We start from the raw sequence: 144,179 nt of genomic DNA, 5'->3' as shown, positions 1-144,179 counted from the left end.
GCAAACATATTTACTGCGCAAGGCCATGAATCCCAGCCCTGCAGTGTGACTTTATGAAAAGACACTGCAGGTCTGGGATTCCTGGCCATTGTTACCTGCACCGGCCGACATGAAATGAGGTGAGAAGACAGGCAACGCTCACAGCGCATGGCCAAGGGATAACAAGAGCGCAGACTCCTGTACAGCAAATAACAACGCTCAGGAGGCTGCACCCAGCACCAAGTCATTATTTTGGACACATGTGCGGCGTCTCCTTAAAAAGACAAGTCACGCCTCCAATACAGTTTTACTGTATAATGGACAAAATTGTGTACGTCTTTCATTCAGCGTGTGCAATGAGCAAAATTTAATGAGCGACCTTTCACTTGTGGAGCATAACTGCTGCACAAGGTGTGGCTCTTCTACATTTTAACACCTGAGGGAGGGTTAAAGGTTACCTTTGAAATTGGTTCTACTAGGCTTCAGCCTACACTCTGCTCCTCCTGCTGACCCTGGGCTCTAACATCGCCAGTTTTTGCCCAGAAGTGCAGGTTGCACAGAGAAAAACACCCGCCATTGTGTCAGTGGGGTTCAGCAACGCCAGCTGTTCCCCCGCTGTGTAGCCGGCAACGTGTCCTGCAAACGCAAAGCAGACACAAAGCTGCCTCCAGTGCAGGCTTTGGCCTACACTCTGCTCCCCCTGCTTACCCTTTGCTCCAACACCGCTAGTTGGGGCTCTAGGAAGACAATCTTGAATAGGCAACGCATCCGGGTTCCAGCACCGTCAGCTGGTTCTCAGCAGTGTCTTTGTCACGGGTACTCCCTCGTGCCCAGCCTGGGTCCAGCACCGTCAGCTGGTTCCGGGTAGTGTCAAGGTCACTTAGACGCCTATACGTTGCCCCGTCGTGTTGCGGTCGGGTTAGCCAACTCCATGGTGCCTCCAGTTTAGGAGCTCCCTATGTGGGCTGCGGGAATTGGCAATCAAGGCTGGTTCTGTAGTGCCAGTAGGCCAAGCTCCCCCTGTAGGACTGTTGGTGTTCGATAACTGCGGAAGCCTCGCGGCCTAGCTGTTCTCTCCTCTCCTGTGGACCTTCTGGTCCACATCCTGGTTCCAGCACCGTCAGCTGGTTCCGGGCCGAGCCTTTGGCTTAGGTACCTCCTTCTGGGTATCCGAGTTCCGCCAACGCCAGGCGGTCCTTGGTAGTGCTTTTAAGCGCGGGAACCTACAGCTTTGTAACCGGGTTCCAGCACCATCAGCTGGTCCTCGGTGCCATTGGCTCTTGCACACTTGGGCAACGCATCCGGGTTCCAGTACCATCAGCTGGTTCTCGGCAGTGTCTTTGTCACGGGTACTCCCTCGTGCCCAGCCTGGGTCCAGCACCGTCAGCTGGTTCCGGGTAGTGTCAAGGTCACTTAGACGCCTATACGTTGCCCTGTCATGTTGCGGTCGGGTTAGCCAACTCCATGGTGCCTCCAGTTTAGGAGTTTCCTATGTGGGCTGCGGGAATTGGCAATCAAGGCTGGTTCTGTAGTGCCAGTAGGCCAAGCTCCCCCTGTAGGACTGTTGGTGTTCGGCAACTGCGGCAGCCTCGCGGCCTAGCTGTTCTCTCCTCTCCTGTGGACCTTCTGGTCCACATCCTGGTTCCAGCACCGTCAGCTGGTTCCGGGTAGAGCCTTTGGCTTAGGTGCCTCATTCTGGGTATCCGAGTTCCACCAACGCCAGGCGGTCCTTGGTAGTGCTTTTAAGCGCGGGAACCTACAGCTTTGTAACCGGGTTCCAGCACCGTCAGCTGGTCCTCGGTCGTGCCATTGGCTCTTGCACACTTGGGCAACGCATCCGGGTTCCAGTACCGTCAGCTGGGGCCGAGCCTTTGGCTTAGGTGCCTCCTTCTGGGTATCCGAGTTCCGCCAACGCCAGGCGGTCCTTGGTAGTGCTTTTAAGCGCGGGTACCTACAGCTTTGTAACCGGGTTCCAGCACCGTCAGCTGGTCCTCGCTCGTGCCATTGGCTCTTGCACACTTGGGCAACGCATCCGGGTTTCAGTACCGTCAGCTGGTTCTCGGCAGTGTCTTTGTCACGGGTACTACCTCGTGCCCAGCCTGGGTCCAGCACCGTCAGCTGGTTCTGGGTAGTGTCAAGGTCACTTAGACGCCTATGCGTTGCCCCGTTGTGTTGCGGTCGGGTTAGCCAACTCCATGGTGCCTCGAGTTTAGGAGCTTCCTATGTGGGCTGCGGGAATTGGCAATCAAGGCTGGTTCTGTAGTGCCAGTAGGCCAAGCTCCCCCTGTAGGACTGTTGGTGTTCGGTAACTGCGGCAGCCTCGCGGCCTAGCTGTTCTCTCCTCTCCTGTGGACCTTCTGGTCCACATCCTGGTTCCAGCACCGTCAGCTGGTTCCGGGCAGAGCCTTTGGCTTAGGTGCCTCCTTCTGGGTATCCGAGTTCCGCCAACGCCAGGTGGTCCTTGGTAGTGCTTTTAAGCGCGGGTACCTACAGCTTTGTAACCGGGTTCCAGCACCGTCAGCTGGTCCTCGGTCGTGCCATTGGCTCTTGCACAGTTGGCCAACGCATCCGGGTTCCAGTACCGTCAGCTGGTTCTCGGCAGTGTCTTTTGCTCTTGTACCTTCTGCTCCCCATCCTGGTTCCAGTACCATCAGCTGGTTCCGGGCAGAGCCTTTGGCTTAGGTGCCTCCTTCTGGGTATCCGAGTTCCACCAACGTCAGATGGTCCTTGGTAGTGCTTTCAGGCACGGGTACCTCCTGCTTAGTAACCGGGTTCCAGTAACATCAGCTGGTCCTTGGTAGTTCCATTGGCTCTTGGACCTTCAGCTACCCATCCGGGTTCCAGTACCGTCAGCTGGTTCTCGGAAGTGTCTTTTGCTCTTGTACCTTCTGCTCCCCATCCTGGTTCCAGTAACGTCAGCTGGTTCCGGGCAGAGCCTTTGGCTTAGGTGCCTCCTTCTGGGTATCCGAGTTCCGCCAACGTCAGGCGGTCCTTGGTAGTGCTTTTTAGCACGGGTACCTCCTGCTTAGTAACCGGGTTCCAGTAACGTCAGCTGGTCCTTGGTAGTTCCATTGGCTCTTGGACCTTCGGGTAGCCATCCGAGTTCCAGTTCCATCAGCTGGTTCTCGGCATTTTCTCAGCCTTCTTGTACCTTCTGCTACATTTCCAAGTTCAAGACCCTAAAGACGACGACCCGGAAGACCACCCCTAAGATGACGACGACACCAGAGACGACAACGACTGAGATGACGACGACCCTGGAGATGACGACCCTGAAGACCACCCCGATGACGACGACGACGACGGCAGAGACGACAACGGCGGAGACGACGACGGCGGAGACAACGACCCTGGAGACGACGACCCTGGAGACGACGACATGGAAGACCGAGAAGCAGAAGAACAAGAGGCTGCAGAACAAAGAGCAGAAGAACATTAAGCATAACACTTAATATCAGAGCAAAAGATATTATCTAAATTATATGCAGAAGAAGACTAAGCAGTGTATGGGGGTGAGTCCGTTCCTCCTCGTGGTGCCCCTGGATAAAGCCTGATGCTGCAGGCCAAACTGAACGCGGTCAAATGTAACTTTTGTGACAGGCAGAACAGAAGGTGTAATCTTCAAACTTTTATAGATAACAACTTCGGGAATGCCTGTCACAAATGAGAATATGATGAAGAAGTAGAATAGGAAGAATAATAACAGTTGAATAAAATGAATATGTAGAATAGGAAGAATAATAATAGTTGAAGAAAATGAATATGAATAATGTAATAAAAAAAATGTAGAAGATGAAGAAGAAGATGAATAAGGTGAAGAAGAAGTTGATGTCAAAGATGCTGATGATGATGAAGATGAAAGTGTGGGAAAAGTAAAAATAAAGGGGAAGGGCGTGGAATAGTGAAACATCAATATCTGACAAAATAAAAAAAAAACTTTACATAGTCAATATCTTTGTAACTCCGAACGTCTTTAAAAAAAAATTAAAATTCCTGCTATTCTATTTGATTGGGCTAAACCTCTATGCCTTTAACCCCTTCGCGCCATGCGCCGTACTAGTACTGCGCTGCCGGCACTGCATTTGTGCCAGCAGCAGTACTAGTACGGCGCACCGATCACTGCGGTCTCGCGCTGAGCGCCGCGGTGATCGGGTGCGGGTGTCAGCTGTATATGACAGCTGACACTCCGCAGCAATGCCCACGATTGGCGCTATCGCCGATCGCGGGCATTTAACCCCTCTGATGCCGCTGTCAGTAGTGACAGCGGCATAGAGGGGGATCGCGCAGGGACGGGGGCTCCCTGCGCTCTCCCACCGGAGCAACGCAATGAGATCGCATTGCTCCGGTGACCCGGAAGGAGTCCCCGGATCCAAGATGGCCGGCGGACTCCTTCCGGGTCATGAAATGACCTGGCTAGCCGGCGCCTGCTGAGAGCAGGCGCTGGAAAGCCAGCTAAACTGCATGTCAGATCGTTGATCTGACAGTGTGCTATGCACACTGCCAGATCAACGATCTGATCTAATACAGTGATGTCCCACCCTGGGACAATGTTAGAAAGTAAAAAAAAAAAAAAAATACAATGTGTAAAAAAAAAAAAAAATCCCCAAATTAAAAAAAAAAAAAACATTTCCCAATAAATCCATTTATGTATGTAAATTTAAAAAAAACAATATATGTACACATATTTGGTATCGCCGCGTCCGTAACGACCCGCTCTATAAAACTATCCCACTAGTTAACCCCTTCAGTGAACACCGCAAAAAAAAAAATAAAAAACAAGGCAAAAAACATTGCTTTATTATCATACAGGTGAACAAAAAGTGGAATAACACGCGGTCAAAACGACAGATATAAATAACCATGGTACCGCTGAAAACGTCATCTTGTCCCGCAAAAAAAAAGCCGCTATACAGCATTATCAGCAGAAAAATGAAAAAGTTATAGCTCTCAGAATAATGCGATGCAAAAACAATTATTTTTTATATAAAATAGTTTTTATTGTGTAATAGCGTCAAAACATTAAAAAAATTACATAAATGAGATATCGCTGTAATCGTACTGACCTGAAGAATAAAACTGCTTTATCCATTTTACCACACGTGGAAAGGTATAAACGGCCCCCCTAAAAGAAATTCAGGAATTGCTGGTTTTTGTTCATTCCGCCTCCCAAAAATCGGAATAAAAAGCGATCAAAAAATGTCATCTGCCCGAAAATGTTACCAATAAAAACGTCAACTCGTCCCGCAAAAAACAAGATCTCACATGACTCTGTGGGCCAAAATATGGATAAATTATAGCTCTCAAAATGTGGTGATGCAAAAACTATTTTTTGCAATAAAAAGCGTCTTTTAGTGTGTGACGGCTACCAACCCTAAACATCCGCCAAAAAAATGCTATAAAAGTAAATCAAACCCCCCCCTTCATCACCCCCTTACTTACGGAAAAAATAATAAAATGTAAAAAATTGTATTTATTTCCATTTTCCCATTAGGGCTAGGGTTAGGGCTAGGGTTAGGGTTGGGGTTAGGGTTTCAGTTATAATACGGGGTTTCCACTGTTTAGGCACATCAGGGGCTCTCCAAACGTGACATGGCGTCCGATCTCAATTCCAGCCAATTCTGCTTTGAAAAAGTAAAACAGTGCTACTTCCCTTCTGAGTTCTCCTGTGTGCCCAAACAGTAGTTCCCCCCAACATATGGGGTATCAGCGTTCTCAGGACAAGTTGGACAACAACTTTTGGGGTCCAATTTGTCCTGTTACCCTTGGGAAAATAAAAACATAGGGGATAAAATATCATTTTCGTGGAAAAAAAATATTTTTTATTTTCACGGCTCCGCGTTATAAACTGTAGTGAAACACTTGTTGGTTCAAAGCTCTCACAACACATCTAGATAAGTTCCTTGGGGGGTCTAGTTTCCAATATGGGGTCACTTGTGGGGGGTTTCTACTGTTTAGGTACATCAGGGGCTCTGCAAATGCAACATGACGCCTGCAGACCAATCCATCAAAGTCTGCATTTCAAATGGCGCTCCTTCCCTTCCGAGCTCTGCCGTGCACCCAAACAGTGGTTCCCCCAACATATGGGGTATCAGCGTTCTCAGAACAAGTTGGACAACAACTTTTGGGGTCTAATTTGTCCTGTTACCCTTGGGAAAATAAAAACGTGGGGGCTAAAATATCATTTTCGTGGAAAAAAAATATTTTTTATTTTCACGGCTCTGCGTTATAAACTGTAGAGAAACACTTGTTGGTTCAAAGCTCTCACAACACATCTAGATAAGTTCCTTGGGAGGTCTAGTTTCCAATATTGGGTCACTTGTGGGGGGTTTCTACTGTTTAGGTACATCAGGGGCTCTGCAAATGCAACATGACACCTGCAGTCCATTCCATCTAAGTCTGCATTTCAAACGGTGCTCCTTCCCTTCCGAGCTCTGCCATGCACTCAAACGGTGGTTCCCCCCCACATGTGGGGTATCAGCGTACTCAGGACAAATTGGACAATAACATTTGTGGTCCAATTTCTCCTGTTACCCTTGGGAAAAAAAATTGCGGGCTAAAACATCATTTTGTGGAAAGAAAAAATGATTTTTTAATTTTCACAATGCTACATTCTAAACTTTAGTGAAACAATTGGGGGTTAAAAGTGCTCACCACACATCTAGATAAGTTCCTTAGGAGATCTTCTTTCCAAAATGGGGTCACTTGTGGGGGGTTTCCACTGTTAAGGCACGTCAGGGGCTCTCCAAATGCGACATGGCGTCCGATCTCAATTCCAGCCAATTTTGCATTGAAAAGTCAAATGGCACTCCTTCCCTTCCGAGCTCTGCCATGCGCTCAAACAGTGGTTTATCCCCATATATGAAGTATCGGCGTACTCAGGACAAATTGCACAACAACTTTTGGGGTCCAATTTATCCTGTTACCCTTGGGAAAATAAAAAATTTGGGGCAAAAAGATCATTTTTTGTGAAAATTAATATAAATTTTTTTTTACGGCTCTACATTATAAACTTCTGTGAAGCACTTGGAGGTTCAAAGTGCTCACCACACATCTAGATTAGTTCCTTAGGGGGTCTACTTTCCAAAATGGTGTCACTTGTGGGGGTTTCCACTGTTTAGGCACATCAGGGGCTCTCTAAACGTGACATGGGCTCCGATCTCAATTCTAGCAAATCTTGCATTGAAAAGTCAAATGGCGCTCCTTCCCTTCCGAGCTCTGCCATGTGCCTAAACAGTGGTTTTCCCCCACATATGGGGTATCGGCGTACTCAGGACAAATTTTACAACGACTTTTGTGGTCCAATTTCTCCTGTTACCCTTGGTAAAATGAAACAAATTGGACCTGAAGTAAAAATTTTGTGAAAAAAAAGTTAAATGTTCAATTTTTTTAAACATTCAAAAAATTCCTGTGAAGCATTTGAAGGGTTAATAAACTTTTTGAATGTGGTTTTGAGTACCTTGAGGGGTGCAGTTTTTAGAATGGTGTCACTTTTGGGCATTTTCTGTCATATAGACCCCTCAAAGTCACTTCAAGTGTGAGGTGGTCCGTAAAAAAATGGTTTTGCAAATTTTGTTGCAAAAATGAGAAATCGCTGGTCAACTTTTAACCCTTATAACGTCCTAACAAAAAAAAATTATGTTTCCAATATTGTGCTGATGTAAAGCAGACATGTGGGAAATGTTGTTTATTAACTATATTATGTGATATAGCTCTCTAATTTAAGGGCATAAAAACTAAGAGTTTGAAAATTGCTAAATTTTCATAATTTCGTAATTTCATAACAGGAGGAGTGCAGAGCACAGCGCTGGAGGACAGACAGCTGTAGGTAAGTATGTACTGTTTGTTTTTTTTACTTTTAGGATGGTAACCAGGGTAAACATCGGGTTACTAAGCGCGGCCCTGCGCTTAGTTACCCGATGTTTACCCTGGTTACCGGCATCGTTGGTCGCTGGAGAGCGGTCTGTGTGACAGCTCTCCAGCGACCAAACAGCGACGCTGCAGCGATCCGGATCGTTGTCCGTATCGCTGCAGCGTCGCTTAATGTGAAGGGGCCTTAAGTGTGTGGGCTGACAAACATTTCCCCCTGGGGGGGTACACCTTTTTTTTTTAATTATTTACGGGCATCATAAACACCCTTGCTATAAAATAGAGTGACTGTTGCATCACAGAATACTCGTGTTCTGGTGGTGATGTCTGAAGAGACGTGGAAGATGTCCTCCTAAGAATCTATTCCCAGTTTAACACTGTGAACTGTAGTGAAGCATATCTCTACAGATGTCTAACATTAGTTGCTCTTATGCTTAGCTATGTTGTTTATTTTTTATATCTGTTAATTGACTGGTGTAATATATGTAAAAAGGTTTGCACTTAAAGTCTCTCATACATTATTCCAAAAAAAGTTTGTGAAGATTACAATTTTAAACATGTAAGGATCATCATGTGCTGCCTGCTATTTTTAATCCAACATACACAAAAATTCAAACATAGTAGCCCCTTGGAGTGTTTGCTTTTATAATTTCTTGCTGCCCACACCACAGTATGTGTGTGACTGAGTTAAAGCCAGTGTTTAGACTTAATCCATTCCATCATACACAATTATTCACACAAGGCAAGGCCTTACATATGGCTAATGCTCATTGGTAATTGTGGTAATGTTCGTGTTGTTATACCCAGCCAAGTCCTGCATGTTTGTTCAAACAGTTTAGAACACTGCTCATGGTGGACAATCCTTAATTTGTTAAATTACACCATGGTGCTAAATGGTCACACACTTCTTAGTCTCAATGGCAAGGGATAAGCATTTTTTTTTAATCTTTTTTTTGGGACAAGGCATGATGATCAAAATCATACCACTTTTTAAATCTAACATAGCTGAACACATTGTGTTGTTGTTTAATGAATATTTTGTTATTTGTGGGAATGTGACTTGCTTTTTTTAACTTTCACAACAGTTGATTTGGTTAAACGGCGATGGCGCTCAGTGAGGGACCAGTATAGGTGGGAATTTAATCCCATCCCCTCCATGGCAGGTGCTTCCAAAAAGCGTCAATATGTGTTCTACAGAAACTTAGCCTTTCTTCGCCCAAGCCTGGAGCTAAATCCGTAAGTGTCACTGTGTATGATTTTTAAAACATATTAAACTAACTACACTGTATTTTTACAGATTTCCTAATACTCAACCATTAAAAACATTAATGCAATCTGTGATCGCTAGTTATTCTTTCATAAGTACATTTGTATTTTAAATAATAATCATGTTAATATTTTCAATTACAAAAAAGCAACATGTTAAAAACCTAACTTAATTTATTCTCAAAAAATATGTTTTATAATGTTATTTTTGATTATTTTAACATTGTGACATAAACTGTTAATGTTATTTTATCCTAGGACTGATGACAACCTTGATAACTCTGATGAATCGCCAACAACAGCAAGATCAATGCCATGTACCTCGGCATCGGACACCGAAGCCCCAGCAGACCCCACTCCAGTAACACAGCCTAATAAACAGGTGTCTGATGCTGCTGAAACCTCCACTGATGCTGGTCCTGGAAGCACACAAACAACAGCCCAACAACATCAAAAACAGCAGCCCCAGCACCACAGGCAGCATCAACATCCAATCTACCTCATTATCTTTCACACACTCTCTGAGATAGGCGAACCAGGCGACATGAACCGCCATGTATGCTGCCCGAGCTCATTGATGCTCAAGTTTTATCCATACTAAATTCCATGACACCTGAAAATTCGGTAGATCACTTTTGTCGCTCCCTCTCTCTTTGCCACGGCAACGTTCCAGATGACTGGCAGGAATGGGTACGGGCTGCAATATTGACCCTCATAGCTGCAAGCCAAGGAGAGCAGGACCCAAACCCGGTGCTAGCGCCCATTTAACAATGGCGAGCTGCCCAGCATCAAATACAGATGCCATCTGCTAGCAACATAACACATCCACAAATTGTAAGTACACTATCTTCAGTTGCCAACCCTGGGGCAGAAACACAACAATCACAGCAAATACTTGCACCCTCGGCCATGCTACCACCTCCTGCATCCAGACATCCTTATCCACAAATGTATGCTCCTGTTTGGTTTCCTCCTGCCCGTAGCTACACCCATGATTATGTGCAAATGCCTGATCCAGCCTCAGTGCCTCATGCCCGTGCCACTAGTCAGCAATATGTGCAAATGTCTGATCCAGCCTCAGTGCCTCATGCCCATCCCACTAGTCAGCAATATTGACAAATGTCTGATCCAGGCACCACCTACAGCCAACATTCGGAAACAATGTCCTCCAGCATGTCTGTGGGTGATAGTAGTGGTGTTCATTTTACTAGGACACAGTCCTACAATCTGCCATCAAGGCACCAGACACCTGTGTTGAGCCAATTTGATCCGCACAACCGTGCCAAGAGGTGATACCTATAGTAGTTCACAATCATATCTGAGCCAGATTGTTGACTCACAACCAACTTTACCTCAGCCACAGAGTGTTTCCCAAACATTTTTGGATGAGTCTTACAAAACACTACCTTATGCCCATCTACATCTAGAACAGCATCAGTTTTGCAAAATCAACGTCCTAAAACAACCACACGCCAGACCACAATGCCTACAGAACAAATGCCCACACAGTCCTAAAGCCCTGAACGTGTAAGCGCAGAAAATACCACGGATGAATCTTTCCCCAGTCATGGTGACTTTGTGGATTTATGACTAACCTAACTAAGTAGGTTATCTTCATTATGTTGTTCAATATTTGGTTTCTTTTTTGCCAAACACTCGGATGAATACATGTGTTGTTTGAAAAATAAAACACATTCGTAAAGTGTTAATATGTCTTGTTTATTTGTCAAAGTCAATGTAATTTGTACAATAATTAATTTATATGACTGAAAGAAAATGTATTTAAAAAAAACAAACAATATACCATACCTGGACACTGTTATGTCCCACAAAGTCATCCATATCTGGCCCATACACAATTTACGACCAGGATGGTGGTAAGTAGTGTTGAGCATTCCGATACCGCAAGTATCGGGTATCGGCCGATACTTGCGGTATCGGAATTCCGATACCGAATTCCGATACTTCCCGCGTATCGGATACCGGAATCGGAAGTTCCCAGAATTCAAACTGCACGCAGCAGCCAATGAGGAATGAATGGAAGTGTGGTCACATCCTGTTTAGCATGGTGGGTATGTAAGTACTGGCAAGGCTGTGATTGACTGCTGAAATGATGTCACTCTGCACTATAAAAAACGCTGCCGCCATTTTGCGCTCACTCTGCTGTGATTTCAGTTAGGGACAGGACGCTGTGTTCTAACTGAGGGCCAGTTGAGATAGCTAATTGCTTTATTTTGCTTTCCCAAGGCTAATTTAGCAAAACACTGTGTGTTGTTCACTTTGCTCTTGCCTTGCAGCGCTGTTTTAACAGCGTTCTGCAAGGTCTCTGAGTGTGTGTGTGTGTGCAGCTCACTCTGTAGTCTGTGTGCAGCCATATACCCGGTTGTATTCAGCTCAGGGGGGGTTCACACTGCCTCACACAGTTCTATCCATTGTCCTTTTTTGCTCATAGTGCAGCCTGCTGCACATTTTTTCTAAAATTTCCTATTAGTGTTTTTCCACCCGTCTCCAGCTAAATTGTGGAAAAACACTACATAGGATAACCTAGAGGGGGGTTTTTGGGCCTTGCAGCGCCGTTTATGGCTGTCTGCACGGTCTCCGTGTGAGCGCAGCTTGCCCTGTAGTCTGTGTGCAGCCCCAGCCGGTTGGATTCAGCTCAGGGTGCGTTACTGCCTCATACCTTGAAAAAAATTTTCATTTTTTTCAAATAGTGCAGCCTGCTGAAAATTTTTCCAAAAATTTCCTATTAGTGTCTTTCCACCCGTCTCCAGCTAAATAGTGGAAAAACACTACATAGGATAACCTAGAGGAGGGTTTTTGGGCCTTGCAGCGCCGTTTACGGCTGTCTGCACGGTCTCCGTGTGAGCGCAGCTCGCCCTGTAGTCTGTGTGCAGCCCCAGCCGGTTGGATTCAGCTCAGGGTGCGTTACTGCCTCATACCTTGAAAAAATGTTTCCTTTTTTTCAAATAGTGCAGCCTGCTGAAAATTTTTCCAAAAATTTCCTATTAGTGTCTTTCCACCCATCTCCAACTAAATAGTGGAAAAACACTAGATAGGATAACCTAGAGGAGGGTTTTTGGGCCTTGCAGCGCCGTTTACGGCTGTCTGCATGGTCTCCGTGTGAGCGCAGCTCGCCCTGTAGTCTGTGTGCAGCCACAGCCGGTTGGATTCAGCTCAGGGTGCGTTACTGCCTCATACCTTGAAAAAATTTTTCCTTTTTTTCAAATAGTGCAGCCTGTTGAAAATTTTTTAAAACATTTCCTATTAGTGTCTTTCCACCTGTCTCCAGCTAAATAGTGGAAAAACTCTACATAGGATAACCTAGAGGAGGGTTTTTGGACCTTGCAGCGCCGTTTACGGCTGTGTGCACGGTCCCCGTGTGAATTAAACTCGCTCTGTAGTCCAATCTGCAGAAAAAAAAAAGGAAAGTTCACCAAACATCACTTAACACTTGTGTAGGCCACATTTTATAAATAATAAAGTCTAGTCCACACTTTACAACATTAGTGTTTCTTACACCTGTTAGGAGGAGCATTTCAGGAATAAGCACACTAAGGCCTTAGTACTTTTCTGCTTATCTTTATCTGTCAACCAAGATGAAGAGGGCAGGGAGTAAAGCACGTGGGCGTGGGCGCGGAGCAGGGAGAGGAGCAGGGAGAGGACGTGGTGATTCTGTGCCTGCTGCGGGCACCGGTGACTCATCATCACTCAGTTTCAGCAGGGAACAGTCCTTCATGCGCAGCTTTGTCGGAGAGCGCCGTGCACCGCTGCTGCGTGAAGATCAAATTGAAGCCGTTGTCGGATGGATGGCAGCTAACGCATCGGCATCGACTTCAATTAGTGCCACATCCTCTCAGGCACAGACCACTGGAGAGCAGCCATCTGTCTCTTCACCACCTGCCAAATTGGCCAGGAAGTCAGAGAGCCCAGGACAGGAGCCGTCTCTACTTCTGTTCTATGAATCTCTTGGCTTGGAAACAGGGGGCCAGCCAAGCAGCATTGGAGAAATGGAAGAAGAGGCAGTGTGCAGTGATGCCCAACAGCTTTGTCTCTCTGACTCTGAAGAGGCAGGTGGGCCAGTGCCTCCGGTTACCACAGCGCAGTACGCATCTGATGATGAAACTCAGGTGACGCTTTCTGGTGCGTACTGTGCTGCTGAGACTACCCAGGAGGAGCAGTTGGTGGCAGAGGGTAGTGGAGATGATGAGGTCGTTGACCCATCGTGGCGTGAGGAACAGGAAGGTGGTGGGAGCAGCTCTGAGGAAGAGATTCCCCTTATGGGCCAAAGAGGGAGAGGGAGGGGGAAGACTGCGGACCCTGTAGCCTCCACTTTGGCACCCGTTAGGAGCCTGTCTCTTTCAAAAGCCAAAAAGGGCGCTCCCAAGACTTGCAGTGTCTGGTCCTTTTTTGACACAGTTGCAGATGACATTTGTTTTGTCAAATGCAAGCTGTGTCATCAGAAAGTCAAAAGAGGTAAAAGTGTCAGCAACCTCAATACCACAAATATGTGGAAACATGTGCGGACCAGGCACGCGGTGGAGTTACAAAAACACACTGAAGACGTAGTGAAACCAACAGCGGCAGCTACCACCTCTTCAGCTCGTGTTGCTTCTTCCTCCAGCTCACGCACAGCTGGTTTGGCTTCCTCCCAGGATCGCCATAGAAGAACCTCTGGCACTGTTGTCCAGAGACCTAGTGTAATTCCACCCACAGCACCACATTCCCAGTCATCCTCACACTCCCAGTCTACTCTACAGCCATCGGTAGTACAGGCATGGGAGAAAAGGCGGGCATTCTCGGCCAACCACCCCCGAGCACAGGCTCTGAATGCAGGCATTGCCAAACTTTTGTCCCTGGAAATGCTCTCATTCAGGCTGGTGGAGACTGACAGCTTCCGTGACTTGATGGCATTGGCAGTCCCACAGTACAAGGTGCCCAGCCGCTTTTACTTCAGCAGACAAGCTGTCCCTGCCCTGCAGAAGCATGTTGAGGGACACATAAAACACGCGCTACTGAACGCCGTCAGTAGCAAGGTCCACCTCACCACCGATGTGTGGACCAGTCAACATGGACAGGGGCGATACATTTCCCTCACTGCCCATTGGGTTAATGTTGTTGAGCCAGGTACAGATCGTGCGAGTGGCGCAGGACGTGTCCTGCCCACTCCAAGGATTGCAGGAATCCAGTCTGTACGCATTGACTCCTCCTCATACACAAGTTCCTCAGAATCATCGCTGCAGGAGCCGTCACAGTCCACCTCCACATGGACCCGTGAACGTTTACCTATGACCGACATGAGCACAGCCGTGGCCAAACGTCAACAGGCCGTCTTGAAACTAGTTTCATTGGGGAATCGAAGCCACACAGCGCAGGAGCTCTGGAATGCCATCAAGCAGGAGAGCGATGTGTGGTTAGTGCCAGCGAATCTCCAGCCAGGCATGGTAGTGTGTGACAATGGCCGAAATCTGGTGGCAGCTTTGGCCATTGGCAACCTCACTCACATCCCATGTCTGGCACATGTGCTCAATTTGGTTGTGCAGAGTTTTCTGAGGGGCTATCTGGATCTTGATGCACTGCTGCACAAGGTCCGCCTAGAGTGTGCTCACTTGCGGCATTCCAGCTTGGCAAGATCCCGCATTGCTGCTCTGCAGCGCCGATTCCGCCTTCCGGAACACCGCATCATATGTGACCTACCTACCAGGTGGAATTCCACGTTACATATGTTGGAGCGGTTGTGTGAGCAGCAGCAAGCAGTAATGGAGTACCAGCTGCATCAGGCGCTAAAACGTCGCAGTCAGCGCCGATCAGACTTCACAACCACAGAGTGGGCCACTATGAAGGACGTCTGCCAGGTTTTGCGTCCTTTCGATTATTCCACGCGGATGGCAAGTGCAGATGATGCACTAGTCAGCATGACTGTCCCCCTTATCTGCCTGCTTCAGCAAACTTTGCAAGCATTAAGGGATGATGTTGTGGAAGAGGTGGAGGATGAGGAGTCACCTTTTCCATCAGCTTCTGGAGAGTCAGCGCCACGTGGTTCCTCACAAAGGGGTACGCAGGGGCCACTTTGTGAGGAGGATGAGGAGGAGTCAATGGAGGAGGAAGAGCTCCGTCCAGAGGAGGGAGTGACACAATTGTCCAGTGGTCAGTGTGTACAGCGAGGGTGGGGTGATGACGAGTGGGCAGAGATCATGTCTCAAGCAGGGGACAGCGTTACTGGGCCAGTTGGCAGTCTGCAGCACATGGTGGATTTCATGCTGCAGTGCCTGAGAAACAACCGCCGCATCGACCACATTCTCAACATGCCTGATTATTGGGTGTTCACCCTCCTCGATCCTCGCTACCGGGACAATGTCCAAAACCTCATCCCAGCGTTGACCCGGGAGCGTAAAATGTGGGAGTACCACGACACACTGGTTGAATTCCATCATCTTCTCTAGTCCAACTGAGAGGAGTGCTGCTAGTGCTTTACAAAGCAGCTCAGTGCGTCGAGGCAGTGGGGGAGGCTCTGCACAAAGAGGGAGCAGAAGCAGTGCCTCTGCCCAAGGCAAGCCCAGTATGGCACAACTGTGGCAAACTTTTGTGTGCCCGCCCCAAATGTCTACACCATCACCGGCGGCTCCAGTCAGCAGGAGGCAACGGTTCCGTCAGATGGTGACAGACTACATGGCTTGCCCTCGTACTGTACTCCCAGACGGCTCTTCCCCGTTCAAGTTTTGGGTCTCTAAGCTGGATACATGGCCAGAGCTAAGCCAGTATGCATTGGAGGTGCTGGCTTGCCCTGCGGCTAGTGTCTTATCGGAACGTGTCTTTAGTGCCGCAGGTGGTGTACTAACAGACCGTCGCATGCGACTATCCTCCAATAATGTTGACCGGCTTACTTTCCTGAAAATGAACCAGGCCTGGATCTCGCAGGAATTTGCCACTCCTCTGCCTGATTAAGTAATTGGGTGTCATCCAGGTCTCCTGATGTGTTCATCTTTCTACCACCTGAACTGCTATTCCTGGGCTCCAACATCGCCAGTTGCAGCTCAGAAGTGCAGGCTGCACAGTCAAAACATACGACCCAGTGTTATTGGGTTTCAGTAACGTCAGCTGATCCCCAGCTGTGTAGCCGGCAATGTGTCATGCGACCGCCACGCTGGCACAACAACCTAAATGTAAGGAAACCTGTCCCCCCCCCCCCGGCATTTGTTACTGAAAGAGCCATCTTGTGCAGCAGTAATGTTGCACAAGGAAAAGGTAGCTCTTTTAGTTTAGCTCCTTGCTCACGCAGAACTTAACACTTATAAAATGTGTTCACTGATACCGTTATACCATCCCGGAGCTGGGACTTTCCTTCATAATGTGACGCAGCACAGCCGTCATTCCTACCCCCTTGGTGCCATGCGCTGCCTCCTCAGCGTTGTTTTAAGCTGTCACGGAGCCTGCGCTGTTCTGTTATCCCTTGGCCATGCCCAATTTGCGCTGCCTGTCTTCTGACATAATTTGGTGTCAGGCTGGCTGTGCCTGTGCGGCCGCGCTGCCCGAGATCCCGCCTCGCAGTGTCTTCTGATTGAGTCACACTGCGGGCCTGGGATCCATGGGCATGCGCAGTGCATATCTTCCCCTCAGGCTCTCGCTCATCTCCCTCCGCCATCTTCAGACTGTGCGCCGTCAGCTGATCCCTAATAGCATGCCACGGCCATGACGCCGCACAGTCTGAAGAAGAGGGAAGGAGGGGAGTGAGAGGCGAGGATATGCACTGTGCATGCCCATGGATCCAAGGCCCGCAGTGGGATTACATTAGATGACACTGCGAGGTGAGATCTGGAGCAGTGTGGACGCACAGGCACTGACAGCCTGACACCAAATTATGTCAGAAGACAGGCAGCGCAAATTGGTCATGGCCAAGGGATAACAGACCAGCGCAGGCTCCGTGACAGCTTAAAACAACGCTGAGGAGGCAGCGCACGGCACCAAGGGGATAGGAATGACAGCTGTGCTGCGTCCCATTACGAAGGAAATTCCCACCTCCGGGACGGTTTTACGGTATAAGGGGACACATTTTTACTGTTTACTTCTGTGTTTGCAAGGAGCATAATTAAAAGAGCAACCTTTTCCTTTTGCATCCTTAGTGCTGCACAAGATGGCTCTTTCAGCTACAAATGTCTTGGGGGGGGGGTTAAAGGTTCCCTTTCAACTTGTTCCAATCAGGCTTCGGCCTACACTCTGTTCCTCCTGCTGTCCCTGGGCTCTAACACCGCCAGTTGGTGCCTGGAAGTGCTGTCTGCACAGTCAACAGTCGCTCCTCTGTTATTGGGGTTCAGTAACGTCAGCTGATCCCCAGCTGTGTGTGCGGCAATACCTCCAATCTGCTCCTCCTGCTGTCCATGGGCTCTAACACCGCCAGCTGGTGCCTGGAAGTGCTGTGTGCACAGTCAACAGTCGCTCCTCTGTTATTGGGGTTCAGTAACGTCAGCTGATCCCCAGCTGTGTATCCGGCAACGTGTCATGCGACCGCCACGCTGGCACAACAAAAATGTAAGGGAACCTGTCTTTCCCCCCATCCCTAGGCGTTTGTTACTGAAAGAGCCACCTTGTGCAGCACTAATACTGCACAAGGAAAAGATCACTCTTGAAATTATGCTCCTTGGAAACGCTGAACTACACACTCATGTAATGTGTCCCCTCACACCGTCCAACCGTCCCGGAGGTGGGACTTTCCTTTGTAATGTGACGCAGCACAGCAGTCATTCCTACCCCCTTTGCTCCGTGCGCTGCCTCCTTAGCGTTGTTTGATTCCGTCATGGACCCTGCGCTGTTATGTTATCCCTTGGCCATGCACAGTTTGCGCTGCCCGTCCTCTGACATCATTTGTTGTCGTCCTGGCTGCGCCTGTGCGTCCACGCTGCCCGAAATGCCACCTCGCAGTGTCGTCTAATGTGATCCCACAGTGGGCCTGGTATCCATGGCCATGCGCAGTGCATATACTAGCCTCTCACTCCCCTTCTTCACGCTTCTTCAGACTAGGCGGCGTCAGCTGATCCCTAATAGCATGCCACGGCCGTGACGCCGCACAGTCTTAAGAAGCAGGAAGGAGGTGAGTGAGAGGCGATGATATTCACTGCGCATGCCCATGGATCCCTGGCCCGCAGTGGGATTACATTAGATGACACTGCGAGGTTTGATCTCGGGCAGCTTTGACACACAGGCACTGCCAGCCTGACACCTAAATGATGTTAAAAGACGGGCACCGCTAAATGTGCATGGCCAAGGGATAACATTACAGCGCGGGCTCCGTGACAGAACCAAACAACGTTGAGGAGGTGGCGCACGGCACCAAGGGGGTTGGAATGACGGCTGTGCTGTGTCACATTACAAAGGAAAGTCCCACTTCCGGGACGGTTTAACAGTGTGAGGGGACACATTATATGAGTGTGTACTTCAGCGTTTGCAAGGAGCATAATTTTAGGAGCCACCATTTTCCATGTGCAGTATCACTGCTGTACAAGATGGCTCTTTCAGCAACAAATTCCTGGGGGGGGGGGTTAAAGGTTCCCTTTCAACTTGCTCCACTGCAGGCTTCGGCCTACACTCTGCTCCTCTTTGATTCCCTGGGTTTCAACACTGTCAGTTGCCACCTGGAAGTATTGTCTACACAGAAAAAACACTAGCTGATGTGTCAGTAGGGTTCGGCACCGCCAGCTGTTCCCCTGCTGTGTAGTCGGCAACGTGTCCAGCACAAGGCACGCTGGCACAACAGAACAAAAGCTGCCACCAGTGCAGGCTTCGGCCTACACTCTGCTCCTCTCCTCCTCCTGCTGACCCTGGGCTCTAACACCGCCAGTTTTTGCCCGGACGTGCTAGCTGCACAGAGAAAAACACCAGCCAATGTGTTAGTGGGGTTCAGCACCGCCAGCTGTTCCCCTGCTGTGTAGCCGGCAACGTGACCTGCAAACGCCACGCAGGCACCTGAGCTGAAATTAAAGGGACCCTGACCCCCACCCCCAGGTGTTTCTATGTATAACAGCCACCTTGTACAGCAGTACTGCTGCATTTGTACAAGGTGGCTGACTTTTTCTCCTTGCCCACGTTGAATTTAACACGTACAAAATGTGTCTCATTACAGACCATTTCACTGCCCCTGAGGTGTGATTCTCCTTTTTAAATGACACGCAGCACCCCCCTTGGTAGCGCTGCCCGTCTTCTGACATCATTGCTTGGCTGCCTGTGCCTGTGCGTCCGCCCTGCCCGACACAACCCCCCTCATTGTCTCATATATTTTGACTGCGAGGGTGTGATTGATGGGCATATGCAGTGCATATGTTCACCTGTCTTCACTCATCTCCTTCCGCCTTCTTCAGACTGTGCGGCCTTATGGCCGCGGCATGCGAGAAGGGATCAGCTGAGGCCGCCCAGTCTGAAGCAGGTGTAAGGACATTTGTGAGCGGCGAACATATTTACTGCGCAAGGCCATGAATCCCAGCCCTGTAGTGTGACTTTGTGAAAAGACACTATGGGTCTGGGATTCATGGCCATCGCTAACTGCACCGGCCAACATGAAATGAGGTCATAAGACAGGCAGCGCTCACAGCGCATGGCCAAGGGCTAACAAGAGCACAGACTCCTGTACAGCAAATAACAACGCTCAGGAGGCTGCGCCCAGCACCAAGGCGTTAATTTTGGACACCTGTGCCGCGTCTCCTTAAAAAGACAAGTCACGCCTCCAATACAGTTCTACTGTACAATGGGCAAAATTGTGTACGTCTTTCATTCTGCGTGTGCAATGAGCAAAATTCATAGAGCAACCTCTGACTTGTGCAGCATTAGTGCTGCACAAGGTGTGGCTCTTGTACTTTGCAACACCTGAGGGGGGGTTAAAGGTTATCTTTGAAATTGGTTCAATTAGGCTTCGGCCTACACTCTGCTCCTCTCCTCCTCCTGCTGACCCTGGGCTCAAACACCGCCAGTTTCTGCCCGCACTTGCTAGCTGCACAGAGAAAAACACCAGGCAATGTGTTAGTGGGGTTCAGCACCGCCAGTTGTTCCCCTGCTGTGTAGCCGGCATCGTGTCCAGCACAAGCCACGCTGGCACAACAGACCAAAAGCTGCCACCAGTGCAGGCTTCGGCCTACACTCTGCTCCTCTCCTCCTCCTGCTGACCCTGGGCTTAAACACCGCCAGTTTCTGCCCGGACGTGGTAGCTGCACAGAGAAAAACACCAGCCAATGTGTTAGTGGGGTTCAGCACCGGCAGTTGTTCCCCTGCTGTGTAGCCGGCATCGTGTCCAGCACAAGCCACGCTGGCACAACAGACCAAAAGCTGCCACCAGTGCAGGCTTCGGCCTACACTCTGCTCCTCTCCTCCTCCTGCTGACCCTGGGCTTAAACACCGCCAGTTTCTGCCCGGACGTGCTAGCTGCACAGAGAATAACACCAGTCAATGTGTCAGTGGGGTTCAGCACCGCCAGCTGTTCCCCTGCTGTGTAGCCGGCAACGTGTCCTGCAAATGCCATGCAGGCACCTTAACTGAAATTAAAGTGAACCTGCCCCCCCCCAGGTGTTTCTGTGTATAACAGCCACCTTGTACAGCAGTACTGCTGCATTTGTACAAGGTGGCTGACTTTTTCTCATTGCCCACGTGGAACTCAACACGTACAAAATGTGTCTCATTAGAGACGATTACAATGTCCCTGAGGTGTGACTTTCCTTTTTAATGACACGCAGCACCCCCCTTGTTAGCGCTGCCCGTCTTCTGACATCATTGGTTGGCTGGCTGTGCCTGTGCGTCCGCCCTGCCCGACACAACGCCCCTCGTTGTCTGATCTATTTTGACTGCGAGGGTGTGATTGATGGGCATACGCAATGCATATGTTCGCCTGTCTTCACTCATCTCCTTCTGCCTTCTTCAGACTGTGCGGCCTTATGGCCGTGGCATGCGAGAAGGGATTAGCTGAGGCCGCCCAGTCTGAAGCAGGTGTAAGGACATTTGTGAGTGGCGAACATATTTACTGCACAAGGCCATGAATCCCAGCCCCGCAGTGTGAATTATTGAAAACACACTGGGGGTCTGGGATTCATGGCCATCGATAACCGCACCGGCCAACATGAAACGAGGTCATAAGACAGGCAGCGCTCACAGCGCATGGCCAAGGGATAACAAGAGCACAGACTCCTGTACAGCAAATAACAACGCTCAGGAGGCTGCGCCCAGCACCAAGGCGTTATTTTTGGACACCTGTGCCATGTCTCCTTAAAAAGACAAGTCACGCCTCCAATACAGTTCTACTGTACAATGGGCAAAATTGTGTACGTCTTTCATTCTGCGTGTGCAATGAGCAAAATTTAAAGAGCAACCTCTCACTTGTGGAGCATTACTGCTGCACAAGGTGTGGCTCTTCTACATTGTAACACCTGAGGGTGGGTTAAATGTTACCTTTGAAATTGGTTCACTTAGGCTTCGGCCTACACTCTGCTCCTCTCCTCCTCCTGCTGACCCTGGGCTCTAACACCGCCAGTTTTTGCCCGGACGTGCTAGCTGCACAGGGAAAAACACCAGCCAATGTGTTAGTGGGGTTAAGCACCGCCAGCTGTTCCCCCGCTGTGTATTCGGCATCGTTTCCTGCAAACGCAACGCAGACACAAAGCTGCCTCCAGTGCAGGCTTCGGCCTACACTATGCTTCCCCTGCTTACCCTTGGCTCCAACACCGCTAGTTGGGGATCTAGGAAGACAATCTTGAAAAGGCAACGCATCCGTGTTCCAGCACCGCCAGCTGGTCCCCGGCAGTGTTTTTGTCACGGGTACTCCCTCGTGCCCAGCCTGGTTCCAGCACCGTCAGCTGTTTCCGGGTACTGTCAAACTCACTGAGACACCTATGCGTTGCCCCGTCATGTTGCGGTCGGGTTAGCCAACTCCAGGGTGCCTCCAGTTTAGGAGCTTCCTACGTGGGCTGCGTGAATTGGCAGTCAAGGCTGGTTCTGTAGTGCCAGTAGGCCAAGCTCCCCCTGTAGGACTGTTGGTGTTCGGTAACTGCGGCTGCCTCGCGGCCTAGCTGTTCTCCCCTCTCCTGTGGACCTTCTGGTCCACCTCCTGGTTCCAGCACCGTCAGCTGGTTCCGGGCAGAGCCTTTGGCTTAGGTGCCTCCTCCTGGGTATCCGAGTTCCGCCAACGCCAGGCGGTCCTTGGTAGTGCTTTTAAGCGCAGGCACCTACAGCTTAGTAACCGGGTTCCAGCACCGTCAACTGGTCCTCGGTGCCATTGGCTCTTGCACACTGGGGCAATGCATCCGTGTTCCAGCACCGCCAGCTGGTCCCCGGCAGTGTTTTTGTCACGGGTACTCCCTCGTGCCCAGCCTGGTTCCAGCACCGTCAGCTGTTTCCGGGTAGTGTCAAGCTCACTGAGACGCCTATGCTTGCCCCGTCGTGTTGCGGTCGGGTTAGCCAACTCCAGGGTGCCTCCAGTTTAGGAGCTTCCTATGTGGGCTGCGTGAATTGGCAGTCAAGGCTGGTTCTGTAGTGCCAGTAGGCCAAGCTCCCCCTGTAGGACTGTTGGTGTTCGGTAACTGCGGCTGCCTCGCGGCCTAGCTGTTCTCCCCTCTCCTGTGGACCTTCTGGTCCACCTCCTGGTTCCAGCACCGTCAGCTGGTTCCGGGCAGAGCCTTTGGCTTAGGTGCCTCCTCCTGGGTATCCGAGTTCCGCCAACGCCAGGCGGTCCTTGGTAGTGCTTTTAAGCGCAGGCACCTACAGCTTAGTAACCGGGTTCCAGCACCGTCAGCTGGTCCTCGGTGCCATTGGCTCTTGCACACTGGGGCAACGCATCCGGGTTCCAGCACCGCCAGCTGGTCCCCGGCATTGTTTTTGTCACGGGTACTCCCTCGTGCCCAGCCTGGTTCCAGCACCGTCAGCTGTTTCCGGGTAGTGTCAAGCTCACTGAGACGCCTATGCTTGCCCCGTCGTGTTGCGGTCGGGTTAGCCAACTCCAGGGTGCCTCCAGTTTAGGAGCTTCCTATGTGGGCTGCGTGAATTGGCAGTCAAGGCTGGTTCTGTAGTGCCAGTAGGCCAAGCTCCCCCTGTAGGACTGTTGGTGTTCGGTAACTGCAGCTGCCTCGCGGCCTAGCTGTTCTCCCCTCTCCTGTGGACCTTCTGGTCCACCTCCTGGTTCTAGCACTGTCAGCTGGTTCCGGGCAGAGGCTTTGGCTTAGGTGCCTCCTCCTGGGTATCCGAGTTCCGCCAACGCCAGGCGGTCCTTGGTAGTGCTTTTAAGCGCAGGCACCTACAGCTTAGTAACCGGGTTCCAGCACCGTCAGCTGGTCCTCGGTGCCATTGGCTCTTGCACACTGGGGCAACGCATCCGGGTTCCAGCACCGCCAGCTGGTCCCCGGCAGTGTTTTTGTCACGGGTACTCCCTCGTGCCCAGCCTGGTTCCAGCACCGTCAGCTGTTTCCGGGTACTGTCAAACTCACTGAGACACCTATGCGTTGCCCCGTCGTGTTGCGGTCGGGTTAGCCAACTCCAGGGTGCCTCCAGTTTAGGAGCTTCCTATGTGGGCTGCATGAATTGGTAGTCAAGGCTGGTTCTGTAGTGCCAGTAGGCCAAGCTCCCCCTGTAGGACTGTTGGGGTTCGGTAACTGCAGCTGCCTCGCGGCCTAGCTGTTCTCCCCTCTCCTGTGGACCTTCTGGACCACCTCCTGGTTCCAGCACCGTCAGCTGGTTCCGAGCAGAGCCTTTGGCTTAGGTGCCTCCTCCTGGGTATCCGAGTTCCGCCAACGCCAGGCGGTCCTTGGTAGTGCTTTTAAGCGCAGGCACCTACAGCTTAGTAACCGGGTTCCAGCACTGTCAGCTGGTCCTCGGTGCCATTGGCTCTTGCACACTGGGGCAACGCATCCGTGTTCCAGCACCGCCAGCTGGTTCTCGGCAGTGTTTTTGTCACGGGTACTCCCTCGTGCCCAGCCTGGTTCCAGCACCGTCAGCTGTTTCCGGGTACTGTCAAACTCACTGAGACACCTATGCGTTGCCCCATCGTGTTGCGGTCGGGTTAGCCAACTCCAGGGTGCCTCCAGTTTAGAATCTTCCTATGTGGGCTGCGTGAATTGGCAGTCAAGGCTGGTTCTGTTGTGCCAGTAGGCCAAGCTCCCCCTGTAGGACTGTTGGGGTTCGGTAACTGCGGCTGCCTCGCGGCCCAGCTGTTCTCTCCTCTCCTGTGGACCTTCTGGTCCACATCCGGGTTCCAGCACCGTCAGCTGGTTCTCGGCAGTGTCTTTTGCTCTTGTACCTTCTGCTCCCCATCCTGGTTCCAGTACCGTCAGCTGGTTCCGGGCAGAGCCTTTGGCTTAGGTGCCTCCTTCTGGGTATCCAAGTTCCACCAACGTCAGGTGGTCCTTGGTAGTGCTTTCAGGCACGGGTACCTCCTGCTTAGTAACCGGGTTCCAGTAACGTCAGCTGTTCCTCGGTAGTTCCATTGGCTCTTGGACCTTCGGCTACCCATCCGGGTTCCAGTACCATCAGCTGGTTCTCGGCAGTGTCTTTTGCTCTTGTACCTTCTGCTCCCCATCCTGGTTCCAGTAACGTCAGCTGGTTCTGGGCAGAGCCTTTGGCTTAGGTGCCTCCTTCTGGGTATCCGAGTTCCGCCAACGTCAGGCGGTCCTTGGTAGTGCTATTTAGCACGGGTACCTCCTGCTTAGTAACCGGGTTCCAGTAACATCAGCTGGTCCTCTGTAGTTCCATAGGCTCTTGAACCTTCGGGTAGCCATCCGAGTTCCAGTTCCATCAGCTGGTTCTTGGCATTTTCTCAGCCTTCTTGTACCTTCTGCTACATTTCCAAGTTGAAGACCCTAAAGTCGACGACCCGGAAGACCACCCCTAAGATGACGACGACACCAGAGACGACAACCAGTGAGATGACGACGACCCTGGAGATGACGACCCTGAAGACCACCCCGATGACGACGACGGCGGAGACGACGACGGCGGAGACGACGACCCTGGAGACGACGACATGGAAGACCGAGAAGCAGAAGAACAAGAGGCTGCAGAACAAAGAGCAGAAGAACATTAAGAATAACACTTAATATCAGAGCAAAAGATATTATCTAAATTATATGCAGAAGAAGACTAAGCAGTGTATGGGGGTGAGTCCGTTCCTCCTCGTGGTGCCCCTGGATAAAGCCTGATGCTGCAGGCCAAACTGAACGCGGACAAATGTAACTTTTGTGACAGGCAGAACAGAAGGTGTAATCTTCAAACTTTTATAGATAACAACTACGGGAATGCCTGTCACAAATGAGAATATGATGAAGAAGTAGAATAGGAAGAATAATAACAGTTGAATAAAATGAATATGTAGAATAGGAAGAATAATAATATTTGAATAAAATGAATATGAAGAATGTAATCCAAAAAAAAAAATAGGTAGAAGATGAAGAAGAAGATGAATAAGGTGAAGAAGTTGATGTCAAAGATGCTGATGATGATGAAGATGAAAGTGTGGGAAAAGGAAAAAAAAAGAAGGGGAAGGGCGTGGAATAGTGAAACATCAATATCTGACAAAATAAAAAAAAATTTACATAGTCAATATCTTTGTCACTCCGAACGTCTTTAAAAAAAAAAAAAAAAATCATGCTATTCTATTTGATTGGGCTAAACCTCTATGCCTTTAATGTCTCCGCCACCTCCCCAAATACATCCTGCATTATTCTTAGTTGTTTTCCTTCATGTAGAATGAACCTACAAGGAAAGAAAGGTTTTATTTTAATTCCGATATTTTGGTCCCATTGTCTTGCATTGGGATCGGGTATCGGTATCGGCGATATCCAATATTTTTTGAATATCGGCTGATCCAATCCGATACCGATACTTTCCGATATCGGAAGGTATCGCTCAACACTAGTGGTAAGATTAATCCATCACAGATGAAAAATAATGGTAAAGGAGGAGATGGTGGTGGTGCCCGCAGCTTCATTGACTAGCAGTGAGGTCACTGAAGCTGGACTCCCTCACAGCCTCAACTGCATTGAAATATTGACCGTGGTCAAAGGACAGTGAAATTGTACAATTCAAGTTCAGTATGTCTGAACAACATGATCGCAAGGTGATCCACTATCCTTCCAGAACACAGTCAATGAGTGAGGGTCTTAGGTATTTGTTGTTAGTCAACAGTTATCACAACAAATACATACTATAAGACATGGCATATTTATCACACCCACAGTAAACACATTATAATGAGGTATTAGTTATTTGTTATGGGTAGCAATGAGGCTTTGAGACGGCCATGTATCAGTTACACACATCAAATGTACAGTTATATGAAAAAGTTTGGGCACCCCTATTAATCTTAAGCTTAATGTTTTATAAAAATTGTTTTTTTTGCAACAGCTATTTCAGTTTCATATCTTCTATATATATATAATTGTCTAAGGGTTTTTCCGTCTGTCTGTCTGTCTGTCTTTCTGTCTGTCTGTCTGTCCTGGAAATCCCGCGTCTCTGATTGGTCGAGGTCGCCAGGCCTCGACCAATCAGCGACGGGCACAGTATCGACGTAGAAATCCCGCGTCTCTGATTGGTCAAGGCCGCCAGGCCTCGACCAATCAGCAACGGGCACAGCGACGATGATGTCATAAAGGATGTAGAAATCCCACGTTTCTGATTCAGCGACGGGCACAGTATCGATGTAGATGTCATAATGGTTGCCATGGCGACGATGATGTCATAAAGGTTGCCTCGACCAATCAGCGACGGGCACAGTCTGCCGCGAATTCTGGAATCATCATTGTCCATATACTACGGGGACATGCATATTCTAGAATACCCGATGCGTTAGAATCGGGCCACAATCTAGTATCTAATAAATGTTGGACACAGGAAAGTTTCTGCCTTGAGATGAGGTTTATTGTACTAACAGAAAATGTGCAATCTGCATTCAAACAAAATTTGGCAGGTGCATAAGTATGGGCACCCTTATCATTTTCTTGTTTTAAATACTCCTACCTACTTTTTACTGACTTACTAAAGCACTTTTTTTGGTTTTCTAACCTCAATGAGCTATGCTCACAAACCATGTCAAGGGTCCTCATTGCCTTGTGAGGCCCTAACCAATTTGTTAGAAAAGGAAACAAACAATGTTAAAAATCAAAAATACATTTTTGGACAGAATACATATTTAACTGTAGCATTAGTTGGGCTCCTCCATTTGCCATGGCACACTACCCTCTGGTGTTATAAAAAAATCAGCAAAAATATTCCTCACTATAAGGGCAGAGTGAGCTACTCGGGAGGCATGGTGTCTTTCCTCTGGTAATGCCACATTACCCACTCTACCATCATCAACATCATCCAAGGCTGGTTCTTGTTGTCGGCAGAAATTATGCAAAATAACAGTAGCCTTTATGACTGCCTGGACATTTTCTGGATGCATTTGGATTTGAGTTTCAAAAATACGCCATCTTGAAGTCAAGATTCCAAAAGCACACTCAACCAATCGCCGGGCTATCATCAGTCGAGTGTTAAAAATTCTTCTCCGGTTGTCCAAACCACGACGTGGAAATGGTCAAAGAACATGCCTTGAGAGCACAAAACCCTTATCAGCAACCATGATAAATGGTGCAGGTGGGCCTGGCGCACCAGGAAGCACACATGGTTGTGGCAGATTTAAATTAGTCTCAGCAAGTCGCCGAGCTAATCTGGAAGCTCTAAAGATGCGAGCATCAGAGGCACTCCCATATGCCCCAATGTCAGCAAGAACAAAACAGTAGTTGCTGTCAGCTACAGCCAGGAGCACAACGGAAAAATATTTTTTGTAATTAAAATAACAAGAACCAGAGTTTGGCGGCTTTTTGACACAAATGTGTTTACCATCCAGGGCACCGATGCAGTTTAGGAACTCAGCGGCTTCCATGAAACCCTGGGCAATGAGGACATGAGACCCCCGCTATATTCCTGCTGTCTGAGCGGGGGGGCTTACATTATACAATTTTGTAAAATGACCATATGCCCCACGTAGCAAGAGTAGAGGGTGAACCCATAGCCTCTTCTGCAGCTGTGGTTCCTCATCAAGCATATGATGGCGAACCCCAGAGCGACACGACACAAGCCATGCCAACCACAACAACGTCTCATTGTCAGTAAACATATTTGTGACACCCAAGGAGTGCTAACACACACCCCTAAGAAGATGTCATTGTCTAAAAATTTTAGGAACTGTTTTAAGACATCATCACTAATGGATCACACCTTTGCAAGTTCCAAGCCTTTAATTAATGCCTTAACCCCTCATATGGACCTCAAAACCTTTTTGTGTGATACGTATGCACATGGACAGCACACGGATGAGAAACACAGACACACAGACAGCACACGGATGAGAAACACGGATACACGGATGACACACGGATGACACACAGATGGCCTACGTGCACACACAGACACACGGACACGGATAGCTCCGGGACCATTTCTTCTCGCACAGGAAATATCTGGACATGTGAGACTGCCCTTATACCGTATGGAGTGAGGCTGTATGGTGCAAACACCTGAAGAATAGTCCCTTCACTAAAAATACTTGTTCCTTCTTTTTACCTGTGGATTTTCCACATCTAATGCAAAGCTATGGGAAAAATCTGCACAGAACTGAGCATTCTCACAAGATAAAATGAAATGTTACAGATTTGAAACACATGCATCTTTAGTGCCATTCCGCTGCTGAAGCATGCCAAAAATACATATAATCCACACTTGACTGTATCATACAAATACCAGGAAGTATAAAAATCAGAGCAGCTTTATTTACATAATAATGAAAACACATGTAAAATACGTACACAAAAACACCATGTAAAAAACTAAAATAATTTAGGTGCTAGGTGCAGAAAATCTGCAACATGAAAAACTCACTAAAAACTCATTTTGGGAATGAAGCATAATGCACTACCATAGTAAATCTGTGTCACCACCATATGCAGCAAGGAATAACTACAGCATATCCAAACATCAGATGTTATGTTCTCTGTCTACTTGATATTATTAAACTAAAGTGGACAAACCTGTCCCTCCCTGTGAGCACACACTCCTCACCTCTTTCATTCCGGCCACTCCCCAGAAACCCTATGACATGAACCACTGTACTTTGAAAGCAAAAAGAAACTTGCTTCCGCATGTGTAAATGATTCAGTGAGGCCTCCTGAGCTACGACATGGATCCTAACCAGAATCACCACTACGTCCTTTATTCTCCAGTCCAACAACATGCGGTAAGCTATTTTTTGGTTCATAATTACAAAATATATACTTGAAGGAACTAGATTATAGATTTTATCGGAGAAGTGTGTGATAGGCTACTTATACCACTGCATGTTATGCACAACCCACCCGTCTTATGAGCATTTCCGTGCCCATCCGGATATGTAAACTATATATATGCATCATGTAGAAACAAATTTTTATCTATACCAAGACTTTCCTTTATTTTTTACATAAGATTTGGCATTGCTTGTGCTCATGCACTGAACACACATCTGGCATACAGCAAGGTAAAAAAAGCAACATTTGTTCATGCTGGAGTCAAGTTCAGATGTAAGATGTCACACACAAATAAGAAATGGAGTTGGTGTTTCTTTCCTGCCATAAAACACCACAAAAAGATATTGATGTAATCCTAAATTTATAAGTTTGCAAGCTAATACATTAACTTGGAAAACTACATTATTACCGTATATACTCGAGTATAAGCCGAGATTTTCAGCCCAAATTTTTGGGCTGAAAGTGCCCCCCTCGGCTTATACTCGAGTCACGGTAGCGGTGGGGTCGGCAGGTGAGGGGGTGAGGGTGCTGAGGTATACTTACCTAGTCCCAGCGATCCTCGCGGTGTCCCTGCCGTCCCACGGTCTTCTGTGCTGCAGCTTCTTCCTCTCTTCAGCGGTCACGTGGGACCGCTCATTACAGAAATGAATAAGCGGCTCCACCTCCCATAGGGGCGGAGCCGCTTATTCATTTCTCTAATCAGCGGTGCCGGTGACCGCTGATAGAGAAAGAAGCTGCGGCACCGAAGGCAGGAGGGGACAGGAGGGGACAGCGCGAGGATCGCCAGGACTAGGTGAGTATGTTATATTCACCTGTCCTCGTTCCAGCCGCCGGGCGCAGCTCCATCTTCCCGGCCGGCGCCTCCATCTTCCCGGCGTCTCTGCTCTCTGACTGATCAGGCAGAGGGCGCGATGACGCATACAGTGTGCGCGGCGCCCTCTGCCTGATCAGTCAGAGCAGAGACGCCGGGAAGATGGAGGCGCCGGAACGAGACGCCGGGAGCTGCAATCAAGGGAGGTGAGTATGTGTTTTTTTTTCTTTATTGCGGCAGCGGCGGCACAAATTTATGTGGAACATCTATGGGGCACAGTGAACGGTGCAGAGCACCGTATATGGCACAGCACAGCTATGGGGCACAGTGAACGGTGCAGAGCACCGTATATGGCACAGCACAGCTATGGGGCACAGTGAACGGTGCAGAGCACCGTATATGGCACAGCACAGCTATGGGGCACAGTGAACGGTGCAGAGCACCGTATATGGCACAGCACAGCTATGGGGCACAGTGAACGGTGCAGAGCACCGTATATGGCACAGCACAGCTATGTATGGGGCACAGTGAACGGTGCAGAGCACCGTATATGGCACAGCACAGCTATGTATGGGGCACAGTGAACGGTGCAGAGCACCGTATATGGCACAGCACAGCTATAGGGCACAGTGAACGGTGCAGAGCACCGTATATGGCACAGCACAGCTATGTATGGGGCACAGTGAACGGTGCAGAGCACCGTATATGGCACAGCACAGCTATGTATGGGGCACAGTGAACGGTGCAGAGCACCGTATATGGCACAGCACAGCTATGGGGCACAGTGAACGGTGCAGAGCACCGTATATGGCACAGCACAGCTATGGGGCACAGTGAACGGTGCAGAGCACCGTATATGGCACAGCTAGGGGGGGCACAGTGAACGGTGCAGAGCACCGTATATGGCACAGCTAGGGGGGGCACAGTGAACGGTGCAGAGCACCGTATATGGCACAGCACAGCTATGGGGCACAGTGAACGGTGCAGAGCACCGTATATGGCACAGCACAGCTATGGGGCACAGTGAACGGTGCAGAGCACCGTATATGGCACAGCACAGCTATGGGGCACAGTGAACGGTGCAGAGCACCGTATATGGCACAGCACAGCTATGGGGCACAGTGAACGGTGCAGAGCACCGTATATGGCACAGCACAGCTATGGGGCACAGTGAACGGTGCAGAGCACCGTATATGGCACAGCACAGCTATAGGGCACAGTGAACGGTGCAGAGCACCGTATATGGCACAGCACAGCTATGTATGGGGCACAGTGAACGGTGCAGAGCACCGTATATGGCACAGCACAGCTATGTATGGGGCACAGTGAACGGTGCAGAGCACCGTATATGGCACAGCACAGCTATGGGGCACAGTGAACGGTGCAGAGCACCGTATATGGCACAGCTAGGGGGGGCACAGTGAACGGTGCAGAGCACCGTATATGGCACAGCACAGCTATGGGGCACAGTGAACGGTGCAGAGCACCGTATATGGCACAGCACAGCTATGGGGCACAGTGAACGGTGCAGAGCACCGTATATGGCACAGCACAGCTATGGGGCACAGTGAACGGTGCAGAGCACCGTATATGGCACAGCACAGCTATGTATGGGGCACAGTGAACGGTGCAGAGCACCGTATATGGCACAGCACAGCTATGGGGCACAGTGAACGGTGCAGAGCACCGTATATGGCACAGCACAGCTATGGGGCACAGTGAACGGTGCAGAGCACCGTATATGGCACAGCTAGGGGGGGCACAGTGAACGGTGCAGAGCACCGTATATGGCACAGCTAGGGGGGGCACAGTGAACGGTGCAGAGCACCGTATATGGCACAGCACAGCTATGGGGCACAGTGAACGGTGCAGAGCACCGTATATGGCACAGCACAGCTATGAGGCACAGTGAACGGTGCAGAGCACCGTATATGGCACAGCACAGCTATGGGGCACAGTGAACGGTGCAGAGCACCGTATATGGCACAGCACAGCTATGTATGGGGCACAGTGAACGGTGCAGAGCACCGTATATGGCACAGCACAGCTATGGGGCACAGTGAACGGTGCAGAGCACCGTATATGGCACAGCTAGGGGGCATAATGAACGGTGCAGAGCACTATATGGTTCACACCTATGGGGAAATATGAACGGTGCAGAGCACTATATGGCACAGCTATGGGGAAATAATGATCTATTTTTATTTTTGAAATTCACCGGTAAATGCTGCATTTCCACCCTAGGCTTATACTCGAGTCAATAAGTTTTCCCAGTTTTTTGTGGCAAAATTAGGGGGGTCGGCTTATACTCGGGTCGGCTTATACTCGAGTATATACGGTAATATAGCTGTAGTTTAATAAGTGTATGATTATTGTGTCCTACATTACCAACAGTGCACACACAGTGGTTCAGAAAAGTTAATAGAGTAATGTGTAATAAGTAATGATGTGCTAATAGTGTCTTCAGCGTTCTCAAATACTATGCAATCCCTGCATGTGTTCTGGCTGTTGAACAGCCGCGAGACATGCAGCCACAGTGACTCGAACATAGAGTATCTTCGGCAAGCTTGAATACTATTAGCACACGGGCATGCTCAGGTAACACCTTATCAGAGCACACTCATGTATCACTAGAACCATTTGAAGGGTGTCTGTTACCCACGCACCCTATAATTAATCCCTTTCCAACGTTGGGTACAATAGTATGCCCACGTTAGACTCCCCCTGTTTGGTGCATGCTCCAGCGCTGAGCCCGCACCTTTCTGGGCACATGACAGCTGATCTATACAGCTGACATATGCCCGCAACAGCCGCTGATGGAATCGTGATCCACCTGTAGCTGTTAACTAGTTAAATGCTGCTGTCAATCTCTGATAGTGGCATTTAACTCGCACTTACCACTCGCTAATCCTACCCATCGGTGACACCGATGATCACAGGTCACTAATGGGTCAGCATGACAACCAAAGATCCGCAGCAGACCTCTGTGGTTGTCATAGCAAGTGAGCATTTATGCTACACACAGGTGATTTGATCAGAATTACATGCCAGTATAGGTGCCTTTTTGATTAGTTAGTAGTTTTGATCGGTTAGTAACACCTGACCAGCATCTCATCACCCCTGGACGAAGCATTCATATGCAAAATGTATTTCGGGTGTGGTGGACTCTCGGACCTGTGACTACTCTCTGGGTATGAGCTTTTTCTCGGAGATTGATGAAAGCTGTGGCGCCATCTTGGAGGAGGAATTTTTTCTTCTGCGCAATAGCAGCTGTCGGATCTCTATACACACCTATAGCTGCTACTGTGCAAGCGTGGCAGATGCCATTTTTCAAATTGCCTTTTTTTCCCCCTCACTCAATTAAATAAGCAAAAGGATTTACCATATATACCCGAGTATAAGCTGAGATTTTCAGCCCATTTTTTTAGGCTGAAAGTGCCCCTCTTGGCTTATACTTGAGTCATTGTCCCAGGGGGTCGGTGGGGGAGGGTGTTGTGAATTCTGTGGCTGAGTTCACTTCTGTGGTCACAAGTGGTATTGCAGTCTCTGGGCTTCCTCCCTCAGGTGTTTTGGTGAGCTCGTTGGCTGCCTTGCTATTTAGCTCCACCTGAGTCTGTCTTCCTTGCTCCTTGTCAATGTTCCAGTGTTGGATCTGAGCTACTGCATCTTTCCTTGGGCCTGCTGCTCTGCTAGATAAGTGCTTCTAGTTTGTTTTCTGTTTTTTCTGTCCAGCTTGCTATTAACTTTTGCTGGAAGCTCTGAGAAGCAAAGGGGTGCACCGCCGTGCTGTTAGTTCGGCACGGTGGGTCTTTTTGCCCCTTTGCGTGGTTTTCGTTTTAGGGTTTTTTGTAGACTGCATAGTTCTCTTTGCTATCCTCGCTCTGTCTAGAATATCGGGCCTCACTTTGCTGAATCTATTTCATTCCTACGTTTGTCTTTTCATCTTGCTAACAGTCATTATATGTGGGGGGCTGCCTATTCCTTTGGGGTATTTCTCTGAGGTAAGTCAGGCTTGTATTTCTATCTTCAGGCTAGTCAGCTCCTCAGGCAGTGCCGAGTTGCATAGGTAGTGATAGGCGCAATCCACTGCTGCTTATAGTTGTGTAAGGATAGATCAGGTACTGCAGTCTACAGAGATTCCACGTCTCAGAGCTCGTCCTATTGTTTTTGGTTATTGCCAGATCTCTGTATGTGCGCTGATTACTGCACGCTGTGTTGCCTGATTGCCAGCCATAACAGTACAAGGAGCCAACCAATGATTCCCAATAGAGGGAAAAAAGAAATCCTGACATCACTTTTTTTTCTTAGCTCTGTCTTCAGTCTTTTTTTTCCCCTAGACATTAGAGTGCTTCAGGACACAGCTGTGGACATGGATATTCAGGCTCTGTGCTCCTCAATGGATAATCTCGTTGTAAATGTACAAAAGATTCAAGATACTATTGATCAGAAATCGATGCTAGAACCAAGAATTCCGATTCCTGATTTGTTTTTTGGTGACAGAACTAAGTTCCTGAGCTTCAGAAATAATTGTAAGCTATTTTTGGCCTTGAAACCTCATTCTTCTGGTAATCCTATTCAACAGGTTTTGATTATTATTTCTTTTTTGCGCGGCGACCCACAGGACTGGGCGTTTTCTCTTGCACCAGGAGATTCTGCATTGAGTAATGTTGATGCATTTTTCCAGGCGCTGGGATTGCTTTACGATGAGCCTAATTCAGTGGATCAGGCTGAGAAAAATCTGCTGGCTTTATGCCAGGGTCAGGATGATGTAGAAGTATATTGTCAGAAATTTAGGAAGTGGTCAGTACTCACTCTGTGGAATGAATCTGCACTGGCGGCTTTGTTCTTCCAGCATGTGGTTCGTTTACATGGCATTCCTGAGAATATTGTTTCTGACAGAGGTTCCCAGTTTGTCTCGAAGTTCTGGCGAGCCTTTTGTGGTAGGATGGGCATTGACCTATCTTTTTCCTCGGCCTTCCATCCTCAGACTAATGGCCAGACCGAACGAACCAATCAGACCTTGGAAACATATCTGAGATGTTTTGTTTCCGCTGACCAGGATGATTGGGTGTCATTTTTGCCGTTGGCTGAGTTCGCCCTTAATAATCGGGCCAGCTCGGCTACCTTGGTCTCTCCATTTTTCTGCAATTCTGGGTTCCATCCTCGTTTCTCTTCAGGACAGGTTGAGTCTTCGGACTGTCCTGGTGTGGATTCTGTGGTGGACAGGTTGCAGCAGATCTGGACTCAGGTAGTGGACAATTTGACCTTGTCCCAGGAGAAGGCTCAGCTTTTCGCTAATCGCAGACGCCGTGTGGGACCCCGACTTCGTGTTGGGGATCTGGTTTGGTTATCTTCTCGTCATATTCCTATGAAGGTTTCCTCTCCTAAATTTAAACCTCGTTTTATTGGTCCGTATAGGATTTCTGAGATTCTCAATCCGGTGTCTTTTCGTCTGACCCTCCCAGACTCCTTTTCCATACATAATGTATTCCATAGGTCGTTGTTGAGGAGATACGTGGCACCTATGGTTCCATCTGTGGAGCCTCCTGCCCCTGTTTTGGTGGAGGGGGAATTGGAGTATACTGTGGAGAAGATTTTGGATTCTCGTGTCTCTAGACGGAAACTCCAGTATCTGGTCAAATGGAAGGGTTATGCTCAGGAAGATAATTCCTGGGTTTTTGCCTCTGATGTCCATGCCCCAGATCTTGTTCGTGCCTTTCATGTGGCTCATCCTGGTCGGCCTGGGGGTTCTGGTGAGGGTTCGGTGACCCCTCCTCAAGGGGGGGGTACTGTTGTGAATTCTGTGGCTGAGTTCACTTCTGTGGTCACAAGTGGTATTACAGTCTCTGGGCTTCCTCCCTCAGGTGTTTTGGTGAGCTCGTTGGCTGCCTTGCTATTTAGCTCCACCTGAGTCTGTCTTCCTTGCTCCTTGTCAATGTTCCAGTGTTGGATCTGAGCTACTGCATCTTTCCTTGGGCCTGCTGCTCTGCTAGATAAGTGCTTCTAGTTTGTTTTCTGTTTTTTCTGTCCAGCTTGCTATTAACTTTTGCTGGAAGCTCTGAGAAGCAAAGGGGTGCACCGCCGTGCTGTTAGTTCGGCACGGTGGGTCTTTTTGCCCCTTTGCGTGGTTTTCGTTTTAGGGTTTTTTGTAGACTGCATAGTTCTCTTTGCTATCCTCGCTCTGTCTAGAATATCGGGCCTCACTTTGCTGAATCTATTTCATTCCTACGTTTGTCTTTTCATCTTGCTAACAGTCATTATATGTGGGGGGCTGCCTATTCCTTTGGGGTATTTCTCTGAGGTAAGTCAGGCTTGTATTTCTATCTTCAGGCTAGTCAGCTCCTCAGGCAGTGCCGAGTTGCATAGGTAGTGATAGGCGCAATCCACTGCTGCTTATAGTTGTGTGAGGATAGATCAGGTACTGCAGTCTACAGAGATTCCACGTCTCAGAGCTCGTCCTATTGTTTTTGGTTATTGCCAGATCTCTGTATGTGCGCTGATTACTGCACGCTGTGTTGCCTGATTGCCAGCCATAACAGGAGGGGAAGCGGCAGCTGTCACATCATACTCATGTAACACCCCAGGTAACAGTGATGTTGCCTTCCTTTCGGGGAGGGCGATATGCTTGGAAGCAAGGAGGATTCCCTTTATCAGGTAATGCACCTACATACAATACATTCTGAATCCAGGCCAGAAGGGGGAGCTCTGAACCCAGATTCAGGGGAGCTTCCCCAGCTTTAAGTGTTCTGGTCTGGAGGATGAGAGAGATCAGTCTGGAGAGACAGTGGAGGAGTGAGGAAGAGAGTTGAGAGAGGAGCCGTGCAGCCAGGACTGAGCTGCAGCTCCAGGAAAGGAAGTGAACTCAAAGGGTTGGATTCTAGTGAAGCATCAGAGGAAACAAGCAACAGGAGAAGGAAAGGGGCTCAGAGGGGAACTGTGACCGGGCACCCTCAGAGCTGAAGCGCAGGAACTGGGCATCGGGAGCCCGAGGCTGTGTTGTACTCCAGGTCACACAGCAGAACCGGAGGCCATAGGACTTTGTTATTTGCGTGCACCCACACCTGAAGGTGCAGCAGTACACTAGGAGCACTGCCAATCATACAGGCAACTGTCCCAGGACAGGAGAGAGAGTACTTTGCCAGCAAGCTACAGGCAACAGGGACCTTGCATACTAGCATGAGTAGGAAGGCTTACGGACCTCACCTGGGAGAGGGATCACCTTTGCCTCCAGGCTGGCTGGACCACCTCACCACCTATTCCTGGTACCCTTGACTGTGGACTGCTACCTTCAGTATACCAGGTAAAGATGTTACAACTCTGTGTCCTCCATTTGTTTGCTGGCATACACCATCTCTGCCCAGCACACTGGGAGCCCTGGGGATCCCACTTCACCTGTGGGAAGCCTCACCATCTATGCTGCAGTAACATCACCCCAGAGGACCCCTTTAAGCAGTGTCGGTCCCTACTGACCAAAAACCACAGGTGGCGCACAGGGCCACGGACCGGATCGCAGCCACCGTGACATCCCCTTTAAATGCGACCAGACCCGGAACCGAGTATATCCACTGCCCTGGTGGGTGACCCACTCATCTGCTCCCAGTGCAGTCCCTGCTTCTCACTGACAGATGGTCTCCGGGTGCTGACAGCTTCTTCCAGTGTTGAGCGGTCACGTGGTACCGCTCATTAAAGTACTGAATATGGACATGTCGTAGCTAGTGTTGAGCATTCCGATACCGCAAGTATCGGGTATCGGCCGATACTTGCGGTATCGGAATTCCGATACCGAGTTCCGATATTTTTGTGATATCGGGAATCGGTATCGGATCCATATTAATGTGTAAAATTAAGAATTAAAATAAAAAATATTGATATACTTACCTCTCCGGAGGCCCCTGGACATCACCGCTGGTTACCGGCAGCCTTCTTTGTTTAAAATGAGCGCGTTTAGGGACTTCCATGATGTCACGGCTTCTGATTGGTCGCGTGCCACTCATGTGACCGCCACGCGACCAATCAGAAGCCGCGACGTCATTCTCAGGCCCTAAACTCCTCATTCTAGGAATTTAGGACCTGAGAATGACGTCGCGGCTTCTGATTGGTCGCGTGGCGGTCACATGAGCGGCACGCGACCAATCAGCAGCCGCGACGTCATTCTCAGGTCCTAAACGTGCTCATTTTAAGCAAAGAAGGCTGCCGGTTACCAGCGGTGATGTCCAGGGGCCTCCGGAGAGGTAATTATATCAATATTTTTTATTTTAATTCTTTATTTTACACATTAATATGGATCCCAGGGCCTGAAGGAGAGTTTCCTCTCCTTCAGACCCTGGGAACCATCAGGATACCTTCCGATACTTGGTGTCCCATTGACTTGTATTGGTATCGGATATCGGTATCGGCGATATCCGATACTTTTTGGGTATCGGCCGATACTATCCGATACCGATACTTTCAAGTATCGGACGGTATCGCTCAACACTAGTCATAGCTGTTTTCATTCTGACCCAATGCTAGACATGACAGCTCAACAGTGAGGCCAAATCAGGAGGTTACGCCTGTCATTTTACAAGCACACTTGGAGACAAAGGACACCGCACACATATTCTGTGAGCAAGTCACTTTTATCTGATGTAATGCAGCAAGAAGCAATATTATATACCATTTACAACAAATGTAACTCTCAATGTAATTCATGTAGCCCCCACCATCACCCAGGGTCATACTTTATTTACCATGCACCCAGAACATGTTGTTGCTGACTATTGAGAACATACATGATAAGAAGTATAGTCTCCTTGAAGAGGAGACCATCAGACTACAGCTGCAAATGAAGAGAAGGACAGCGCCACACCAGGAAGTGAAAAAGCAGCTCACATTTGATTCTGCCTCCTGCGGCAACGTTTCGGTCTGAAGACCTTTGTCAAGCACAGTGCAAAAGCAATCCAACCACCATTATATATCCTTAAACCCACCCATTAATTAGCTTGCAGCCAATAGGGATCACATAATATAATAGAAAAAACATACAACAATATAACCCACATAAACACAAGTAAAAACAATGACACATGAATAGCAATCTATACAGATCATCATCTAGCATAGTATAATCACCCCTGATCGCTTTTTTCTACGTAATAAAGCTCAAAAAATACAGCAGAATGTTCTCAGCATATAAAATGTAAACAGACCGCATCCTCCTATCAGGGCAATGCATCTATAGTTGTCATAGCACCACAGGCCTGTCCATGGAACGCGCAGCCCAATCCGGAAACAGTGTTGGTCCCATGTGACCACACCATACCCAGCAGGCAGCGCTCCTCATTACACAGACCCACAGGTGCTACTCCAACCACGCATGTCCCCGGAAAAGGTCCGCCCACACATATCAAAGTCCACCCCTCCAGTGTACACCGCCGTGACTCCTCAATCACCAAGGGATATATGGCGCGGCGCCAATCCCTGCACAAATCCAACGTCACTTCTGCAGCCGCGCATGTCCCAATTGCAGATCCGCCCATATCAGTCCGGGCTCAGCGTTTCACTACGCATGTCCATGACATCACAGTGCTCCGGAGCTCCAGTGCGCATGCCCCAGTTGCGATTTTCAGTAGCTTCTATGCGCATGTCCACAGCTGGTCATTATAGCGCCTGTCACAGAAGTTTGCCAAAGTATTTCTCTTTTCCAAGTCCACAGCGCACGATATAACAGTACATCCGGACAGTACTAATGGGTACATTGCACATCCCTCATGATACTCTTATTTATAATGGGATAATAATCCTTATGGTCACCATGTAGAACCTATAATGAAATACATTCTGGACACACTATATAGACAGCAATATCATCCATATCATACATTATAATATAACTCCGGCATAGAAAAAAGGTTCATCACATCACCCAATATTCCCATATAACTAGCATATAGTAGCTATTCAGCACCATTTGCATATTATTGGGGCCATACGGCAAATCTTTCCACAAAAGTGCTCACAGGGGGAATGTAGATACATATGTAAGAGGGTGAACTGTAGTCCCACTGAGAGGGCACTAGGACCCTGTGGTTTTTGCCTGTTGCAGCAGAGGACAGACCTCCCAGAGACAATGTGTGCTGCGGGGTGGGGTCTAGTGTCTCGAGTGTAAAGTGAAAGTGAGAAGTGAGAGCTGAGAGAGAAAAGGCGGGAAGAAAAGGAGAAGCTGCTGTGAGATCTTAAAAAGAGACTGTGTGGATTTACTGCAAGTGTTTTTGGAGGAAAAGAAGCTTTTGAGAGACTTTTTGTTGCTAACGTTCCCCTGGAGAAGAGCTAACCTTTTGTTTAACTCTGTGAGAGACTTGTGTGGCTAACGTTCCCCTGGAGAAGAGCTAACCTTTTGTTTAACTCTGTGAGAGACTTGTGTTGCTAACGTTTCCTGGAGAGGAGCTAACCCTTTATCTAAGTAAAGACGGAGACTTTGCTAAGAACCCAGTACGAATTTGGAAGTCTGTGGATTCCCTGTGCATTGAGTGGAGGAACAAGTCTGGACAGACTGCTGATACAGAGACGGACGGATTGTCGTGGAAGCATTCCTAGGAGCTACAGAAGCAGAGACAACATCGTGAGACCACTAACTAAGTCCCCGGCGTTTGGGCTTGGCATCGGCCGACAAGACAAGAGGAGCTTGCTGTAACTTATTGGCGCTGAAGATAAGGATTGGCTGCAGCCTGTGCGGATTCCTGCCTGAGAGGAAATCCATTTCAGGATACGGTACCATAGTTATAGATACCCGGGTATCTCTGCTCAGAGTGTAAAATTGTTACTTTAGAGGTGTATCTTATATTAGAGTTGTGTAAGTTATACTCAATGTGCCATTCCAGGGGCTCCCTTAATAACACTACATTCAATTTACACTTGTTCCTGTTTTTAGTTGCCTGTTAGGTAAATTTCTTACTAGTCTGTTGTAGTACACAGTTCTCAGGAGACCTTGGAGTGGCACAGTGATTTCAGCTGCTGCTGAATTAGTGTATCTTTGGGGTGCATCTGCCTTAATATTCTCCATATTACCTTGATTAATTTGCCTTTGAGTAAATACCGTTGGAGATTTCTGCCTTGGTCTTGGTTTGTGACTCACTGGATCTTATTCGGACCTCTGGTCATTACATTTTTGGCGTAGTCGGCAGGATCCAGTGTTTGTCATGGACGGAGGCGAGGGTGGAAATGACCCCGCTGTATCCGCATCTTCCTCGGGGGTTGGGGTTCCCCTGGCAGCCGCTGCGACTCCGGGAGGGTATGTGCCTGTAGGAGCTTTACTTCAGCACATGCCGAAATACGATGGGCGCAATATGGCGTTGCAAGATTGGGCTGAGAGAATCCGGAGTATTCTGCGCATTTGTAATTTGACCCCCGCGTTACGCGCTGAGCTGGCATTAAATGCACTGGAGGGTGATATTAGGCGTATGGTGATGGTGCGCCCAGAATCAGAGAGGGATACATTAGAAAAGATTTTGGAACTGTTAGAGGGGAGTTTGGGGGGCCGAGCGCGTGTGGCCCAGCTTCGGTCCCTATTCTTTAATCGTCCCCAGAGAGAGTGTGAGTCCCTGATGCAGTACTCTAATATTTTACAAGAGATGTTGAATGAGATGCAGCGACTAGACCCGGGGGCCATGGGGGCGTTCCGGGAGGTAGACCGCTTGCTCCGGGACCAATTCATCACCGGTTTAGCCCATAGACTTCTCCGGGACAAGCTGTTGGAAATGGCCCGGGTTGCACCAGAGTTATCTTTCTGGCAGATTTACCGAGCTGCAGTGGAAAGGGAAGAGAAATCAGCCTATGTTCCCGAGGGGTCAGTGAACAGTGCCCAGCTGGAGGAAGGTGTGTCATCAGGGTCGGGGGGAGAGGGGCTGGTAAGCGTGGTACAAGCTTTGCGTGCTGAGGTGAAGGAGTTAAAGCTGAAATTGTCTCAACTGACAGTTGATCCCGCCTCTACCCCCTCACGGGAACCTCCTGCCCCACCCCCTGGAACGGTGACCCCGCAAATGGCCAGGTCGTCCTATCAGAATGAGTCAAGCCCTCGCCCACGAGGAACAATCACCTGCTGGAAGTGTGGCCGCCAGGGACACATCTCGCGTTACTGCCGGGTGCTTACAGCCCCAGAAACCCCGTCGCCGGCTTTAAACTTCCGGCCGCTGCCATGAGAGGGCAAGCAGCAGCGGCCCCACCCACACAAAGCCCTCGACGGAATGAACAAGATTTGTTTGCATGTAGTCCAGTGATAGAAGCAGAGTTTGAAGGGCGGAAGATGAGGTGCTTAGTTGACACGGGATCCGAATGTACTATAATGCCTCTAGAAGTATATGAGAGATACTTCAGTCGACTAGTGATTCCAGAGGATGGCCGAGTGATACGACTGACCGCTGCAAATAATGGTCAATTGTCAGTCAAAGGGATCGTGTGGATGCAACTAAAAATGTTTGGTCAAGAGCTGGGGCAGAAAGGGGTAGTACTGGTGGATCACCCCCCTAGAAGAGGGATGGAAGTGACGCTCGGAATGAACGTGCTGCGAGATTTGAATCACCAGATGTATGCCAGTGAAGGACCCCGATACTGGGCCCGTGCGACAAGACACCGACCCACACAGAGAATTCTACACCGTCTAGTGCTGAGTTGCGACTTGCTGAAAAGTGCGGTCCCAGGTGGCCGGGTGGGCCGGGTCCGAGTGACTTCGAGGGCCCCGATCCTGCTGGGACCCAGACAAGAGGAACTCTTAATGCTGCCTGTGGGAGCTGCACAGAGATTGAATGGGCTTGAAGTGCTACTTGAGCCCGCCCGAGAGGGTTCCTCATTTGCCAAGGTACATGTGGCCCGGTCTTTGGCGATTGTGAAGAATGGACGAGTGCCGGTCCGATGCATCAATGTTTTAGATGAAGCTGTTGCAATTCCCGCTGGGACCATACTGGCTGAACTGTTCGTGCCGGCAGAGAAGGTGCCGGAAAATGCAGGGTTCGAATTGCGACCAGACCAACAGTCATCCTGGACATTCGCGGTCGAGGTAGGCCGGACTGAACCTCCTACGGAGGAATGGAATGTTCATGTGATCATGGAGCAGATGGGAGTGGATCGGGAGAAGCTGACCCCCGTGCAGTTGGAGCGGTTGGAGAGAGTTTTGTGGGAACATCAAGAGACATTTTCCCGACATGGAGAGGACTTTGGGTGTACCCAGACGATTGAGCATGAGATTCCAACGGGGGATACTCCACCCATTAGAGAAAGATATCGTCAAATTCCTCCGGCGCTCTATCAAGAGGTGAAGAGCATGGTGGCCAGTATGCTGGACAACCAAGTGATCCGAGAGAGCCGGAGTCCCTGGGCGGCCCCTGTAGTCTTGGTCCGCAAGAAGGATGGGACACTCCGATTTTGTGTGGACTATCGGAAATTGAATGCCCACACCGTACGGGACGCATATCCTTTACCCCGTATTGAAGAATCCCTGTCGGCCCTGGGTCGGGCCAAGTATTTCTCAACGTTGGATTTGGCAAGCGGGTACTGGCAGGTCCCAATGGCTGAAAAAGATCGGGCCAAGACGGCGTTTGTCTTGCCAATGGGGCTCTTTGAGTTCAACCGGATGCCCTTTGGCCTCGCTACCGCCCCAGGAACCTTCCAACGCCTGATGGAACATTGCTTGGGCGATCTAAATTTTGAATCAGTCCTGATATATCTAGACGACATTGTGGTGTTCGGAACCTCATTTGAAGATCATCTGGAGAAGCTGCGTCAAGTTCTCCGGCGGCTCAAGAGCTACGGCCTGAAAATAAAGCCAAAAAAATGTCAACTGTTACGAAACCAGATTGAATATTTGGGGCATCTGGTGACCCCGGACGGGGTACTACCTTTAGCCAGTAAGATTAAGGCAGTACAAGAGTGGCCACCTCCTTGTGACCTGCGAGAAGTGCGGGCCTTCCTGGGCCTAGCAGGATACTATCGGCGGTTTGTGCCTAAATTCTCACAAGTGGTGAGTCCCTTGAATGAACTTTTGAGAGGGACAGCGCTGGGTCCTTGAAATCGCCCCATTCCATGGGGGCCCCTACAGAAAAAGGCATTTGATGGAGTGAAAACCGCCCTAACGAGTGCCCCATTGCTGGCCTACGCCCGGTTTGACACCCCTTTTTTGTTGTATACCGATGGTAGTCTTCATGGGTTGGGGGCAGTACTAGCACAGGTGCAGGACGGCCGAGAACGAGTGATTTCTTATGGCAGCAGATCTTTAAGAGACTCCGAGCGAAATCCGGCTAACTACAGCTCATTCCGGCTGGAATTGCTGGCCCTGGTGTGGGCAATGACAGAACGCTTCGCCGAGTATCTAACAGGAGCTGAGGTGCTAGTCATGACAGATAACAACCCGCTAGCTCACTTAGAGAATGCAAAACTGGGGGCGTTGGAGCAGCGGTGGGTCGCCAGACTGGCCAAGTTCAATTACCGCATTAAATTTCGCTCTGGTCGAGAGAACGGCAATGCAGATGCATTGTCAAGGGTGCCCCTTGGGTCATCCGGGGAAGATGTTGACGAACAACTTGAGGACACTGAAACTCCAGCTTTGGGGCAGATACCTATCTTCCAAAGTGTGGTACACTCAAGTGGGGTGGCCACCGGGATGCCCTGTGTACTGGGTAAAACACCCTCAGATTGGACAAGAGTCCAGGATGAGTGTCCGGACATTGCACTTGTGCGCCGTTGGGTACAAAACAAGGCCTGGCCCAGTGCAGAGGACAAGGCTCAGTTGTCCATGGAAGGAATGAAACTCCTTCGACAATGGGATAAATTGTGTGTGGAGCAAGGTCTTTTGTATCGTAAGGTGTACCTGCCATCGGAGCTGCAGCATCGGTACCAACTGATAATTCCTGTGGGGATGGGGCCGGTGGTCGCTCGTGAGGCGCATGAGAAGGGGGCCCATTTTGGAAGTGAAAAGACACTTCAGTGGTTGCAGCGAGTCCTCTACTGCCCTGAGTTGGGAGGGATGGTGGCCGACGCATGTCGGCAGTGCCGAATTTGTGGGCTCAACAAAAGCCCTGAGCAGCGGGCTCCCACACAGTCTATTAAGACTTCAGCTCCACTGGAGCTACTCATGATTGACTACGTGTTGATAGGGTACTCTACGTCAGGGTACTCCTATTGCCTGGTGATGACAGATCACTTTACCAAGTATGCTGTAGCGGTGCCGACAAGAGATCAGACGGCCAAGTCGGCGGCTGAGGCAGTGTGCCGACATTTCTTCCAAGTGTTCGGGTGTCCGCAGAGAATACATTCAGATCAAGGGGCCTGCTTTCAGGGGACGCTGATGAAAGAGTTGCACCAGCTCTATGGTATCGAGCAGTCGAGAACAACGCCTTACCACCCTCAGGGTAACGGGGCGTGTGAGCGTTTTAATCGGACCCTGTTGCAAATGTTGAGGTCCTTAGAGAGTCAGCAACAGACATGCTGGCCTGAGTATCTCCCCGAATTGATGTGGGCTTACAATAACAGGGTGCACAGTACTACTGGTTACTCACCACACATGTTGATGTTTGGTAGACCTGGCCGAGACATTGAGGATTTGAACATGCCAGATCCCTCCTCCGCCCCCCTTCGGACTGCATCCGAGTGGGTACGAGAGCATCGGCGGCGGTTGAGGGTGGTGCATCAGGTGGTGGGCGACCGCCTTCGACAGGTGGTCCATAAGGACACGCGACCTGTACAAACAGAGCTGTTCTCTCCGGGGGACAGAGTGTTGGTAAGGACAAAACGACGGTCAGGAAAGCTGAGTGACCGATGGGAGGCGATACCGTATCTGATAAAAAAACAGGTGAACCCTGAGATTCCAGTGTACGAGGTCAAACCGGTGGGGACAGGGGGGCCAACCCGTAATTTGCATTGTAACATGTTACAACGGTGCTGGTTTGAAGATTCGGCGCCTACTCCCCTAGAGCCAGAGGCCATGTTCCAAGGGGCGGAAGCTCTGAATGATCTTGAGTTTGATGGTGTGTTTACTCCTGCGCCTGCTTATTTGCCCCCTGTGACCGATCTGGCCTCGGGTGATGAGAATGTTGGGGATATGGAGGATGTTGTTGAGGAGAGTGCATCAGGTCAACTGCTTGGTCCTGACGCTGTATCACAGGACATCGAGCCGCAGGAGGAGACAACTCCACTTACGCCCACTAACACGACCACGGAAGAGACTCTAGCTCCCTCTAAGGTCGCACCTGTTGATGTAGGACTCAGGAGAACTACACGATCTACGGCAGGAATACCGCCTCAGCGATATGCTCAAGATGAATTTGAGTGGGAAGGTATGTCGAGGACGCCAACCTCTAGTGGGGTGGCATGTAAGAGGGTGAACTGTAGTCCCACTGAGAGGGCACTAGGACCCTGTGGTTTTTGCCTGTTGCAGCAGAGGACAGACCTCCCAGAGACAATGTGTGCTGCGGGGTGGGGTCTAGTGTCTCGAGTGTAAAGTGAAAGTGAGAAGTGAGAGCTGAGAGAGAAAAGGCGGGAAGAAAAGGAGAAGCTGCTGTGAGATCTTAAAAAGAGACTGTGTGGATTTACTGCAAGTGTTTTTGGAGGAAAAGAAGCTTTTGAGAGACTTTTTGTTGCTAACGTTCCCCTGGAGAAGAGCTAACCTTTTGTTTAACTCTGTGAGAGACTTGTGTGGCTAACGTTCCCCTGGAGAAGAGCTAACCTTTTGTTTAACTCTGTGAGAGACTTGTGTTGCTAACGTTTCCTGGAGAGGAGCTAACCCTTTATCTAAGTAAAGACGGAGACTTTGCTAAGAACCCAGTACGAATTTGGAAGTCTGTGGATTCCCTGTGCATTGAGTGGAGGAACAAGTCTGGACAGACTGCTGATACAGAGACGGACGGATTGTCGTGGAAGCATTCCTAGGAGCTACAGAAGCAGAGACAACATCGTGAGACCACTAACTAAGTCCCCGGCGTTTGGGCTTGGCATCGGCCGACAAGACAAGAGGAGCTTGCTGTAACTTATTGGCGCTGAAGATAAGGATTGGCTGCAGCCTGTGCGGATTCCTGCCTGAGAGGAAATCCATTTCAGGATACGGTACCATAGTTATAGATACCCGGGTATCTCTGCTCAGAGTGTAAAATTGTTACTTTAGAGGTGTATCTTATATTAGAGTTGTGTAAGTTATACTCAATGTGCCATTCCAGGGGCTCCCTTAATAACACTACATTCAATTTACACTTGTTCCTGTTTTTAGTTGCCTGTTAGGTAAATTTCTTACTAGTCTGTTGCAGTACACAGTTCTCAGGAGACCTTGGAGTGGCACAGTGATTTCAGCTGCTGCTGAATTAGTGTATCTTTGGGGTGCATCTGCCTTAATATTCTCCATATTACCTTGATTAATTTGCCTTTGAGTAAATACCGTTGGAGATTTCTGCCTTGGTCTTGGTTTGTGACTCACTGGATCTTATTCGGACCTCTGGTCATTACACATACACATATCTTACGCAACAGAACTTTGACTGTAATTTGTGCCGTCATCAATAGAGTGAGCAACTTTGAGCCCAACTCCAGTAATGGGGGCACATAACAATACATATAAAGGCATGATACGCATGTCACCAATGAAATTCACCTCAAACCCGCCATATTGTGCTACACGGAGGAGAGTTTGAAGGAACCAGGTACTATAGGATATTTCATCTAGCCATTCATATATCAATAAAAAAGGAAAAAAAAAAAAGGAACACTATAATTTAGCTAAAATCAATATACCGACGAGAAATTTACAATAGACCCACATCGCACTAGAGGAGACAACTTTGCTGGTATTCAATATTGAGTCCACTAGGGGAAAGTGTATCAAGCTCAAATATCCATTTAAGATCATTTTTCTTCAAAAGAGAGACCCGATCCCCACCCCGCCTTAACACAGGAACATCATCTATTACTCTATATCTTAACTGATTGACTGAATGTCCAAATTCATGAAAGTGCTTTTGTACCGGAAGCTCGATGTGTTTAGTTCTAATAGTACTTTTATGTTTGCTGATTCTTGCTTTGACCTCCATCGTGGTCTCACCTACATAGTAGAGGCCACATGGGCAGCTAAGGACATAGACCACAAAACTACTCTTACAAGTGTAACGTTTACGTATCTCATATTTCTTTCCGGTATGGGGGTGATGAAAACAAGCCCCCTTAAGCATGTTGTTACAACACGCACAACCGAGACAAGGGAAATTACCCAGGCTCGGACGACTAAGAGTAGTTTGTAGGTCCCTCCTTGTGCTGCCCACATCCGATATCACCAACTCATCCCTTAGATTTCTATTCCTTCTATAGGAAAACAGAGGGGGCCGTTGAAACTCATTCACATGGGCATGGCCTCTACTAAGTAGTGGCCAATGCCTCTGTATGACCGCCAAGATTCGATTACTCATTATATGCTGTTACAAACGGAATTCTCTTATTGGATTCAACAGTCACTCTGGGGGTAAGGAGCTCATCACGATCTTTGGACAAAGCCTTCATTTTAAACCCATCCAAATCAGCCTTAGGGTAGCCTCTTGTAAGAAATTTCTGGCACATTTCATTAAGTCTCTCATCAATAAGAGTATCGCTGGAGACAACTCTTCTAACTCTCAGCAATTGACTCCATGGCAGAGACTCCACCATTCGGCGTGGATGTTCACTAGAGAAATGCAACAGGTTGTTTCTGTCCGTATGTTTAATGAACAGGTCAGTATGTAGAGAGCCATCAATCTTATACACACAAGTGTCTAAAAATTGCATTCTAATCTGAGAGCAATCCATAGTGAACCCCAACCCAGGGTGAACACTATTTAGGTACAGATGGAATGACTCAAGCTCATTCCGATCCCCATCCCATATCAGGAAGATGTCATCGATGTAGCGCCGCCAGCCCCTGACACGGCCCCAGAAAGGTGAACTGTACACATGTTCGCCCTCCAGGACAGCCATATAGATGTTCGCATAAGTGGGGGCCACATTGGACCCCATGGCTGTCCCGCGGTGCTGCAAATAGAACTCATCCCCAAAGAGAAAAAAATTCCTCCCAAGGATGAATCCCAGCAGCGCCAGGGCAAACCATGTACATTCTGGAGCCATATCGGAGCCGGCAAGCGCCACACCGACAGCCGACAACCCCCTGACATGTTCGATGGACGTGTACAACGATGTAACATCAAAAGAAACCAACCAAGTGGATTCCTCAACCCGCACACCCTCCAAAGACTTAATAAAATCACTCGTATCCCTCACATATGAGGGTGCAGATGTAGCAAATTTCCTCAGCAACTGATCAAGAAAGATCGCCACTTTATTACACAGAGACCCCCTGCCCGACACAATAGGGCGACCAGGGGGCCTCTGTAAGTCTTTGTGGATCTTTGGAAGGGTGTACAGGGCAGGAACCACTGGATGTTCGACTTTAAGATATTTGACCAATTTATTGTCGATGAGACCATCATTAAATGCCCCATCAATTATACCATCCAATTCCAATTTGTATCCCTGGGTTGGGTTCACCTGCAGCCTCTCATAGACACCCGTGTCCGAAAGCTGTGATCTTATCTCACCAACATATTGGGCGGTATCCATCACCACCAAAGCCCCGCCTTTGTCGGCTGGCTTTATGGTGATGGATTTATTTCTTTTCAGTATTCCAATTTCCCTGCGTTCCGCATAGGTTAAATTAGAGCGACCCAATCTGTTCCCATTTCGTTTTAATCTGGCTATATCGGCCTTCACAAATTTACAAAAGGTATCTATAACAGGATCCTGTACCGGAGGCACAAAATCACTTTTGTTATAGAGACCAAACATATCTAGAGAAAGATGTGTTGGCGAGGCTGAGGTCACAGCCCTCTCCTTATCCGAAAAAAATAGAGCTAGTTTTAAGCGATGGAAAAAAGCAAATAAGTCATTATCAACATTAAACCAATTGGTGCTACCTGTGGGGCAAAATGATAGCCCCTTTGAGAGCACCTTGGTCTGTAGATCTGAAAGAATAAATGAAGATATATTTACCACCAAGGAAGTTGTTTCATTCACCTCTGACTACAGCGTCAACAGAATCTAGTAATTCTAGCAATTAAAGGCAAAAGGCACTTAAAGGCAAACTGTTAACCCTTCTATATCAGATGTGACTCCACTCCCATAGGGGTTGAGCCCATATTTATTACTTTAATGAGCGGTACCAGTGACCGCTCAACACTGGAAGAAGCTGTCAGCACCCTGAGACCACCTGTCAGTGAGAAGCAGGGACCACATCGGGAGCAGGTGAATATAACAGGGAGGGTGAGCACTCCGCTCCATCTTCTATTTCCTCTGGCTGTGACGTTCAGGTCAGAGGGCGAGATGACGTGTTACTGTGCGCCCTCTGCCGGAACAGTCACTGTGGAAAGACGGGACACTGAGGAACATTGGGCAGCGACGAGAGGTGAGTATGTCATTTTTTTTTATTGCAGCTGATATACAGTACAGTTAATCATATCAGCATAAACTGCATCTTATGAGGCCATAATCAACTTTTATGCAGCATTACATGTGGTATATTTTTTCTATGGAGCATCTTATGGGGCCATAATCAACCTTTATGCATACATGTGTCATATTTTCTATGGAGCATCTTATGGGGTCATAATCAACTTTTATGCAGCATTACATGTGGCATATTTTCTATGGAGCATCTTATGGGGCCAGAATCAACTTTATGGAGCATTATATGGGCCCATCATGAACTTTATGGAGCATTATATGGGGAATATTTTATTATGGAGCATCTTATGGGGCCATAATGAACTGCATGGAGCATTATATGGGGTTCCTGATTCAATATGGATGTTCAAAAACACTTAACCTACTGATGTCTCAATTAATTTTACTTTTATTGGTATCTGTTTTTATTTTAGAAATTTACCAGTAGCTGCTTCATTTCCCACCCTAGCCTTATACTCGAGTCATTAAGTTTTCCCAGTTTTTGTGGCAAAATTAGGGGTCTTTTCTTATACTCGGGTCGGCTTATACTCGAGTATATAAGGTAAGTGAGCAGAAAACATGCAATTATGCTGCAGCGCAGGTGCCAAGGATGGCACCTGCCTGCAGAAGCATTTTTTTATTCAGTATGTGCTGGTATTCATTATGCAAACTAGGGGGCAGGTCAGTGAGGGATCAGTGACTTGTCAGCAGTCTGCATTATGAATACCTAATCAGAGCGTCACATGAAGACCCCTCTCTTCCGGGCCCGCCTTAGGACACGAGCATATCATTAGCTACAAACTGAAAATAAAGATTAAAAAACAACCACAGGACGGATTTCATAAACCCAGATATCATTTAATTCAGTATAACGGTGCCGACCTGACACTGTATGTAGGTTACTGTGCACAAGCCTGCTGGCAGGTTCTCTTTAAGCTACCCTGCACTGTTTCTGTACTTTATATATGCCTGGTATATAGTATAATCTATGCATTAAAGATTAGGGTTGAGCGAAACTGATCGGACATTTTCATAAATCGCTGACTTTTGGCAAAGTCAGGTTTCGTGAAACCCGACCCGATCCCACAGTGGGATCGGCCATGAGGTCGGCGATCTGCGCGCCAAAGTCGCGTTTCGTATGATGGTTTAAGCGCCATTTCTCAGCCAATGAAGGTGCACTCAGAGTGTGGACAGCGTGATGACATAGGTCTCGGTCCCCACCATCTTAGAGAAGGGCATGGCAGTGATTGGCTTGCTTTCTGCGGCGTCACAGGGGCTATAAAGGGGCGTGCACGCCGACCGCCATCTTACTTCTGCCGATCTGAGCATAGGGAGAGGTTGCTGCAGCTTCGTCAGAAGCAGGGATATAGTTAGGCAGGGTACATTAACCCCCAAACCGCATGTGCTGTAGCGATTTCCACACCTTTTCTTTGCAGGGACAGTGTAGTTTTTTTTTGGTGCATCAGCTCTGTAGCGTAGGCTGCCTTATAAGGCTCCCTGATAGCTGCATTGCTGTGTGTACGCCGCTGTGCAAACCAACTGCTTTTTTCAAAGCAAAAATCCTGTTGCTTCTTTCTGCACAGTTCTCTTGTTCCTTTGTCCACTCTTTTTGTGTGCAGCAGACCTTTTTATTGCTGCCATACTTGTCCTTTGATCATTGTAGGGAGATTGAAATTCTACTACAGCCCTTGCATTTTTGTATATATCTGGCAGCCACGTTCTGCCGTGTACATTGTGTGTTGTCATACACTGGGCCTGTTTTTTCCTGCAGTCTCCCACAAAAACAAAAAAAAGGGTGCTTTAAATTGCCAGTAAGTGGATTAACGTGAGTTCTGTTTGGCGTATATCTGCCACCCACGTTCTGCTTTGTACAGTATGTGTAGTTTAACACAGAGGGCCTGTTGCTACCTGCAGTCTCCCACAAAAACAAAAAAAAAGGGTGCTTTAAATTGCCACTAAGTGGATTAACGTGAGTTCTGTTTGGCGTATATCTGCCACCCACGTTCTGCTTTTTAAAGTGTGTGTAGTTTAATACAGAGGGCCTGTTGTTACCTGCAGTCTACCACAAAAAAAAAGGGAGCTTTAAATTGCCACTAAGTAGATTAACGTGAGTTCTGTTTCGCGTATATCTGCCACCCACGTTCTGCTTTGTACAGTGTGTGTAGTTTAACACAGAGGGCCTGTTGTTACCTGCAGTCTCCCACAAAAACAAAAAAAATGGTGCTTTAAATTGCCACTAAGTGGATTAACGGGAGTTCTGTTTGGCGTATATCTGCCAACCACGTGCTGCTTTTTACAGTGTGTGTAGTTTAACACAGAGGGCCTGTTGTTTCCTGCAGTCTACCACAAAAAAAGGGAGCTTTAAATTGCCACTAAGTGGATTAACGTGAGTTCTGTTTGGCGAATATCTGCCAGCAACGTTCTGCCTTGTCCATTGTGTGGTCTAGTACACAGGGCCTGTTGTTTCCTGCAGTCTCCCCCCAACAAAAAAAGGGAGCTTTAAATTGCCACTAACTGGATCTACGTGAGTTCTGTTTGGCGTATATCTGCTAGCCACGTTCTGCCTTGTACATTTTGTTGTGTAATACACAGGGCCTGTTTGTTCCTGCTGTCTTCCCGCCAAAAAAGGAAGATTTAAATTCTCCAATAGTTAATATACACCTTCTACCTTGTTTAACAGTAGCATATATTGGTTGTTATTTTGGTAACATTTCAGCAAAAATGAGGAAGTCTGGTGGAAGAGGCTGTGGGCGGTCGTTGCCAACTGGTAATGATCGTGGGGGTGGTAGTGGAGCATCTGGTGGTACTGGGAAAAGCAAGATAGCACTAAAGGCTCGAGGTGTAGAGGCAGCATCATCATCTGGCTACACAAGGCCTCGAAGGCTCCCTTATCTGGGAGTAGGAAAACAGCTTTTAAAGCCGGAGCAGCAGGAACAAGTTTTGGCTTTCCTTGCTGACTCAGCCTCCAGCTCTTTCACCTCCTCTTCAGAACCTTCAAAATCTAAAACCAGCGAGTTGTCAGTTGATGCTCCATGTCCGGAAAAAGTTGCTTCCTTGTTTCCTTCACCCAAAACAAAAGTGAAGGATGTGGCAGGCAACACTACACTTTACTCCATGGAGCTCTTTACACATACCGTGCCTGGGTTAGAGAGGGAAATAGTATAAAGCCCATTACAGGAAGAATCGGACATGGAGTGCACAAATGCACAGCCACAGCTTGATTATTATGCTGTTCCATTGACTCAGATCACAACTTTGCCCTCGCAGTGTACTGAGCCCGAATCTGACCCTGATGAGACTATGGTGCCCAGTCCCGAACGCTATAGCACCTTACACGGTGACACAGAGGACAGTGCCCATGACATTGAAGAGGAGGTGATAGATGACCCAGTTGTTGACCCTGATTGGCAGCCATTCGGGGAAGAGGGTGCCGCAGCCTGTAGCTCAGAAGCGGAGGAGGATGATCTGCAGCAGCCATCTACATCGCAAAAGTTATCATCTGGCAGGCCCGCATAAGGCCCAAAACGTGTGTCAAAAACCACAACAGTTGTAGTACAGCGTTGCAATCCAGTGGCAGTAGCACGGCGTGCAAAGCCTGAAAAGGTATTCCATAGTAGGACGAGTGCAGTGTGGCAATTTTTTAACCAAGATCCGAATGATCAGTGCAAAGTTATATGTAACAAATGCTGCACACGTCTTTAATTAGTAGAGAGTGCTAGGCCCTTTGATGCTGAATAGGTCAAAGAATGTTGGTCTAGCCAAGGATTAATTACTTTGATCATCCAAGATAGCATACAGTCTTACGGCTTTGTCTCCATGGCCTTTTGGGTACACTCTGACGAGGAATATTTTTGAACAGGACCTACTGTCTATTGTCGCGCTGCAGACTTCAGTATACTGTGAAGTGATCTCAGGCGTAGTTGTAGCGGTGTTCTTTTCCTCCCCACCATGCTCACTGTCAGCTGGCATGTTTTGTGTATTCCATGGAGCTGGGTCAGGGTGTAGAGCAGTGTTATGATCTGTGGTGCCACATTCTGTGTATTTTACACTGACCTTGCAATCTTTGACGAGATGAGTTGTGGAAGAGCAGCACTTGTAGCAGATACCGTTTTCTTTCAGGAAGCTTCTGCGATCTGGCATAGATTTTCCTTTGAAGACTCTGCATTTCAGGAGAGAAAGAGGCTTCTGATGGAGTGGACACTGCTTGTCAGAGCCCTGCATCTTTGACTCTGATTGGGAGCAGCCAGCCGACCTGTAATTAGAACCTGGAAAAGAAACATAAGTCTTCTGTACTACTACAGACGTTCTTGCGTGGATTTGCAGGTGGTGACGGTGTGGCATATGACATTGTAAAGTCATAGCTGGGATCTTTTCTAATTCTCGCTTGTTGGTGTATAAAGTCTACAAAAACGGAGAAGGGAGGGAATGGAACACCATGTTTGTATTTGTACCTGGAACCAGGTGTGAGCCACCTCTCCTGTAATTTGTAGGGCAACTTTTGTACTATAGGGTTAACACCTCTGGCTGTGTCGAGGAATGCAAGTCCCTGTAGGTCATCTTGTTTGGCAATGTGAACTTCCATTAGCAGGTCACTTAGTTCTCTAAGTTTCTGGAGACCCTTGTTAGATATTTTAGGAAAGTCATTAATTCTTATGAACAAGGCTCTTTCTATTACCTCTGCTGAGCTGTAACGCTCATCCAGTCTCTTCCAGATCTCTTTGAGGCCAGTCTCAGGGCGGTTTATATTAATGTCTCTAATCAGTGCATGTTTGACTGACTGTTCTCCTAGGTATTTGTAATAGGGTGCAGGGTTGAGCATGTCACCACAGAACAGACAGACCAACTGTTGAGGGGGATTTATTAACAGGCGTAAGATTCTCCTCGCAGGGAGAAAACAGGGGGTTAGTAGAGATAAAGTAAACAGTATAACAATACACAGCAAGCTAACTGAAGCTATGAAACAGTTAATAGAATAGAAATGATTAACGAGTGTTCTTGTAACTTATCAGTCCAGCGAGGTCCTGACTGGAGGGTCCTTATTCCAATGTGGATACAGTCACCAGCAGCACTTGAAGCTTCTGAAGTCTCTCCTCTGTCTCCTGGGAACTGGAGACTCCGGGGTTAAATCTTTGCAGTCTTTTTCTCAGTGAAACTGGATGCAGGAAGTAGTACAGTCACACTGCTGCAGGAGTCTGTTGGTCTGGCAGTCTCTCTGCAGTAGCCATGCTACACACACACAGGGCAGTTTACTTATCACACTCAGGGGTCTTGGCTTGTCACTGCGGTCCCCGGGGATGCGCGCTCGGGTCACTGTCTCTGCACTGTCGGGGAAAGGTCTTCTCTGATTACGGAGGCTTCCGAGTCCACACCCTCACATACAGTCTTCACTATGGTGGGTATCTCAGCCTCAGTGCCCTCATGGGGAGCATTCTTTCATGGGGAGCGCTGCGCTGCAGCCTGCTTTCTCTCTCGCGCGTTGTCCCCTCTGTCCCGCATGCTCTGCTTTCCCGCTCTTTTCTGACAACTCTCCTCTCTCTTCCTCTCCGCCCCCAGCAGTCAAATGGTCTCCTCTGTCCAGGGCAGAAAGTCCTCCGCCCAACAACCCAGCTGTCCAACTAAAGGTACCTTCACACTAAGCGACGCTGCAGCGATACCGACAACTATGTTGATCGCTGCAGCGTCGCTGTTTGGTCGCTGGAGAGCTGTCACACAGACAGCTCTCCAGCGACCAACGATGCCGGTAACCAGGGTAAACATCGGGTTACTAAGCGCAGGGCCGCGCTTAGTAACACAATGTTTACCATGGTTACCATCATAAAAGTAAAAAAAACAAACACTACATACTTACCTTCAGCTGTATGTCCCCGGCGCTCTGCTTTCCTCTGCACTGGCTGTGAGCACAGCGGCCGGAAAGCACAGCGGTGACATCACCGCTCTGCTTTCCGGCTGGCCGACGCTGACACAGGATGCAGGAGGAGTGTAGAGAAGCACAGCGCCGGGGGACAGACAGGGGAAGGTAAGTATGTTAAGGTAAGTATGCCGATTCAGCGATGTCTGCAGGGAGTCCAGCGACAAAATAAAGTTCTGGACTTTCTGCAGCGACCAACGACATCACAGCAGGATCCTGATCGCTGCTGTGTGTCAAACACAACGATATCGCTAGCCAGGACGCTGCAACGTCACGGATCGCTAGCGAAATCGTTGTGAAGTTGTTTAGTGTGAAGGTACCTTAAGTGGTTCCACGTAAGGAGCAGGGAAAACAACCTCCTTTGGGCTCGTCTTCCTCTTCACCCCCTTGCATATTTGACTAAGAGGTCTATATCTTCCCTGTGTTGTAGCCCCAAGTCTCTAGTGACATTTTTGAAGGAAGCTTTCCAAGCTCTGTAACCTTCAGCTTGGTCAGTGAATTTCATAAGTCCCAGTATCAGAGCAGCTTTTTTTTGGTTCCTGCTGTACTCACCTGTCCCAGGCAGGGATCCGCTCCTCTACACAGCCGATGATGGACCCGCCTCTTCTCTTCATCCTCCCCATCTCAGGGACCTGGCTGAGTCCCAACATAGAAACTTTGCTTTCTGTATGTACAGCACTTGCAGTACCACCTGTATACTGTATACAGACTGCTGTATATACAGTCTATATAGGTGATTTTGGCTGCTAAATCCATGTATAATCACAGTATAATCTATATAATGTAAATACAGCAGTCTATGTACAGTATACAGGTGATACTGCGACTCTACTGTATATTCATTATATATTTGATACAGTGATTATACACAGATTTAGCGGTATAGTATAATGCTGTCTTAATATAGTGTGTGTGTGTGTATATATATATATATATATATATATATATATATATATATATAGTGTGTGTGTGTATATATATGTTTGTACATATATTTATATATATATATATATATATACAGTATATATCTAATATATAATTGCCTAGAATACTACTTCCTGCAATTTGTGCCAACTTCCTGTCCGCAGCTAATGTCCGGAGCTAATGTCCGGAGATAATGTCCGGAGATAAGTGACGTCAACAGTGTCCAGTGTCTGATTGGTTGCCGCCTGCTGCGAGCGACCAATCAGAAACGTGCCGTACTGTGACACACTCCGCCCGCCATTTTGGTGTGATTTTTGAATTTTTACCTCACAGCAAGTTTCTACTGCGTGGAGGCGGGCCCAGTGACGTTGCTCTTCAAGCTCCTGCCGAATTTCGTCAACAAAATGATAATACCATTTACCAAAACTATATATATTTAGTTGTGAAGTGGTTCAGTGACATTTTCACACCAATTTTGAACTTTTGTTTGGTGTTTTCTCCATATACTGCCTATTATTCACTGACTGTTATACTGAGAGACTGCCGTTTATTAACCTCTTCTTTGCCACATTGGGTATATTGCTCTATTATTTGCCACATAAGGACATTGTCCATTATTGCCCAGCAATTTCTCTGCAATATAAACTGCCTATTTATTAATATCTGCATTCCTGCAAAGAACTATTGCCTATTATTAACTGGGTATTTTCCTACTACCTGACATTGTTCTTAAGCAAAGAACCGTTGTTGTGGCATTTGCCACAACACGCAAAGTTGTCGTCTGATGTCTTTCATCCCTCCCCTCATAAGCATGTTCATGGATCCTGTGTAACTGTACCTTAAATAACAAGAATTGTCAAGAGCTGGTGAGTGCAGCCATTTTTTGTTCTTTCTTACTATTATTTATTAATTGTATTATTCTTACATTTGAATAAATAAAGTATATATGGATTCTAGACTCCCGATTCTTTAGAATCGGGCTGCCATCTAGTCTAATATATAATTGCCTAGAATACTACTTCCTGTAATTTGTGCCAACTTCCGTGGCTTTGTCCGGAGCTAATGTCCGGAGCTAATGTCCGGAGCTAATGTCCGGAGATTAATTGCCTAGAATACTACTTCCTGCAATTTGTGCCAACTTCCGTGGCTTTGTCCAGAGCTAATGTCCGGAGCTAATGTGCGGAGATAATGTCCGGAGATAATGTCCGGAGCTAATGTCCGGAGCTAATGTCCGGAGATAAGTGACGTCAACAGTGTCCAGTGTCTGATTGGTTGCCGCCTGCTGCGAGCGACCAATCAGAAACGTGCCGTACTGTGACACACTCCGCCCGCCATTTTGGTGTGATATTTGAATTTTTACCTCACAGCAAGTTTCTACTGCGTGGAGGCGGGCCCAGTGACGTTGCTCTTCAAGCTCCTGACGAATTTCAAGTATATATGGATTCTAGACTCCCGATTCTTTAGAATCGGGCTGCCATCTAGTATATATATATTCACACACACACGTGTGTGTGTATATATATATAGTGTATATATATTTATATATATATATATATATGCACACACACACATATATGTGTATATATATATATATGTGTGTGTGTATATATATGTGTGGATATATATGCACACACATATATATGTGTGTCTTAGTGTGTTAGTGTTAAGTAAATAAGGCAGCACACTGCAGCGCTAAAACATACAAACTGGAAAAATGAAATTTGAACTGCATTACTGCACTAGAAATATGAAAAATGAGAGCTTTTAGCGCTGCAGTGTGCTGCCTTATTTACTTAACACTAACACACTAAGACACACATTTTTACTTAACTATATACGAGTTGGCGACTCTAGGTTCAGCACCTGTTCACACTGAGTCTATGTTTGGATGTGCAGGTCAGGTTTTTGAAATGTTAGTGTGTTAGTGTATCTACTATATAAAGCTGAATGTGTGTATGTGTGTGTGTGTATGTGTGTGTGTGTGTATGTCCGGGATTGGCATCTGCACCGTCGCAGCTACAGCCACAAAATTTTGCACAGTCACACGTCTGGACCCCGAGAGCGTCATAGGCTATGTTGTGAGGCGAAATTTTAACCCCGCGCTTTCCAATTCACCAAACAATTTTGCCCCTATCTACATAATGGGGAAAAAGTGAAATGAAAAGTGTTGGAGGCGTCGCAGCTACAGCCAAAAAATTTTGCACAGTCACACGTCTGGACCCTGAGAGCGTCATAGGCTATGTTGTGAGGTGAAATTTTAACTTTGCGCTTTCCAATTCACCAAACTATTTTTCCCCTATCTACATAATGGGGAAAAGTGAAAGGAAAAGTGTTGGAGGCAAATTGACAGCTGCCAGATGTGAACAAGGGGGACTTAAAGAGTGAGAGCGATGGCGCCAAAGAGTATATACCGTACAGTTGCTAAGGTGGGACCCCGACATGGGATACTCACCACACACGGGGATATGAACACACACACAAAATGCGCCACACACTACCACGTGCTTGAACACATATACCACCCTCAGCACACATTTCACCACAAATACACCAACCTCGCCACATAAAAGTCGAAACACAAAAGTCGCCGCTCAAAACTCACCACACGCAAAACTCGCCACATGCAAAAAATAGGCTCACGCAAAACTCGCCACAAGTGCAAAACTCACCTCATGGAAAACTCGCCACACGCAAAACTTGCACATGCGGAAAAATTGCCACATGCACAAAATTTGCAACACATGCAAAAGTTGCCTCACACAAAACTTGCACATACTCAAAAGGCACCAGACATAAAACTCACCACGCGCAAAGCTCGCCATGCGCAAAACTTGCTGCACACAACTTGCTACACTAACCTGTCACATGCAACTCGACACACAAAAAGTTGCTACACACATGTTGCCACACAAAACTCATCTCACAAAAGTCGCTACATGCATGTCGCCACACACAACTCAACACACACAACTTGACAAACGAAACTCGCCCTAAAACACACACAAGTCTGGTATTAGCCTTCAAAAATAAAAATCTGATTAATAAGCAGACAAACTACAAGAGCAACAAATGTACCATATAGGAAATACGGCAGCTGTCAGTCACATGAGCTAATATATACTGCCAGGTGGAGGGCTTCCTGTTGGCTGGGGATTTATCAGGCTGCCAATTTATCTTACAAATACTGAGGTAAAAATACTGAGCAAATAACGTGTTAACGAGGTCTAATACAGGAGATCACACAGGTATATACTATATACAGGGGAGTTGACACACAGATATATACTATATACAGGAGAGATGACACACAGGTTTATACTATATAAAGGAGGAGATGACATACAGGTACATACTATATACAGGAGGAGATGACATACAGGTATATACACTATATACAGGAGGAGATGACACACAGGTATATACTATATACAGGAGCAGATTACCTACAGGTATATACTATATACAGGAGGAGATGACATACAGGTATATGCTATATATAGAAGATGACATACAGGTATATACTATATACAGAAGGAAATGACACACAGATATATACTATATACAGGGGAGATGACACACAGGTATATACTATATACAGGAGGAGATGACATACAGGTATATACTATATATAGAAGGAGATGACATACAGGTATATACTATATATAGGAGGAGATGACATACAGGTATATACTATATATAGGAGGAGATGACATACAGGTATATACTATGTATAGGAGGAGATGACATACAGGTATATACTATATACAGGGGAGATGACACACAGCAGGTATATACTATATACAGGGGAGATGACATACAGGTATATACTATATACAGGAGATGACATACAGGTGTATACTATATATAAGGGAGATGACAAACATGTATATACTGAGGTGAAAATGAGAGGTGTGAGGTGAAAATGAAAAGGTGTGAGTGCAAAATGAGAGGAGTGAGGGAAAATAGTGTAGTGATCGGAAAATGACAGATGTGAGGTCGAACTGACAAGTGTTAGGCGGGAATGAGAGGAGTGAGGGAGAAAATGAGAGGTGTGAGGGAGAAAATGAGAGATGTGAGGGGGAAAATTAAAGATGTGATTGGGAAAATGAGAGGCGTGATGGGAAAATAAGAGAAGTGACGTGCTATAACTAACCACAGATATTTAGTATGCCCAGGCAAAGCCGGGCTCTTCAGCTAGTCTAATATATAAAGCTGAATGTGTGTGTGTGTGTGTGTGTATGTATGTATGTATGTATGTCCGGGATTGGCATCTGCACCGTCGCAGCTACAGCTACAAAATTTTGCACAGTCACACGTCTGGACCCCAAGAGCGTCATAGGCTATGTTGTGAGACGAAATTTTAACCCCGCGCTTTCCAATTCACCAAACAATTTTGCCCCTATCTACATAATGGGGAAAAAAGTGAAAGGAAAAGTGTTGGAGGCGTCGCAGCTACAGCCACAAAATTTTGCACAGTCACACATCTGGACCCCGAGAGCATCATAGGCTATGTTATGAGGTGAAATTTTAACCCCGCGCTTTCCAATTCACCAAACAATTTTGCCCCTATCTACATAATGGGGAAAAAGTGAAAGGAAAAGTCTTGGAGGCGTCGCAGCTACAGCCACAAAATTTTGCACAGTCACACGTCTGGACCCCGAGAGCGTCATAGGCTATGTTGTGAGGTGAAATTTTAACCCCGCGCTTTCCAATTCACCATACAATTTTGCCCCTATCTACATAATGGGGAAAAGTGAAAGGAAAAGTGTTGGAGGCAAATTGACAGCTGCCAGATGTGAACAAGGGGGACTTAAAGAATGAGAGCGATGGCGCCAAAGAGTATATACCATACAGTTGCTAAGGTGGGGCCCCGACATGGGATACTCACCACACACGGGGATATAAACACACACACAAAATGTGCTTGAACACATATCACCCTCAGCACACATTTCACCACACATACACCAACCTCGCCACATAAAAGTCGAAACACAAAAGTCGCCGCTCAAAACTCGCCACGCGCAAAACTCGCCACATGCAAAAACTAGGCTCACACAAAACTCGCCACAAGTGCAAAACTCCCCTCATGGAAAACTCGCCACATGCAAAACTTGCACACGCGGAAAAATTGCCACATGCACAAAAGTTGCAACACATGCAAAAGTTGCCTCACACAAAACTTGCACATACTCAAAAGGTACCACACATAAAACTCACCACGCGCAAAACTCACCATGCGCAAAACTTGCTGCACACAACTTGCTGCACTAACCTGTCACATGCAACTCGACACACAAAAAGTTGCTACACGCATGTTGCCACACAAAACTCATCTCACAAAAGTCGCTACATGCATGTCGCCACACGCAACTCAACACACACAACTTGACAAACGAAACTCGCCCTAAAACACACACAAGTCTGGTATTATCCTTCAAAAATAAAAATCTGATTAATAAGCAGACAAACTACAAGAGCAACAAATGAACCATATAGGAAATACGGCAGCTGTCAGTCACATGACCTGTCTATTATGTGTATGTGTGAGCTAATATATACTGCCAGGGGGAGGGCTTCCTGTTGGCTGGGGATTTATCAGGCTGCCAATTTAGCTTACAAATACTGAGGTAAAAATACTGACCAAATAACGTGTGAATGCGGTCTAATACAGGAGGAGATGACACACAGGTATATACTATATACAGGAGAGATGGCACACAGGTATATACTATATACAGGAGGAGATGACACACAGATATATACTATATACAGGAGGAGATGACACACAGATATATACTATATACAGGAGGAGATGACATACAGGTATATACTATATACAGGGGAGATGACATACAGGTATATACTATATACAGGAGCAGATGACCTACAGGTATATACTATATACAGGAGGAGATGACACACAGGTATATACTATATACAGGAGTAGATGACCTACAGGTATATACTATATACAGGAGGAGATGACACACAGGTATATACTATAAACAGGAGCAGATGACCTACAGGTATATACTATATACATGAGGAGATGACACACAGGTATATACTATATACAGGAGCAGATGACCTACAGGTATATACTATATACAGGAGGAGATGACATACAGGTATATGCTATAAAGAAGATGACATACAGGTTGTAGCATGGCTAAAGGGTTTGTTGTCGATGGGAGGTATGTGCCACATAAGTGCCTGGTTGCTGTAATGTAGCCCGGAGTATTCCTTTCTTGCATATAATCTTGTATATGTGTTTCAGGACCTGTGGTAATGTCAGACCACATGGCTAATCATGTGATGGGTTACTGGGTGGGGTTAGCTCTTTATAAGACTGGCTAATCCTTTACACAGCAGATATGTGTGGAGGTGAAACCCTCCTGAGTGTGTTACGGCTTCAGGACTGAGCCGGATGAACTGGACACTTGCTTTTCTTTGCCTGAACCAAAGGCCCATTTTGCTTTCTGTTATTTGCCACATGGTTTATGAAGCAATAAACCCAGTGAACTTTAAAGGAACATGTCTCCTGAGTGTCAGCCGTCGCAGCTGAGTGAGTGAAATCCTTACAAGGTATATATTATATATACAGGAGGAGATGACACACAGATATATACTATATACAGGAGGAGATGACATACAGGTATATACTATATATAGAAGGAGAAGACATACAGGTATATACTATATATAGGAGGAGATGACATACAGGTATATACTATATACAGGGGAGATGACACACATGTATATACTGAGGTGAAAATGAGAGGTGTGAGGTGAAAATGAAAAGGTGTGATTGCAAAATGAGAGGAGTGAGGGAAAATAGTGGAGTGATCGGAAAATGACAGATGTGAGGTCAAAATGACAAGTGTTAGGGGGGAATGAGAGGAGTGAGGGAGAAAATGAGAGGTCTGAGGGAGAAAAAGAGAGATGTGAGGGGGAAAATGAAAGATGTGATTGGGAAAATGAGAGGCATGATGGGAAAATAAGAGAAGTGAGGTGCTATAACTAACCACAGATATTTACTATGCCCAGGCAACGCCGGGCTCTTCAGCTAGTATATACATACATATATATATGCAAACAAAGAGAAAACAGCCGGGCGGCACCACCGCCAAAGGATACTGTGGGAACCGCTCACCTGTGTCTTGGAGGAAAAGCTCAGTCCTGGGTGCGAGACTCCACGGAAAGCAGCCACAAGTGAATAACGAGTATGAAGAAAGGAGCGCACTACCTGGACATTCGCTGCGGGTGAACTTTATTGCAAAAGCATAAAAGGCATCTTCACGACCGGGGGTGCTGTGAAAGGAGTGCGGCAAAGCTGATGACACACAGATATATACTATATACAGGAGGAGATGACATACAGGTATATACTATATTCAGGAGGAGATGACACACTGGTATATACTATATACAGAGGAGATGACACACAGGTATATACTATATACAGGGGAGATGACACAGGAATATACTATATACAGGAGGAAATGACACACAGGTATATACTATATACAGGGGACATGACATACAGGTATATACTATATACAGGAGGAGATGACACAGGTATATACTATATACAGGGGAGATGACACACAGGTATATACTATAGACAGGAGGATATGACACACAGGTATATACTATATACAGGGGAGATGACACACACATACATACTATATACAGGGGAGATGACACACAGGTATATACTATATACAGGAGGAGATGACATACAGGTATATACTATATACAGGAAGAGATAACACACAGGTATATACTATATGCAGGAGGTGATGACACACTGGTATATACTATATACAGGGGAGATGACACACAGGTATATACTGTATAAAGGAGGAGATGACACACAGATATATACTATATACAAGAGGAGATGACACATAGGTGTGTACTATATACAGGAGGAGATGACACACAGGTATATACTATATACAGGAGGAGATGACATACAGGTATATACTATTTAAAAGAGGAGATGACACATAGGTATATACTATATACAGGAGGAGATGACTCACAGGTATATACTATATACAGGAGGAGATGACACACAGGTATATACTATATACAGGAGCAGATGACACACAGGTATATAATATATACAGGAGGAGATGACACACAGGTATATACTTTACACAGGAGGAGATGACATACAGGTATATACTATTTAAAAGAGGAGATGACACATAGGTATATAGAGGAAGAGATGACATACAGCAGGTATATACTACATACATGGGAGAAGACATACAGGTATATACTATATACAGTAGATGACAAACAGGTATATATTATATAGGAGGAGATGACATACAGGTATATAGTATATACAGAGGAGATGACATACAGGTACTGTATATACTATATACAGGAGGAGATGACATACAGCAGGTATATACTATTTACAGGGGAGATGACACAGGTATATACTATATTTAGGAGATCACATACGGGTGTTTACTATATATAAGGGAGATGACAAACATGTATATACTGAGGGGAAAATTAGAGGTGTGAGGTGAAAATGAGGGGTATGAGGTGAAAATGAAACGGTGTGAGTGAAAAATGAGAGGAGTAAGGTAAAACATCTAGCAGCTGTCAATTTGCCTCCAACACTTTTCCTTTCACTTTTTCCCCATTATGTAGATAGGGGCAAAATTGTTTGGGGAATTGGAACGCGCGGGGTTAAAATTTCACCTCACAACATAGCCTATGACGCTGTCAGGGTCCAGACGTGTGACTGTGCAAAATTTTGTGACTGTAGCTGCGACGGTAAAGATTCCAATCCCGGACATACGCACATACACATCAGCTTTATATATTAGACTAGCTGAAGAGCCCGGCGTTGCCTGGGCATAGTAAATATCTGTGGTTAGTTATAGCACCTCACTTCTCTTATTTTCCCATCACGCCTCTCATTTTCCCAATCACATCTTTCATTTTCCCCCTCACATCTCTCATTTTCTCCCTCACACCTCTCATTTTCTCCCTCACTCCTCTCATTCCCCCTAACACTTGTCATTTCGACCTTACATCTGTCATTTTCCGATCACTCCAATATTTTCCCTCACTCCTCTCATTTTGCACTCACACCTTTTCATTTTCACCTCATACCCCTCATTTTCACCTCAGTATATACATGTTTGCATCTCCCTTATATATAGTATACACCTGTATGTCATCTCCTGTATATAGTATATACCTGTATGTCATCTCCCCTGTATATAGTATATACCTGCTGCGTGTCATCTCCCCTGTATATAGTATATACCTGTATGTCATCTTCTATATATAGTATATACCTGTATGTCATCTCCTCCTGTATATAGTATATACCTGTGTCATCTCCTCCTGTATATAGTATATACTTGTATGTCATCTTCTATATATAGCATATACCTGTATGTCATCTCCTCCTGTATATAGTACATACTTGTAGGTCATCTGCTCCTGTATATAGTATATACGTGTGTCATCTCCTCCTGTATATAGTATATACCTGTATGTCATCTCCCCTGTATATAGTATATACCTGCTGCGTGTCATCTCCCCTGTATATAGTATATACCTGTATGTCATCTTCTTCTATATATAGTATATACCTGTATGTCATCTCCTCCTGTATATAGTATATACCTGTGTCATCTCCTCCTGTATATAGTATATACTTGTATGTCATCTTCTATATATAGCATATACCTGTATGTCATCTCCTCCTGTATATAGTACATACTTGTAGGTCATCTGCTCCTGTATATAGTATATACGTGTGTCATCTCCTCCTGTATATAGTTTATACCTGTATGTCATCTCCTCCTGTATATAGTATGTACCTGTATGTCATCTCCTCCTCTATATAGTATATACCTGTGTGTCATCTCTCCTGTATATAGTATATATTTGTGTGTCATCTCCTCCTGTATATAGTATATACCTGTGTGTCATCTCCTCCTGTATTAGACCTCGTTCACACGTTATTTGCTCAGTATTTTTACCTCAGTATTTGTAAGCTAAATTGGCAGCCTGATAAATCCCCAGCCAACAGGAAGCCCTCCCCCTGGCAGTATATATTAGCTCACACATACACATAATAGACAGGTCATGTGACTGACAGCTGCCGTATTTCCTATATGGTACATTTGTTGCTCTTGTAGTTTGTCTGCTTATTAATCAGCTTTTTATTTTTGAAGGATAATACCAGACTTGTGTGTTTTTTAGGACGAGTTTCATGTGTCAAGTTGTGTGTGTTGAGTTGCATGTGGCAACATGCATGTAGCGACTTTTGTGAGATGAGTTTTGTGTGGCAACATGCATGTAGCAACTTTTTGTGTGTCGAGTTGCATGTGACAGGTTAGTGTAGCAAGTTGTGTGCAGCAAGTTTTGTACATGGCGAGTTTTGCGCATGGCGAGTTTTATGTGTGGTGCCTTTTGAGTATGTGCAAGTTTTGTGTGAGGCAACCTTTGCATGTGTTGCAACTTTTGTGCATGTGGCAATTTTTCCGCGTGTGCAAGTTTTGTGTGTGGCAAGTTTTCCATGAGGTGAGTTTTGCACTTGTGGCGAGTTTTGCGTGAGCCTATTTTTTGCATGTGGCGAGTTTTGCACGTGGCGAGTTTTGAGTGGCGACTTTTGTGTTTCGACTTTTATGTGGCGAGGTTGGTGTATGTGTGGTGAAATGTGTGCTGAGGGTGGTATATGTGTTCAAGCACGTGGTAGTGTGTGGCCCATTTTGTGTGTGTGTTCATATCCCCGTGTGTGGTGAGTATCCCATGTCGGGGCCCCACCTTAGCAACTGTACGGTATATACTCTTTGGCGCAATCGCTCTTGTTCACATCTGGCAGCTGTCAATTTGCCTCCAACACTTTTCCTTTCACTTTTCCCCATTATGTAGATAGGGGCAAAATTGTTTGGTGAATTGGAAAGTGCGGGGTTAAAATCTCACCTCACAACATAGCCTATGACGCTCTCGGGGTCCAGACGTGTGACTGACTGTGCAAAATTTTGTGGCTGTAGCTGCGACGCCTCCAACACTTTTCCTTTCACTTGTTCCCCATTATGTAGATAGGGGCAAAATTGTTTGGTGAATTGGAAAGCGCGGGGTTAAAATTTCACCTCACAACATAGCCTATGATGTTCTCAGGGTCCAGATGTGTGACTGTGCAAAATTTTGTGGCTGTAGCTGCGACGCCTCCAACACTTTTCCTTTCACTTTTTTCCCCATTATGTAGATAGGGGCAAAATTGTTTGGTGAATTGGAACGCGCGGGGTTAAAATTTCGCCTCACAACATAGCCTATGACGCTCTTGGGGTCCAGACGTGTGACTGTGCAAAATTTTGTGGTTGTAGCTGCAACGGTGCAGATGCCAATCCCGGACATACATACACACATACACACACACATACACACATTCAGCTTTATATATTAGACTGGCTGAAGAGCCCGGCGTTGCCTGGGCATAGTAAATATCTGTGGTTAGTTATAGCACGTCACTTCTCTTATTTTCCCATTACGCCTCTCATTTTCCCAATCACATCTTTAATTTTCCCCCTCACATCTCTCATTTTCTCCCTCACACCTCTCATTTTCTCCCTCACTCCTCTCATTCCCGCCTAAAACTTGTCATTTCGACCTCACATCTGTCATTTTCCGATCACTACACTATTTTCCCTCACTCCTCTCATTTTGCACTCACACCTTTTCATTTTCACCTCACACCTCTCATTTTCACCTCAGTATACACATGTTTGTCATCTCCCTTATATATAGTATACACCTGTATGTCATCTCCTGTATATAGTATATACCTGTATGTCATCTCCCCTGTATATAGTATATACCTGCTGCGTGTCATCTCCCCTGTATATAGTATATACCTGTATGTCATCTTCTTCTATATATAGTATATACCTGTATGTCATCTCCTCCTGTATATAGTATATACCTGTGTCATCTCCTCCTGTATATAGTATATACTTGTATGTCATCTTCTATATATAGCATATACCTGTATGTCATCTCCTCCTGTATATAGTACATACTTGTAGGTCATCTGCTCCTGTATATAGTATATACGTGTGTCATCTCCTCCTGTATATAGTTTATACCTGTATGTTATCTCCTCCTGTATATAGTATGTACCTGTATGTCATCTCCTCCTCTATATAGTATATACCTGTGTGTCATCTCTCCTGTATATAGTATATATTTGTGTGTCATCTCCTCCTGTATATAGTATATACCTGTGTGTCATCTCCTCCTGTATTAGACCTCGTTCACACGTTATTTGCTCAGTATTTTTACCTCAGTATTTGTAAGCTAAATTGGCAGCCTGATAAATCCCCAGCCAACAGGAAGCCCTCCCCCTGGCAGTATATATTAGCTCACACATACACATAATAGACAGGTCATGTGACTGACAGCTGCCGTATTTCCTATATGGTACATTTGTTGCTCTTGTAGTTTGTCTGCTTATTAATCAGCTTTTTATTTTTGAAGGATAATGCCAGACTTGTGTGTGTTTTAGGGCGAGTTTCATGTGTCAAGTTGTGTGTGTTGAGTTGTATGTGGCGACATGCATGTAGCGACTTTTGTGAGATGAGTTTTGTGTGGCAACATGCGTGTAGCAACTTTTTGTGTGTCGAGTTGCATGTGACAGGTTAGTGTAGCAAGTTGTGTGCAGCAAGTTTTGTACATGGCGAGTTTTGTGCATAGCGAGTTTTATGTGTGGTGCCTTTTGAGTATGTGCAAGTTTTGTGTGAGGCAACCTTTGCATGTGTTGCAACTATTGTGCATGTGGCAATTTTTCCGCGTGTGCAAGTTTTGTGTGTGGCGAGTTTTCCATGAGGTGAGTTTTGCACTTGTGGCGAGTTTTGCGTGAGCCTAGTTTTTGCATGTGGCGAGTTTTGCGCGTGGCGAGTTTTGAGTGGCGACTTTTGTGTTTCGACTTTTATGTGGCGAGGTTGGTGTATGTGTGGTGAAATGTGTGCTGAGGGTGGTATGTGTGTTCAAGCACGTGGTAGTGTGTGGCCCATTTTGTGTGTGTGTTCATATCCCCGTGTGTGGTGAGTATCCCATGTCGGGGCCCCACCTTAGCAACTGTACGGTATATACTCTTTGGCGCAATCGCTCTTGTTCACATCTGGCAGCTGTCAATTTGCCTCCAACACTTTTCCTTTCACTTTTCCCCATTATGTAGATAGGGGCAAAATTGTTTGGTGAATTGGAAAGTGCGGGGTTAAAATCTCACCTCACAACATAGCCTATGACGCTCTCGGGGTCCAAACGTGTGACTGTGCAAAATTTTGTGGCTGTAGCTGCGATGCCTCCAACACTTTTCCTTTCACTTGTTCCCCATTATGTAGATAGGGGCAAAATTGTTTGGTGAATTGGAAAGCGCAGGGTTAAAATTTCACCTCACAACATAGCCTATGATGCTCTCAGGGTCCAGATGTGTGACTGTGCAAAATTTTGTGGCTGTAGCTGCGACGCCTCCAACACTTTTCCTTTCACATTTTTCCCCATTATGTAGATAGGGGCAAAATTGTTTGGTGAATTGGAACGCGCGGGGTTAAAATTTCGCCTCACAACATAGCCTATGACGCTCTCGGGGTCCAGACGTGTGACTGTGCAAAATTTTGTGGCTGTAGCTGTGACGGTGCAGATGCCAATCCTGGACATACATACACACATACACACACACATACACACATTCAGCTTTATATATTAGACTAGCTGAAGAGCCCGGCGTTGCCTGGGCATAGTAAATATCTGTGGTTAGTTATAGCACGTCACTTCTCTTATTTTCCCATTACGCCTCTCATTTTCCCAATCACATCTTTAATTTTCCCCCTCACATCTCTCATTTTCTCCCTCACACCTCTCATTTTCTCCCTCACTCCTCTCATTCCCGCCTAACACTTGTCATTTCGACCTCACATCTGTCATTTTCCGATCACTACACAATTTTCCCTCACTCCTCTCATTTTGCACTCACACCTTTTCATTTTCACCTCACACCTCTCATTTTCACCTCAGTATACACATGTTTGTCATCTCCCTTATATATAGTATACACCTGTATGTCATCTCCTGTATATAGTATATACCTGTATGTCATCTCCCCTGTATATAGTATATACCTGCTGTGTGTCATCTCCCCTGTATATAGTATATACCTGTATGTCATCTCCTCCTATATATAGTATATACCTGTATGTCATCTCCTCCTATATATAGTATATACCTGTATGTCATCTCCTCCTATATATAGTATATACCTGTATGTCATCTCCTTTTATATATAGTATATACCTGTATGTCATCTCCTCCTGTATATAGTATATACCTGTGTGTCATCTCCCCTGTATATAGTATATATCTGTGTGTCATCTCCTCCTGTATATAGTATATACCTGTATGTCATCTTCTATATATAGCATATACCTGTATGTCATCTCCTCCTGTATATAGTATATACCTGTAGGTAATCTGCTCCTGTATATAGTATATACCTGTGTGTCATCTCCTCCTGTATATAGTATATACCTGTATGTAATCTCCTCCTGTATATAGTATGTACCTGTATGTCATCTCCTCCTTTATATAGTATATACCTGTGTGTCATCTCTCCTGTATATAGTATATATCTGTGTGTCATCTCCCCTGTATATAGTATATACCTGTGTGATCTCCTGTATTAGACCTCATTAACACGTTATTTGCTCAGTATTTTTACCTCAGTATTTGTAAGATAAATTGGCAGCCTGATAAATCCCTAGCCAACAGGAAGCCCTCCCCCTGGCAGTATATATTAGCTCACACATACACATAATAGACAGGTCATGTGACTGACAGCTGCCGTATTTCCTATATGGTACATTTGTTGCTCTTGTAGTTTGTCTGCTTATTAATCAGAATTTTATTTTTGAAGGCTAATACCAGACTTGTGTGTGTTTTAGGGCGAGTTTCGTTTGTCAAGTTGTGTGTGTTGAGTTGTGTGTGGCGACATGCATGTAGCGACTTTTGTGAGATGAGTTTTATGTGGCAACATGCGTGTAGCAACTTTTTGTGTGTCGAGTTGCATGTGACAGGTTAGTGTAGCAAGTTGTGTGCAGCAAGTTTTGCGCATGGCGAGTTTTCCGCGTGGTGAGTTTTATGTGTGGTGCCTTTTGAGTATGTGCAAGTTTTGTGTGAGGCAACTTTTGCATGTGTTGCAAATTTTGTGCATGTGACAATTTTTCCGCATGTGCAAGTTTTGCATGTGGCGAGTTTTCCATGAGGTGAGTTTTGCACTTGTGGCGAGTTTTGCGCGTGGTGAGTTTTGAGCGGCGACTTTTGTGTTTCGATTTTTATGTGGCGAGGTTGGTGTATGTGTGGTGAAATGTGTGCTGAGGTTGGTATATGTGTTCAAGCACGTGGTAGTGTGTGGCGCATTTTTTGTGTGTGTTCATATCCCCGTGTGTGGTGAGTATCCCATGTCGGGGTCCCACCTTAGCAACTGTACGGTATATACTCTTTGGTGCCATCGCTCTCACTCTTTAAGTCCCCCTTGTTCACATCTGGCAGCTGTCAATTTGCCTCCAACACTTTTCCTTTCACTTTTCCCCATTATGTAGATAGGGGAAAAATAGTTTGGTGAATTGGAAAGCGCGGAGTTAAAATTTCACCTCACAACATAGCCTATGACGCTCTCAGGGTCCAGACGTGTGACTGTGCAAAATTTTGTGGCTGTAGCTGCGACGCCTCCAACACTTTTCATTTCACTTTTTCCCCATTATGTAGATAGGGGCAAAATTGTTTGGTGAATTGGAAAGCGCGGGGTTAAAATTTCACCTCACAACATAGCCTATGACGCTCTCAGGGTCCAGATGTGTGACTGTGCAAAATTTTGTGGCTGTAGCTGCGACGCCTCCAACACTTTTCATTTCACTTTTTCCCCATTATGTAGATAGGGGCAAAATTGTTTGGTGAATTGGAAAGCGCAGGGTTAAAATTTCACCTCACAACATAGCCTATGACGCTCTCAGGGTCCAGACGTGTGACTATGCAAAATTTTGTGGCTGTAGCTGCGACGGTGCAGATGCCAATCCCGGACATACACACACACATACACACACACACACACACACACACACATTCAGCTTTATATAGTAGATGTGTGTGTATATATAATGTGTGTGTGTGTTAGTGTTGAGCGATACCGTCCGATATTTGAAAGTATCGGTATCGAAAAATATCAGATATCGCCAATACCGATATCCGATACCAATACAAGTCAATGGGACACAAATATCGGAAGGTATCCTCTATGGTTCCCAGGGTGTGAAGGAGAGGAAACTCTCCTTCAGGCCCTGGGATCCATATTCATGTGTAAAATAAAGAATAAAAATAAAAAATATTGATATACTTACCTTCGGACGCGCCCTGGTTGTAACCGCTGCAACCGCCATGATTCCTTTCCTAAGAATGAGCGCATAAAGGACCTTCGATGACGTCTCGGCTTGTGATTGGTCGCATGACCGCTCATGTGAGAATTTGTCGTGTATTTGCTACAGTGCCCTTGTTCCTTATGGTATGTCGGTGAAACACAGGCGCTGACCATAATGCCATGGGTCTCAGGTCTGATGTCACAGACATGCGCAGTGACTCCAGGAAGACGCCGAGAATAGATTACATGCGGTGATATGCCTGTAAGTGTGCTTTCTGTTTATATTTACATCAGATTGGGACATCTGTTTTGGTTTTAATTGATCATTAACATACTTTAGACATATTCACAATGCACTTTATATGATTAATACTGTTTCAAGATATATGTATGTCTTTGTAAAAACAGGCACTGATGCACTTTAGTAGAATATGAAATATACCAGCACTGATGTTAAAAATATAGATATTTTTTAATGATGATTAATAGAGAACATGCGTATTAGCTATATATACCCACTTCATTTGTATGTTCACTGCTTGAAAAAGGATTGGAAATCCGAAACGTTGCCACACCGTCCAGGCATTAAAGTCCACTTTTTCTATTATTTTTGTGTGCTGTTTTCCTTTTTTTCTTATATGATTGGAGCCATTGGAATATTGGTTTGGAGAGCTTTGCACTACAAGTTTGGTAATATGATGCTGTTCTAATTTTATATATATATACCTGTCATGGGCAGCCCAATCTCCAAACCTGAACCCCATTGAAAACCTCTGGAATGTAATCAAGAGGATGATGGATAATTAGTCACAAGACATCAAACAAAGAAGAACTGCTTACATTTTTCCTCCAGAAGCAGTGTGAAAGACTGGTGGAATACATGGCAAGAAACATGAAAGCTGTGATTAAAAATCATGGTTATTCCACAAAATAATGATTTCTGAACTCTTCCTTAGTTAAAGCATTAGTATTGTTGTTTCTAAATGATTATGAACTTGTTTTCTGTGCATTATTTGAGGTCTGAAAGCACTGTTTGTTTGTTTTTATTTTGACCATTTTTCTTTGTCAGAAAAAAATACGAAATTTATTGCTTGGAAATTCGGAGACATGTTGTCATAAGTTTATAGACTAAAAGTACAATTTACATTTTACAAAAAAAAAACGTATAAAGAAAAATCAGATAAACTTTATATATGAATGAAATATTCCAGTTGTAAATCTTTATTGATTACATAGTGGAATGTGTTAAGAATAATAAAACCTAAAAATTATCAACGAAAATCATGACTAATATCCCACGGAGGTCTAGAGTTGAAATGATGCTCAAAAACAAAATGGAAAATGAAGTTACAGGCTGATCTAACTTCAGTGGAAATGCCTCAAGACAAGGAATTGATGCTCAGTAGTGCGTGTGGCCTCCACGTGGCTATATGATCTCCCTGTAATGCCTGGGCATGCTCCTAATGAGGCGGCGGATGGTCTCCTGAGGGATCTCCTCCCAGACCTGGACTAAAGCATCTGCCAACTCCTGGACAGTATGTGGTACAGCGTGACGTTGCTGGATGGCGCGAGACGTGATGTCCCAGATGTGTTCATTCGGATTCAGGTCTGGGGAAAAGGCAGGCAAGCAGAATAGCTTCAATGCCTCACACTCTAGCCACATGAGGTCTGGCATTGTCCTGCATTAGGAGGAACCCAGGGCCAACCGCACCAGCATATGGTCTCACAAGGGGTCTGAGTATCTCATCTCAGTACCTAATGGCAGTCAGGCTACCTCTGGTGATCACATGGAAGGCTGTGTGGCCCTCCAAAGAAATGCCACCCCACACCATTACTGACCCATTGCCAAACCGGTCATGCTGAAGGATGTTGCAGGCAGCAGATCGCTCTCCACGGCAGCTCCAGACTCTGTCACGTCTGTCACATGTGCTCAGTGTGAACCTGCTTTCATCTGTACAGAGTACAGGGCGCCACTGGCGATTTTGCCAATCCTGGTGTTCTGTGGCAAATGCCAAGCGTCCTGCACGGTGTTTTGGTTGTGACCACAACCCCCATCTGTGGACGTCGGGCACTCAGACCATCCTTATGGAGTCGGTTTCTAGCTGTTTGTGCAGACACATGCACATTTGTGGCTTGCTGGAGGTCATTTTGCAGGGCTCTGGCAGTTCTCCTCCTGTTCTTCCTTGCACAAAGGCTGAGGCAGCAATCCTGCTGCTGGGTTTTTGCCCTCCTACGCCCCCATCCACGTCTCCTAGTGTACTGAACTGTCTCCTGGTAGCGTCTCCAGCCTCTGGACACTACGCTGACACACAGCAAACCTTCTTGCCACAGCTTGCAATGATGTGCCATCCCGGATGAGCTGCACTACCTGAGCCACTTGTGTGGGTTGTAGAGTCCGTCTCATGCTACCACGAGTGTGAATTCACAACCAACATTCAAAATTGAGCAAAACCTCAGCCAGAAAGCATTGGTACTGAGATGTGGTCTGTGGTCCCCACCTGCAGAACCACTCCTTTATTGAGTGTGTCTTGATAATTGCCAATAATTTCCATCTGTTGTCTATTCCATTTGCACAACAGCATGTGAAATTGATTGTCAAACAGTGTTGCTTCCTAAGTGGACAGTTTGATTTCACAGAAGTTTGATTTACTTAGAGTTATATTCTGTTCGTTTAGTGTTCCCTTTATTTTTTGAGCAGTGTATATAAATATATATATATATATATACATATATATATATATATATATATATATATCACTTTGATAAATTGTGAAGAAAGCGGTGGACTTTTTCTTAGCCCATGTGGCAACGTTTCAGATCCATAACATAACCTTTTTTTTTCCTGTGGAACTGAAATGTTGCCACATGGGCTAATAAAGACTCCACCCCTCCCCCGCTTGCTCAGGGCCCCGGCACTTGTGATACTTAGCTCTTCCCGCTCCTCTGCTGCGGCATCTTCTGACTGTGACGTTTCAGGTCAGAGGGTGCGGTGAAATCACGTCTGTGCACCCTCTGCTTTGAACAGTCACAGTGCAGAGACAAAATCACAAAATGAAGGTCATGCCTCTCATGATAAAATCCTTTTGGATTTCATGGATCCTATTGTAACCAGCGACAAATAGTTCAAAACATTCCAGACCTAGCACATGGTCAATATTCGTATATAGTCCTGTTACATCCATAGATATAAATAAATAGGACTCCTCCCACCTGATTTTCTCAATGATTTGAATAAAATGTGTTGAATCTCTTAAAAATCTTTTCAAATGACTTACTTTGGGGTTCATTATTCCATCTGTATAGGCTGCTAGATTTAAGGTCAGTACACCAATCCCAGAGACGATCGGGTGTCCTGGGGATTGGAAATATTTTTGTACAGCTTGGGAAGATGGAATAAGAATGCCATTGCTGGATCTTTCATGCGCAAAAAATCCTTCTCATGTTTGTCTAAAATCCCCAATGACGTTCCATCTTTGATTAACTTATTGTATGTGTGGATGGATTTATTGTATATGTCCATATTGGATAGCCCATATGCAGGGCCGTATTTAGAGTTTCTGCTGCCCTAGGCACTTTTAGTGCTGCCTCCCCCTTTGGTGAGTATGACACTATCGGCAGTGACTTTGGCAAGAATCGCTGTTGTGAAAGTAGCCTTTTGCAGCAGATCTGGCAGTTTTTCTGCATCTGCCACGTAACGGATGACTTACAGCAACACTGCATTTGGCCTCATTCATTCCCTATAGGATTTGCGGCACTTACTGTGATCAGGCAAATGTGGTACCATACTTCCCAACTTTTGAAGGGAAAGAGGTATAAAGCTTACTGTATAATGGCCACACATGATGCTCCCTACTGTATAATGGCCACACATGATGCTCCATACTGTATAATGGCCACACATGATGCTCCATACTGTATAATGCCCCCCTCCCATCTTGTATGTATGGCTCATCTCCCTCCCATCCTATATGCATGGCTCATATCCCCCCCTCCTGTATGCATGGTTCATCTCCCTCCCATCCCATATGCATGGCTCATATTCCCTCCCCTCCTGTATGCATGGCTCATCTCCCTCCCATCCCATATATATGGCTCATATTCCCTTCCTCCTGTATGCATGGCTCATCTCCCTCCCATCCCATATATATGGCTCATATTCCCTTCCTCCTGTATGCATGGCTCATCTCCCTCCCATCCCATATATATGGCTCATATCCCCCCCTCCTGTATGCATGGCTCATCTCCCTCCCATCCCATATATATGGCTCATATTCCCTTCCTCCTGTATGCATGGCTCATCTCCCTCCCGTCCCATATGCATGGCTCATATTCCCCCCTCCTGTATGCATGGCTCAGCTCCCTCCCATCCCATATGCATGGCTCATATCCCCTCCTCCTGTATGCATGGCTCATCTCCCTCCCATCCCATATGCATGGCTCATATCCCCTCCTCCTGTATGCATGGCTCATCTCCCTCCCATCCCATATGCATGGCTCATATCCCCTCCTCCTGTATGCATGGCTCATCTCCCTCCCATACCATATGCATGGCTCATATTCCCCCCTCCTGTATGCATGGCTCATCTCCCTCTCATCCCATATGCATGGCTCATATTCCCCCCCTCCTGTATGCATGGCTCATCTCCCTCCCATCCCATATGCATGGCTCATTTTCCCCCCTTTCTGTATGCATGGCTCATCTCTCAACCCCCACGCTGCCGCTCCTGCTCCCATCTTGCATGGCTCAGCTCCCTGTCCTCCTTCATCCCCCCCATCCCTCATACTCACCTTTCCCACACCATGCGGCAGCGCCGAACATCCCTCTAGCTCTGTCCTGACTCCCGGCGCAGCACCTTCTTCCTGCGTGAGCGGTCATGTGGTACCGCTTATTAAGGTCATGAATATGCCCATATTCATGACCTTAATGAGCGGTACCACGTGACCACTCACTCAGGACGAGCTGCAGGCGCTGAGACCAGGCATCGCTGGAGCAGGGTGAGTATGACGTCTTCAAGGAGGGTGGGAGGCAGGCAGGGAAGCAGGCAGGGAGGCGGGTGGGTGGCCCGGGGGGGGGGGGTTCTGGGGGGCGGTCAGTCGGGAGGTGACCCAGTAAATAAATAAAAAAAAAAAAAACTTGCTCAGGTGCCGCCCCCCGCATCGTCCCGCCCTAGGCACGTGCCCTCAAGTGCCTAGTGGCAAATACGGCCCTGCCAATATGTGCTGGTATCTGAAAGTATGCAGTACGCCTCTTTTAGATAATGCTTGTATCTTGGATGGATATGCCCCCTCCCTTATATGCCGCTCTTATGATAATATCCATATTATTTTTCAGGGTGGAAATTGCATTACATTCCAACTCAGTGAGGTTGCCACCAGATTTTCTTATTTTTTTATGTTGTTTTTCTTCTAACTTAGGGACTAAAGTTAGAAGAAGTCCTCTAGGACCAAATCAGTAAAGGTTTTGATGTGATGACCCTGACTTTGAACTGGGTAGAATCTGGATTTCCCTTTCAAATCCACATGTATCATAGGATCTGGCTCTTTGCCAGTGGAATCCTCATTGTTTTTATTTGTATTTTATTTTTTTTTTTATTATTGTTTTTGGCCCTGAGGAAGTAGCAGATTGCCTCGATACGCGTCGGCACAATAAAGCTTTTAAGAAAATTTCCATCGTTGTGTGGTCAGCGCAGACACAAGAAACCTGGTCTTCTTCTTCCTTCTTTGTGACAGTGCAGAAAGCCGGAAGATGCCGACACTGAAGAGTCCATAGAAGAGCAGCGGCCAGCGAGGAAAGGTGAGTATTTCAGTGTTTGCTTTTTTGTTTTTAGCGATATATAGGGCCCATCATATACTGGAGCATCATGTGGGGCCCATTTTATATGGAGTATCATGTGGGGCTCATTATATGTGGAGCATCATATGGGGCCCATTATATATGGAGCATCATGTGGAGCATCATGTGGGGCCCATTATATATAGAGCATCAAGTGGGGCCCATTATATATGGAGCATCATATGGGGCCCATTATGTATGGAGCATCATATGGGGCCCATTCTGTTTGAAGCAATATATACTGCCCATCATATTCTGAACGAAGCATTATATGGGACCTATTCTGTATGGAGCATTATATGGGACCCTTACAGTATGGAGCAATGTATGGGGCTCATTATACTGTTTGGAGCATTATATGGGGCTCATTATAGTGTTTTGAGCATTATATGGGGCTCATTATTCTGTATGGAGCAATATATAGGGCTCATTAATCTGTATGGAGCAATACATGGGGTTCATTATACTGTATGGAGCACTATGTGGTACCCATAATACTGTATGGAGCATTATATGGGGATTATTATTCTGTATGGAGCAGTATATGGGGCCCATTCTGTTTAGAGTTTGGAGCAATATACGGGGTCCACCATATACAGGAGCATTAGGCTATGTGCACACGTTGCAGATTATTTGCGTTTTTTTAGCGTTTTTGCGCTATAAAAACGCTATAAAACCGCAAATAATCTGCATACATTAAGCATCCCATCATTTATAATGGAATCCGCTATTTCTGTGCACATGATGTGCGTTTTTCCGCATGAAAAACGCATTGCGGAAAAATAATGAACCTGTTCATTAATTTTGCGGATTTCCCACTGTCTAATGCATTGGGAAATGTCCGGGGGAAAATGCGCAAAAAAACGCGTAAAAACCGCGTCAAAAACACGCAAAAAACGCGCAAAAAAATGCATGCGGATTTCATGCGGAAATCTGGCAGAAATGTCCGGATTTCCACAGGAATTTTCTGCATGAATTCCTGAACGTGTGCACATAGCCTTATATGGGGCCCATTATATACTGTATGGAGCATTATATGGGACCTATTCTGTATGGAGCATTATATGGGGCCAATTCTGTATGGAGCAAGGTATGGGGCTCATTATACTGCATGGAGCAATATATGGGGATCATTATTCTGTATGGAGCATTATATGGGGCTCATTATTCTGTGTGGAGCAATATATGGGGCTCATTATTCTGTATGGAGCAATACATGGGGTTTTTTATACTGTATGGAGCACTGTGGTACCCATAATACTGTATGGAGCATTATATGGGGGCTCATAATACTGTGTGGAGCAATATATGGGGCTCAGTAATCTGTATGGAACATTTAATGGGGCTCATTATTCTGTATGAAGCAATATGTGGGGCTTACTATACTGTATGGAGCATTATATGGTGCTCATTATTCTGTATGGAGCACTATGTGGCACCCATAATATTGTATGGAGCATTATATGGGGCTCATTATACTGTATGGAGCAGTATGTGGTACCCATAATACTGTATGGAGAAATATATGGGGCTCATTAGACTGTATGGAACACTATGTGCTACCCATAATACTGTATGGATCAATATATGGGGCTCCCTATTCTGTATGGAGCATTTTATGGGGCTCATTACTCTGTATGAAGCAATATATAGGGCTCAATATTCTGCATGGAGCATTTTATGATGTTCATTATTCTGTATGGGGCTCATTATACTGTATGGAGCATTGTATGGGGCTCATTATTCTGTAAGCAGGAATATATTGGGCTCATTATGTTGAATGGAGCATTTTATGGGGCTCATTATACTGTATGGAGGACTATGTGGTGCCCATAATACTCTATGGAGGACTATACTGTCCGGTTTCTGACCTATAGTAGAATTTACAATAGATATCACTCATGTAATGTAAGAAGTGAAATCTTACCAAATGACTCTTCAGTGCGATCAACGGATTTCTTTAACAAGCAAGCCATGAAACATTATGCAGACAGAAGGCGACGGGCACAGCCATGTGCCATCAAAAGAGGTGATATGGTTGTTGTGCGTCAAAAATCAATCAACAAAACCTCAGCTGTATATAGTCCTGCAAAATATAATGTTATTGAGAGAAAAGGCAATATGGTCACGGCTGAGAGAGACGGACACTCTATCACTCGAAATTCCTCACATTTTAAAATCATACCGCAGAACAATGGTAATGAACTCCCACCAGTGGAAGATTTGATACCCGACGGTGGAGAGGACCAACAAGAGGTGACTGATCCGTCAGCACTGGACACCCCAAATGAACCCAGACATTACCCTACACGGGAAAGAAGGGCTCCATCGAGACTTATTGAAGAGATATAGTTTAAAAAAAAGGGGAATAAGACAATACAGACATATGGTTTTTCTTGGACATTTTCGTGTTGTTACATTGTCAATATTTGTTTTAGGTTGTTAATATATATGTTTTAAAAAAAAGAAAAAAAAAAGGGGGATGATGTAATGTATAAGAATTAGATCTGTCTCTTTAAGAAAGCGAGGGCGGGAGTTGAGTGTAGTTTCTGTTTCAGTTCTAGCCTGAGGAGGAAATCTAAGGCTACGTTCACACTAGCGTTGTGCGCCGCTGCGTCGCCGACGCAACGCACAACGCACGCAAAACGCAGCAAAACGCATGCAAAAACGCTGCGTTTTGCGACGCATGCGTCGTTTTTTGCCGAAAATCGGACGCAAGAAAAATGCAACTTGTTGCGTTTTCTTGGTCCGACGCTTGCGGCAAAAAGACGCATGCGTCGCACAACGCAACAAACAAAAACACATGCGTCCCCCATGTTAAATATAGGGGCGCATGATGCGTGCGTCGCCGCTGCGTCGCCCGACGCTAACCCGACGCACACTAGCATAACGCTAGTGTGAACGTAGCTTTATGCTGCTGTTATGCTGTGTGCTGGAGGAAAAGAGACGAATAAAATACAGTTAAAGCTTACTCTCTCTTAAATTCCTTACACCGTGTGGACATTACAGTCCCTCTCTAGGCTATTAATATCTGCCCTCAGTCACTGACTTTCCCACTCTGGCAGAGAAAATTGTGCGGGAGCCCATTCCAATTTTGTCTGGGATTTAACCCTTTAATTTAATAGATAGAGACCCCAAATTTGACACAAAGACACTTCTTATATTACTAAAGAGGAATGCGTAATAAAAGAAGGGATATGAGATATCCTGTCTGGTTTGTGAAGGAGATAGGAAAAGCCGGCAATTGAATTACTTGCTTTTCTGCTATCTAAGGCCAGTCTCACACGTTCAGATAATTCCGGTACCGGAAAAATCGGTACCGGAATTTTCTGTGTCCATGTGCCGGTGCGTTTCTGTGGTACATCAGTGTGGCTCACGTGCCGGAGACAGCGCTAAAGTTTAGAGCTGTCCCCGGCATCGTGCTGAAGCCTCATTCATACCTTCTCTGCAGACGCTTTTGCTGTAGAGAAGATATGAATAATAGTGTGTAAAATCCAGATCCAGGTCATCAGCCCCCTCCCACCCCCTGTGCAAAGCCCGCTGTGATTAATATACTCACCTGGCTTCCGGATCCCTCGCAGCGTCCTGTCCTGGCCAGACCATGTACTGTATGAGCGGTCACGTGGATGACCTGGATCTGGATTTTACACACTATTATTCATGTCTTCTCTACAGCAAACGCTGCTGTAGAGAAGATATGAATGGAGGCTTCAGGACCATGTGGGGGGGACAGCGCTTACTGTAGCGCTGTCTCCTGCACGGCACACGGACTGCACATGGACAACGTCCGTGTGCGGTACGTGTTTTACACGGACCCATTGACTTTAATGGGTCCGTGTAATCCGTGCGCTCCCACGAACACTGACATGTCTCCGTGTTTGGCACACGGAGACACGGTCCGCAAAAAATCAATGACATCTGAAAAGATGCATTCATTTTAATGTGTCTACGTGTGTCAGTGGCTCCGGTACGTGAGGAAACTGTCACCTCACTTACCGGAGCCACTGACGTGTGAAACCGGCCTAAAGCTGAATTAAATATATATGTATATATATATAGAGATATATATATGTGTCTCACTGACATATATATATATAGACTGTATATATGTTTTTAAGAATATTTGAGCCGATGGATCCATGATATGTCCATTTTGCAAGCCTGCGAGAAAAAAATCGCCTCACGGAAGCCATACGGATGCCATACGGATGACACACGGATAAATTTGCGCATCCTCGCATTGAATATGGAACAGTGTTTTGGAACAATTACTGCATATTACAGCTGTAAAAAACGGACCGTATTTACTTACGCCTAGTGTGACACCGGCCTAAATAGTAAAGCTATTTAGGTTGATTCTCTCTATTACAATTAATACTATTTTTTTTCTTTTAGAACAATGTGGAAAATGTGCAGAGGGAGCAGGAAAAAAAATGGTTTAAGAACCCAAAGTTCTGGATAGTAATTGTATTTTTATTGCTCGCACTTGTAACAATTAGCAGTCTGATACTATATTCAAGTAAGTAAAGCTAAAACACACCTACATGTAGTCCCTAAAAATGTCTGTATTACAAATCATTTTGTAGTTTGTTTTGAGCTTTGCAGCCTTTTCCAATTTTGTGCATGTTTGGAACCTCATTTGTGATGTTTCTGTTTAGTTTTGAGGTAGGAGAAATTCACCGCACACTCTTATTTCAGGTTATGCAAAAAAAGTTATCAGTGCAAAATGGCAAAATGTGCTGTGAGATATGCGACAATGATACATGAGACGTTTCGACATCTCCAGGGTCTTTATCACAATGTCGCTCAGGTATTTGCGGTCCAGGAGGTGCTACCGCACCTTAGTATGCTAAGTCTGGTATGCCTATCATTACCATACTCCTGTGATTGCCGTCTCGTGGCTGGCATTCATAGGAGATCGTGATTTTTGCTATACTTAGCAGTGGTGAAGCCCTGCTGTGTATAGCACAGGCAATCGGACAATTGCACCTTCAAGTCTCTTAAGGAGACTATTCAATACAAAAAAAAAAGTCAACTCGTTCCCCTTTTTCCCACTGAAAACAAAACAATAAAAAACTACACGTGTTTGGTATCGCTGATTTCAGAAATGTCCGATCTATCAAAATATAAAGTAAATAAATCATATTGGTAAATGGCGTAACAAGAAAAAAATCAAAACTCTAGAATTACTTTTTTGGGACGCCATAATATTGCAATAAAATGTAATGAGGTGGTCAAAACAACGTATCTTCCCCAAAATGGGATCACTGACAATGTGAGAAAGATCGTAAAAAATAATCCCTTACTCAGCTCCAGATCCCAAAAAATGAAAACACTACAGGTCTCAGAAAATTAACTCCTTCACCCTGAAGCCTGTTTTCTCTTTCATGACCAGGCCAATGTTTACAATTCTCGCCACTGTCACTTTGTGAGGTTAAAATTCTGGAACACTTCAATAAATCCCACTGATTCTAAGAATGTTTTCTTGTGACACATTGTACTTCATGATAGTGGTAAAATTTATTTAATATGACTTGTATTTATTTGTGAAAAAACGGAAATTTGGTGAAAATTTCGCAATTTTCAATTTTTGTTGTCCATAAATTAGAGTCATATCACACAAAATATTTAATAAATAACATTTCCTACATGTCTTCTTTACATCAGCAGAATTTCTGAAACAGTTTTTTTGTTAGAAAATTATAAGGGTTAAAGGTTGACCAGCGGTTTCTTATTTTTACAACAAAATTAGCAAAACCATTTTTTTTAGGGACCACCTCACATTTAAGTGACTTTGAGGGGCCTATATGCCAGAAAATACCCAAAAGTGATACCATTCTAAAAACTGCATCCCTAAAGGTGCTCACAATCACATTCAAGAAGTTTATTAACCCTTCAGGTGCTTCACAGGAATTTATGGAATGTGGAAGGAAAAAATAAACATTTACTTTTCTTTCATAAAATGTTTTAGACTTAATTTTTGTTACTTTCACAAGGGTAACAGGAGAAAATAAACCCCAAAAATTGTTTTGCAATTTCCCCTGAGCTCACAAATACCCCATATGTGGTCAAAAACTACTTTTGAGGCACAGTTCAAAGCTCAGAAGGAGCAGTATTAGGCCGGCTTCACACTCAGCGTATGAAAATACGGTCCGTATATTACGGCCGTAATACGCTGAAATGTCCCGAAAATAGTGGTCCGTAGCTCCTCCGTAGGCAGGGTGTGTCAGCGTTTTTTGCGCATGGCATCCTCCGTATGTAATCCGTATGGCATCCGTACTGCGTGGTTTTCTCGCAGGCTTGCAAAACCAACATACCGCTATAGAGATGATCCATGTGTCCCAAAAAGAAAAAAAAATATATATATACTGTCTATATATATATATATATATATATATATATATATATATATATATGTCAGTAGACACATATATGTATATATATTACTATTTATTCCAGCGCTATACAGCTTGAAAGCCGGTAATTCAATTACCGGCTTTTTCTTTCTCCTTCCTAAAACCCGACATGATTTGAGACATGGTTTACATACAGTAAACCATGTCTTCTCTCCATTTTTTTTGCAGATTCCACACTACTAATGTCAGTAGAGTGTATCTGCAAAATTTGGCCGTTCTAGCTCTTAAAATAAAGGGTTAAATGGCGGAAAAAATTGGCGTGGGCTCCCGCGCAATTTTCTCCGCCAGAGTAGTAAAGCCAGTGACTGAGGGCAGATATTAATAGCCTGGAAAGGGTCCATGGTTATTGGCCCCCCCCTGGCTAAAAACATCTGCCCCCAGCCACCCCAGAAAAGGCACATCTGGAAGATGCGCCTATTCTGGCACTTGGCCACTCTCTTCCCATTCCCGTGTAGCGGTGGGATATGGGGTAATGAAGGGTTAATGCCACCTTGCTATTGTAAGGTGACATTAAGCCAGATTAATAATGGAGAGGCGTCAATTATGACACCTATCCATTATTAATCCAATTGTAGTAAAGGGTTAAATAAAACACAAACACATTATTTAAAATTATTTTAATGAAATAAAAACAATGGTTGTTGGAGTATTTTATTCTACGCCCAATCCAGTCACTGAAGACCCTCGTTCTGTGAAAGAAAAAACATAATAAACCAACAATATACTTACCCTCCGCAGATCTGTAACGTCCAACGATGTAAATCCTTCTGAAGGGGTTAAAACATTTTGCAGCAAGGAGTTCCGCTAATGCAGGCTGCTCCTCGCTGCAAAACCCCGGGGAATGAGGCTAAAAATAGATCAATGAGCTATATTTAGCTTCATTTGCGGTGAGGCGCCCTCTGCTGGATGTTCATAGATCGTGGGAACTTACCTAGAAAGCCTGGGAGCTTTCTAGGTAAGTTCCCACGATCTATGAACATCCAGCAGAGGGCGCCTCACCGCAAATGAAGCTAAATATAGCTCATTGATCTATATTTAGACTCATTCCCCGGGGTTTTGCAGCGAGGAGTAGCATTGCATTAGCAAAGCTCCTTGCTGCAAAATATTTTAACCCCTTCAGAAGGATTTACATCGTTGGACGTTACAGATCTGCGGAGGGTAAGTATATTGTTGGTTTATTATGTTTTTTCTTTCACAGAACGAGGGTCTTCAGTGACTGGATTGGGCGTAGAATAAAATACTCCAACAACCATTGTTTTTATTTCATTAAAATAATTTTAAATAATGTGTTTGTGTTTTATTTAACCCTTTACTACAATTGGATTAATAATGGATAGGTGTCATAATTGACGCCTCTCCATTATTAATCTGGCTTAATGTCACCTTACAATAGCAAGGTGGCATTAACCCTTCATTACCCCATATCCCACCGCTACACGGGAATGGGAAGAGAGTGGCCAAGTGCCAGAATAGGCGCATCTTCCAGATGTGCCTTTTCTGGGGTGGCTGGGGGCAGATGTTTTTAGCCAGGGGGGGGCCAATAACCATGGACCCTCTCCAGGCTATTAATATATGCCCTCAGTCACTGGCTTTACTACTCTGGCGGAGAAAATTGCGCGGGAGCCCACGCCAATTTTTTCCGCCATTTAACCCTTTATTTTAAGAGCTAGAACGGCCAAATTTTGCAGATACACTCTACTGACATTAGTAGTGTGGAATCTGCAAAAAAAATGGAGAGAAGACATGGTTTACTGTATGTAAACCATGTCTCAAATCATGTCGGGTTTTAGGAAGGAGAAAGAAAAAGCCGGTAATTGAATTACCGGCTTTCAAGCTGTATAGCGCTGGAATAAATAGTAATATATATACATATATGTGTCTCACTGACATATATATATATATATATATATATATATATATATATATACCTATTCTATGTGTCCACATTTATTCTACCTATTCTACTGTAAGCTGTCAGTGTGATTTTACTGTACACCGCACTGAATTGCCGGCTTTTCTCTCTAACAGCGCTGCGTATTTCTCGCAAGTCACACTGCTTGTCCGTGTGTAATCCGTATTTTTCACGCTTCCATAGACTTTCATTGGCGTATTTCTTGCGCAGTACGGTGACAAACGCAGCATGCTGCGATTTTCTACGGCCGTAGAAAGCCGTATAATACTGATCAGTAAAATACGGCAGATAGGAGCAGAGGCATAGAGAATAATTGTGCCGTATTTTTTGCGAGTTTTACGGACGTAGTTTCTGCGCTCTTACGTCCGTAAAACTCGCAAGTGTGAAGCCGGCCTTAGAGTGCAGATTTTGCTGTGCTTGTTTGAGGGTGCCATGTCACATTGGCAGAACCCCTGAGGTGCCAGAACAGCAGAACCTCCCATTAGTGGCCCAATTTTACAAACTAAACCTCTCAATGAATTAATCTAGGGGTGCAGTGATTATATTGAGACGACCATAGATGTGTCACTGAATTTTATACCATTGGGCGGGGAAGAAAAAATCATTTACATTTTTACTACCACAATTGTTAGCCCCACATTTTACATTTTCATACTGGGAAAATGGTAAAAATATCACAATAATTTGTCTCACAATTTCTGCTGAATGCAGAAATACCCCATATGTGGCTTTACAGAACTGCGTAGCCATATGGAGAGATTTAGGAGGGACGGAATACTATTTGCCTCCTGGAGGACAGATTTTCCTAGAATAGTTTGCGGACCCAATATACAGAACCCCTAAGTGCTAGAAAAGCAGAATTCCCCAAGTGACCCCATTTTGGAATTTATACCCCTCAGGGAATTTATCTACAGGTATAGTGATGATTTTGACTCCATGGGTGTTTTCCAGAAACATGTAGCAGTGGATGTTGCTGAGTGGAAATTGTAAACTGCCATTGTAGTGACCAGCACGCTGCAGTGACCAATACATTTTGCCCAGCTCGTGCTTCTGGAGGCATGCAGCCGTAAATTAGGCGGGCTTTCATCGCTACAGAAATTCCAAACATGGGCACTAAATGTTTAGGCCCATTAGGGCTCAAAAGTGAGGGGACATTTGGATTTTGGAGTGAAAAATGTGCTGATGGCACTGCAGCAAGGATGGTATGGCTTCCCACAGGTGAAGTTGGGTCCCCAGGGCTCCCGATGTAATAGGCAAAGATGGTGTGGTGCCAGGTTGCAATCTCTTTACCTGTTTACTGGTGGTGAAAAGCCACAGTCCAGGGTACCGGTAACAGGTGTCGGTAACAGGTGATGGTGAGGTCCAGGCAGCCTGGAAACGATTAGGGATCCCCTTAGCCAGGTGGGATTAGGAGCCTTCCTTGCTGCGCTGTAAGGTGCATCCCTTGCTGCCTATGGCTTCTCATGAGGTCTTTTCTCTTTCTCTCTTTGTGTCCTAGGATAGTACTCGCATGGCAGGCAGCGCAAGCCTTTTTACAGGTGTCTGTATTTACTGTGACTCCGGGCTCTGGGTGCTTCAGCGTGGAGGGAGCACAGTCGCAGCTCCCCTCCAGTTCCTCACTTCTCCTGTGCTCCTTCCTCCTACACAGCCTCTACAGACTGAACTCTGTCCTCCCCCAAGCCAGAACATATATGTAGGGGAGTTCCCCTGAAATGGGGTCTAGAGCTCCCCCTTCTGGCCTGGAGTCAGAATGTGTCAGATCCTCCTCGTTTCCAGGCATGGCATCACCCTTCCCGAGAGGAAGGCAACATTACTCTGGTACCCAGACTCCTGGGGTGCCACATTCCCCCAGTGCACCTGGACTGGGAAAAGAAACAAAAATAACAGGTTAGATTATGCAAACATTTTTGGAAATGCATTTCAACAGGTAAAACGGGTACAAAACTTTCTCTTCCCTTTATGGGAGGTTCTTTCTTTGAACGTTACATGACAGTATTTACAAAAGTACAAACATTTTAGTATCAAGGTTGTCCTTGTGCACCAACTACAATGATGCGGGGGACCCGTTCCAAACCCCCAACGTAGGTGTTGGGTGGGCTGCAAAGCGTAAATATCTAGACCATTCTTCGGCCACACCAAACGGTTTTTCTTCTGGTCTTTTGAGGCAAACAGGGTTCTACTCATGCTGCCAGGGCGTGGTAAAACCAATAGATGCACCTTAGGAGGTGCCAACTATTTACAAGGAAAGATTTTAGGCAATTCACCATCTATTACCTTGCTGTCCATTTTAAACCTTCAATAAGCGTAAACAAACATTTTTGTTTATGCTTATTGAAGGTTTAAAATAGACAAACATTTTTAAACCGGGTAACAACAATTATTGACATCTTGTGTCTTAGTCTCTCTAACTGGTTGATATCTGACCTCTGATACTATGGGTAGATCTACGCAGTACAGGGATTGATAGTGACCTAACAGGATTGACTATTCTTGCTACCACTGGTGTAGTGCACTCTCTTATAGCTACGCTACTGGTGACTCTACGTAGCACAGATATACCTGATTTTCTAAGAGTACTTCTGCTCACTGTGGTCATGACAGATTCACCGATAGCAGGGGGTGGATTCTCTTGCTCCACTGTTGGTGTGACGTCTTCTGCTTGAGCCCGCTGTTGTAGAATCTCTTCTGGTTCAGATTGATTTTGAGTCACTTCTCTTTCTGGTATTTCCAACTGGAGAAAGGTCAAAACGGGCACCACTATGGCTTGATTTACTTGAGTCCATGACTGGGGAAAATCTCCAATAAAGGTATAGATTCTCTTTTCATCCTCTTCTGTGGGATGATGGCTATCTTGGTCTTTCTCTTTGCCTTTCAGTTGGTCAGGGCATACCTTTAAGATGATCTCTTGATACCGCAGTAGAGGTTTCTCGAGGTTTTTCTCCTCCATCTTTGCTTATGAGACACACCTTGGTGTTATCAATGTTTGACTGTAAGATGCTGTATGGTTCTGCCTCCCACTGATCATCAAGTTTGTGCATTCTTCTTTTCTTCTTTAGAACTTGTTCACCTGGTGATAAGGGAATTGCAGGGGTACAATTATAGTGAATATGTTTTTTTCCTGCTTCTGTCTTGATTGGGACAGACTTCTTTCCCTGTATTCTTGTACTTGGCGGTATTTCTGCTGCAGCTCTGTATCCCAATCTACATCTGGTGATGTTGTTTCTGGTGGTAGGACTCCCATATCAAGGTCAACAGGTAATTTGCTAGGTCTTCCTCTCATTAGTTAGGCTGGACTGCAGTTGGTAGAATTCACCAGGATATGATTGTACAGATCTACCAAGTCCGGCAACTTCTCTGGCCACAGGTTTCTCTATTCCAAAGGCAAGGTCTACAGTATGTCAATTACCACCTGGTTCATCTTCTCACACATGGCATTTGTCTGTGGGTGGTATGGCGTTGTTCTGATCTTCTCGCATCCGTACAGGTTACAGAACTCCTGGAACACTTTGCTTCAAAGGCTAGGCCTTGGTCGGTGAGTACCTTTTCAGGGTAACCATTGGAACACCTTGGCTGCCGTCTTTGCTGTTTGGTCCTTAACAGGCACGACTACCTTGAGTAATGGTCCACTATAGGCAAAGCATAGACATAGCCTGAACGGCTTGGAGTTAGCTTCACATGATCCAAAGCTACCAGTTCAAATGGCTGTTTGGTGACTATGGGCTATAGTGGAGCCCTTTGGCTGTCATGCTCCTTTCTGCGCAGGTTGCATGGCCACACTCTAGGCCCCACTTTTCAATGGCTCTTCCAGTAGAACCTCCCATGAAGCAGGACCTCCAACTTCTTCCATCCGAAGTGTCCTGCTCTACCGTGGTACGCTTCCAAGACCAATAGTGCATCATGTCTCAGGACTACCACCTGCCAGATAAATAATTTGCCCTTCTCCTTCCACAACTGTGGTCTCTTGTGGAGCATCTGGACCAGGGTGTGAATCAGATTGGGTTAACAGTTCTTTTACCAGATGGACTGCTGGGTTGCTATCCTGCATCTCTGCCCATCCATGGTGGGGCAATGGGTTCAGCATGGCTTCTCACCTGTCATTGCGCTTGTTCTTCACATAATGGGGATACTGTCACCTCGGGACAGTGGAAGGCTGGTTACTCAATCTCTTCAAGTGCTTCAGGATCTTCTCCCACTTCTGATAAATGGGGCATCCTGGACAGCGCATCGGCATATGCGTTCTTGTGCCCCGCACGGTACTTGGACAACCGGGCTACCATCGCTGCTCCAATGCATCCAGTTTTGCCGTCTTCAGGTGAGTCAGCAGATTGTTGTCCATGAAAATGGTGAACTTTGCTGATGCCAGGTAGTGCTTGAATCGCTTTTTTACCACCTAGACTATGGCAAGGAACTCCAGCTTAAAGGAACTGTAGTTGTCGGGGTTCCTTTCGGTGGGACGAAGCTTCCTGCTGGCATAGGCATACACCCTTTCTCTGCCTTTTTGCACCTGGGGCAATATTGCTCCCAATCCCACGTTGCTGGCATCTGTGTAGAGTACAAATGGTTGGTCATAGTCAGGGTAGGCCAGTACCTCATCTCTCATGAGAGCCAACTTCAACTGAGTGAAGGATCCTTCAAAGCCTGCTGTTCCATTCAAATGGAGGACACTTGTTCTTGGTCTTATTGGATTGGCCTACTAACAGGTCTTTCAAGGGTCCGGCTATCTTAGTGAAATCCTAGATGAATCTTCGGTAGTAGCCTACCAACCCGAGGAATTGCCGTACTTCCAGAATGTTGCTGGGTTTCGGCCAGTCCCTGATCACGGTGACTTTGTCAGGGTCTGGTGCCACAACTTCGGCGCTTACCACATGGCCCAGGTACTGCACTTTGTGCTCCAACAGGTGGCTTTTGGACAGCCTTACTTTCAGGCCAAAGTTAGGCAGAGCTTCAAACACCTCGGCCAGGTGCTTCAAGTGGTCTTCATAAGTCTTGGAGAAGATGATAAAGCGCTGCGGAATATGTTGGCGCTATATAAATAAAGATTATTATTATTAGATTATTATTATTAAGATGATGACATCATCCAGGTACAACAATAATAATAATTTTATTTATATAACGCCAACATATTCCGCAGCGCTTTACAATTATAGAGGGAATTTGTACAGACGATAAACATTACAGCATAACAATAATCACAGTTCAAAACCGGTACCAAGAGGAGTGAGGGCCCTGCTTGCAAGCTTACAAACTATGAGGAAAAAGAGAGACACGAGAGGTGGATGGTAACTGTTATGTCCCATGAATGAGACATTTTACAGACTGTCCTGTACATTTTACCTGCTTTATTGCAGTTTCTCATATTGTTTATTGTTGCTATGTGTTCCTGTGTTTTGCATAGCTGAAATCTTCCCTTTCCATGAAGTTTGTTACTTCTGTCTCCCTCTGCTGGGTGTCATGTTACTTCCTTCTTCTTCTCCCTGTGTCTCAGTCTCTATCTTGGCTTCAATAGAAGCACATGTGCTTTCAGTTTGTATGAAGAAAGTCTTCTTTACCTGCTGCTGTTTGTATGCATTCAACAAGAATTTTTAAAGAAATCAAAGTCTCTTCTGGATTCTTCATAACATGTGTGCCTGCAGCGCTATCTGCGAACGTCCCCAATTATAAGTAGGGTGAAGAGATTCAGCATCTCACAAAGCCATATTTGCAGCCACAGGCCTCGGGGGCAGAATAGTAACAATTGCTTTCATTGTTCGGACCAGCCATAGTGTAAAGATTGGGTGTTCATGTAAAGCTGCATGAACCAGTTTACAGCCTAAGTATGTAACAATACCGACACAGAGGGCTATTAAATGCATAAAGTGTATGAGAACATGATTTTTTTTTTAATGGGCCACCCAGGGTTAATTAGGTTAATGCTTTGAGGTGGTTGGCCAGTCTAAAAAAATGCATTTTTAGGGCACGCTTAAAACTGTGGGGATTGGGGATTAATCGTATTAACCTGGGTAGTGCATTCCAAAGAATTGGAGCAGCACGTGAAAAGTCTTGTAGACGGGAGTTGGAGGTTCTGATTATTGAGGATGCTAACCTCAGGTCATTAGCAGAATGGAGGGCACGGGTAGGGTGGTAGACTGAGACCAGGGAGGAGATGTAGGGTGGTGCTGAGCCATGGAGTGCTTTGTGAATGAGGGTAATCAGTTTGTACTGGATTCTGGAGTGGATGGTTAACCAGTGTAATGACTGGCACAAGGCAGAGGCATCGGTGTAACGAATGGATGAGGAATATGATCCTGGCTGCAGCATTCAGAACAGATTGGAGAGGGGAGAGTTTGGTAAGAGGGAGGCCGATTAGTAGAAAGTTGCAATAGTCCAGACGAGAATGAATAAGTGAAACAGTAAGAGTTTTTGCAGAGTTGAAAGTAAGAAAAGGGCGAATTCTAGAAATGTTTTGGAGATGCAGATAAGAATAGCGAGCCAGTGATCAGATGTGGGGGGTGAATGAAAGCTCGGAATCAAGTATGACCCCAAGGCAGTGGGCATGTTGCTTGGGAGTAGTGGTGGAACCACACACGAAGATGGCAATATCAGGCAAAGGTAAGTTAGTAGAGGGAGAGAACATGAGGAGTTCAGTTTTTGACCGGTTCAGTTTCAGAGAGAGGGAGGACATGATGTTAGAGACAGCGGTAAGACAATCTCTGGTGTTTTCTAAAAAGGGAGGCGTGATATCAGGAGAAGTGTATAATTGGGTGTCATCAGCATAGAGATGGTACTGGAAACCAAATCTACAGATTTTGTCCAATAGGGGCGGTATACAAAGAAGGGGGGGCTAGAACTGATCTTTGAGGAACCCCAACAGTAAGGGGAAGGTGAGAGGAAGAGGAACCAGCAAAAGATACAGTCAAGGAGCGGTCAGAGAGATAGTAGGAGAACAAAGAGAGAATGATGTCCTTTTCCTCCAAACACAGAGGATGCCCCCTTGTCCCTGTTTCAGGTCTATGATTAAAAAGATCATCAGAAAGGTCTTTGTACTGTCCCCTCATATATTTATACATTAAAATAAGATCACCCCTTAGTCTTCGTTTTTCCAAACTAAATAGCCCCAAGTCTAATAACCTATCTTGGTATTGCAGACCCCCCAGTCCTCTAATAACCTTGGTCGCTCTTCTCTGCACCCGCTCCAGTTCAGCTATGTCTTTCTTATACACCGGAGACCAGAACTGTGCACAGTATTCTAAGTGTGGTCGAACTAGTGACTTGTATAGAGGTAAAATTATATTCTCCTCATGAGCATCTATGCCTCTTTTAATGCATCCCATTATTTTATTTGCCTTTGTAGCAGCTGCCTGACACTGGCCACTGAATATGAGTTTGTCATCCACCCATACACCCAGGTCTTTTTCATTGACGGTTTTGCCCAGAGTTTTAGAATTAAGCCAATAATTGTACATCTTATTACTTCTACCCAAGTGCATGACCTTACATTTATCCCCATTAAAGCTCATTTGCCATTTATCAGCCCAAGCTTCTAGTTTACATAAATCATCCTGTAATATAAAATTGTCCTCCTCTGTATTGATTACCCTGCAGAGTTTAGTGTCATCTGCAAATATTGAAATTTTACTCTGAATGCCCCCTACAAGGTCATTAATAAATATGTTAAAAAGAAGAGGGCCCAATACTGACCCCTGTGGTACCCCACTGCTAACCGCTACCCAGTCCGAGTGTGCTCCATTAATAACCACCCTTTGTTTCCTATCCCTGAGCCAGCTCTCAACCCACTTGCACATATTTTCTCCTATCCCCATTATTCTCATTTTATGTATCAACCTTTTGTGTGGCACCGTATCAAAAGCTTTTGAAAAGTCCATATACACTACATCCACTGGGTTCCCTTGGTCCAATCCGGAACTTACCTCTTCATAGAAACTGATCAAATTAGTCTGACATGAACGGTCCCTAGTAAACCCGTGCTGATACTGGGTCATCATGAGTAGTGTTGAGCGATACCGTCCGATATTTGAAAGTATCGGTATCGGATGGTATCGGCCGATATCCGAAAAATATTGGATATCGCCGATACCGATATCCGATACCAATACAAGTCAATGGGACACAAATATCGGAGGGTATCCGTAATGGTTCCCAGGGTCTGAAGGAGAGGAAACTCTCCTTCAGGCCCTGGGATCCATATTAATGTGTAAAATAAAGAATAAAAATAAAAAATATTGATATACTTACCCTCGGACAGGCCCTGGTTGTCACCGCTGCAATCGCCATGCTTTTCTTCCTAAGAATGAGCGCTTTAATGACCTTCTATTACGTCGTGGCTTGTGATTGGTCGCTGAGCGGTCATGTGACTGCTCACGCGACCAATCACAAGCCGCAACGTCATCGAAGGTCCTTAACGCACTCATTCTTAGGAATGAGCGCGTTAAGTACTTTCGATGACGTTGCGGCTTGTGATTGGTCGCGTGAGCGGTCACATGACCGCTCAGCGACCAATCACAAGCCGCGACGTCATCGAAGGTACTTAACAAGCTCATTCATAGGAAGGAAAACATGGCGATTGCAGCGGTGACAACCAGGGCCCGTCCGAGGGTAAGTATATCAATATTTTTTATTTTTATGCTTTATTTTACACATTAATTTAAATCCCGATACCGATTCCCGATATCACAAAAATATCAGAACTCGGTATCGGAATTCCGATACCGCAAATATTGGCCGATACCCGATACTTGCGGTATCGGAATGCTCAACACTAGTCATGAGGTTATTCCTCTTCAGATACTCCAGTATAGCATCCCTTAGAATGCCCTCCAGGATTTTACCCACAGTAGAGGTTAAGCTTACTGGCCTATAATTTCCGAGTTCAGTTTTTGTCCCCTTTTTGAATATTGGCACCACATTTGCTATACGCCAGTCCTGTGGTACAGACCCAGTTATTATGGAGTCTTTAAAGATTAAAAATAATGGTCTATCAATGACTGTACTTAATTCCTGCAGTACTCGAGGGTGTATCCCATCCGGGCCCAGAGATTTGTCAATTTTAGTGATTTTTAGACGCCGCCGCACTTCCTGCTGGGTTAAGCAGGTGACATTTAATTGGGAATTTTTATCACTAGTCATTTTGTCTGCCATGGGATTTTCTTGTGTAAATACTGATGAAAAAAAGTCATTTAGCATATTGGCTTTTTCCTCATCCTCATCCACCATTTCACCCAGACTATTTTTAAGGGGGCCAACACTATCATTTTTTAGTTTCTTACTATTTATGTAGTTAAAGAATATTTTAGGATTATTTTTACTCTCTCTGGCAATGATTCTCTCTGTCTCAATCTTTGCTGCCTTGATTTGCTTTTTACAGAACTATCAGTATTCCTCCCCCTCACCTTCCAGTGTGTCTGTAATGTCAGGTTTGTCTCACCCATCCAGTGTGTCTCAGGCCTCTCATGTGTCAAGCCCCATCCCTGAACTACCAGACCCCACTAGTTTAATTGCCCCTTCTCCTGCCATCCCTGCGTCATCCACACTTAGCCAGGCCTCACAGCTACACCCCCCCCTTCCCATTTTCATCACTCTACCCCAAGCAGGCGCAGTTAAATAAAAATTTGTTTTGTAATAAAATAAATACTATTGTTTTTTGCCCCCAATTATGTGTGGTTAATTGTGTATTTTGCCGCCGGCAACACACACCGTGAGCCAAATAAAACACTGCGCCGCACACTTTATTTTTTGGCCACATCATAGCTCCAGTAGTTAGCAAGTACAACACTGCTGCTTTGTGTGTCTTTAGTCTAGAGATATGAGGTGGGCCAAAAAATTTATAGTTGTATTTTCTCCATAATCTCTTCCTTCTGCTTAGTCTGTGACTAGTGTTGCAGACTGAAGAGAAGATGGTGGCAATACAATGCAGAACTATACTCAACAGGTCATGTGTCCAAAAACTAATTAGTTAGAACACCTGACCTGATGATTATAGAACTGCCTTGTATAACATGATTTTACATCAGTATTTGTAAGCCAAAACCAGAAGTGGAACAATTAGAGGAAAAGTATAATATAAACATATTTAACACTTCTGCATTTATCACTCACTCCTGGTTTTGGCTTACAAATACTGATATAAAATACTGACCAAATACTGCTAGTGTGACGGCAGCCTTGGTTTGTAGAGGAAATACATAGGCGACACGGTCAAGATACCAAAAAAATAAAGTTTATTAACAACAAATATTAGAAGCATTTAAAAAAATAACTTGTAAAGACCAAATCCCAACAGGACATTTACACAACATTGTCCTGCCATGACACACGTCCAATATCAGAATAAAAAAAGGCAGCAAATTGGTCCCGCATGTGGCCAACTTCAGCAGTTGGGTGATGCTGGTAATCTGGCAATGGGTTTCCAACTGGTTCATGCAGTTCAATATTGGGTCGCTCCTTAGCCATTATGTAATGGTGGAGAACCACACAAGCTTTTACCACCTCATTGACTGTCTCCACTTTTAGATTAATGGCTGTTGCAAGAATGCGACATTTTGAGATTAGAATCCCAAAGGTACACTCTACTGTTCTTTGGGCCCTGGTCAGTCTGTAGTTAAAGATCCTTTTAGTGTGGTTCAAGTCCCGACTGGAATATGGCTTCAGTAGGTTTTCACACATCTGAAAGGCCTCATCCCCAACCATAGCAAATGGCATCGGTGGACCTTGAGTGTTGGCGAGAGGTCGTGGCCGTGGAAAAATAAATTTTTTGCCATACACACGGTGCCCTATATCCGAGTTCTTGAAAGTCTGGGAATCGTTGCCTCAGCCAAAAGCTCCAATGTCCACGGCAATGAAGCGACAGTCCGCATCTGCTATTGCCATTAGCACAACAGAAAAATATTTTTTATAGTTGAAGTACTCCGATCCTGTTCTGGCTGGTTTGATAATGTGGATGTACTTTCCATCCACCGCTCCCAAACAGTTGGGGAAATCACAGACACTCCAGAATTTTTCAGCAATTTCAATCCACATGTCCGCGGTGGTAGGGGTATAAACTCATCCCGGAGAACATTCCACAAAGCTCGGCAGGTGTCCGCAACTATTCCGGACAGGGTGGAAATTCCAAGCCGGTATTGGAAGTGGAGGGATGATAAACTCTCTCCGGTTGCCAGAAATCCGGAAGAAGAAAAAAATTACAATCAATTCTATTTATGGTGTTCTGCTAAAGACATAATGGAAAATACAAAGAATACATGTCAGAACACCCAAAATTAGCACTGGCATTTGTTTAGATTTGTTACGTACCTTAATGTAACCAGCAGATGTTCCTCTGGTGGAATCGCTCTACGGAGCTGGGTGTCCTGTCTCCGGATGGCTCCTTGGACACGAGGAAGCAAATCCCGGAAAGAGTCTTGCGACATCCTTGTATATTCCGGGAATTCGTCTGGGTTGGCATTAAGCTTGCCATACAGCATGTGATAGGCTCCACGGCTCTCACGTAGTTCGATAATGGGGTGTTGCCAAAAACGCCAATGCTGTGTCCTTCTCCATCTTTCGCGATTTCTGTGTTGCTCCCAAGCAAACACACAGGCAAGAAACAGCTTGATGCTTAAATCCAGGTTGAAATTAAAGGTCTCCATGCAAAGATCCATCATGACACAGGATACAGTAGCACACTGTTAAGATTCCAGCAGTTCTAGGGTCTATATATAGATATCCCATAATACACACCTTCTGTAGTCCCATTGGCGGTGTCTGGTTATCTAGATTTTTCTCCTGTAAAATTTTCCACCATGCGCACAAAAAACGCAAACGCATGACAAAACGCATGGAAAAGCGTGAAAACGCGGCGTTTTATTAACCGCATGCATTCCCGCATGCGTCTAAAAGACGCTGCGTTTCTATGTGTTTTTATGCATTTTTTCCTGCACTTGGGGATGCGGATTAAACGCTGCGGATTTGAACGCAAATGTGAAACTAGCCTCACAGATGTAAATCATTCAGCTGCGGTGATGAAAACTAAATCTCCGAGCACTAAAAAATACCCGGAGGTCACCCAAGCGTGCTCGCGAAATCTCGAGTAACGAGTATATTCGCTCATCACGAGTATATTCGTTATATCTCCTCTCACTCAAACCAACACTCCATCTCTGTTCAAGGCTATAAAGTGAATATAAATCACACCCCTGATACACAACATGCCACCAATCATCAAACATATGGAGTGATGAATCCCTGATATATGCTACTGTCTAACAATCAAAAATCAAAAAGTCGTACACTCTCTGAAGGGCTATGGATTCTTTGGAGCATGCAAGGATCAAATTTATTAAAGATTTTAAGCTCTAAAGTTCTTACAAGAAAATATATAAAAAGGTAAAAATAAAATGATGCACAAATATGCAAAACAGCTAAAAATAAATAAAAAACAAGGAAAAAAACTATGCTTTATCATCACACTGCCTAAGGCCTCTTTCACACGTCAGTGTCTCCGGTACGTGTACTGACAGTTTTCTCACGTACCGGAGACACTGACACACGTAGACCCATTCAAATGAATGGGTCTATGCCCATGTCTCCGTGTGCAAAACACGGAGACATGTCCGCTTTTCTCCGGCAGCACGTACCGCAATATGTCCCGCACATGTGCACACTGAGAACAGTGTGCACTCCCCTCCGTGTGCACGTACTGCCCGCAGGAGAGACAGCGCTACAGTAAGCGCTATTCCCTGCTTTTGGTGCTGAAGCCGGCATTCATTCCTTCTCCCCAGCGGCGTTCGCTGGAGAGAAGGAATGAAAAATCATGTTTTTTTTAATTTTTTTAGTTAAAAATAAAGTTTGTGGGTCACCTCCCGCCTCCCATCCCCTGTGTGCCCGCCAGCTTGCAGAGAAATACTCACCCTGTTCCCGTGATGTTTCCTCTCAGCGGCCACCGGCAGCTTGTCCTGTGTGAGCGGTCATGTGGTACCGCTCATTACAGTGATGAATATGCACACATTCATCACTGTAATGAGCGGTACCACGTGACCGCTCACACAGGACAAGCTGCTGGCGCTGAGAGGAGACATCGCGGGAGCTGGGTGAGTATTTCTCTGCAAGCTGGCGGGCGCACAGGGGATGGGAGGCAGGAGGTGACCCACAAACTTTATTTTTAACTAAAAAAATAAAAAAAACAATGATTTTTCTTTCCTTCTCTCCAGCGAACGCTGCTGGGGAGAAGGAATGAATGCTGGCTTCAGCACCAAAAGCAGGGGACAGCGCTTAACTGTAGCGCTGTCTCCTGCATGGTCCGTGTGGTCCTCAGGTGGCACACGGGCGGCACACGGCTGCCGCACGTGTGTCACACTAATGTGCTACGTGAGCACATGGACACACGAACAACTGCGGTACCGATTTCTACGGTACCGGAATTATCTGGACATGTGAAACCAGCCTAACAAAAAGTGCAATAAAACACAATAAAAAAAGACATGTAAATAAAAATGGTACGGCTGAAAACATCATCTTGTCCCACAAGAAACCAGCCACCATAAAGCATCATCAGCAGAAAAATAAAGTTTAGGGTATGTGCACACATAGATGGGATGTCTGCGGATTTTTGTGCACCTGTTTTTGTAAATCCGCAGGTAAACCGCCTTGCGTTTTACCTGCGGATTTACTGCAGAATTACTGCGGATTTACCGCGTTTTTTGTGCGGATTCCACCTGTGGTTTTACACCTGCGGATTCCTATTATGGAGCAGGTGTGAACCGCAGCGGAATCCGCACAAAGAATTGACATGCACTGCAGATTTTGTTTTCCATAGGTTTACATGGTACTGTAAACTCATGGAAAACAGCTGCAGATCCGCTGCGGTTCCTCAGCAAAATCCGCAGCGTGTGCACAAACCCTTATAGCTCTCAGAATAAAGACATGCAAAAATAATAATTTTTTCGATAAAATAGTTTTTGTGTAAAAGAGCCGAAACATAAAAAAAATATAAATGTGGTATTTCTGTAACCGTACTGACCCAAAGCACAAACTCCAGCCTGGTTTACTAAAGTCTTTTATTTCTTTACAGATATTTATATTGATGACGATGAAACAAATTTGTCCAACCTTTCATTAAACAGCACGTGCAGTTACAGTGGTTTTGTTAATGTAACAAACCCTTGTCTTTGGGATTCCTGGATTAAGAATGAAACATTGATTCAAGAAAGGGTATGTTAAATGTTATATGCAGTACTAAATGTAAGGCCGGGGTCACACGGTTGTCAATTCTCTCATCCGTGAGAATCTGGCTGATTATGCAAATGACATTCCGCTCATATTCTGTCAGATTTAATAAGAGTGTCAGTGGATTGTGCATGATAAAATCACAGCACAGGTATGGAGGAGACAGAGAAAGTAATTTCTCTAGTGCCGGCATCCGGATGACAACTGAGTGCAGTCCGATGTTTCACACTCACCCATAGACTTGTATAAGTGCTTGTGATCCAAATCTTGCATGCACTCACAGATCTGCATTGCCCCATAGTGTGACATTGGTCCGAGTGCAATCCGATTTTTAGTTGGATTGCACTCATCTGATTTATATGCTCATATGAGCGAGCCCTAACAGATGCATTAATGATAAGCAGACCTGCAATAATTCATTCCCTTTCCCCTGGGACTATAATCACACATCAATTATAGTACAAGAATGAAAAAGTTATTCCCCCCAAAAATGGTGTTATCCCCTTACCATTGGACAGAGGTGCACATGCATGATCTCCACTGAGCGCATTGTTCATGGGATGGCAGTACTTGGCTAGTTCCAGCAGTCTCCTAAACAATGAATGGAGCAGAGGCCTTTCATGCACACCTTTTGCTTGATTCAGGATGGGGCTACAGAGAATCATTCTGGAGGCTTCCAGAACCTCACTTTAGAGATCTCTGGGGTCCAAATCATCACCCCACACGTCGGGAATTTACACCACCTTTCTTAGAGTAGTGGATAACTTGATTTTTTGGGAATAACCCTTTAATCTCCTGTCACCCCAGATTATAACATCTCACACAATTCACACCTGTTGTATAAATATATACATTACAACATCAATCTCCGTACTCTCCCAATCCAAAAAATTTCCAGAGCTTTGCTGTGCCACTTTGCCACATTAAATACATAACAAATCGAGCACTGCTGCCAGTGTGACACAACCAGATGCACACAAAGCAGTAGCCAACTGGCTGCACCGCTCAGCAACCTGAGTATTATCGTGGGAGTGATCAATCCACCTTGTGTCACAGCGAGACATGGGCATTGGTATATCCCAGTCCACAAGTGAAGTGTTGAAGTGTGCTGCTCCATGGACAAATCTCAGAAATGTATATACAGGCCTTACTGCAGTACATCACTCCTCTACAGTATATACAGCCTCATCATTCCTCAACACTTCTATAAACAGCATCCATCTGCATTACATCACTCCTCGGCCTATTTATACACTTCTTCCATCTGTAGTTCATCATTCAGCCCCTCTATACACAGCCTTCATCTCCAGTACATTGCTTCTCAGCCCCTCTATATACAGCCTCATCATTCCTCAACACCTCTATAAACAGCAACCATCTGCATTACATCACTCCTCGACCTATCTATACACCTCTTCTATCTGCAGATCATCATTCAGCCCCTCTATACATAGCTTACATGTGCAGTACATTGCTTCTCAGCCCCTCTATATACAGCGTCCAACTGCAGAACATCATTCATCTCAGTCCTGTGCTACTCTTCTCTTCAGTGGATAGTAAGATATATATCTTTAAACGCGCATAACATGCTGATGTGTGACCACATACCACAGTTTCTGATTTAAAGGTACGGCACCAGTAAAGCTCTTTGCAGAAGGATGGTCTTAAACAGTTACTATCCCAGTGATTGTTTAGGGGCAAGTGGCCCCCCCAGGTGCAGCAGTGGCATTACAACTTCCATTAAATTGCCTGCGATCGTACCATAATCTGTAAGATGCATTAAGCCTGTAAATTATTGTGAGGCAGCAGGCGATTTAACGGTAAATGCTGTTGAAGCCCCCCTGATGCTGGGTGGTCCCTAAACTATTATTGGGAGACTAGCTGCCGCTGTTGTCAGTAATGCATTAAATTAAATCTAAAATTTCTGTAGCATGCATGACAGACAGGGCATGGTGCATGTTTTCCGGATACTTAAAAAACAATAGCAATCTTCATCCCAAGACTGTAAAAAGCAATGCATGATACATCCATGATTCCATATTTTGTCTTCACATTTATTAGAAATGGTCTAATTAGACCTGCCATAATCTGACCCGAAGCATTGGGGGTATATATTTACAATCTGCCTTAGATAATCAAGTCGGGATGTGACTGAAATTCATCTGAGAATCTTGTGGAACTAAGCACTGTTTTAATTTGCTTTACAGATTACCAACTTATTTTCAGTGTCTCCATTTCTGAATTATTTTTTCATTGCTGCCAAAGTTGATTATAATTCAATGTAAGTTCTTATGTTACCTCAAATTAAGAGGAATTAAGCAGTTTTCCCTTCTTTTTCATTAATCATTTATAATCGTTAATGTTTATAAAGCAACACTCCAGCAGTATTTTTGTTTTTGCTATTTGTTATTTCTGTGCTGGAGTGGTATCCTTGCCACTAGGAATATACCTACCAGCCAGTGTCTTCTCCTTTTCCCAGCACCGCTCCAGTCTCGTTCCACCTTCTTGTGACTGCAGCTGCTGACTGACCGGAAGTGAGAGATAACAGTTGCAAGTTTTCAACGCAAGTATGTGGTACCATCCGGTAGGTCACAACTAGCAGAACAGTATTGAAGTGCGGCAAGAACAGCAGAAGATGGCAGCTCATAAGTATATTGCTATTGGCAGGGAACTTACATTAGTGATACCACTTCAGTGGTGAAAAACAAATGCTGGAGTGGTGCTTAAAATATATGATTTGAGTAAACATTTGTAAATAATCTGCATTGCCTCGATATGCTCATTAACCCCTTTTATTACGGCACATGTCGGAATCCCCTTGTTTGGAATCACCCATTCCGGGCATAAGACAGCTGATCTATACAGCTGACATGTGTCCGCAACAGCCATGGGTGGAATCGCGATCCACTCATGGCTGTTAACTAGATAAATGCCTTTGTCAATCTCCGACAGCGGCATGTAACAAGAGCTTACAGGAAGCGCGTTACTGGCTCCGCCCATCGGTGACTCTGTCACATGATTGTGGGTCACCAATGGGTCGGCATGACAACCAGAGGTCTGCAGCAGACCCCTGAGGTTGTCATTGCCAGATTGCTAAGAGCGACATCTTGTGGTCGGCGCTTATAGCAAGTGAGCCTTTCTGCTGCACACAGGCGATCTGATCATTGCTTGTGTGTAGTAAAAGCGAATAAAGTACTGCTGCTTCTAATCTCCCATGGAAACTATTGAAGCATGCAAAAAGTAAAAAAAGTTTTAAAAAATATAAAAAAATATATATATATGTAAAGATTCAAATCACCCCATTTTCGCCCCATTTAAAATAAAACAATAAAAAAATCAAATATACACTTATTTGGTATTGCCGCATTCAGAACCGCCCGATCTCTCAATATAAAAAAAGAATTAACCCGATTGCTAAACGCCATAATGAGAAAAAAAATCAGAATTACGGGTTTTTTTGGTCACTGCTACATTGCAATAAAATGCAACAACAATCAAAAACGTTATATCTACAACAAGATCACCAAAAAGGGAGGCGCTACAGGTCTAGGAAAATTGTGACTGATTTTTTGTGCAAATTTTGGATTCTTTTTCACCACTTAAATAAAAAAAGAACCTATACAAGTTTGGTGTCTGTGAACTCATAATAATCTAGAGAATCATAATTGCAGGTCAGTTTTAGCATTTAGGGAATATGGTAAAAGAAAAAAAAACACTGATCAATTACACTTATTTTGCAATTTCCACACACTGGGAATTTTTTTCCCCATATTTCAGTACACAATATGTTAAATCCAATGGTGTTGTTCAAAAGTACAATTCGTCCTGCTAAAAAAAGCCCTGACATGGCCATATTGACAGAAAACTAAAAAAAGTTATGGCTCTGGGAAGAAGGGGAGCAAAAACAAACGCAAAAACAGAAAATGGCCAAGGGGTTTAAAGAAATACATTTTGATCCAGCCATACTTCATGGATAAGCATGGTATTTTGGTCCAGAAATGTTTGTTTAGAACGAATCACTTATTTTTCCAAGGTGTCTCTCAACATACACATATTGAAGTGTAAGGCCGGCGTCACACTCGGCGTAAGACAATACGGTCCGTATTTTACGGCCGTAATACGCTGAAAAGTCCCCAAAATAGTGGTCCTTATCTCCTCCTTAGGCAGGGTGTGTCAGCGTATTTTGCGCATGTCATCCTCCGTATGTAATCCGTATGGCATCCGTATTGCGAGATTTTCTCGCAGGCTTGCAAAACCAACATACGGATATACAAGGGATCCATGTGCTCAAAAAATAATAAAAACATATATACTGTCTATATATATATATATATATATATATATACAGTGGGGCAAAAAAGTATTTAGTCAGTCAGCAATAGTGCAAGTTCCACCACTTAAAAAGATGAGAGGTGTCTGTAATTTACATCATAGGTAGATCTCAACTATGGGAGACAAACTGAGAAAAAAAAATCCAGAAAATCACATTGTCTGTTTTTTTAACATTTTATTTGCATATGATGGTGGAAAATAAGTATTTGGTCAGAAACAAAATTTCATCTCAATACTTTGTAATATATCCTTTGTTGGCAATGACAGAGGTCAAACGTTTTCTGTAAGTCTTCACAAGGTTGCCACACACTGTTGTTGGTATGTTGGCCCATTCCTCCATGCAGATCTCCTCTAGAGCAGTGATGTTTTTGGCTTTTTGCTTGGCAACACGGACTTTCAACTCCCTCCAAAGGTTTTCTATAGGGTTGAGATCTGGAGACTGGCTAGGCCACTCCAGGACCTTGAAATGCTTCTTACGAAGCCACTCCTTCGTTGCCCTGGCGGTGTGCTTTGGATCATTGTCATGTTGAATGACCCAGCCACGTTTCATCTTCAATGCCCTTGCTGATGGAAGGAGGTTTGAACTCAAAATCTCACGATACATGGCCCCATTCATTCTTTCATGTACCCGGATCAGTCGTCCTGGCCCCTTTGCAGAGAAACAGCCCCAAAGCATGATGTTTCCACCACCATGCTTTACAGTAGGTATGGTGTTTGATGGATGCAACTCAGTATTCTTTTTCCTCCAAACATGACAAGTTGTGTTTCTACCAAACAGTTCCAGTTTGGTTTCATCAGACCATAGGACATTCTCCCAAACCTCCTCTGGATCATCCAAATGCTCTCTAGCAAACTTCAGACGGGCCCCGACATGTACTGGCTTAAGCAGTGGGACACGTCTGGCACTGCAGGATCTGAGTCCATGGTGGCGTAGTGTGTTACTTATGGTAGGCCTTGTTACATTGGTCCCAGCTCTCTGCAGTTCATTCACTAGGTCCCCCCGCGTGGTTCTGGGATTTTTGCTCACCGTTCTTGTGATCATTCTGACCCCACGGGGTGGGATTTTGCATGGAGCCCCAGATCGAGGGAGATTATCAGTGGTCTTGTATGTCTTCCATTTTCTAATTATTGCTCCCACTGTTGATTTCTTCACTCCAAGCTGGTTGGCTATTGCAGATTCAGTCTTCCCAGCCTGGTGCAGGGCTGCAATTTTGTTTCTGGTGTCCTTTGACAGCTCTTTGGTCTTCACCATAGTGGAGTTTGGAGTCAGACTGTTTGAGGGTGTGCACAGGTGTCTTTTTATACTGATAACAAGTTTAAACAGGTGCCATTACTACAGGTAATGAGTGGAGGAAAGAGGAGACTCTTAAAGAAGAAGTTACAGGTCTGTGAGAGCCAGAAATCTTGATTGTTTGTTTCTGACCAAATACTTATTTTCCACCATAATATGCCAAAAAAAATGATAAAAAAACAGACAATGTGATTTTCTGGATTTTTTTTTCTCAGTTTGTCTCCCATAGTTGAGGTCTACCTATGATGTAAATTACAGACGCCTCTCATCTTTTTAAGTGGTGGAACTTGCACTATTGCTGACTGACTAAATACTTTTTTGCCCCACTGTATATATATATATATATATATATATATATATATATATATATATATATATATATATATATACATACAGTACAGACCAAAAGTTTGGACACATCTCACTTAAAGATTTTTCTGTATTTTCATGACTATGAAAATTGTACATTCACAGTGAAGGCATCAAAACTATGAATTAACACATGTGGAATTATAAAAAAAAAAAAAGGGGAACCACACAAGCGCTAATCCTAAACACAAAGTCCCTAGCAGCTGGAGTCAGGGCAGGTAAGTGCCAATCCTGCTATAGAAGTACTAAAAAATAAAAATGCAACTGAAACCGCGCATAAAGGGACCACAAACACGTGTGAAGATATGTAAAAACTCGTGCAAACACTAGAATTGGTACCTGGGGGGTTTCTAGGGGCTGGACAGAACCCACCAAGAAACAGACAGAACCACCAGGGTCCACCCGTGACCACTGCTAAGGAGTGACCCAATAACCTGCAATAATAGTGTCCTGACGAAGGAGGACGGAGTTCCTCTGAAACTCGTTGGTTAAGTCTGGTCCCAGCGCCGCTCCGTAGTTGTGACGTCACATGCTGAGTCTTCTGTCGGCCATCTTCCCCCCGCTCGTATCCAGGGACGCCACCGGCCGGGGCTTTCCCTGGCTCTACGTAGCTACTGCACAGCGTTCCCGTGCCCGCTCCCCTGCAGGCTCGCCCGTGTATCTTATCGGGGCTTCCCTGCGCAGCACTCACGTGGACTTATCCATTTATCCTGTTGCACCTACATCTCGGTGCTCCGCTGTGCTGCAGCCCCTTCCAGGTCTGCTCGCCTACACGCCTTTTCATCTTCCTGGTGCTGGGCTCTTCACCACAGAACCCCATGTGCGTCCACCTCGCTGACACCACTGCACCTGTGTTCTGGTAAGTCCATCTTTTCACTATTTGTGTTTTTATCTGGACATATCATTTGATATTTTATATCTGGTAGGGGGCCCGCCACACTATTATTGCAGGTTATTGGGTCACTCCTTAGCAGTGGTCACGGGTGGACCCTGGTGGTTCTGTCTGTTTCTTGGTGGGTTCTGTCCAGCCCCTAGAAGCCCCCTAGGTACCAATTCTAGTGTTTGCACGAGTGTTTACATATCTTCACACGTGTTTGTGGTCCCTTTACGCGCGGTTTCAGTTGCATTTTTACATGTGGAATTATATACTTAACAAAAAAGTGTGAAATAACTGAAAATATGTCTTATATTCTAGGTCCTTCAAAGTAGCCACCTTTTGCTTTGATGACTGTTTTGCACACTCTTGGCATTCTCTTGATGAGCTTCAAGAGGTTTTCACTGGGAATGGTTTTCACTTCACAGGTGTGCCCTGTCAGGTTTAATAAGTGGGATTTCTTGCCTTATAAATGGGGTTGGGACCTTCATTTGTGTTGTGCAGAAGTCTGGTGGGTACACAGCTGATAGTCCTACTGAATAGACTGTTAGAATTTGTGTTATGGCAAGAAAAAAGATGCTAAGTAAAGAAAACGAGTGGCCATCATTACTTTAAGAAATGGAGGTCTGTCAGTCTGAAAAATTGGGAAAACTTTGAAAGTGCCCCCAAGTGCAGTTGCAAAAACCATCAAGCGCTACAAAGAAACTGGCTCACATGAGGACCGCCCCAGGAAAGGAAGACCAAGAGTCACCTCTGCTTCTGAGGATAAGTTTATCCGAGTCACCAGCCTCAGAAATCGCAGGTTAACAGCAGCTCAGATTAGAGACCAGGGCAATGCGACATAGAGTTCTAGCAGCATACACATCTCTACAACTGTTAAGAGGAGACTTTGTGCAGCAGGCCTTCATGGTAAAATAGCTGCCAGGATAGGAAACCACTGCTAAGGACAGGCAACAAACAGAAGAGACTTGTTTGAACTAAAGAACACAAGGAATGGACATTAGACCAGTGGAAATCTGTGCTTTGGTCTGATAAGTCCAAATTTGAAATCTTTGATTCCAACCACCGTGTCTTTGTGCGATGCAGAAAAGGTGAACGGATGGACTCTACATGCCTGGTTCCCACCATAAAACATGGAGGAGGAGGTGTGATGGTGTGGGGGTGCTTTGCTGGTGACACTGTTGGGGATATTTTCAAATTTGAAGGCATACTGAACCAGCATGGCTACCAAAGCATCTTGCAGTGGCATGCTATTCCATCCGGTTTGCGTTTAGTTGGACCATCATTTATTTTTCAACAGGACAGTAACCCCAAACAGCCCTCCAGGCTGTGTAAGGGTTATTTGACCAAGAAGGAGAGGGATGTGGTGCTACGCCAGATGACCTGGCCTCCACAGTCACTAGACCTGAACCCAATCGAGATGGTTTGGGGTGAGCTGGACCGCAGAGTGAAGGCAAAAGGGCCAACAAGGGCTAAGCATCTCTGGGAACTCCTTCAAGATTGTTGGAAGACCATTTCCGGTGACTACCTTTTGAAGCTCATCAAGAGAATGCCAAGAATGTGCAAAGCAGTCATCAAAGCAAAAGGTGGCTACTTTGAAGAACCTAGAATATAAGAGATATTTTCAGTTGTTTCACACTTTTTTGTTAAGTATATAATTCCACATGTGTTAATTCATAGTTTTGATACCTTTGATGTGAATTTACATTTTTCATAGTCATGAAAATACATACAAATCTTTAAATAAGATGGTGTGTCCAAACTTTTGGTCTGTACTGTATATATATATTTATATATATATATATATATATATATATAAATATATATATATACAGTATATATATATATATATATATATATATATATATATATGTATAATATATATATATATATATATGTTAGTGAGACACATATATGTATATATATTAATATTTCATCCAGCGCGAGATAGCTTAAAAGCCGGTAATTCAATTGCCGGCTTTTGCTATCTCCTTCAAAAACTCAACATGATTTGAGACATGGTTGACATAAAGTAAACCACGTCATATCCCCCTTTTTTTTGTATATTCCACACTACTAATGTTAGTAGTGTGTATGTGCAAATTTGGCCGTTCTAGCTATGAAATTAAAGGGTTAAATGGCGGAAAAAATTGGTGTGGGCTCCCGCGCAATTTTCCCCACCAGAGTAGTAAAGCCAGTGACTCAGGGCAGATATTAATAGCCTGGAGAGGGTCCACGGTTATTGCCCCCCCCCCTGGCTAAAAACATCTGCCCCCAGCCACCCCAAAAAAGGCACATCTGGAAGATGCTCCTATTCGGGCACTTGGCCACTCTCTTCCCATTCCCGTGTAGCGGTGGGATATGGGGTAATGAAGGGTTAATGCCACCTTGCTATTGTAAGGTGACATTAAGCCAGATTAATAATGGAGAGGCGTCAATTATGACACCTATCCATTATTAATCCAATTGTATGAAAGAGTTAAAAAAAACACAAACACATTATTAACCCTTATCTGACCTCGGACGGGATAGTATGTCCGAGGTCAGATCCCCTGCTTTGATGCAGGGCTCCGCGGTGAGCCCACATCAAAGCCGGGACATGTCAGCTGTTTTGAACAGCTGACATGTGCCCGTAATAGGCGTGGGCAGAATCGCGATCTGCCCGCACCTATTAACTAGTTAAATGCCGCTGTCAAACGCAGACAGCGGCATTTAACTACCGCTTCCGGCCGGGCGGCCGGAAATGACATCATCGCCGACCCCCGTCACATGATCGGGGGTCGGCGATGCGTCTCCATTGTAACCATAGAGGTCCTTGAGACCTCTATGGTTACTGATCGCCGGTGGCTGTGAGCGCCACCCTGTGGTCGGTGCTCACAGCACACCTGCATTTCTGCTACATAGCAGCGATCAGCAGATCGCTGCTATGTAGCAGAGGCGATCGAGTTGTGCCAGCTTCTAGCCTCCCATGGAGGCTATTGAAGCATGGCAAAAGTTAAAAAAAAAGTTAAAAAAAAATGTGAAAAAAATAAAAAAAATATAAAAGTTTAAATCACCCCCCTTTTGCCCCAATCAAAATAAATCAATTAAAAAAAAATCAAATCTACACATATTTGGTATTGCCGCGCTCAGAATCGCCCGATCTATCAATTAAAAAAAAGCATTAACCTGATGGCTAAACGGCGTAGCGAGAAAAAAATTCGAAACGCCAGAATTACGTTTTTTAGGTTCCCGCGACATTGCATTAAAATGCAATAACGGGCGATCAAAAGAACGTATCTGCACCAAAATGCTATCATTAAAAACACCAGATCTGCATGCAAAAATTAAGCCCTCAACCGACCCAGATCACGAAAAATGGAGACGCTACGAGCATCGGAAAATGGCGCAATTTTTTTTTTTTTAGCAAAGTTTGGAATTTTTTTTCACCACTTAGATAAAAAATAACCTAGTCAGGTTAGGTGTCTATGAACTCGTACTGACCTGGAGAATCATAATGGCAGGTCAGTTTTAGCATTTAGTGAAACTAGCAAAAAAGCCAAACAAAAAACAAGTGTGGGATTGCACTTTTTTTGCAATTTCACCGCACTTGGAATTTTTTTCCCGTTTTCTAATACACGACATGCTAAAACCAATGATGTCGTTCAAAAGTACAACTCGTCCCGCAAAAAATAACCCCTCACATGGCCAAATTGACGGAAAAATAAAAAAGTTATGGCTCTAGGAAGGAGGGGAGTGAAAAACGAACACGGAAAAACGAAAAATCCCAAGGTCATGAAGGGGTTAAAAAGTCTTTTAATGAAATAAACACACCGTTTGTTGTAATAGTTTATTGTACGCTCAATCCACTGGCTGAAGACCCTCGCTGTGACAAAGAAAAAATAATAAACCAACAATATACATACCTTCCGAGGACCTGTAACGTCCCACGTTGCAAATCCATCTGATGGGGTTAATTTTTTTTTACAGCCAGGAGCTCTGCTATAATGCAGCTATGCTCCTGACTGTAAAACCCCAGCGAATGAATGGAAACTAGGTCAATGACCTATAGTTACGTTCATTCGCGGTAACGCCTCTCCATTATTAATCTGGCTTAATGTCACCTTACAATAGCAAGGTGACATTAACCCTTCATTACCCCATATCCCACCGCTACACGGGAATGGGAAGAGAGTGGCCAAGTGCCAGATTAGGCGCATCCTCCAGATGTGCCTTTTCTGGGGTGGCTGGGGGCAGATGTTTTTAGCCGGGGGGGGGGGGCAATAACCGTGGACCCTCTCCAGGCTATTAATATCTGCCCTCAGTCACTGGCTTTACTACTGTGGCGGAGAAAATTGCGCGGGAGCCCACGCCAATTTTTTCCGCCATTTAACCCTTTAATTTAATAGCTAGAATGGCCAAATTTTGCACATACACACTACTAACATTAGTAGTGTGGAATATGCAAAAAAAAAAAGACATGTAAACCATGTCTCATATCGGGTTTAGGAAGGAGATAGCAAAAGCCGGCAATTGAATTACCGGCTTTAAAGCTATCTATCGCTGGATGAAATATTAATATATATATATGCATATATGTGTCTCAATGACATATATATATATATATGTATATATATATATATATATATATATATATATACCTATTCTATGTGTACACATTTATTCCACCTATTCTATTGGAAGCTGTCAGTGTGATTTTACTGTACACCGCACTGAATTACCGGCTTTTCTCGCTAACACCGCTGCGTATTTCTCGCAAGTCACACTGCTGGTCCGTGTGTGATCCGTATTTTTCGGGCCCCCATAGACTTGCATTGGCGATTTTTTTTGCGCAATATGGTGACAAACGCAGCATGCTGCGATTTTCTACGGCCGTAGAAAGCCGTATAATACGGATCAGTAAAATACAGCAGATAGGAGCTGGGGCATAGAGAATAATTGGGCCGTGTGTAATGCGTGTTTTACGGATGTATTTTATGCGCTCATACGTCCGTAAAACTCGCTAGTGTGATGCCGGCCTAATACACAGCGAAGAATGAGCTGACTATATTGTGTGCAAACCTATACATTCCCGAAACTACTGGAACAAGAAGTTAAAATGCAATTTATAAAATTAGAGTTTTGTTACGATCCTACTGTTTTATATAGGGATATCCATATTGTTAATTAAAAAATGAAGAAAAAAAGAAATAAAAATTAAAAGTAGTTGAATTCGTTTTGCTAGGAAAAATAACACTTTCACGTGGATACTGTTCATTATGAGCTGCCAGACAAGATATCTTGCATTCACTATAACAAAAAAGGTAAATGGTGTGGAAAAATATATTAAATTCATTGGGAGCGTCCTAGGATCTTAGGGGAAATTGGTTAAAACACTTTATGTCCCATATTGGAATTTGCCTTTAGGTCTTAATTTTAATTAAAGAGGAGCTGACACCAGTTCAAAAGTGGCATGTTTCTGCTGTTATCTTTATCACTGTTCCACCTGAAAATGCTAATTTTTATAGTCTTTACCATTGGTTTTGCAGGTCACAGGGTAATTATTCAGAGCAACCCAAAGACACACCCCGAGAACCTCATGATCCATGCCCTTTGGTGTAGACAAAATAAAAAGCCTCATATCTCTTAAACCAAATCGCAGATTAAAAAAACTCAAAACAAAAAAAACAGCATGCTCAGGGGAGCAGTGGGAAAAAAATAAGAATATCCAGCCACTTTTCAAGGCTGTATGATTGTTTTGGTTAATTATTTTGTTATTTAATGAAATAATTAAAACATGTTCCTGGCTTTTTTTTAGTATCAAGGATAAAGCAGCAGTCATTTACCTGGATTTCAAACGACCCTCGAAGTCTATTAAATATCCAATAAGTATAGAGCTTGTGGAAGGGATCTTGAGGCAAAATATGTATGAACTTGAAAAGTCAGCATGTCAAAATTCGCACATATCGAAGAATTCATTGCAAGGCACTTTATTGAGTAAGTATGTAATAGGTGGCAGGGATTCCCCCCACCAAACATTGACTCCCTTTGTGTCAGTGACCAGTATCAAGGGGCTGGTCATTTGGCACAGTTTCAGCTAAGTCTCCTGTTCCATAACAGCTGTCTCTACATCAGCCATTTTGGAGATAAGGTAATCTGAGCTAATCTGAGCCACAAAGTCAGCTTCTTCATTGGGCTATCGGATAAAATTAATAAGAGAATATTAGAAAACCCCAGAACATGTTTTCTGGCATCGGTCCTTCACACCCTTTTAAACCTTTACTGCTTACTCAGATTTTCTTTGTCTTCCATTAAATTTGGTTTAAAGATTTGCAAATATTAAGTTTGAAAAATAGAAAAAAAGAAAAGGCATAGGCAATTGAGGCAATACTTTTCATGAATCCTGTATCTCCAATCTGTCATTTTTGTATATTTTCAGGTATTTAAGCAGAAGGCAATCAATGGCACCTGTTGAGTAATGCGCACCGTATGGGCTTGTTTTGAAAACGACTGCATCAGTCAAGAACATACAGTACCCCTCAATCATCACCACTATCCCGGTGTGCTTTTATAAGGGTTATGCAATGAATCTTTATTAGAAATGCCGTTAAAACATTTTTTAAAGTAATCTCCAATATGTTTATAATAAAAAAAACACTTTAAATTGTTTAAAAACACAAATTCTACTTACTTGATACTGCTGCTAATCTGGGCTCCTGGATCTGGCTATGGATCAGGTCCACCTTTGGGAACTGATAATACAGTAAATTTTCCCTGCCCTTCAGAAGGGATCTTCTCAGCTATACTGACTCTGGTTCTTCTCTTACATGTAGGGAAGGGAGCTACATTTTTATTGCTCATCACTACATATAGATATGTCTATGCAAGTGCTGGAAGGACTAAATATTCCTTTCCACCAGCACTTGGCTTACCTGATGGACATGCACATTCCAATACACATTGTGTATCAGGTAAATAATTGCATTAACTCTTAACTCTATCATTTTTTCAACAGCATGTAAGTGGCAACAGTTATTTTTAATCTATATAGTAGAATAATTTAAGGTAGGACTACCAATTTACCAAAACTAGCAATGAGTATTCTTAGGATCTGTCGCCACATTTCCTATTATAAACTGCATACAATGAAGCACAAGGCTGGTACAGTTGTGCTCAAAAGTTTACATACCCCAGCAGAATTTTTGCTTTCTTTGCCTTTTATCAGAGAATATGAATGATAACACCAAAACTTTTTCTCCACTCATGGTTAGTGTTTGGTTGAAACCATTTATTGTTTATTTTTAAATACAAATGTATTTTCAAAATAGAACATGTGTAATTGATCAATCTCTTATGCAGTTTGGGTTGCAAAATTTAGTGCCCAGTCCTCTTTACATAGTAACTCAGGCAATAACCTTAACCTAGCTGATATGAGAATGCAATTTATGTATTTTACTGGGCCTATGGGATGATTTTTGGTTCCAGCAAATGATTACAATGAAAAGTGAACTTGTTTTATAAATTACCGTATGTAGGATTAGACTTGCTGTTTCACAGTTTATTGGTGTGTTGACTATTAATTCTACTGTGAAAAATAATGATTACACTTAACTATCTACATATATAATCGTCATTTGGGACTTCTGGCCACTGTCCCTGAATCCCATAAGGCACCGCGGCAGTGTCACTTGCGCCACAAACTGCTGCATCGTTACTACGCATGTGCAGGAATAGCGGTGACGTGTATGTCATTTGCGCAGGTGCAGTTTGTGGCCGCAAGTAACAGCCACAACTGTAATATATGTTGGAAAGCGCAAATGGTGTGAGACATGTCCGCTGCTCCTGTCAGCACCACTAAGCATACACAGATGTTAATTTCACTGCACTCGCATCGGGCCTATTTCTAGTTTTTAATAAATGCGCATTTTACCTTACATGGGTTGCTCTTTTAATCTGCATCTTAAGTTTAAAGCAATATTCAGAAAGGCAGCAATCAAGGTTCATCACCTGATATTACAACATGTACAGCACATTAAATATTGACCAGCTTCACACTCTCCATCCACAGGTATTACGGGTGTTGATTGACAGATCGTTGTACATCACGTAAGGTGGTTCTCTTTGATCGAGTGTTGTCTTGAGCTGCTTAACACAAAAGCATGCCACATACTCAGTTCCTACCCTCATCCTATCTGCACTGCTTCATTGTGGGGCAGTAGCAATAGCCTGAGGTGTGATGTGGAGAAGGCTGCAAACAGGGAAGCAGTGAAGGCCATTATGGTTAAGAATAGGATTCAATTTATTGTAGTTATCACAGCAAGAAAAATACTTGATATTTCCAACATCTGACATTGACAGAAACTTCGGTGTTATTGTTACACATGGTGGTGCATCACTTAGTTTCAAACTCACAGTAATACAGAACTGGCACCTGCATGTCAGTCCTTGACACTTTTAGCAAACTAGTTACATCTCCTCCTCTTTCAGATGCTCCCATGACATTAAGGGTATGTGCACACGTCAGGATTTTTTCCTGACAAAATCCTGAGAATTCTGCCAGAAATCCGCGTTTTTTTCGCGCGGATTTCTCGCGGAATTTGCGCGTTTTTTGCGCGGATTTTGCGCAGATTTTTTTGCGTTTTTTTTTTCCTGAATGTCCTTTTTGATAGGAAATCCGCAAAAAATCCGGAAAAAGATAGAGCATGTCCGGATTTTTTGCGGTATGCGTTTTTTTGCGGAAAAATGCGGAATGCATTCTAAAAGATAGGATGCATAATGTTAGCATTTTTTTACCGGATTTATAGCGTTTTTATGGCGAAATTCCGCAAAAAAAACGCTAAAAATCCTGACGTGTGCACATACCCTGAGATTTCTTTATCTAAACTTTCATATTCACCTTCCCTTGTTCCACCACCGCCCCCTCTTCCACGTCCTCTGCAGTGACTGTTCAGGTCAGAGGGCGCAATGACGAATTAGTGTGCGAGCTGCCCTCTGCCTGAACAGTCAGTGCGGAGAGACTGGACGATGAGGAGCAGCGGGCAGCGACGAGAGGTGAGTATGTCATTTTTTTACTGCAGCAGCAGCAGCATTACATGTGGCACATTGTTATATGGAGCATCTATGGGGCCATAATGAACTGCATGGAGCATTATATGTGGCACTTTGTGATATGGAGCATCTATGGGGCCATAATGAACTGTATGGAGCATTATACGTGGCACATTGTTATATGGAGCATCTTATGGGGCCATAGTGAACTGTATGAAGCATTATATGTGGCACATTGTTATATGGAGCATCTTAAGGGACCATAATCAGCATTTGTGCAGGATTATATGGGCCAAATATCCGTATGGAGCATCTATGGGGCCATAATCAGCATTTGTGCAGCATTATATGAGGCAAATATCTCTATGGAGCATCTTATGGGGCCATAATCAGCATTTGTGTAGCATTATATGGTGCATATTTTAATATGGCGCATCTTATGGGGCCCATCATAAATTTTATGGAGCATTATATGGGGCGTATTTTGTATGAAGCATCTTATGGGGCCCATCATGAACTGTATGGAGCATTATATGGGGCATATTTTAATATGGAGCATCTTATGGGGCCCATCATGAACTTTATGGAGCATTATATGGGGCTCCTGATACAATATGGATGTTCAAAAACACTTATCCTACTGATGTCTTAATTAATTTTACTTTTATTGGTATCTTTTTTCATTTTTGACATTTACCGGTAGCTGCTGCATTTTCCACCCCAGGCTTATACTCGAGTCAATAAGTTTTACCAGTTTTTTGTTGCAAAATTAGGGGGGTCGGCTTATACTCAGGTCGACTTATACTCGAGTATATACGGTAATTAGATCTGGATAGTAAATGTATACTCCTATGTAATATGCAAAGACAAAAAAATTGAGTGCTATACCATATATAAAACGTATAAAAAATCTTTATTAAATGGTTATAAATACATTTTGCAAAACATCATTTTTAATATACATGAACAAAAATACGAAGACAAAAGGACAAATAACCCCAGTAAAACAGCATGGGTCCAAGGCATAAATATGCAATTATAGTGAAAGCATCATGGTAGTTGATAAGGAACAAGCTGATCACTGCAATACAAGTGCACTTAAGACAGCAAAACACAAATAAATAGCATTAAAGCAAGTGCATCTCAGTGATTATGCTGCCACAATGCACATAGTATCAGAGACCAGATTGTCTAAGACCTGTTATAGGGTATTCCCTTCAATTACCATAGTTACATTGCATGTCAAAGACAGTAATACTATTGTATCCATTAGTTGTAACCTATGAAATAAGTAAAGATATGCCAAGGAGCCAGGCACGATTCCCTGACACGCATTTTGCGTTGGCTTTGTCAAGAAGGGAATGAGAGAGGGATCTCAAGGCCGGCATTTTATACACTGCTCAAAAACATAAAGGGAACACTAAAATCTCACATCCTAGATATCACTGAATGAAATATTTTATTATTATTTATTTATTTAGCACCATTAATTCCATGGTGCTGTACATAAGAAAGGGGTTACATACTGGGTTATAGATAGCGTTAACAGTAAACAAATTTACAATGACAGACTGGAACAGAGGGGAGAGGACCCTGTCCTTGTGGACTTACATTCTTCGGGATAATGGGGAAGAGACAGGAGGTCAGGGTGCTGCAGCACTTGTGGTGGTGAGGCAGCAGCGGGGATAGTTGGTGTCGTGGCAGCACTTTTAGTGTTTAGTGATGCGGCAGCTCGGGTGGTTGGTGAGGTGGCAGCTAGGGAGGTTGGTGAGGCGGCAGAATGGTTATTGCAGGCTGTAGGCTTTCCTGAAGAGATGGGTTTTCAGGTTCCATCTGAAGGATCCGAGGCTGGTGGATAATCGAACGTGTTGAGGCGTGGAATTCCAAAGGATGGGGGATATTCGGGAGAAATCTTGGAGGCGGTTGTGTGAGGAACGAATAAGTGTGGAGGAGAGAAGGAGGTCTTGGGAGGATCGAAGTATACATGAGGGAAAATAGTGGGAGATTAGTTCAGAGATATAGGGAGTTGACAGGTTGTGGATGGCTTTGTAGATCAGTGTTAGTAGTTTAAACTGGATTCGTTGGAGAATTGGGAGCCATTGGAGGGATTTGCAGAGGGGAGATGCAGGGAAGTAGCGAGGAGAGAGGTGGATTAGCCGAGCAGCAGAGTTGAGGACAGACTGGAGTGGTGCAAGGGAGTTAGCGGGGAGGCCACCGAGGAGGGTGTTGCAGTAATCGAGGCAGGAGATGATGAGGGCATGCGCAAGAGTTTTAGTAGATTGTAACATAGTAACATAGTAACATAGTTAGTAAGGCCGAAAAAAGACATTTGTCCATCCAGTTCAGCCTATATTCCATCATAATAAATCCCCAGATCTACGTCCTTCTACAGAACCTAAATAGTAACATAGTTAGTAAGGCCGAAAAAAGACATTTTTTTGTGGGCTGAGGAAGGGATGGATTCTGGCAATATTTTTGAGTTGGAGGCGACAGGAGGTGGCAAAAGTTTGGACGTGCTGTTTGGAGGACAGAGCAGAGTCGAGAGTTACCCCGAAGCAGCGGATTTTAGGTGCAGGAGAGAGCGTGATGCCATTTACCATATTAGATAGATCAGTAGGGGGATACATGAGATGGGGGAAAGATGATGAGTTCGGTTTTGTCTACATTGAGTTTTAGAAAGCGAGAGTTGAAGAAGGAGGATATGGCTGACAGACACTCCGGGAATTTGGAAAGCAGAGAGGCGACATCTGAGCCAGAGAGGTAGATCTGAGTGTCATCCACATATACTGTAGGTGGTACTGGAAGCCATGGGACTTTATGAGCTGTCCTAGGCCAAGGGTATAGATGGAAAAAAGTAAGGGCCCTAGGACAGAGCCTTGAGGGACTCCAACAGAGAGAGGGCAGGGTGAGGAGGTAGTCTGGGAGTGGGAAACGCTAAATGTGTGGCCGGAAAGGTATGAGGCAATCAAGGACAGGGCAAGGCCTTTGATGCCGAGGGAAAAAAAAATCTGTAGCAGTAGGCAGTGGTCGACTGTGCCGAAAGCAGAGGACAGGTCGAGAAGGAAGAGGATGGAGAACTGTCTGTTTGCTTTGGCTGTGAGTAAGTCATTAGTAATTTTGGTAAGAGCAGTTTTGGTGGAGTGGTGGGGGCGGAAGCCAGATTGGAGGTTGTCAAGGAGAGAGTTAGATGAGAAGTGGGAGGAGAGTTGACCATGGACATGCTGCTCAAGGAGTTTGGAAGCAAACGTGAGCAGTGATATGGGGCGATAGCTGGACATAGCAGTTGGTTCAAGGTTAGCTTTTTTGAGGATGGGTGTGATGGTGGCATGTTTGAAGGCAGAGGGGAAAGTACCAGAAGATATCGATAGGTTGAAAAGATGCGTTAGGGCTGGAATGAGTGTGTTAGTGAGGTTGGGGAGCAGGTGGGAAGAGATGGAGTCAAGTGCATAGGTGGTGAGTAGTGTTGAGCGATACCTTCCGATATCGGAAAGTATCGGTATCGGTTTGGATCGGCCGATATTCAAAAAATATCGGATATCGCTGATACCGATACCCGATCCCAATGCAAGTCAATGGGACCAAAATATCGGAATTAAAATAAACCCTTTCTTTCCTTGTAGGTTCATTCTACATGAAGGAAAACAACTAAGAATAATGTAGGATGTATTGGGGGAGGTGGCGGAGACATTAAAGGCAATGAGGATTAGCCCAATCAAATAGAATAGCATGATTTTTTTTTTTTAAAGACGTTCGGATTGAAAAAGATATTGACTATGTAAATTTTTTTTTATTTTGTCAGATATTGATGTTTCACTATTCCACGACCTTCCCCTTCTTTTTTTTCCTTTTCCCACACTTTCATCTTCATCATCATCAGCATCTTTGACATCAACTTCTTCACCTTATTCATCTTCTTCTTCATCTTCTAGCCATTTTTTTTTTTTATTACATTCTTCATATTCATTTTCTTCGACTATTATTATTCTTCCTATTCTACATATTCTTTTTATTCCACTGTTATTATTCTTCCTATTCTACTTCTTCATCATATTCTCATTTGTGACAGGCATTCCCGTAGTTGTTATCTATACAAGTTTGAAGATTACACCTTCCGTTCTGCCAGTCACAAAAGTTACATTTGTCCGCGTTCAGTTTGGCCTGCAGCATCAGGCTTTATCCAGGGGCACCACGAGGAGGAACGGACTCACCCCCATACACTGCTTAGTCTTCTTCTGCATATAATTTAGATAATATCTTTTGCTCTGATATTAAGTGTTATGCTTAATGTTCTTCTGCTCTTTGTTCTGCAGCCTCTTGTTCTTCTGCTTCTCGGTCTTCCATGTCGTCGTCTCCAGGGTCGTCGTCTTCAGTGTCGTCATCTCCGCCATCGTCGTCTCCGCCGTCGTCGTCTCCGCCGTCGTCGTCGTCGTCTCCGCCGTCGTCGTCGTCATCGGGGTGGTCTTCCGGGTCGTCGTCGTAGTCGTCATCGGGGTGGTCTTCCGGGTCGTCGACTTTAGGGTCTTAAACTTGGAAATGTAGCAGAAGGTACAAGAAGGCTGAGAAAATGCCAAGAACCAGCTGATGGAACTGGAACTCGGATGGCTACCCGAAGGTTCAAGAGCCTATGGAACTACCGAGGACCAGCTGACGTTACTGGAACCCGGTTACTAAGCAGGAGGTACCCGTGCTAAAAAGCACTACCAAGGACCGCCTGACGTTGGCAGAACTCGGATACCCAGAAGGAGGCACCTAAGCCAAAGGCTCTGCCCGGAACCAGCTGACGTTACTGGAACCAGGATGGGGAGCAGAAGGTACAAGAGCAAAAGACACTGCCGAGAACCAGCTGACGGTACTGGAACCCGGATGGGTAGCCGAAGGTCCAAGAGCCAATGGAACTACCGAGGACCAGCTGACGTTACTGGAACCCGGTTACTAAGCAGGAGGTACCCGTGCCTGAAAGCACTACCAAGGACCACCTGACATTGGTGGAACTTGGATACCCAGAAGGAGGCACCTAAGCCAAAGGCTCTGCCCGGAACCAGCTGACGTTACTGGAACCAGGATGGGGAGCAGAAGGTACAAGAGCAAAAGACACTGCCTAGAACCAGCTGACGGTGCTGGAACCAGGTGGTGGACCCGAAGGCCCACAGGAGAGGAGAGAACAGCTAGGCCGCGAGGCAGCCGCAGTTACCGAACCCCAACAGTCCTACAGGGGGAGCTGGGCCTACTGGCACTACAGAACCAGCCTTGACTACCAGTTCACGCAGCCCACATAGGAAGCTCCTAAACTGGAGGCACCCTGGAGTTGGCTAACTCGACCGCACCACGACGGGGCAAGCATAGGCGTCTCAGTGAAGTTGACACAACCCGGAAACAGCTGACGGTGCTGAAACCAGGCTTGGCACGAGGGAGTACCTGTGACAAGAACACTGCCGAGAACCAGCTGGCGGTGCTGGAACCCGGATGCGTTGCCCCAGTGTGCAAGAGCCAATGGCACGACCGAGGACCAGCTGACGGTGCTGGAACCCGGTTACTAAGCTGTAGGTGCCCGCGCTTAAAAGCACTACCAAGGACCGCCTGGCGTTGGCGGAACTCGGATACCCAGGAGGAGGCACCTAAGCCAAAGGCTCGGCCCGGAACCAGCTGACGGTGCTGGAACCAGGTGGTGGACCCGAAGGTCCACAGGAGAGGAGAGAACAGCTAGGCCGCGAGGCAGCCGCAGTTACCGAACCCCAACAGTCCTACAGGGGGAGCTGGGCCTACTGGCACTACAGAACCAGCCTTGACTACCAGTTCACGCAGCCCACATAGGAAGCTCCTAAACTGGAGGCACCCTGGAGTTGGCTAACTCGACCGCACCACGACGGGGCAAGCATAGGCGTCTCAGTGAGCTTGACACAACCCGGAAACAGCTGACGGTGCTGAAACCAGGCTTGGCACGAGGGAGTACCTGTGACAAGAACACTGCCGAGAACCAGCTGGCGGTGCTGGAACCCGGATGCGTTGCCCCAGTGTGCAAGAGCCAATGGCACGACCGAGGACCAGCTGACGGTGCTGGAACCCGGTTACTAAGCTGTAGGTGCCCGCGCTTAAAAGCACTACCAAGGACCGCCTGGCGTTGGCGGAACTCGGATACCCAGGAGGAGGCACCTAAGCCAAAGGCTCGGCCCGGAACCAGCTGACGGTGCTGGAACCAGGTGGTGGACCCGAAGGTCCACAGGAGAGCAGAGAACAGCTAGGCCGCGAGGCAGCCGCAGTTACCGAACCCCAACAGTCCTACAGGGGGAGCTGGGCCTACTGGCACTACAGAACCAGCCTTGACTACCAGTTCACGCAGCCCACATAGGAAGCTCCTAAACTGGAGGCACCCTGGAGTTGGCTAACTCGACCGCACCACGACGGGGCAAGCATAGGCGTCTCAGTGAGCTTGACACAACCCGGAAACAGCTGACGGTGCTGAAACCAGGCTTGGCACGAGGGAGTACCTGTGACAAGAACACTGCCGAGAACCAGCTGGCGGTGCTGGAACCCGGATGCGTTGCCCCAGTGTGCAAGAGCCAATGGCACGACCGAGGACCAGCTGACGGTGCTGGAACCCGGTTACTAAGCTGTAGGTGCCCGCGCTTAAAAGCACTACCAAGGACCGCCTGGCGTTGGCGGAACTCGGATACCCAGGAGGAGGCACCTAAGCCAAAGGCTCGGCCCGGAACCAGCTGACGGTGCTGGAACCAGGTGGTGGACCCGAAGGTCCACAGGAGAGGAGAGAACAGCTAGGCCGCGAGGCAGCCGCAGTTACCGAACCCCAACAGTCCTACAGGGGGAGCTGGGCCTACTGGCACTACAGAACCAGCCTTGACTACCAGTTCACGCAGCCCACATAGGAAGCTCCTAAACTGGAGGCACCCTGGAGTTGGCTAACTCGACCGCACCACGACGGGGCAAGCATAGGCGTCTCAGTGAAGTTGACACAACCCGGAAACAGCTGACGGTGCTGAAACCAGGCTTGGCACGAGGGAGTACCTGTGACAAGAACACTGCCGTGAACCAGCAGGCGGTGCTGGAACCCAGATGCGTTGCCCCAGTGTGCAAGAGCCAATGGCACGACCGAGGACCAGCTGACGGTGCTGGAACCCGGTTACTAAGCTGTAGGTGCCCGCGCTTAAAAGCACTACCAAGGACCGTCTGGCGTTGGCGGAACTCGGATACCCAGGAGGAGGCACCTAAGCCAAAGGCTCGGCCCGGAACCAGCTGACGGTGCTGGAACCAGGTGGTGGACCCGAAGGTCCACAGGAGAGGAGAGAACAGCTAGGCCGCGAGGCAGCCGCAGTTACCGAACCCCAACAGTCCTACAGGGGGAGCTGGGCCTACTGGCACTACAGAACCAGCCTTGACTACCAGTTCACGCAGCCCACATAGGAAGCTCCTAAACTGGAGGCACCCTGGAGTTGGCTAACTCGACCGCACCACGACGGGGCAAGCATAGGCGTCTCAGTGAGCTTGACACAACCCGGAAACAGCTGACGGTGCTGAAACCAGGCTTGGCACGAGGGAGTACCTGTGACAAGAACACTGCCGAGAACCAGCTGGCGGTGCTGGAACCCGGATGCGTTGCCTATTAAAGATTGTCTTCCTAGAGCCCCAACTAGCGGTGTTGGAGCAAAGGGTAAGCAGGGGGAGATGAGTGTAGGCCGAAGCCTGCACTGGAGGCAGCTTTGTGTCTGCGTTGCGTTTGCAGGACACTTTGCCGGCTACACACTGGGGGAACAGCTGGCGTTGCTGAACCCCACTAACACAATGGCGTGTGTTTTTCTCTGTGCAGCTAGCACTTGCGGGCAAAAACTAGCGATGTTAGAGCCCGTGTTGAAGCAGGAGGAGGAGGAGAGGAGCAGAGTGTAGGCCGAAGCCTAGTTGAACCAATTTCAAAGGAAGCCTTTAACCCCCCCTCAGGTGTTACAAAGTACAAGAGACACACCTTGTGCAGTATTAATGCTGCACAAGTGAAAGGTTGCTCTATTAATTTGTCTACTTGCACACGCTGAATGAAAGACATACACAATTTACCCCATTCTACAGTCAAACTGTAGTGGATGCGTGACTTGGTTTTTTGATGAGACGCAGCACAGGTGTCCAAAATAACGCCTTGGTGCTTGGCGCAGCTTCCTGAGCGTTGTTATTTGCTGTACAGGAGTCTGCGCTCTTGTGTTATCCCTTGGCAATGCCCTGTTAGCGCTGCCCATCTTATGACATCATTTCATGTTGGCCGGTGCGGTTAACGATGGCCATAAATCCCAGACCCACAGTGTCTTTTCATAAAGCCACACTGCGGTGCTGGGATTCGTGGCCTTGAGCAGTAAATATTTTGGCCGCTCACACACGTCCTTACACCTGCTTCAGACTGGGCGGCCTCTGCTGATCCCTTCTCGCATGCCGCGGCCATGAGGCTGCACAGTCTGAAGAAGGCGGAAGGAGATGAGTTAAGACAGGCGAAGATATGCACTGCTCGTGCCCATCAATCACACCCTCGCAGTCAAAATAAGTAAGACAACGAGGAGCATTTTATTCAGGCAGGGCGGACGAACAGGCGCAAGTAGCCAACCAATGATGTCAGAAGACGGGAAGCGCTACCAAGGGGGGTGCTGCGTATCATTAGAAAGGAAAGTCACACCTCAGGGACAGTGGAATGGTCTCAAAGAGACACATTTTGTACGTGTTGAGTTCCACGTGGGCAAGGAGAAAACATCAGCCACCTTGTACAAATGCAGCAGTACTGCTGTACAAGGTGGCTGTTATACATAGAAACACCTGGGGGTGGGGGGCAGGCTCCCTTCAATTTCAGTTCATGTGCCTGCGTGGCGTTTGCAGGTCACGTTGCAAGCTACACAGCAGGGGAACAGCTGGCGTTGCTGAACCCCACTGACACATTGACTGGTGTTTTTCTCTGTGCAGATCGCATGTCCGGGCAAAAACTAGCGGTGTTAGAGCCCAGGGTCAGCAGGAGGAGGAGGAGAGGAGCAAAGTGTAGGCCGAAGCCTGCACTGGTGGCAGCTTTTGGTCGGTTGTGCCAGCGTGGCTTTTGCTGGACACGATGCCGGCTACACAGCGGGGGAACAGCTGGCGGTGCTGAACCCCACTAAAACATTGGCTGGTGTTTTTCTCTGTGCAGCTAGCATTTCCGGGCAAAAACTAGCGGTGTTAGAGCCCAGGGTCAGCAGGAGGAGGAGAGGAGCAGAGTGTAGGCCGAAGCCTAGTTGAACCAATTTCAAAGGTTACCTTTAACCCCCCCTCAGGTGTTACAAAGTACAAGAGCCACTCCTTCTGCAGCATTAATGCTGCACACGTAAAAGGTTGCTCTATTAATTTGTCTACTTGCACACTCTGAATGCAACACGTACACTATTTAGCCCATTATACTGTTAAACAGTAGTGGAGGCGTGACTTGTCTTTTTAAAGAAAAGCAGCACAGGTGTCGAAAATAACACCTTTTTGCATGGGCGCAGCTTCCTGAGCGTTGTTAGTTGCTGTACAGGAGTCTGCGCTCTTGTGATCCCTTGGCTATGCGCTGTGAGCGCTTCCTGTCTTATGACCTCATTTCATGTTGGCTGTTGCGGTTAGCGGTGGACATGAATCCCAGACCCACAGCGTTTTTTTAAAAAATCACACTGCGGTGCTGGGATTCTTGCCCTTGTGCACTAAATATGTTTGCCGCTCACACATGTCCTTACACCTGCTTCAGACTGGGCGGCCTCATCTGATCCCTTATCGCATGCCGCGGCCATGAGGACACCCAGTCTGAAGAAGGCGGAAGGAGGTGACTTAAAACAGGCGAACATATGCACTGCACATGCCCATCAATAACACCCTCGCAACCAAAATATGAGACAACGAGGGGCGTTGTGTCGGGCAGGGCGGACGCACAGGCACAGGCAGCCAACCAATGATGTCAGAAGACGGGCAGCGCTAACAATGGGGGTGCTGCGTGTCATTAAAAAGGAAAGTCACACCTCAGGGACATTAGCATTGGTCTCTAATGAGACACATTTTGTACGTGTTGAGTTCCACGTGGGCAAGGAGAAAACATCAGCCACCTTGTACAAATGCAGCAGTACTGCTGTACAAGGTGGCTGTTATACATAGAAACACCTGGGGGTGGGGGGCAGGCTCCCTTCAATTTCAGTTCATGTGCCTGCGTGGCGTTTGCAGGTCACGTTGCAAGCTACACAGCAGGGGAACAGCTGGCGTTGCTGAACCCCACTGACACATTGACTGGTGTTTTTCTCTGTGCAGATTGCATGTCCGGGCAAAAACTAGCGGTGTTAGAGCCCAGGGTCAGCAGGAGGAGGAGGAGAGGAGCAAAGTGTAGGCCGAAGCCTGCACTGGTGGCAGCTTTTGGTCGGTTGTGCCAGCGTGGCTTTTGCTGGACACGATGCCGGCTACACAGCGGGGGAACAGCTGGCGGTGCTGAACCCCACTAACACATTGGCTGGTGTTTTTCTCTGTGCAGCTAGCATTTCCGGGCAAAAACTAGCGGTGTTAGAGCCCAGGGTCAGCAGGAGGAGGAGAGGAGCAGAGTGTAGGCCGAAGCCTAGTTGAACCAATTTCAAAGGTTACCTTTAACCCCCCCTCAGGTGTTACAAAGTACAAGAGCCACTCCTTCTGCAGCATTAATGCTGCACAAGTAAAAGGTTGCTCTATTAATTTGTCTACTTGCACACGCTGAATGCAACACGTACACTATTTAGCCCATTATACTGTTAAACAGTAGTGGAGGCGTGACTTGTCTTTTTAAAGAAAAGCAGCACAGGTGTCGAAAATAACACCTTTTTGCATGGGCGCAGCTTCCTGAGTGTTGTTAGTTGCTGTACAGGAGTCTGCGCTCTTGTGATCCCTTGGCTATGCGCTGTGAGCGCTTCCTGTCTTCTGACCTCATTTTATGTTGGCCGTTGCGGTTAGCGATGGACATGAATCCCAGACCCACAGTGTGTTTTCAAAAAATCACACTGCGTGGCTGGGATTCGTGGCCTTGTGCAGTAAATATGTTTGACGCTCACACATGTCCTTACACCTGCTTCAGACTGGGCGGCCTCATCTGATCCCTTATCGCCTGCCGCGGCCATGAGGACACCCAGTCTGAAGAAGGCGGAAGGAGATGAGTGAACACAGGCAAACATATGCACTGCACATGCCCATCAATCACACCCTCGCTGTCCAAAAAAATAAGACACCGAGGGGCATTGTTTCGAGCAGGGGAGATGCACAGGCGCAGCCAGCTAACCAATGATGTCAAAAGACGGGCAGCGCTAACAAGGGTGGTGCTGCGTGTCATTACAAAGGAAAGTCACACCGCAGGGACATTGTAATGGTCTCTAATGAGACACATTTTGTACGTGTTGAGTTCAACGTGGGCAAAGAGAAAAAGTCAGCCACCTTGTACAAATGCAGCAGTACTGCTGTACAAGGTGGCTGTTATACATAGAAACACCTGGGGGTGGGGGGCAGGCTCCCTTCAATTTCAGTTCATGTGCCTGCGTGGTGTTTGCAGGTCACGTTGCAAGCTACACAGCAGGGGAACAGCTGGCGTTGCTGAACCCCACTGACACATTGACTGGTGTTTTTCTCTGTGCAGATTGCATGTCCGGGCAAAAACTAGCGGTGTTAGAGCCCAGGGTCAGCAGGAGGAGGAGGAGAGGAGCAAAGTGTAGGCCGAAGCCTGCACTGGTGGCAGCTTTTGGTCGGTTGTGCCAGCGTGGCTTGTGCTGGACACGATGCAAGCTACACAGCAGGGAAACAGCTGGCGTTGCTGAACCCCACTAACACATTGGCTGGTGTTTTTCTCTGTGCAGCTAGCATTTCCGGGCAAAAACTAGCGGTGTTTGAGCCCAGGGTCAGCAGGAGGAGGAGAGGAGCAAAGTGTAGGCCGAAGCCTGCACTGGTGGCAGCTTTTGGTCGGTTGTGCCAGCGTGGCTTTTGCTGGACACGATGCCGGCTACACAGCGGGGGAACAGCGGGTGTTGCTGAACCCCACTAACACATTGGCTGGTGTTTTTCTCTGTGCAGCTAGCATTTCCGGGCAAAAACTAGCGTTGTTAGAGCCCAGGGTCAGCAGGAGGAGTAGAGGAGCAGAGTGTAGGCCGAAGCCTAGTTGAACCAATTTCAAAGGTTACCTTTAACCCCCCCTCAGGTGTTGCAAGGTACAAGAGCCACACCTTGTGCAGCATTAATGCTGCACAAGTAAAAGGTTGCTCTATTTAATTTGCTCCTTGCACACGATGAATAAAACACGTACACTATTTAGCCCATTATACCGTCAAACAGTAGTGGAGGCGTGACTTTCCTTTTTACGGAGATGCAGCACAGGTGTCAAAATTAACACATAGCTGCTGTGCGCAGATTCCTGAGCGTTGTTATTTGCTGTACAGGAGTCTGCGCTATTGTGTGATCCCTTGGCCATGCGCTGTGAGCGCTTCCTGTCTTCTGACCTCATTTTATGTTGGCCGTTGCGGTTAGCGATGGACATGAATCCCATACCCACAGTGTGTTTTCAAAAAATCACACTGCGTGGCTGGGATTCGTGGCCTTGTGCAGTAAATATGTTTGACGCTCACACATGTCCTTACACCTGCTTCAGACTGGGCGGCCTCATCTGATCCCTTATCGCCTGCCGCGGCCATGAGGACACCCAGTCTGAAGAAGGCGGAAGGAGATGAGTGAACACAGGCAAACATATGCACTGCACATGCCCATCAATCACACCCTCGCTGTCCAAAAAAATAAGACACCGAGGGGCATTGTTTCGAGCAGGGGAGATGCACAGGCGCAGCCAGCTAACCAATGATGTCAAAAGACGGGCAGCGCTAACAAGGGTGGTGCTGCGTGTCATTACAAAGGAAAGTCACACCTCAGGGACATTGTAATGGTCTCTAATGAGACACATTTTGTACGTGTTGAGTTCCACGTGGGCAAGGAGAAAAAGTCAGCCACCTTGTACAAATGCAGCAGTACTGCTGTACAAGGTGGCTGTTATACATAGAAACACCTGGGGGTGGGGGGCAGGCTCCCTTCAATTTCAGTTCATGTGCCTGCGTGGCGTTTGCAGGTCACGTTGCAAGCTACACAGCAGGGGAACAGCTGGCGTTGCTGAACCCCACTGACACATTGACTGGTGTTTTTCTCTGTGCAGATTGCATGTCCGGGCAAAAACTAGCGGTGTTAGAGCCCAGGGTCAGCAGGAGGAGGAGGAGAGGAGCAAAGTGTAGGCCGAAGCCTGCACTGGTGGCAGCTTTTGGTCGGTTGTGCCAGCGTGGCTTGTGCTGGACACGATGCAAGCTACACAGCAGGGAAACAGCTGGCGTTGCTGAACCCCACTAACACATTGGCTGGTGTTTTTCTCTGTGCAGCTAGCATTTCCGGGCAAAAACTAGCGGTGTTTGAGCCCAGGGTCAGCAGGAGGAGGAGAGGAGCAAAGTGTAGGCCGAAGCCTGCACTGGTGGCAGCTTTTGGTCGGTTGTGCCAGCGTGGCTTTTGCTGGACACGATGCCGGCTACACAGCGGGGGAACAGCGGGCGTTGCTGAACCCCACTAACACATTGGCTGGTGTTTTTCTCTGTGCAGCTAGCATTTCCGGGCAAAAACTAGCGTTGTTAGAGCCCAGGGTCAGCAGGAGGAGTAGAGGAGCAGAGTGTAGGCCGAAGCCTAGTTGAACCAATTTCAAAGGTTACCTTTAACCCCCCCCTCAGGTGTTGCAAGGTACAAGAGCCACACCTTGTGCAGCATTAATGCTGCACAAGTAAAAGGTTGCTCTATTTAATTTGCTCCTTGCACACGATGAATAAAACACGTACACTATTTAGCCCATTATACCGTCAAACAGTAGTGGAGGCGTGACTTTCCTTTTTACGGAGATGCAGCACAGGTGTCAAAATTAACACATAGCTGCTGTGCGCAGATTCCTGAGCGTTGTTATTTGCTGTACAGGAGTCTGCGCTATTGTGTGATCCCTTGGCCATGCGCTGTGAGCGCTTCCTGTCTTCTGACCTCATTTTATGTTGGCCGTTGCGGTTAGCGATGGACATGAATCCCAGACCCACAGTGTGTTTTCAAAAAATCACACTGCGTGGCTGGGATTCGTGGACTTGTGCAGTAAATATGTTTGACGCTCACACATGTCCTTACACCTGCTTCAGACTGGGCGGCCTCATCTGATCCCTTATCGCCTGCCGCGGCCATGAGGACACCCAGTCTGAAGAAGGCGGAAGGAGATGAGTGAACACAGGCAAACATATGCACTGCACATGCCCATCAATCACACCCTCGCTGTCCAAAAAAATAAGACACCGAGGGGCATTGTTTCGAGCAGGGGAGATGCACAGGCGCAGCCAGCTAACCAATGATGTCAAAAGACGGGCAGCGCTAACAAGGGTGGTGCTGCGTGTCATTACAAAGGAAAGTCACACCTCAGGGACATTGTAATGGTCTCTAATGAGACACATTTTGTACGTGTTGAGTTCCACGTGGGCAAGGAGAAAAAGTCAGCCACCTTGTACAAATGCAGCAGTACTGCTGTACAAGGTGGCTGTTATACATAGAAACACCTGGGGGTGGGGGGCAGGCTCCCTTCAATTTCAGTTCATGTGCCTGCGTGGCGTTTGCAGGTCACGTTGCAAGCTACACAGCAGGGGAACAGCTGGCGTTGCTGAACCCCACTGACACATTGACTGGTGTTTTTCTCTGTGCAGATTGCATGTCCGGGCAAAAACTAGCGGTGTTAGAGCCCAGGGTCAGCAGGAGGAGGAGGAGAGGAGCAAAGTGTAGGCCGAAGCCTGCACTGGTGGCAGCTTTTGGTCGGTTGTGCCAGCGTGGCTTGTGCTGGACACGATGCAAGCTACACAGCAGGGAAACAGCTGGCGTTGCTGAACCCCACTAACACATTGGCTGGTGTTTTTCTCTGTGCAGCTAGCATTTCCGGGCAAAAACTAGCGGTGTTTGAGCCCAGGGTCAGCAGGAGGAGGAGAGGAGCAAAGTGTAGGCCGAAGCCTGCACTGGTGGCAGCTTTTGGTCGGTTGTGCCAGCGTGGCTTTTGCTGGACACGATGCCGGCTACACAGCGGGGGAACAGCGGGCGTTGCTGAACCCCACTAACACATTGGCTGGTGTTTTTCTCTGTGCAGCTAGCATTTCCGGGCAAAAACTAGCGTTGTTAGAGCCCAGGGTCAGCAGGAGGAGTAGAGGAGCAGAGTGTAGGCCGAAGCCTAGTTGAACCAATTTCAAAGGTTACCTTTAACCCCCCCCTCAGGTGTTGCAAGGTACAAGAGCCACACCTTGTGCAGCATTAATGCTGCACAAGTAAAAGGTTGCTCTATTTAATTTGCTCCTTGCACACGATGAATAAAACACGTACACTATTTAGCCCATTATACTGTCAAACAGTAGTGGAGGCGTGACTTTCCTTTTTACGGAGATGCAGCACAGGTGTCAAAATTAACACATAGCTGCTGTGCGCAGATTCCTGAGCGTTGTTATTTGCTGTACAGGAGTCTGCGCTATTGTGTGATCCCTTGGCCATGCGCTGTGAGCGCTTCCTGTCTTATGACCTCATTTCATGTTGGCCGTTGCGGTTAGCGGTGGACATGAATCCCAGACCCACAGTGTGTTTTTAAAAAATCACACTGCGGTGCTGGGATTCGTGCCCTGGTGCACTAAATATGTTTGCCGCTCACACATGTCCTTACACCTGCTTCAGACTGGGCGGCCTCATCTGATCCCTTCTCGCATGCCGCGGCCATGAGGCTGCACAGTCTGAAGAAGGCGGAAGGAGATGAGTTAAGACAGGCGAAGATATGCACTGCTCGTGCCCATCAATCACACCCTCGCAGTCAAAATAATTAAGACAACGAGGAGCATTTTATTCAGGCAGGGCGGACGCACAGGCGCAACTAGCCAACCGATGATGTCAGAAGACGGGAAGCGCTACCAAGGGGGGTGCTGCGTATCATTAGAAAGGAAAGTCACACCTCAGGGACAGTGGAATGGTCTCAAAGAGACACATTTTGTACGTGTTGAGTTCCACGTGGGCAAGGATAAAAAGTCAGCCACCTTGTACAAATGCAGCAGTACTGCTGTACAAGGTGGCTGTTATACATAGAAACACCTGGGGGAGAGGGGGCCAGGCTCCCTTCAATTTCAGTTCATGTGCCTGCGTGGCGTTTGCAGGACACGTTGCCAGCTACACAGCAGGGGAACAGCTGGCGTTGCTGAACCCCACTAACACATTGGCTGGTGTTTTTCTCTGTGCAGCTAGCAGTTCCGGGCAAAAACTAGCGGAGTTAGAGCCCAGGGTCAGCAGGAGGAGGAGGAGAGGAGCAAAGTGTAGGCCGAAGCCTGCACTGGTGGAAGCTTTTGGTCGGTTGTGCCAGCGTGGCTTGTGCTGGACACGATGCCGACTACACAGCAGGGGAACAGCTGGCGGTGCTGAACCCCACTGACACATCACCTAGTGTTTTTTCTGTGTAGACAACACTTCCAGGTGTCAACTGACAGTGTTGAAACCCAGGGAATCAAAGAGGAGCAGAGTGTAGGCCGAAGCCTGCAGTGGAGCAAGTGTAAAGGGAACCTTTAACCCCCCCCCCCCCCCCCAGGCATTTGTTGCTGAAAGAGCCATCTTGTACAGCAGTAATACTGCACATGGAAAATGGTGGCTCCGAAAATAATGCTCCTTGCAAACGCTGAAGTACACACTCATATAATGTGTCCCCTCACACCGTCAAACCATCCCGGAAGTGGGACTTTCCTTTGTAATGTGACACAGCACAGCCGTCATTCCAACCCCCTTGGTGCCGTGCGCCACCTCCTCAACATTGTTTGGTTCTGTCACGGAGCCCGCGCTGTAATGTTATCCCTTGGCCATGCACAGTTAGCGGTGCCCGTCTTCTGACATCATTTAGGTGTCAGGCTGGCAGTGCCTGTGCGTCAAAGCTGCCCGAGATCCAACCTTGCAGTGTCATCAAATGTAATCCCACTGCGGGCCAGGGATCCATGGGCATGCGCAGTGCATATCATCGCCTCTCACTCACCTCCTTCATGCTTCTTCAGACTGTGCGGCGTCACGGCCGTGGCATGCTATTAGGGATCAGCTGACGCCGCCTAGTCTGAAGAAGCATGAAGAAGGGGAATGAGAGGCTAGTATATGCACTGCGCATGGCCATGGATACCAGGCCCACTGTGGGATCACATTAGACGACACTGCGAGGTGGGATTTCGGGCAGCGTGGACGCACAGGCGCAGCCAGGACGACAACAAATGATGTCAGAGGACGGGCAGCGCAAACTGTGCATGGCCAAGGGATAACATAACAGTGCAGGGTCCATGACGGAATCAAACAACGCTAAGGAGGCAGCGCACGGTGCCAAGGGGGTAGCAATGACGGCTGTGCTGCGTCACATTACCAGCTGTGCTGCGTCACATTACGGCTGTGCTGCGTCACATACCAGCAAGCAAAAAAAGAAAAGGGCACACAGCAACAAGTGACAGCAAAAAGTACAGCCAAGAAGCAACGAAGAGTGGTGGTGGTGGGAGACTCACTACTGAGAGGCACCGAAGCAGCCATCTGCAGACTGGACATAACTGCAAGAGAAGTATGCTGCCTTCCAGGTGCGATGATCAAGGATGTGACCGATAGGATACCAAAGCTCTTCAGCTCCAAGGACGTCCACCCATTTCTTCTGATACATGTTGGCACCAATGACACGGCAAGGAAGGACCTACCGACAATCTGCAAGGACTTTGAAGAGTTGGGGAAGAAAGTAAAGGAACTGGATGCACAGGTAGTTTTTTCTTCTATCCTTCCAGTAGACGGGCATGGCACCAGGAGATGGAACAGGATCCTTGATGCAAACAACTGGCTAAGACGATGGTGCAGACAACAAGGATTTGGATTCCTGGACCACGGTGTGAATTACTGGTATGATTGACTCCTCGCCAGAGACGGACTACACCTCAACAAACCTGGGAAACACACATTCGCCAGAAGACTCGCTACACTCATCAGGAGGGCGTTAAACTAGAAGAAGAGGGGACGGGAAGAAAAACATTAGACTCGAACAAAGACGACCCAGGAAAACATACTCAGAAGGGAGGTAAGAACATTTCTAAAACAATCCACAGTGAGGAGATTGGAACAAAACAAAATCCTCTAAACTGCATGCTCGCAAACGCCAGAAGCCTGACAAACAAGATGGAAGAACTAGAAGCAGAAATATCTACAAGTAACTTTGACATAGTGGGAATAACCGGGACATGGTTAGATGAAAGCTATGACTGGGCAGTTAACTTACAGGGTTACAGTCTGTTTAGAAAGGATCGTAAAAATCGGAGAGGAGGAGGGGTTTGTCTCTATGTAAAGTCTTGTCTAAAGTCCACTTTAAGGGAGGATATTAGCGAAGGGAATGAGGATGTCGAGTCCATATGGGTTGAAATTCATGGAGGGAAAAATGGTAACAAAATTCTCATTGGGGTCTGTTACAAACCCCCAAATATAACAGAAAGCATGGAAAGTCTACTTCTAAAGCAGATAGATGAAGCTGCAACCCATAATGAGGTCCTGGTTATGGGGGACTTTAACTACCCGGATATTAACTGGGAAACAGAAACCTGTGAAACCCATAAAGGCAACAGGTTTCTGCTAATAACCAAGAAAAATTATCTTTCACAATTGGTGCAGAATCCAACCAGAGGAGCAGCACTTTTAGACCTAATACTATCTAATAGACCTGACAGAATAACAAATCTGCAGGTGGTTGGGCATTTAGGAAATAGCGACCACAATATTGTGCAGTTTCACCTGTCTTTCACTAGGGGGACTTGTCAGGGAGTCACAAAAACATTGAACTTTAGGAAGGCAAAGTTTGAACAGCTTAGAGATGCCCTTAATCTGGTAGACTGGGACAATATCCTCAGAAATGAGAATACAGATAATAAATGGGAAATGTTTAAGAACATCCTAAATAGGCAGTGTAAGCGGTTTATACCTTGTGGGAATAAAAGGACTAGAAATAGGAAAAACCCAATGTGGCTAAACAAAGAAGTAAGACAGGCAATTAACAGTAAAAAGAAAGCATTTGCACTACTAAAAGCAGGATGGCACCATTGAAGCTCTAAAAAACTATAGGGAGAAAAATACTTTATCTAAAAAACTAATTAAAGCTGCCAAAAAGGAAACAGAGAAGCACATTGCTAAGGAGAGTAAAACTAATCCCAAACTGTTCTTCAACTATATCAATGTAGGCCCCTTAAAAAATAGTGAGGAAAGAATGGTTGTAGATGACGAGGAAAAAGCTAACATATTAAACACCTTCTTCTCCACGGTATTCACGGTGGAAAATGAAATGCTAGGTGAAATTCCGCAGGACTGGCGCATAGCAAATGTGGTGCCAATATTCAAAAAGGGCTCTAAAAGTGAACCTGGAAATTATAGGCCAGTAAGTCTAACCTCTATTGTTGGTAAAATATTTGAAGGGTTTCTGAGGGATGTTATTCTGGATTATCTCAATGAGAATAACTGTTTAACTCCATATCAGCATGGGTTTATGAGAAATCGCTCCTGTCAAACCAATCTAATCAGTTTTTATGAAGAGGTAAGCTATAGACTGGACCACGGTGAGTCATTGGACGTGGTATATCTCGATTTTTCCAAAGCGTTTGATACCGTGCCGCACAAGAGGTTGGTACACAAAATGAGAATGCTTGGTCTGGGGGAAAATGTGTGTAAATGGGTTAGTAACTGGCTTAGTGATAGAAAGCAGAGGGTGGTTATAAATGGTATAGTCTCTAACTGGGTCGCTGTGACCAGTGGGGTACCGCAGGGGTCAGTATTGGGACCTGTTCTCTTCAACATATTCATTAATGATCTGGTAGAAGGTTTACACAGTAAAATATCGATATTTGCAGATGATACAAAACTATGTAAAGCAGTTAATACAAGAGAAGATAGTATTCTGCTACAGATGGATCTGGATAAGTTGGAAACTTGGGCTAAAAGGTGGCAGATGAGGTTTAACAATGATAAATGTAAGGTTATACACATGGGAAGAGGGAATCAATATCACCATTACACACTGAACGGGAAACCACTGGGTAAATCTGACAGGGAGAAGGACTTGGGGATCCTAGTTAATGATAAACTTACCTGGAGCAGCCAGTGCCAGGCAGCAGCTGCCAAGGCAAACAGGATCATGGGGTGCATTAAAAGAGGTCTGGATACACATGATGAGAGCATTATACTGCCTCTGTACAAATCCCTAGTTAGACCGCACATGGAGTACTGTGTCCAGTTTTGGGCACCGGTGCTCAGGAAGGATATAATGGAACTAGAGAGAGTACAAAGGAGGGCAACAAAATTAATAAAGGGGATGGGAGAACTACAATACCCAGCTAGATTAGCGAAATTAGGATTATTTAGTCTAGAAAAAAGACGACTGAGGGGCGATCTAATAACCATGTATAAGTATATAAGGGGACAATACAAATATCTCGCTGAGGATCTGTTTATACCAAGGAAGGTGACGGGCACAAGGGGGCATTCTTTGCGTCTGGAGGAGAGAAGGTTTTTCCACCAACATAGAAGAGGATTCTTTACTGTTAGGGCAGTGAGAATCTGGAATTGCTTGCCTGAGGAGGTGGTGATGGCGAACTCAGTCGAGGGGTTCAAGAGAGGCCTGGATGTCTTCCTGGAGCAGAACAATATTGTATCATACAATTATTAGGTTCTGTAGAAGGACGTAGATCTGGGTATTTATTATGATGGAATATAGGCTGAACTGGATGGACAAATGTCTTTTTTCGGCCTTACTAACTATGTTACTATGTTACTATGTTACATTACAAAGGAAAGTCCCACCTCTGGGACGGTTGGACGGTGTGAGGGGACACATTACATGAGTGTGTAGTTCAGCGTTTCCAAGGAGCCTAATTTCAAGAGCGACCTTTCCCTTGTGCAGTATTAGTGCTGCACATGGTGGCTCTTTCAGTAACAAACGCCTAGGGGGGGGGGGGACAGGTCCCCTTACATTTTAGTTGTGCCAGCGTGGTGGTCGCATGACACGTTGCCGGATACACAGCTGGGGATCAGCTGACGTTACTGAACCCCAATAACAGAGGAGCGACTGTTGACTGTGCACACAGCACTACCAGGCACCAACTGGCGGTGTTAGAGCCCAGGGACAGCAGGAGGAGCAGATTGGAGGTATTACCGCACACACAGCTGGGGATCAGCTGACGTTACTGAACCCCAATAACAGAGGAGCGACTGTTGACTGTGCACACAGCACTTCCAGGCACCAACTGGCGGTGTTAGAGCCCAGGGACAGCAGGAGGAGCAGATTGGAGGTATTACCGCACACACAGCTGGGGATCAGCTGACGTTACTGAACCCCAATAACAGAGGAGCGACTGTTGACTGTGCACACAGCACTTCCAGGCACCAACTGGCGGTGTTAGAGCCCAGGGACAGCAGGAGGAGCAGAGGAACAGAGTGTAGGCCGAAGCTTGATTGGAGCAAGTTGAAAGGGAACCTTTAACCCCCCCCCAAGACGTTTGTAGCTGAAAGAGCCATCTTGTGCAGCGCTAAGGATGCAAAAGGAAAAGGTTGCTCTTTTAATTATGCTCCTTGCAAACACAGAAGTAAACACTAAAAATGTGTCCCCTTATACCGTTAAACCGTCACGGAGGTGCGAATTTCCTTCGTAATGGGACACAGCACAGCTGTCATTCCTATCCCCTTGGTGCCGTGTGCTGCCTCCTCAGCGTTGTTTTAAGCTGTCACGGAGCCTGCGCTGTTCTGTTATCCCTTGGCCATGCCCAATTAGCGCTGCCTGTCTTCTGACATAATTTGGTGTCAGGCTGTCAGTGCCTGTGCGTCCACGCTGCTCCAGATCCCACCTCGCAGTCTCGTCTAACGTAATCCCACTGCGGGCCTTGGATCCATGGGCATGCACAGTGCATATCCTCGACTCTCACTCCCCTCCTTCCCTCTTCTTCAGACTGTGCGTTGTCACGGCCGTGGCATGCTATTAGGGATCAGCTGATGGCGCACAGTCTAAAGAAGGCGGAGGGAAATGAGCGAGAGCCCGAGGGGAAGATATGCACTGCGCATGCCCATGGATCCCAGGCCCGCAGTGTGACTCAATCAGAAGACACTGCGAGGCGGGATCTATGGCAGCGCGGCCGCACAGGCGCAGCCAGCCTGACACCAAATTATGTCAGAAGACAGGCAGCGCAAATAGGGCATGGCCAAGGGATAACAGAACAGCGCAGGCTCCGTGACAGCTTAAAACAACGCTGAGGAGGCAGCGCATGGCACCAAGGGGGTAGGAATGACGGCTGTGCTGCGTCACATTACGAAGGAAAGTCCCAGCTCTGGGACGGTATAACGGTATCAGTGAACACATTTTATAAGTGTTAAGTTCTGCGTGTGCAAGGAGCCCCAAAAAAATAGCTACCTTTTCCTTGTGCAGCATTACTGCTGCACAAGAAGGCTCTTTCAGTAACAAACGACGGGGGGGGGGGGGGGGGGGGCAGGTTCCCTTACATTCAGGTTGTTGTGCCAGCGTAGCGGTCGCAGGACACATTGCCGGCTACACAGCTGGGGATCAGCTGACGTTACTGAAACCCAATAACACTGGGTCGTATGTTTTGACTGTGCAGCCTGCACTTCTGAGCCGCAACTGGCGGTGTTGGAGCCCAGGAATAGCATTTCAGGTGGTAGAAAGATGAACACAGCAGAAGACCTGGATGACACCCAATTAATTAATCAGGCAGAGGAGTGGCAAATTCCTGCGAGATCCAGGCCTGGTTCATTTTCAGGAAAGTAAGCCGGTCAACGTTATCGGAGGATAGTCGCATGCGACGGTCTGTTAGTACACCACCTGCGGCACTAAAGACACGTTCCGATAAGACACTAGCCGCAGGGCAAGCCAGCACCTCCAATGCATACTGACTTAGCTCTGGCCATGTATCCAGCTTAGAGACCCAAAACTTGAACGGGGAAGAGCCGTCGGGGAGTACAGTAAGAGGGCAAGCCATGTAGTCTGTCACCATCTGACGGAACCGTTGCCTCCTGCTGACTGGAGCCGCCGGTGATGGTGTAGACATTTGGGGCGGGCACACAAAAGTGTGCCAGAGTTGTGCCATACTCGGCTTGCCTTGGGCAGAGGCACTGCTTCTGCTCCCTCTTTGGGCAGAGCCTCCCCCACTGCCTCGACGCACTGAGCTGCTTTGTAAAGCACTAGCAGCACTCCTCTCAGTTGGACAGGAGAAGATGATGGAATTAACCAGTGTGTCGTGGTACTCCCGCAATTTACGTTCCCGGGTCAACGCAGGGATGAGGTTTTGGACGTTGTCCCGGTAGCGAGGATCGAGGAGGGTGAACACCCAATAATCAGGCATGTTGAGAATGTGGTCGATGCGGCGGTCATTTCTCAGGCACTGCAGCATAAAATCCACCATGTGCTGCAGAGTGCCAACCGGCCCAGAAACGCTGTCCCCTGCTTGAGACATGATCTCTGCCCGCTCGTCATCACCCCACCCTCGCTGTACACACTGACCACTGGACAATTGTGTCGCTCCCTCCTCTGGACGGAGCTCTTCCTCGTCCATTGACTCCTCCTCATCCTCCTCACAAATTGGCCCCTGCGTACCCCTTTGTGAGGAACCACGTGGCGCTGACTCTCCAGAAGCTGATGGAAAAGGTGACTCCTCATCCTCCACCTCTTCCACCACATCATCCCTTAACCCTTGCAAAGTTTGCTGAAGCAGGCAGATAAGGGGGACAGTCATGCTGACTAGTGCATCATCTGCACTTGCCATCCGCGTGGAATAATCAAAAGGACGCAAAACCTGGCAGACGTCCTTCAGAGTGGCCCACTCTGTGGTTGTGAAGTCTGATCGGCGCTGACTGCGACTTCTTTGCGCCTGATGCAGCTGGTACTCCATAACTGCTTGCTGCTGCTCACACAACCGCTCCAACATATGTAACGTGGAATTCCACCGGGTAGGTAGGTCACATATGATGCGGTGTTCCGGAAGGCGGAATCTGCGCTGCAGAGCAGCAATGCGGGATCTGGCCAAGCTGGAACGCCGCAAGTGAGCACACTCTAGGCGGACCTTGTGCAGCAGGGCATCAAGATCCGGATAGTCCCTCAGAAAACTCTGCACAACCAAATTGAGCACATGTGCCAGACATGGGATGTGAGTGAGGTTGCCAAGGGCTAAAGCTGCCACCAGATTTCGGCCATTGTCACACACTACCATGCCTGGCTGGAGATTCGCTGGCAGTAACCACACATCGCTCTCCTGCTTGATGGCATTCCAGAGCTCCTGCGCTGTGTGGCTTCGATGCCCCAATGAAACTAGTTTCAAGACGGCCTGCTGACGTTTGGCCACGGCTGTGCTCATGTCGGTCATAGGTAAACGTTCACGGGTCCATGTGGGGGTGGACTGTGACGGATCCTGCAGAGAGGAATCAGAGGAACTGGTGTAAGAGGAGGAGTCGATGCGTACAGACTGGATTCCTGCAATCCTTGGAGTGGGCAGGACACGTCCTGCGCCACTCGCACGATCTGTACCTGGCTCAACAACATTAACCCAATGGGCAGTGAGGGAAACATATCGCCCCTGTCCATGCTGACTGGTCCACGCATCGGTGGTGAGGTGGACCTTGCTACTGACGGCGTTCAGTAGCGCATGTTTTATGTTTGCCTCAACATGCCTGTGCAGGGCAGGGACAGCCTGCCTGCTGAAGTAAAAGCGGCTGGGCACCTTGTACTGTGGGACTGCCAATGCCATCAAGTCACGGAAGCTGTCAGTCTCCACCAGCCTGAACGAGAGCATTTCCAGGGACAACAGTTTGGCAATGCCTGCATTCAGAGCCTGTGCTCGTGGGTGGTTGGCCGAGAATGCCCGCCTTTTCTCCCATGCCTGTACTACCGATGGCTGTAGAGTAGACTGGGAGTGTGAGGATGACTGGGAAGGTGGTGCTGTGGGTGGAATTACACAAGGTCTCTGGGAGGAAGCCAAACCAGCTGTGCGTGAGCTGGAGGAAGAGGCAACACGAGCTGAAGAGGTGGTAGCTGCCGCTGTTGGTTGGCCTACATCTTCAGTGTGTTTCTGTAACTCCACCGCGTGCCTGGTCCGCACATGTTTCCACATATTTGTGGTATTGAGGTTGCTGACATTTTTCCCTCTTTTTACTTTATGATGACACAGCTTGCATTTGACAAAACAAATGTCATCTGCAACTGTGTCAAAAAAGGACCAGGCACTGCAAGTCTTGGGAGCGCCCTTTTTGGCTTTGGAAAGAGACAGGCTCCTAACGGGTGCCAAAGTGGAGGCTACAGGCTCCGCAGTCTTCCCCCTCCCTCTCCCTCTTTGGCCCGTAAGAGGAAGCTCTTCCTCTGAGCTGCTCCCACCACCTTCCTGTTCCTCACGCCACGATGGGTCAACGACCTCATCATCTCCACTACCCTCTGCCACCAACTGCTCCTCCTGGGTAGTCTCAGCAGCACAGTACGCACGAGAAAGCGGCACCTGAGTTTCATCATCAGATGCGTACTGCGCTGTGGTCACCGGAGGCACTGGCCCACCTGCCTCTTCAGAGTCAGAGAGAAAAGGGTGTTGGGCATCACTGCACACTGCCTCTTCTTCCATTTCTCCAATGCTGCTTGGCTGGCCCCCTGTTTCCAAGCCAAGAGATTCAGAGAACAGAAGTAGAGACGGCTCCTGCCCTGGGCTCTCTGACTGCCTGGCCAATTTGGCAGGTGGTGAAGAGACAGATGGCTGCTCTCCAGTGCTCTGTGCCTGAGAGGATGTGGCACTAACTGAAGTCGATGCCGAGGCGTTAGCTGCCATCCACCCGACAACGGCTTCAATTTGGTCTTCACGCAGCAGCGGTGCACGGCGCTCTCCGACAAAGCTGCGCATGAAG

The 144,179-nt window shown here is 46.2% G+C and overlaps 1 protein-coding gene across 1 annotated transcript; it reads left to right on the top strand.

Annotated features, from left to right (window-relative positions):
- The first annotated feature begins 29,190 nt into the window (after positions 1–29,190).
- On the top strand, positions 29,191–117,097 carry C3H3orf52 (chromosome 3 C3orf52 homolog). The gene is made up of 6 exons (XM_069756588.1): positions 29,191–29,335; positions 84,187–84,310; positions 102,164–102,303; positions 104,526–104,599; positions 114,982–115,160; positions 115,603–117,097. The coding sequence occupies exons 1-6, from the start codon at positions 29,279–29,281 to the stop codon at positions 115,608–115,610; spliced, it is 582 nt and encodes a 193-aa protein (XP_069612689.1). The 5' UTR covers positions 29,191–29,278; the 3' UTR covers positions 115,611–117,097.
- The last annotated feature ends 27,082 nt before the right edge of the window (positions 117,098–144,179 follow it).

The sequence above is a fragment of the Ranitomeya imitator genome, chromosome 3, assembly GCF_032444005.1.
Source record: "Ranitomeya imitator isolate aRanImi1 chromosome 3, aRanImi1.pri, whole genome shotgun sequence".
Taxonomy (NCBI): Eukaryota; Metazoa; Chordata; class Amphibia; order Anura; family Dendrobatidae; genus Ranitomeya; species Ranitomeya imitator.
The sequence above is the reverse complement of the archived record's forward strand: the minus strand, read 5'-3'. Positions and strand labels throughout refer to the sequence as shown.

What these genes read in the sequence shown, in the direction of transcription:
- C3H3orf52 (XM_069756588.1), top strand. Translation starts at nt 29,279, where the DNA reads ATGGATCCTAACCAGAATCACCACTACGTCCTTTATTCTCCAGTCCAA. An exon ending in CAGTCTGATACTATATTCAA is followed by an intron (nt 84,311 to 102,163) that starts GTAAGTAAAGCT and finishes ATTTCTTTACAG; the next exon opens with ATATTTATATTGATGACGAT. An exon ending in AAAGTTGATTATAATTCAAT is followed by an intron (nt 104,600 to 114,981) that starts GTAAGTTCTTAT and finishes GCTTTTTTTTAG; the next exon opens with TATCAAGGATAAAGCAGCAG.